At 38.9% G+C, this 144179-nt stretch overlaps 1 protein-coding gene across 1 annotated transcript; it reads right to left on the reverse strand.

Annotated features, from left to right (window-relative positions):
- Positions 1-55688: 55688 nt before the first annotated feature.
- Positions 55689-117598, reverse strand: TDRD3 (tudor domain containing 3). Its single transcript, XM_063304547.1, has 14 exons — positions 117389-117598; positions 104297-104381; positions 99550-99615; positions 97940-98100; positions 94028-94169; positions 91298-91369; positions 89955-90104; positions 88697-88834; positions 87722-87878; positions 86928-87053; positions 75649-76487; positions 74172-74297; positions 56291-56416; positions 55689-55859 (listed from the first exon to the last, which is right to left on the reverse strand). The coding sequence occupies exons 1-13, from the start codon at positions 117427-117429 to the stop codon at positions 56297-56299; spliced, it is 2223 nt and encodes a 740-aa protein (XP_063160617.1). The 5' UTR covers positions 117430-117598; the 3' UTR covers positions 55689-55859; positions 56291-56296.
- Positions 117599-144179: the final 26581 nt, after the last annotated feature.

Genomic DNA, 144179 nt, shown 5'->3' on the forward strand with positions numbered 1-144179 from the left:
CAGTATACTTGAGCAGGTTCAACTGATTCAGATCAGAAGGGATTTAATCTTCCTTTGATTGACTGTGATCTGGAAATCAGCATGACAAAATACTCACAGTTAATATTAAGCGAATTTTAGCCTTCACTATTCAAATTAGATTGTTGTATGTTTACAAGTTAGCAAATAAAATTACAAGTTTTAACAAGATGGCATGCTATTTACAAATTGTTCAGTTTATTTGCCTGAATTGAGCAGATTGCATTCCCCTATGACATTCTTGCAAGCATCTTTCACATCTACTGTGTGTTACTTTCTGCATCATAGTCAACATAGTGTTATATACAGTAAAATAGTTGCCAAAACTAATCTCTATTCAGACTCCAGTTATGATCCTAAATAAAACCTTGTTTGCAATTCTGAGCTGAAGCAAAAAGGTTCCTCTTGGAAGCTCTGAAAGGCATTTTGAAAGGAATATTTTTCCTATACCCCCTTTTTCATTATCTATATTGTCACATGAAAAAAAAAAATCACAGAATGGAAACAAAAGTTCATTTATTAGTTTGGGATAGTTTGAGAAAAGTTTGACCTCTGGATTCAATACATTCCATGCAGCCTACTCTGGAATTTCTCCTGATGTAAGCAGTAGGAAAATATGCTTTGATACAAAAATTATCAACTATGTCTGAGAGATTTCCTAATGCTTATATTCCAGCAAGCTTCCCTTGAACAAAATGTAATAATACGACTGTGTTTTATGATGTTATATAAACGGTGGTCCTTGACTGTCTCCCCCTCAAGGATGTTCATTTGACCTCTCAGTTTAGTGGTTCTTGTTCATCATCAATTTAAGGTCGCAAGCTAGGGTTACCAAATTCAGAAGCTGAGGTTGAACTGGTCACCCAGTACATTCTTTCTGCGCAACGGGGCTAAAGAATAGCAACCTTAGCTTAAATCAGCTCCTGCGGTAGAATACTGTGAACATGATTGTAAAAGATGAAAGAAATGATGCACTTATTGTATAATGCATCTAGGCCTTAGTAAGTGGCCCAAAATTCTCGGTTGTTTCTGTTGGAAAAGTTTAACTTTAGAATCTATAACGCTGCAATTTGTGAGAGTTCCAGAGTGCTTTTGTGCCCTGCATAACAAACTGTCCTGCCAACAACCACCACCCAGCAATTGATTTAACCCTTTCCTTCCACTGTTGCCCACAAAAACAGCAGTTGATGTGTATGCAAGCCATTCATCTATATGGAAAAACAGAAAGGAATGTAAGTGCTCAGAACCAAGATGAAAAGGAACTGCCTTGACATTGTTGGTCATCTCAGTATCTAGGAACTGGTACAGATTGGCCTTCCTAAAAACATGAAACAGGGGGAAAAAAATGTTCTATATGCAGAGAGCTGCCATCTCCAACTGAAACACTGCTACAAATCTCCCCTCCCACCAATGAATGAGTCAAATGAATGCTAGTATATGCATATGCAAATTGTAGGTGTGTGCATATATACCTGTTTAGAGCCACAAACACATACACCGAATAAAAAACAGGACCAGGAGACTGAGAGACATGCTCAGAGGGAGAAAGAGGACTGCTAACTACTGAGTAATATTAATTGCCTGTAAAATAAGATACTCCATTTACAAAGTCAATTTATCCCCATCTGTGTGCATAAGCCATACCACTCTCACATAGGAACGTCCAATCACAAGTATTCCTTCCCCCTTCCAGCAGAAACAGCTGGGGGGGAAAAAAGGAGAGAAAGGAAGGTAGAGATTGGAAAAGATGAAGGAGTACCTGTGCAGGAGGAGGAGGAAGAAGGGAGTAGAAGGGTATGGAGATGAGGCAGGAGAAGTACCAGGATAAGGAAGGAAGAAAAAGAGAATAACCCCCTTTTGCCATTACCAAAAGAATTAAATTGAAAGCAGGTAGCTTCTCCAAAACAGCAGCTAACCCTCAAAGATATCCAGGTGCATCTGTTATCACATCACCTCATGCAAATTCAACAGTTTCTTTCTGTTCTTTTTGCCCACAGTAATTTGCGAGTAATTGTTTGGGGAAAAAACCCATCTTCCTCTTTCATGCCTAGGGCATATGCTAAGCTCCTTAGAAAATGGTTCAGAAGCTTAAATTACAGTAAAGCCTTATGGGAGGGAAGATTAAAGCCAGACCCCGACTGAAACCAAACTGATGTAAGAGATGTAACTGACACCATTTGCATGATTACACAATCGATAGCATTTGCATCCATTTACAGAAAACTATGCAAATAGGGTTGATTATGCAAATTGTATCCATGACATCATTACCATTGTATTATTACACAAATCACAACTACATCATTCGATTGTTACATTTACATCAACTGTCCAGGCAGCCTCCGAAACAATGAATGTTGGAGAGAGAACTAAAATGCTCTCCACTTCATCTGAGGTCCACTGACTGGAGTCTGCAACATCAAGTTTCTGCATATCACACTCATAGTGAAATAACTTCATTAGCTACCTCTTCATTTCTAGGTCAGTACTTTTCTTTAAAATCCTAAAAGTCTGGAACCCAAACCATGAAAGAATGTTGCTCCTTATGCTTTAAGAAATACTGTTGGGGTCTTCACCAGCTGTGTCCTTTTGGTAGATTGGGGAACAAAACAGGAGATTAATCACTGTTTTCTTTATTTTTTCTTAGTTTTGTTTTATGTCATTGCTATATTGTGCATTAGTTTTGTGGCTTTATGATCTAGTTATTCAAATGCTATTTTAAATATACCATAGGTGTTTAAATAGTTTTTCTTGTATCACGTAGGTAGCTGAGAGCCATTAGAATGCAGCAGGATATTATTGAAATATATGAGTAAAATGGCTGTCATGCCTGGTTGTCTGAAAGGGAACAAAGGTAGAATCATCATATTGGTTCACAGGAATTGTGTGCTCGTTTTCCACTGAGGGAACTTACTCTATCAGTGAAACGGAAGAACAGGGATATTCCTTTCTCTCTTACAAATCCCTTGAGAGTCCTCAAAATCTACCTAGTTGGGTTGGAGAATATTCTGGGGCAAGTCCCTGAAGGCTGGAGCTACAGAGAGAAGAGAAATCCAAAGTTCAATTGTTAGGGGCAGACTTTGTATGCAGCCTTGGATCCCATCTATTAATTATGCATTCTGTTCTACCGCTCTTTGTAAGCTTCCCTCCATGGATTTTTCTCCACATAAAATCAGAGTGAGCAACTGACCTCAGAGATCTGTAATGATGGCAGAAAATTCCCTACTCGAATACCAATAATTAAGAATACATTTCTATCTTATACATAAATTATCATGTGGGTTATTTCGGACATTTATAAAATCATATTTGCCATGCATTTAGGAAATATTAATGCTCAACAGTATCTTTTTTTACTTTTTCATAATTGGAAGTTGTTTTATTTAACTATTGTTTTATTCAGCAGATTTATATGACACCTGATCTCCACGGGGACAGCTTATAAACATTATAGCAATGAACAATGATAAAATTCAAACTTCCAGTTAGAATCACAAAAACCCAGCAACCTAAGAACATAAAACTCTAAAACAGCATGGATATAAATATGTGTGGTAAGCCCCATCCAACATTGTACATAGAGGGGGCCAGCCTGTTCTCCAGTTTCAATTTTTTTCTATAACATTGGTCCTATCCATTTCAGGGGGAGTGGGGAGAGTTGCTAGTCAAGTCCTCTGTAAGATTTTTTTCTTTTTTCATTCAGTAGCTGTAAATTTCATCCATAAAATTGTTACTTGGAATTCCTTCCTTCCTTCCTTCCTTCCTTCCTTCCTTCCTTCCTTCCTTCCTTCCTTCCTTCCTTCCTTCCTTCCCAAAAAAGGTTTTATTTTTATTTATTTATTCTCCACTGGAATTCAGAGTCCAGATGCTCACTTTCTGATTATGCAGAAAACATAATGATGACCTGTTCAACACTCACAAATATTTCCAACTGAAATAAATCAAACAGAGCATTTTCTGTGGGAGGGTATGTGGGAGGTATGTGACAATGAGAGGTTCAATCTTTTAAAAATAGCTTTTTTTTAATACTCCCCTATTTAAATATAAATAGCGTTTTAATATTCCCTTTTTAAAATTAACAATATAATCCTGGTGGTAGATATTGACCTGATGTGATTTACTCCCATTAGTTGCAAAGACACAGCAAGGATGTGCAAAACTTCATATTTTCCCTAGAAAGTTCCATTTTTCTTCCACAACACACTGATCCAGCTATTCTGGATAGACTGTTAACTGTTAATAATTCTTCCTGAACAGGGCATCATTCACCATGTTCCAGATGTTGCTCACTGCATCTGTAAATGAACTTCCAACCTGGCTTCCAAGTATTGTCCAGGCTGAAGTTGATGGAATAGACACAAAGTCAGAACTGCATGGGGCATTGTTTGTTGTTTATTCGTTCAGTTGCCTCCGACTCTTCATGACTTCATGGACCAGCCCACGCCAGAGCTTCCTGTTGGCTGTCAACACCCCCAGCTCCACCAGGGACGAGTCCATCACCTCTAGAATATCATCCATCCACCTTGCCCTTGGTCGGCCCCTCTTTCTTTTGCCTTCCACTCTCCCCAGCATCAGCATCTTCTCCAGGGTGTCCTGTCTTCTCACTATGTGGCCAAAGTAACTAGTTATTGTAACTATTACTTGTAACTAGTTATATATTACTTGTAACTAGTTATATATTACTTGTAACTAGTTATTCCTCTAAAAAAAAGACATAACTGTGGCACTAGTTTGCGTTACATTAACTGAATTTTTACTGCTTCTCACGTTCAGCCTCATTCAAGAAAAGCTCAGTGCAAGCAAGCAGTATGTTTCTCATGGCTGTTTGTCTTCTAATGTTAATACAGTGTTCTGCCAAGTGTCCAAGCAGTGATCAGGTGCTCAGGCAATTGGTTCTTTTAGATCCAGAGACAATAAGCACGCCAGTGGATGAAGAAACTTTGAGCTTTATTATAAACTTGAGCAAACAGAGTTAAACAGAAACACAGTTTAAACCAGAAACACAGCTTAGGCAGATTAAACAAAAGCATAAAAAGCATAGCATAAAGAAAGAAATCATAACATGCCTGAGCAAAGTGATGCCTTTATTCCCTTTTATGTTGCCAGGAGCCTCCTGACCAAGGCAACAGGGATCCCCAAAAGGCTGGCTTTCTTTGGTCTGCAGCACCCCAGCGCTAAAGAGTCTGAACAGAAGCTCCCAAACCCCAAGAGCGAGCCCAGGAGTTTTTATCAAAGTCTGGCCCTCAAACCTCGTGACCATGTTTCCATGGTGGCAGACTACGAAACCTGACCTTGAACAGGTAGCTTCCCAAGACCCAAAAACACCTGTCTCTGATATCATCCAAGACCCTGGGAAGTCTTACAGATCTTAACAAAACAATCTGGGGGTTTTCTCTTATTTCTCTCCCCACTCCAAACAAAGGTATGTTCTGGAGGACTGTTGGAGGAGTGGACTTACAAACTTTCAATCCTGTGGTTTTATTTTATGTATTTACCACATTTTTATCACCGCCCATCTCCCCCTCAAGGAGGGACTCGTATCCCCCCCTCCATGCCAAACAGAAATAAAAAATAAGCCAATTAAACATTAGCATAACTCATAATAAACTCTAATCTTCTTTGTGTGAGGGAGAAAATCAACATATGTCACTTAACTCCTCGAAATAACAATGGTCTTCCACATTGCCACTACATACAGAAATACACAACTCCAAGAACATATGGGGAACCTTCAAGGATATGCCTTCCTTTCCTATGTAGCCATAGGGAGGTTCAGATAATTGAAATCAATCCATTCTGGAATTAGAGTCTGGGAAAATCTCCTGCAGAACTGCAATTTTCAGCAAGACCAGTCAGTGGAAGTAATGAGTGATTTGAGTCCAAAAACATTCCTTTATTCCCTGGCTGAAAAGTGGGGAAACATTGCTTTGGAAAGTTCCAAGGTTGTGGAAATGCAATCCTAGTGGAATATTGAGAGGACTGCCAAAACATCTACATCACACATACAAATGGACAGAATAATCCCACCACTCTCTGAAGCCAATAAAGGAAGTGATCTGTAATACCTGATATTGTTGATATTTTACTTTGAGGAGTGTATTATCAGTTACGGCCACAATTCATTCTTTTTAGCAGACTTTCTATGAACTGTTTGGCTGAAAAGTTGTATGCAAGTACTGCAAAATTCATAATTCATAACGTTTTAATGATTTCACTGTCAATATTTCAATACTAGTCCTTAGAATCTCATTCCATTCTTCTCTCATTTAGCATATACAACGTTGATTTTTTTTTAATTAATTTGACTAAGGGCCACAGTTGAGTATTATAACAGCATGCCAAAAGAGCAACAAAAATTTGATTTAATTTTATGTAAGACAAATTTAATTAAATTACATTAAAATTATATGAACTTCCCATAGTTAATGATTACTCCCCATGTCATGTTAAAAATTATTTGCTTATATGATTTACCTCCAGCCTCAGACTCTAAAATCTGGTGCCAACGTTTGAAGACATTGTGAGCCAAATCCAAGATTTTAGCGGGCTGCATGTACAGTAGGGCTGGGGCTAATTATATGTCACTGTATTTAAGGACAAAGATCTGTGTTGAAAAATATTATTTAAAGCATTCTGGGGCACCACTTTTAATCATTATTAGAATGGTACAGAATTAGGATTCTTTTCCTCCATCTATTCCTATATTGTATAGACAGAGTACCAAGGCTTTTAAAACTTACAGGAACAATACATTTTTTGTCCAGAATTTATAAAATAAAGTTTACAAACTAATATAAAGCTGTCCAGAGTCACCATGTGTGACTTGGGCAGCCATATATAAGTGTTAAATAAACAAACAAATAAACAAATAAGGATTGAATTTACCATGAAATGGAGATCCACAAACTGAAAAATCCTTCAAAGGCTAAAAGTGGCTCTTTCAACATAGCCACATTATTATCATTCTAACCAAATTAAAATGACTGTGTTTAAATTAAGAGGTGTGGCCAGATGATTGCACCTACATGTAAGAAAATCAGTGTGTGTGTGTGCATGTGTGTGTGTGTGTGTGTGTTCAATTAAGTGAACATGTTCTAGTACAATGCCTTCAATCCTCAGACAAATGAAGCTATTTAGGTGGAAATATACCACTAACACAGTCAGGGATGTAAAACAGCGAGGTGAGTGTACGTGGCAATTGCTTGTCATTTCTAATCTAAAAGAAGAGTAAGGAAAAAGCCTTTCATGGAAAGATAATGTTCTCATTACTTGCTCAGACATTGAAAAGTGGATGGGCTCAGTTCAAAACATCCTGCTTCCATCCTGCCACTGCAGACACGTAAAGTATGTTCATGCCCCGAAGGCAATGCAACAGATGCTGATAAGGATGTAAACGAAAGGCAGAAATAAACATTGCCGCAATCCTCCCAACTCCAACTTTCATGTTTATCAACTACAAAATTCTGATGCCATGAAATTTAAGAAGTATCTTTACTGTGACATTGGTGATTCCTCGCAAAGCTCTAAAAGAGAAATTCAAATGACTCCCTGAACACTGTGCTTCCTTTTCTCTATTGCTGGCAGATGGTTTTTAAGCTGTCTGTTTCTTCTTTTCATCTCCTTTTCCATTTTTAATATTTAGCACCCTATGCTGAATTTCATTATTCCATTAGTTTGTTATTGTTGTGATGAGCTACCTTGAATGCATGAATGGAATGGAATAATGACAGTTTTAAAAATAACAGATTAGAAAGTATTCAGGGCAGACAAGGGAGACAACGAGAGCGGTCCACAGAAAGTGACTGAGCAGCCTATTTCTATAAGCAGCCATACAGCTTACACTGCCTTAAGTCAAAGTCAAATCTAGTAATTAGTAACTATTCCTGACATTATTGTCATCAGAGGGGTCTACAAAACGACAGCCAAGGCTCTGTTGAGGAATACAAGAATGGAACGTGAAAATGATGACATCCTTCATACCTAGAGCAGATTGCAGAAGGTTTAATATCATAAATTCCCTGCATGATATAATTACCCTAATTGGTTTATCAGTCTGTTTCATTATTGCATAGATCTTCTGTGGTTGTTACTGTTAACGGCCCATGTGGCATGCAAGCATAAGCAGGTGGAAAGATCCATTCTTATGGTTAAATTAAAATACAGTAAGCTTATTTAAAACAACAACAGCAACAACAACAACACCTTTAAGAGCTTGCTTGCATCTGTAGCCTTGTAGGAATTTCTGTGTCTTGGATACATACCCCCTATTTTTACCCCCCATACCAGTGGCTTATAATGACAGTGGATAAAAGTGATTTTTTTATATGGGCATGAGCAAGAGATAAATTTGATACGTGCAAATTAGAGAAGCCAAGAAGATGTAAATTATTCTTTACACACATTGGATTGGATCCAAAAACTTATGTTAGATTGACCAAGGGACTACAGTGCATGCAGAGGAAATTTATATTTCCCTTTTCATTTAAGGGTGAAATGTTCCTTCGTTCTGTCCCTAACTCTTCCAGATGCATGTGCTGCTCAGGAGCCACTTTACCTGTATGAAGACAGTTTGCCTTGTAGTATGGAGGTGGGAGTCCGATTCAGGAAAAGCCAAGCTAAAATCTCAAATATAACAAGTTACTGAAGAAATCAGTTGACAGTTTCTCTTTATTAGAAATTGTTTCAGGCCTGGCTTACCATGTACTTTTAAGTTTTGTATTTGTGTTTTTATTGGTCTGGGAGTGTAAACAAGTAAATGAGCAAGTTGCATATTCTGTAAACGCTCTTTCTTAGAACTTAGAACTGTATGTAACAAAGCATCACCTCCCACTCAAATACCATTTACATGTAACTTTTATGTCCAGTAACCAGTAGCCATCCTCTCCAAGAAAAAATACCCTCTGATTTATATATTTTCCTCTTAGTAATTTATAACATTAACAAGATTAGAGGAGCAGCATTTAACTGTGCATTCCTTATTTTTGACAGCCCAAGGTAGGCAGAACGCTGGTCTGATTTGGAACAACTGTTTTCTTAACTTTGTTCTGTACTGACTACTATAATAAATGAACATTTCACCAAAGGCCAAAACTTTGTTGACTGGTCCAGCAATATTTTGCAACAGCTGAATCTTTGCCATTGTCATGCTAATGCCCAGTTTAAAATCATGCCTCTGAGCCTTCCACTGGGGTTGTGACATTCAATACTTCAGCTTCAGTGTAATTAATTTTCCATCCTGATACTGCACGATCAATATGAAGTTTGGTGATTAGACGTGTCAACAACCTTTGAGGATAGAAGAGATAGGAATTCATATAATCCGCATAAAAGCCCTATTTTTTTTTTTTTGATGTCTTATTTATATTTATAACCCTTCAATTCCATGAGACCCAACTGCTAGGGCAAAATCATCATCATCATCATCATCATCATCCATTGTCAAGACAACTTTAACTGCAAGCAGTGTTAACTAATGTTAGCAAAGAGTTATCTGGGGAGAACTAAACACCTTATGAAAGGAAACTGTATTTCAGGGAATAAGATTTTAGCAATGAGGAAAACAGACAACACAATGGCCATCTTTTAAGCATTGCTGATAAATTTAAAAGCTCTCCTGGAAGCCAACAAAACATATCACTGAAAGCATAATCCCACACCTCTGGTTCAGCCTTGTTTGTTGTGTTAGCAATTTACTACCAAGAGAGAGAAAAGACTGCCACCTGCTGTATCAAAGTGAAAACTGACAATCTGAACAACTTAAATCTTGCACACTCCTTTATAGAACATAATTGTTCCTAATAAAGATATTACTAAGCTGTGGATGTTGAGTTTTTTCCTCTCTCATGAACCAGGACAATGTGTGATACTTCATTCTTGCTGATTTAAACTCATGAATTAAAATAATAACCACAACCTAAAATTGTTCAACTCAATGGCATTCCTTGGAATAATAAATCCACCAGACTGCATTTTGTATTAATTATCCATAATTGCTTGGCAGATTGTTATTTAAATTATTTGCCAAATAAAGAATTCATCTTGCCTTTTTGCAATATCAGCTGACACTGAAAAGTGGCCCTTTTCTTGAAGTGTCAACATTCCACAAATACCAAAAGAAATAGGGCTTCATCTCCATGCAAGATATATTTTAATTGCACTTGGAGTTCATCAGTGTAACACATGGATCTGCTGTGCGTGGTCCTCTAAAGACAGGTTTTCAATTTCTTCTAGCTTTCAGTATGACTGTGTGGAGAGTATAAATGTTGGAGCTGTCTAAAGAAACACTCTTAGGCAGCTAAAGTTGCAGAGACTACTTATTTGTTTGCTTGTTTGCTTTTAAGTCTGGATCCTTGGGACTGCCTGGACCCTGAAGATTTCTTGGCAAGATTTTCAGAAGTGGTTTGTCCTAGACTTCTTCCCAGGGCAGAGAGAGAGAGACTGGCCCAAGGTCGCCCAATTTTAAGGAAAAAAAAAATGTCTCAAACCAGAGAAAATCCCATGTAATGGCAGTTTCCCGCCTTGTCAACCTAAGATTCCCACATCCAATTGAGACCAGTCCTGGAGATTCCCCTGAAATGAAAAAAAAAAAAAAAAAAACATTTAAAACAAGCTGTCTGTCCAAAAGTTTCCAGTGTCTTTGCCCTAAATGCACTTATTATGGGGAGCAAATAGGGAAAAAATAGAAATCTTAATGCAGGAAAATAAATACAAATCAGTTGGTACTACTGTAGTATCTTGGGATAAGTCACATTACTGGAATGCAAAGACTGGCCCAAGGTCACCCAGCTGGCTGCATGTCTACTAGGACTCAGAGCCTCTTGGTTATACCCTGGTGCCTTTAACCATCACCCCAACCTAGCTCTGTGAATCTACATTACACTTCTGGATGAAATACAAAGTACTGCTTATTATCTCTAAGGCCCTGTATGGCGTGGGGCCAGGCAAATTAAAAGAATGCCTCCTTCTGTATGATTTGAATTTCTCATTCCCATGTGCTCACTGAGATTATCTGAAAAGATTGGTCTGTACTGATAGGGGTTAATTTTGCAACAGTTCAAGTTCAGCCTTTCACTAGAGCAACCTCACTTAGCAAACTTAACTTTAACTTAACTTTCACTATAGCAAACTCACTTAGGCATGAAAGCCAGCTGGGTGACCTTGGGCCAGTCCCTCTCTCTCAGCCCAAGAGCCAATCAGGCGTGGTAGGAGAGTTCTAGCCCCGCCTTAGGCATGAAAACCGGCTGGGTGCCCTTGGGCCAGTCCCTCTTTCTCAGCCCAAGAGTCAATCAGGCGTGGTATGAGAGTTCTAGTCCCACCTTAGGTGTGAAAGCCAGCTGAGTGATCTTGGGCCAGCCATTCTCAACTTGGTGCCATGTATACCAGCCTCCTTGTGGTGCACCCTGGGCAACATGACTTGTTACAGCTAAATAGCCTACACATCTGGCTGCTGGACCTCACAAGGATTTCCCACAAGAAAAAGCAGCATGAACACTGAACTGCTATGCCATACGATTTAAAAAAAAACAAAAAACTCACTTCTCTGGAAGGCACTTCCTTGCTTGGAGAATATCTACCGTCTACAGAGTTTATTTAACTTAAGGTACCATGAACTTATTTCAGAAATCAGGTAATATGAGAAGCATAGGAATCTTCTTATTTAGGTAACTCCTTTTACTGGCTAATTTACTTAAAAGATATACTGTTTATTTTTAACAATGCCGTTATTATGCAGTGCTATGATGCCTTGATCTTGATCTCTTAAAATTATTTCCTCAAAAAAATCATTAAATTTCACACACAATGAACTCCCAAGGTTTAAGGAAAATCATCTCCTATCACAGTAGAAGCAGGGAAGGAAGCATTTATTTATTATAAAAGAGTTCACAACTGTTACTTGTTCCTACAGAACAAAACAACTTGTTGTTAAATTATATCTCTGGAGGCAAGTAGAGAAAAGGAAGCTAGAATTGTGCTCTTCAGCTGAAGTATTACTGTGCCAAACTCCATATAGGAAGGCAGGTGGTAGCTCCATTCCTCTTTTTTGCTTCTTCAATTACAAAACCTTATCAAGTTGCAGCTTTTTGAAATACTGCACTTGGGGAACCTTATTCAGCACAGAAGGAGCTTTAATCAATTTATTTCAGAAATCTATAAGGGAAGCATATCCAGCCAGACTACATCAAATACTACAGAGGAAATGGAAAGCTTATACTCAAATCTCATCTGATATTCAAATTTCCTTTGCTATTGTGCACAAGATGGAAAATGATATTACGGATCTTCACTGAGCTTGGAAGAAGAAAAATCAGATTGAGCAAACTGTGTCAGAACCTTTAAGTGAACTACAACTAAAAATCTGGGTTTAACAAAATGTTATGTCTGTTTGATCTTCACCTGGAAGGCTCTCCAACTGGTCTGAACTATTACAAAACACTATTGTTATTGTTATTATTGAATATCATGATTGTTTTGTTACTATCAGTTCCTGCATCATGAAACTAAAAGTATTTACAAGGAAGAAAAATGGCCCTGAATTTAAGACACAGGTCCCAAAAGGGTCTTTTTAAAATGTCTCAACCCAGAGAAAATCCCATGTAATGGCAGTTTCCCACCTTGTCAACCTAAGATTCCCACATCCACTTGAGACCAGTCCTGGAGATTCCCCTGAAATGAAGAAACAGAACAAACTTTCTGCCCAAAAGTTTCCAGTGTTTCTGCCCTAAATGCACTGATTATGTGGAGCAAATAGGAAAAAAAAAAACTAGAAATCTTAATGCAGGAAGATAAACACAAATCAGCTGGCACTACTGTAATGTGATGGGATAAGTCACATGAGTAGAATACAAAAAGACTGAAGGGTATAACTTATACAAAAGGAACAGACCAGACAAGAGGGGAGGAGGAAGAGTGGCCTAAAATATGAAGGAAGTGGATGTATATGTAGAGTTCCTGGAACTTGAACAGAAACATCCAGGTAGAGCATTTGATTAGAAAAGGGAGAAGACTCAACAATTATATTATTTGGATTGTGGTGTATGTTTGTGTGTGTGTGCTATAGACCACCAAGATAGAATGAAGATCTGGATAAAGCCCCCCTGGACCGCAGTTACAGGTCTTAATATGGAGGAGACACAGTTATAACAGGGACTTCAACTACCTGGACATCTGTTGGATAACCACTTCATCCAGGACTGCAAAATTCCTCAAGATTCTTACTGACTGCTTCATTTGCCAGAAGGTTGCAGTAGGGAAAATGGTACTATCCGGATTACTGCAAAGCACACTGAATTGGACTTTCCTTGAAGACCACTTGAAGTTTCAGCTGGTTCAGAATATAGTGGTGTGGTTAGTTACAGGCTCACTTCAATATTTCTATGGAATGCCACTACTTGGTGAGTTGCACTGGTTCCCGGTAGGCTAAATTATAAGACATAGGGATTTGTAATTGTGATTAATAGGCTTACTCAAGACATGTTTAGAACATGGAAGTCACATAAGAATTGTTTCATCCCAACTGTATGTCCTGTCACTCCTCTCTTTTTAAAGGAAACTGAAGGAAACCATGTGTTGGCTAGAAAAGGAAAGAAAGCCTATATTATATAAAATGTTTTACATATATATTTATTTATATTCTACTTTGCTTTCTAAAGTTGTATTTGAAGGGTAAATAGGGACCTAATTAAACTAGTAACAATGGATGCAGATTATGGCTTTTCTGAGAAAGCCAATGGCCCACTTACAGAATGTGAACAGAGGCTTATTAATATATACAATAATGGTACAAAATAATACTCCTCAAATTTTATAAATTATTCATACAATCAGAAACTTTGAAGGAGATATATGTAGTAGTTTTTTGAGAGAGAAATAACACAAAAATGAATGGAAATGAGAATGGGAGAAAAACTATTTCTAGGTTCTTCCTCAACGACTCCACAGGAAACACAAAGAGTTTACATTTTTGGCATATTAAGAGTTCATACATAATAAAAACAAGTACAAATAAATGTTGGAGGAAGTGCTAGAACAAAGGTTTTAAGTATACATATTACATATGTGGTGGTCATTTTATTATTTAATTATTTATTAAACAAATTTATGGTCATGTCCAAAATCAGTAAATTTTAGAATAAGGTACAGTATTTCAGGAAAGTGCATTAAGGGAAACATCATATCTAGTTTTTCTGTCATTGTTTTCTGGTAAGAATATAAATATGAAAAGGAAGACATTTAATGTTATTAGTAGCTGCTACATTCATAATAGCAAAATATTATAAACATCTAGAAGGGACATTTAAAAGAAATTGATATGGTAAGGTATAGTCTTAATGAAAAAAATTAACATATACATTGAAACCAGTTGAAAAAAACAAAAAAATATTTTTTCTGTATTGTATGATTTTTATGAAATAAAAATGAAAATAGTAATCAACCAGCCTCCACTCATTATGAGAGACTATAGAAGAGATAAATGTGAACTGAATTCATATGTGATATATTTGCATTAATTTGCTTTGTACATTTTTTTTTAATATTAATTCAAATGTTACTGTTCATTGTTAACATAAAATAAATTGAATTGTCATTGTCCCCAGAAGCAGACCAGTTTCATCCAAGCGTCCTGAAGTAGTTTGCAGAGATGATCTCGGTGTCAGAGGACTAGAGAAGGAAAAATACTGCTTTTATCTTTAAAAAGGAAAGAAAGGAGGATCAGGGTGTTTATAGACCAGTCATTTTAACACTGATAGTGGGCATAAATCTAGAACAGATTATTAAGTAGCTGATTTGTGAGCATTCAGAAAAAAAAAAAATCATTGCTTGGCAGAAGACAGCATAGGTTATCAAACACAAGTACTAACAAATTAACTAGATCTCCTTATCTGATACAGTGACCAATGTAGCTGGCTGGGGAATGTGGTAGGCTAGATTATTTAGCATTAAACATTTGGCAAAGTATCCCATAATATAGAAAACAGCAAAATGTGGGCTGGATTATGAAATGGCTTCAGATCTGGTTGAACAACTGTGCCCATCCAGTCTGCATCAAGGGCTCTTCGTTAAACTGGAGCGAGGTAAAGACTGGCTTCCCCAAGGTGTTGTCCTAGGCTTTGTATTGTTCAACTTATGTATAGATGACTATTATAAGGAGTTACAAGATATAATTATCTAATTTGTGGACAACAGAAGTGGGGGTGGGGGGGAGAGAATAGCAACCACCTTAGAGGGCACTATCAAGATTCAGGAATGAAGGAAAGAAACCAGAACAATAAATTTCAACAGAGACACGTGCAAAGTCCTACATTCGGGTACAAAACTCAAAGGCATCAGTGTAGGATTGGGGCGGAGGAGGACTGTTCTGGACTGCAATAAAGGTGAAATGGGTCTGGATGACAAAGTGAATGTGAGTCGGCTGTTGCAACCTGAAGCTACATCAACAAAAATAGAATGTCAGGATCAAGAGAAATAACTGTTTCTTTCTATCCGGTGTCCAGTTCTGCACACCACATTTTAGGAAAGACATTGACAAACTGGAGCACATCCAGAGGCCAAAGATTAGACAAAATACTAATTAAAATTAATTGCCTGTAAAACAAGACACTTGAAACTAATTGATCGGTATATGCATAGAGCAATCATTTTGATTCATACCCAGGCACAGAAACACATAGGCACAGAAATATCCACATTTATCTCCTTGCAGCATAAACAGGAAAAGAAAAAAGAAAACCAAGATGGAGATGGAGTGAGGAGAAAGAGGTGCTACACTGGGAAAGGAAGAGAAGAGGCAGAGGAACAAAAGTGGATGAAGATGAGGAAAAGGAAGGAGATATATAAAAAGGGAAGGAATGAAAAGAGAGAAGAGCTTTGGGTAGGTAGAACAAATGAGTTAGAGGTAATTATAGACATTCCCTCTGGGACTGACACTCTTATTCAGATCATTCTCCAAAGGCATCCAGGCTCTGCAGTAACTGGTCTGTAGCCATTGGTACCTCTTGCTCAGTGTAAAGCCTTTGCAAATAAGATGCATGAAATCAGCTAAATTAGCATGCATTGTTTTAACACAGTTCTGTTTTGCCTTTCCCCATGCTAAGGGCAGGTTATGGAACAACACTCAGAAGTTAACAATAAAAGGGTAATGCCAATGCAAAATACAAAGATACAACCACACTCAGTCAGTAAACATGGAGCAGAGCCTCAACATACCCAGAATGCTGTTGCCCAAAGCATTGCTAATCGGTGGACTGCATAGAAAACTTGAAAAGCCAAGTGTGTGTGTGTGTGTGTGTGTTTGTATGTAGTTACTTTGGAAAACAGAGCAATCAAACTATAATCAGAAATGGGTATGGGAGCATAACACCATTCCCAGCTAAATGTCAAAACAGATAAATAAGCATTTAATATTTAGGCTGAAGTCTGATTTTTGAAAAAGCATTTCAAATGGGGTAGGTCACCTTTTTTCATCTGCCCTCAAGAGAAATTAATGCGCAGATTCTACAGACCTACCTACTCTAGGAGATGAAATCTTGACCTTCTAATGGCGTCAACCAGAGAGCTAGAAGATATAGATGAAGGAGGCTTTGGAGCCATGTTACCGTAATCTCAAATTCCCCACCATACACCCAACAGGTATGCCGGCCTTGAAGACCAAGCAGAGGGCATTGGAAAGAAGGAGTTCCTACTCCCACAATACAAGCCCAAGAGAGTTTTAAATTTGGTGCTCCTCTCCCCGAATGTTTCGCTGGTGTTCTAATTTATTCTGAGATAATACATAAGTTGGGCTCATGAATAAACATTCAAAGAATTGCATTATGCAAATCTATTTATACACTCCCCTCCAGGTCCTGCTATGCTGTCTCATTCTGGACACATTAAGCAAAGACCCAGCTCCCTTGAAAAGTCCATAATGCTGAGAATCTGAAAGGAAAGAGAAGAGGAGAATACCTGGGAGTAAGGTGAATAGATTCAATTACAGCAATGATGAGTGCACTATTAGAAGACCTTAAGGGCCAGGTTAGAGACAAGTCCTAACTCTTGGCTGCTAAGAGTTGTCACCAACTTGATGGCACATCATAAATACCTTAGTAAGGCAGTTATTTTTCAGTCACAAATATTGTGTAGGTTAGTATTTTTGCCTCTTTCTTCATTTAACTTTTTTATATACAGTTTCTCAGACAACCCCTTCCATGAGGTGATGTTGACAATACAAGTAACAACAACCATTTACCAAAACTAAAAAACAGTAGCAGCTTAGAGCAGCTTTAATGTCTTTCAGTGAAAAATGACTAAAACCAAAGAATGGTTAAATTCTGGGCATAAAGTCATAGATCTTCTTGGAGAGAGTTCGAAAGACCTGAAGTTCTGTTTTAAGTGCCCAGAAATCTGAGAGATCTTAATAATAGAATTAGAAGTAGGGCTCAGAGGCAGCCAGTTCCAATGGGAGTTGGTGCATACAATCCTTTGGCTAAATTGAGCTTTTTAGAGCTTTAAGGTCAACACCACCATTGTAAAAACACTGAAAGAAAAAGGCATCTAATATAGCTGGTTTACAACTGATGCCATGTGCTCAGCTCAACATGCATCCCAGTATTGCCATTCCATAATGTTTCTGAAACATCTTTAAGGACAGTTCCTTTTAAGGCGTACAGTCTATCTGTAACTATGGCAGATGCAATAGCAGGAATAGCCACATATTCTTTTTCTTGCTAGGATCAGTTGCCAATTATATCCTCGAGATGGTTGGGGGATTTTCTGGCCTCCAATATCAATTCAACATCTCTTGACAAAGCTGAATCCAGAAGAACCCCATATAGTGAACTCAGCTAACTCTGATCAGTTGTGTTACCATGTTTTTTGAGTTTATTTGAGAGATCTGTATATGTACTTTGAAATCCCACTGCTACCATCCCAAAATGATAAAGACTTTGATTTTATCTCCTCTTTCAGGCATCTGTGATCCTGAAACCCTCATCCAGGACTGCAAGGGGGTGAACATTCTTCTAGAAATAGTTGTGAATGGACCCTGAACTGTTCCACTGTTAGAGGTGGAAATTCAACGGCCCTGGACCTCCTGACAACAAGGTATATGGGGTATAAATGGAGTTAAGGATTTGCACCCTCACTTTGTCCCTCTGCCTGCTTCGCCCAATGAGCTCAATAGACAAACCAGTAGAGACAGTGCAATTCCTAGGGAAAACCTATTGAAAGACAAACTACAGAAATAAAGAACAGAACATTACCAGTTGTCACCTACAGCTCACATCTCAAACCACTCAAAGACATTATGTTGGACAATGACCCTGCACTTTCTCAGGTACTAGATGGCAGGCCTGTGCTTGTATACAGACAACCACCCAACAGAAGCATATCTTCACGAGCAACAAAAAACAGCAGGACAATGATGCTAACATGGGAACCAGACCCACTGAAAAACCTAGATGTCTACTTTGCCCCCACATCTACACCAACAGCACGATCAAAGGCCACAACAAGTACACACAAGATTAGAAGTGCCTTCACATGCTCTTCCTCTAATCTGATATATGCCTTCATCTGCCAGCAATGCCCCTCTGGATTCTGCATAGGACAAATGGGACAAAGTTTGTGCAAAAGAATTAATGGACATAAATTTGACATTAGGACTCAAAACAGGGGCATATCAGAGCATTTCAGCTTCCCAGGGCACTATAGCAGATCTCAAAGTGACTGCTTTAGAAAAACAGAACTTTAACAGCACCACAGAGTGAGAAATTGCAGAACTCCCATACATCAGTATACTGAGATTGCCTGAAACCTGATTGGTTTCAGGCAATCTCAGAAGGTCTCAAGAAACACACTGGGTTTTTAATATTACAACTTAATGTCTAAAGCCAATTTAAACATTACACCAGTCTAGCCACTCTGTGCATCTAATGAAGTGAGCTGCAGCTCACAAAAGCTGATCCCTTTTAATAAAATGTGTTGTTTTATTAAAAGGTGCTACCACATTTCCTGATTCCAACATCGACAATAATATTTATTTTTTATTTATTTGATTTACATTACCACCCCTCTCCCCCAGTGGGGGACTCTGGGCAGTTTACAATAAAAAGGATAGTAAAAACATCTAAGCCTCAGTCACAGTTTAAAAACATAAGTAAGATAATAAATATAAAATCCAAGAGGAGATGGAATCCCAATCAATAGGGGGTGTTATGGCACCAACCACCCCCAGGTGGAGCTGTTACCCTCCTCATCCCAAGCAAGGCGGCAGAACCAGGTCAAGACTGGGAGCAAGGAAACCCATCTCAATTCCGGGGGCATGATATTCCAAAGGGCGGGCACCACTGCAGAGAAGGCTCGCCTCCTGGACCCTGCCATATGCAATTCCTTTGTTGATGGGGTCTGCAGCATGCTCTTTCTGCCTGACCGGGTGGGGCAGGTCAATGTTATGGGGATGAGATGGTCCCTCAGGTAGCCTGGCCCCATGCCATGCAAGGCTTTAAAGGTGATAACCTGTCCTAACAGTCAGGAACCACACTGAGACAAGGAATAAGTCTCTAGTGTTTTATTACTGCTACATTAGAAAGAAAATCCTAACAAACTGAAGAAGCGTGAGAAAACCCATACAGATAAACCCCAAAAGTCAAGGTGGGTCTGTTCTTTGTCTCTTTGAATGACAGCTCAAATTCTTGCTACTACACATGTGTTTTCCCCCCTGGATAGGGGCCCCCTCTCGCTCACCATCAGTGCTCATGACATAACCAACACATTGAATTTCACCCGGAAGCAAACTGGTACCCAATGCAGCTCGCGTAACAGTGATGTCACATGTGCTGATTTCATAGCACCAATAACTGTCCATGCCGCCACATTCTGGACCAGCTGAAGTTTCTGGATACTCTTCAAGTTGAGCCCCTTGTAGAGCGCATTGCAATAGTCCATATAGGAGATGACAAGGGCATGAGTGGCTTTTTGGAGGGCATCTCGATCCAGGAATGGGTGGAGCTGGCGCATCAGCCGAAGAGGTGCAAAGGCCCTCCTGGCCGTGACTTCCACCTGCTCTCTGAGTCCATGTTCTGCATATATCTTAGTCTGTGTATTATAAAGGCTAGGTGGGATGATGTAAATAATCTACTCTCCCAAGGGAGAATAAGGAGAATATTAAGGAGAAAAAGAATAAGATTCAGAATAAACAGAATCAAATAAGGCAGAGGCAAAGGATGGACAGATGGGCAAAGAGTCAAAGGATAAAGATAAGGCATACCTAGAATATCTAAATGATATAGCTCAGGATGAGAGACAGATACCAGTTTTGGACATACTGTATAGAGAAGGCAGTGGCATTGGATTGGCTGCCCTGAATCTTCCAATATTTGGAAACAAGAGGATTCAGCATCAGTTAGCCATGGAGGTATTCAGCTGACCTCTGAGGAAAGAAGAATCATTTCTTCTTGGTGACTCTACAGTTCCAGAATATGATTTTAATCTTGAAACAAGGCAGGAAGTGGCTTTCATCTGACCTCATTCCAAGCTCCATTCTAACTGAATGGAATAAGATTCCCTGCAACAGACAAGAGCATTACAGTGTTGTGTAGGTGGTTTTGTTTGGCTTGTTTGGCTCTTGGTTCTCCTTTCTTGTTCATGAAGCTCAAATTTTAAGCCAATATTTAAATAGAAAGAGCTGAATTACTTCTGTTTTGGTAATAGGTCTTTGCATGCTGTTGAGACATAAATGTCTAAAAACAACAATGCAGTACAGAATGCCCCTTAACCAAAATTTTCAGGGTATCAACTCGTAACTAAAACAATAAAATAATCTAATCTAGCTGTGCTTTCAGCTATTGCTTTGCTGGACAGCTCCCAACTCACTTGACCATTTATGCCTGGGATACAATAGAGAGAATGGCTTTGCAAAAGTGATTTGAAGGCCAAAAAAAAAAGCCTTATAGCATGAGTAGACATGCATATAGCGCCTATCTGCTTTTCCAGGTATCGTATGGCTGACCTCTGCAGCTGCAGAAAGCGTCCTTTCAAGGAGTTGTAGGGAGGTGCTATTTGCTTTGTGCTTCTAGATGTAAAGTGATGCACAGGTCAAATGAGTACTCCCTTGGAATCAGAGATTTGTCACTCCACTACTCACTGCAGCAGGGCTCATTCAGAGTTCATTGCATTATACATACATTATACTTACGAAACCTAAGAAAATCCATCAGAGATTTTCTGGTTCATTCAGTATTTCAGTCTTCACTATTATACCACATATAGCCTCCCTACAGATCGCTTCCTAATTTTCACATTTGGGTAAAATGGTTAGTGTTCATTCAAAATCCATAAATCATCATCACTATTGGCATTCCAATATACAGTAACACGTAAGACCACACCACATTTGAGCAACACCAAGCATCTAGTTTTCAAGCCACCTTCATTATCATATTCCTTCATTATATAAAAAGCTTCCTATGATGAAGTAGTTTTATTGAGTAAATTAAACCCATGTCTTTTAGTAGAAATAGCAGATCTTGGATTACAAGACTGAATCTAACAATCAAAAGTAGTTTCAAATGTCAGTCTGGAATGAGTTTTGAAGTCTTGCCACAGCCTTCCCCAAATCTGGTATTCTCCAAAGCACAGATTTCACCCCATGCAAGGCTAAATGTGGGTGTCAAGCTGAAGTTGGTTGACCTACTAGTTAGAATTTGTGTTGCCTTTAAGCTCTGTGCTGTCATTTTGCCTTGGTTATGAACCCAAACAAGCTTTGAATTAATTAAAAAAAAAAAAACCACAAATCAATAACATTGTATATTTGGGGGGAGGGGGGACTCTCAAGGTATTTTAGTTTCACATCACCCTACTTTTGGATTATACCTAAATGACTCACTTCACATCTGGAAATTGAATCACATCCTTCTGCCACAGGAAGTATTTCCATTGACTGTTATAAGCACCCATGCATTTTAGACATTCCAGAGAGATGGTCTTTGATCCTCAGGCTTAGGAGCCTGTCCTCCCTGCTGCTCCAGGATGGCTTCTTATCAATCTAAACAAAAGATATCTGATGAGAGGAGTAAATGTCATAAGATACAAATACTTGGTGTGTGTGTGTTTTTTTTTTCCATCTCCACAAAGAAATTGATGCAAAGTGTGTGTGACAGAGAGCAAGCAAGAATATGCAAAGATGTCTGTCCTGTTCAGACTACAAGATGGCCTGGCATGATTACTTAAAACTCTTTTATTTCTATCAACTATTTACAATAACAAAGTCCTCAATAAGTAGCGACACAATCAATCAGGTCCACCCAGGCAGAGGAGGAGAACTAGGCAAGACTGCAGGATCAGGATCCCATGAAGACTGAGGCAACACAGCTAGGCAGAACTCAGCTAGACCCCTCAATGAAGCAGCAAGACCCGGGGAGGCAAATGCACATGGCAAGAAGGAGACTGGAGATGCTGGGCTTGATCTTGGCACAGAGGCTGGGCAAGGCTTGACTGGATCGGCAAGGCAGGACTTGGTTCTGGAAGCGATACGGGACTCGACCGAAGCAGCAAGGCAAGGGGTGGAACTCAGACTGATATTAGGCTGGACTGGAGCAGCAAGGCAAGGCTTGACTTGAACAGAAGAATGGCGTGAGGAACTGGACTGGAACAGCAAGACTGGACTTGGGAGCAGAGGCAAGACTGGACATGACTGAGGCGGCAAGACTAGACTGGGAACTGGAAGCAAGGCTGGAGTGGCAAAACAAGACCTGGAGCTGGAACTCTGGCTGGACTTGACTGGATCTGCACAGCGAGGTTGGATGCTGAAGGCAGGATCATACTTGGCTGAAGCAACGAGACAAGGCTGGGAGCTGAAAGCTAGGCTGAGATCTGAGGGACCAGTGAGGCTGGACTCAATTGGAGTGACTTGTGAAGGAGGCAGTCCCACAATGTTAGAAGAAGCTAGCTCTGATTCCACAGTGGCTACAGACAAGGCTTCCAACTCTGGTAAGGACTCATCCGCTGAAACAAGCTCAAAGCATTGGTTGTCTCCGGCAGCTTGCTCAATGCACACTTGCATTTTAGTGCATTCCTTTCCATGTTTTTTCTCTTCTGCAGCCAATCAGGCTGCCTTCTGATTCACGTGCTTCTCAGCTCTACGGTCTTGTGCACTGATTGGAAGTTTCAAATCCTCCTCCAGATTTTGCCCAATCAGCACTTGCTCTTTCTCCTGCTCTGCTGAGTCGTTTTGGGTATCTGTTTCCCCAATTCCCACCGGATAAGTTTCATTTTCTTCAGACTGTTTAGGATAAGTTTCATTTTCAGAGTCTGACTCAGACTCAAACCTCACAATGTCTTGTGTAAAATTTTGGAACATAAATATTTTTTTAACCTAAGCATGATTTTATTTAGTTTTTTTTTTTTTTTTTAAATCAGTGTATGTATGAAAGCTCCAAATCTAGGTGTCATCAGTTATTTCACAAGCAGAGCAGATATTAGGTATCACTCTAATCAGCTGGAAGCTAGTAAGACAATGCTCAATAGAATAAATGTGCCTGCCACCAATGGATATTTGGAAGGAGGGATAATGTGGTAGCAGGGAACATCCCTATGAACAGAGCATTTGATAAGTCACTGACATAAGATCTAGCTGTTAACATGTCCTTCATCTACCCTACTAAGTTGCTATTTAGTTATCTTGGCCTGTATCTTTCCCACATCCAAGCCCTGAATGAATTACACATTTCCTTGCTATTAGAACTCCACAAGACAGCAATATGGCATATATGACAATATTTAGAGGTGGCACAAGGTTTATATAAACATATGAGGAATATTATCATTCCAAAACATTTATGGGATGAAAAATAAAGGAGACTTAGACAAAGCAAAGAATAACCAAGAACAAGCACAGAGAGCTTTCCTGGAGAGTTAAGGGAACTAGTGCCCAATCAAAGGTCATGATTAAGAATCAACAACTCTCATTTAAATAGGGTGGAATCTGTAATTTAGGGACAGAAAATAATCTAGGTAATAGAATCTCCTTTAAGTTAAGCTCAACCCCTAGTGATTTCATGTGATGCAGTTTTCTTGGCCTGGCAGTAATACAGAAGTCTAGTACAGTGGCTTTATCATCATCACTCCCATATACCATCACTGCTGAGATCTTGAGCTTCTTTCTGGCCATTTTGACATTTGTACAAGAGTGCAAGCTTGGACAGGACATGGATCAGAAGTTGGCCCATCTGCATTTGCACTTTTTTCTGCAACAACAGGTTCCTCTAGCTGTAAGTTGTTTCATGTTTTAGCCTCCTCTCCTACCTTGCTTCACATTATAGGAATAAGGCTGGCATGTGAACTGCCCTGATACAGCAAGGTTGGTAATAGTCAGCATTAATTCTGGTATCCAAAAGAGATTAGCCTTCTGGTGATGGGGAACACTTTCTTAATGTCTTAATTTAGTTGCATTAATATTGATCAGGTACTGAATACTTTTCATGAAATCAGGAAGTCAAACTACAATCTTCAATAGTTATTTAAAGTAAAGGGGCTGAGACCCATCTTTCACAGACACCGATTCCTCAGTTTTACTATATGTATATTATATGGATGTCTTACCAGGGGGCAAACTATTAGAGACAGCAGCCTTCTGCCACCTCCTCAAGTTAAGATATTTGTTCTACTGTTCATGTGACATAATGAGAATATCCCTCCCTCCCTCCCTCCCTCCCTATCTATTTATCTATCTATCACAGCTACAAGTTTACTTTACAGCAAAGGCAGAACTTCCTAAAAGTTGCTCCATGGATTGTAGGTCAGTACAATATCACGTTATGCATATTCACATCCCTTAGTTCAGCTGCACACATTTTACTATTATTTTAGAGCTTCACAGGTAATTAGAGAATGAGAATTATACAAACTAAAAGCACTGAAATGACTCCTATGAATGCTCTTGTAGCAGGAACTGTGCTCAATTAGTCTTCATGTTTAATTGATGTGACCTCCAGATTCTGAGGTCTTGATCCAGAACACTTTGACTCAAAGCATGTGATCTAAAAAAGAAGCTAAAAACTTCAAAATCACTTTTATGAAACTGTTAAAAATGAGGTGCTGAAATTTCCTGTGCTATCCTAGCTAAGAAGATTTCACAACTGCCCAGCCTCCCTTAGCCTTTTGCTTCAGCTCAAAATCCTATTTGCCCAGTATTCTGGTGGTTCAATTGCTTCAGTTCAATTGCAAATATCATCAGAACAATGAAGCCAACCGCTGATTTCCTATGAGAAGCAACAAAATAGTAAAAAGATCCAAATATCAGAAGAGGAACAATCCATTTGAGTATACATTAATCAGACTATCAAGATACTCTTGCCATGTTTCTTCTGAAACTATAAGTTAGGCAGTAACTTAATAAGTTAACCACCAGCATGCTGGACAGATAGGATTCTGAGCTGAAACAAAAGGCTAAGCGAGGCTGGGCACTTGTGAATATCAAACTTCTCATTTTGTTCCTAAAAGGCATTGTTAATTTTATTGGTTCCTTGACTGAGCAATGTCCATCTATTCAGGAATACACTGGCAGGATTACACTTCTCCAAGTAATCGAGATTTAAAATATAAGGGTTTTTTATTTATATTTTAAAAATGATGGTTTTATATTTTTAATGACTGTTTTTATAAATTTATTTACATAATTGTTGTACGCTGCCCAGAGTCACTTTTCTGTGAGATGGGTGGCCATAAACAATAAATAGGTAGGTAGGTAGATTCATTCCAGAAAAGGGCATCTTTTCACCCAGCCATTCCGCTCTCTAGTTCTGCAAATACAGGACTCCTAATGAGATTAGTTATTGAGGGAATGGCATATTCCATATGAAACTCTAGATAGTCTCTGAATATAAAAATCCCTGGTTCATATTGAAAATAAAGGAAAATTTATAGGTGTTCTAAGAGACCCCTCCAAGAAGCAGCAGCAGTCATTTTCACTCACCATATTGTAATTCAACAACTGGCAAGAGCACTATATGAACAATTGGGCTCTTCAGAGATTTCCTACCTCTGGAATACATGATGTGCATGTCATAAATTCATTGCTTGATCATTAAAATGTTTTTGATGCAAGACTGCTCCAAAGGTCAATACAGAAGCTTTAAGCACCACCAAGCCCCTGATAACACTGATTCATCAAGAGTGTCTTGCTGTATTCTGACACCCCTTCTAATTTCCTGTTGTGAACCAAGCTCTTCAGAACGTCATGACTGACAGCTGTCATCTGTGATCTTTGGTAGTTCTAAAGATCACATTTTATGTGCAGGTATCAAGTTCAAGACCTTTGTTGTCTAAATGCTAATCTACACCAATGTCCAAAGTCTGGAAACAAGTTGAGCTTGCTTTTGCAGTGAGGAAAACTGGACCGGCTCTTTGAAGGGAGAATGGCCCAGGTGGATCGAGAAGAGTGAGGAAAGATGGTACCGTACTTTGATGTCAGAAGAGAAAGGAAAAGGCAGATCTTTCCACCAATGGGAAGCTGCCTCCCTTACAGTTTCAGAAGAAACGTGGCAAAAGTATCTTTCTAACATTTATTCTGAAGCGGCAGCTATACTGGAAATGAATCCGTTCAGGTCGAAAGGCTTCTGCAAGTGCCGTAGTGCCATAGACACAAGATCGGCTCAGCATTGCAAGTATATATGCAGAAAGGGCTTAAGTAGGCAAAGGGCAGGTACTAAGCACTTTGGGGGAAATTGACCATGTAATGCTAGAGTTCTTGGAATTAAGGGATACTGAGTGTAGTCAAATGCATACCTTGGACTTTCAAAAAAGCCATTTTTAATCATCTTAGAGCAATGGCGAGGATTCCAAGGCAGGAGAAGCTAAAGGGAAAATGAGCTTAGGATCGGTGGAGGTTTCTAAAAAGGAGATGCTAAAAATACAACGGCAAACAATTCCAATGGGGGAAAGTTAGTCAGGAGTGAAAATCTCAAAATCGGAAACGGCACATAAAGCATGTGGAAAGAGTTCAAGGTCTCTAAGGAGGTGTAGACACAGGTAATGGAGATTTGTAGAGGTGGAGAAGGCAATTCAGACTGAACCTCAACTTCAGATTGAGATAAGGTTAGCAAAGGATGCTAAGAAGAACAAGAACAGCTTATCCAGGAAAGTTCAACATAAAAATAAGAGAAAGGAGAACCGTGTTCCTGCTGCTCAGTGAAGATGACTAAAAAGATACCAAAGAAACTGCAGAAGTATTCAAACACTATTTTGGAAAAGAATATACAGTACGCTCCATGCAATCTACCTGGTCCTAGAGATTTGAATTCAATTTCTATTAAGCGTGAACTAGAATCCTACTGCTGCTTTAACCTGTCTCCAGAGATAATTTGAAGAACTGGTTAAAGAAGCAGCAGAATTCTAGTTCAAGCTTGACAGAAATATAGCCAAGGCTCACCTGCTGACATTAAATGAATTCAGATCTCCAGGACCAGGTAGATTGCATGCAAGGGTCTGGAAGGAGTTTGTTGATGGTCTGGCCAAACCTCCATCTATTATCTTGGAGAAATACTGGAGAATTGGTGAGATATCAGATAAATGGAAGAGAGAAAATATTGTTTCTGCTTAACAAAAATAAATAGTGCATTCCTCACCTAGGAAAACTTCACCAAAGCCACAGGTACAGGAGGGGATAGACCAGGTGAAAGTGCTATCAGAAATAGAACTGATCATGACTTCCAGTGGGGACATGGTGGACTGAACAGCTGTGCCCCTGGGCTTAGCGGGCAGAACTGACAACGTGGCCCTTTTTTCAGGTTCAGGCAGGTCTTCCCTGAAGCCCAGGAGCATTTTTCCGGAGAAACACTCGGAATCACCCCATCTGTCCTCCAGATAGCAGCTTGCAGCCAGAAGATTGTAAACAAAGTTCACACTCAACTGGTAAGAGCTAGCCGGGAGGCTGGTACATCACCATTTTCCAAGCCACACTGTAGCCTTAAAGGGACATCAAGACCGGCCAACCCATTTCTAAATCACCCATTGTTTTTTTAAAAAAAATGTACCCTAAGAGAGGCTTTCTACAGCAAGAAGAAGCTGGTTCTCTTGGTGCTTATTTTTGGGATTAATGTTTTTTTTAAAAAAATCTTTTAAAGTTTTGGCTTCTTTTCCATCCAAATATTAAGAAAGATTCAGAGTAAATAATTGTCCCTTGTTATCTTTGTACTTAATTTGAAGATACTAGCATTTTCCTACATGTTGAATCTGCTGTTTTGAACTTCCAGTTTCCTGCTTCTACTTTCCCTGAGAAATTGTCTGCTTATCACCTTCACTTGTGTAAACATATTCTGTAACTCTTTCATATCCTTGACTTTTGCTGGTTAACCTCCTAGGGGGTGCCATAATCTACTGCTGGAGGCATGGAGGATCTTAAACTTTCTCTGACTTCCACTGATATTTCAAACAGATTCTTCCTGATTCTTACCAAGTTTTTATGCAAGGCATTCAGGACATTGTGGAAAATATGAGCTTTAAAATGTGTCATCTGGTTTGGGATGTCATGGATGAAATTGAAGAATTTAACAGCAACAGAAATGTCTCTTTGACTTCTGTTGAAATGTTGGATGAAGATTGGATAGTCAAGTTGGAGAAATATAAGGGAGAGATCAAGTTGCAAGCCACAAGTGAAATTGATCTTCTGATGGAATGCCATGGGGAAAAAAAGGGTTATTATGCGTGGGAGGTCTCCTGAAGAGAAGTTGGAGTTTTTGAGGGGGGCAGTTGGGCTGTTTGATTTCTGCAAGAAAACTGCTCTGTGCTCATTGTGGGGACATGTAAATGCTTTGGTCTATTTTGAAGTGGGATAAGGGTTTAAGATTATCTATCTGGATTGCTTTTAGGGTTTGGCTGATTTCATTTATCTTTAATGATTTGGATTAAGATATAAAAATATTATTTGGTTTTGGGTTTAACATGACTAAGTTTATTAAAATTGTTGTATTATCAAGTATAATGGTAGACAATGTATATGCTTTTTAGTTTGATCTTTATTATAGTAGACAGAAATGTATAGAAAAGTAGTAGGAAGGAAATAATTAAATAAATGTTATCTTTGAGGGAGTAGTTGATTAGGAGGTGTATGTGTATGCGTATACATGTGTATATATTCTCTTTCTTTTAATATAAAGGGATGGACATTGAGTGATTTTTATAATGTGTCAATGGAATGATTTATAGAAATAATGTGATTTTGGTTTAATATAGAGTATAGGATTGATTATGGAAAATTGTTGCATATCCTTGCTGTTAAAAGTCAGAAGTCACCTCTTTTTGTAACTTTTAAAAAATATATATCTTGTGTTCACACTTTTTAGTTATCTTTTTTTCTTTTTCTTTGTAGTTTTTTTTGTTTTTCTGTAGTTTTTATCTTTGTCTGAAACTTAATAAAATTCTTATTATAAAAAAAAAAGAAATAGAACTGATCACAAGATGAATTTGAGTCAGAAGTGTGACATGGATGTTAAACTTCTTAATTGTAGGCTCCACCAATTAAAAAAAAAAAGTATTTATTTCAAGAATTTATATAGCTACCCAGCTGGAGTGATCTTGACTCTGGATAGTGTATATTAATACACCAACAGAAAAATCCAAATTGCAATAAAAACCAACAGTATCAACATCAATGCATACTCCACTTGCCAAAGACAAGATCATCTATCATTCTAATCCAATAGCTGGGTGGGGTGGGTCCAAGTCTTTAAAGCCTTTCTAAAGGCTAACAAGGTTAGGGCCAACCCAATTCCGAGTGGAAGATCATTCCAGAGGACAGGATCTGGAGTCATCTCCAAATCAAAAACATCCCACTGTATCTGCATCAGTTAGATCTCATCTTAGGTACAGTTTCCAATTCCAGGTGTCCTGTTTTAAGAAATATTCATAGAAAGTAAAGTTATAGAGGTGGAGAACAGAGATGATCAGGGAAGTAGAAAATAAGTACTTTGAGAAGAGGGAAGGGGAATTGGGTTTGTTTAGCCTTGAGAAAAGACATTTGGGCAGCACTCGTCACTCAAAAGGTCAAGATCTGCTCTCAAGCAACCCAGAGTGGAAAAACAGAATAGCAGCCTTAAGTTAAAAGGAGGCAGTATGGAGAAAGAATTGTCTGTCCTTAGGGTTAGGGTTAGGATTAGGGTTATTGTTATTGTTATTAGGAAGGCTAAATGGCTTAGGCAGCTACAGTAAAAGGCCTTAAGAAAAAAGAGGGGGTAGGAGAAAAGGCTGCTTTGACAGCTGGGCAGTGTAATGGTTGCCTATTCTAAAACACCATCAGACTCATGAGCAGGAATTCAAAGATACCTGATTTATTAAAGAAGAGTATGCAGAATCACAGAGAAAGCTGAGAATGATGAAAGTGTGCCAAATGCAAACTAAAATCCCTCAGTGCAAATGAGATCCCTCCCCCCGTAGAATCTTCCCAGGCTCACAATCCCAGGTGCTCCTAATGGTTTCTGATGGTCTGCGGGAAAAGTCCTTGAGCAGAGCACATAACCCAAACACGTTCCATTGAAATGAACACAGATACAGAGCTTGGTACAAGGTTTCACAGCAGCTCCCTCCCAAACAGAAACGCGCGTCAGCGCCATGGCATGTGAAACGTTACGATGTATAAACTACATTGAATCAGTGAACATGACAGGCAGGGTGAAAAGCGGTAAGGGGAAAGGAAGAAGGGAAATGAAAATAAGAAATGATACCTCTTCCCTCCCTGCTGAAGATACTGTGCTGCCAAGAATCTATAAGAGGATGTAACAGCAATATAAAATCAAACTTCCATATAAGAACTATCAGTTTAGTTTACAAGAACTCTTTGTGGTGGCAACAAGACTTTAAAGGATATGCATTTATTCCCTAAGTAAATTTAGAAGAAATTATGTATGCTGCCTCTGATCAAATATACCCAAATTTGCCAAAGGCAGGTTCCTGTTGAGTGTTCAGAAAATCTTTCAAAGGCTAAACAGTTTTATAGTGGAATCAATTACTAAGGAAACCATGAGGATTTCATTTCATTTCTTTCTTCTTTCTTTCTTTTGGGGAGGGGATATGCTCAAGCAGAGGATAGACAAATTCCATCCTACACTGAACAGGGGATTGGACTAAACAGCCCTTTTGAACTGTGCTTCTGTGATCCAAATACAAAACAACAGACATGCAGCACTGTTAGCACGGCAAAGAAATATCTCTCTTAAGAAATTTTCTTTCAAAAAATCCACCGAAAAGGACAATGCAAGCTTTTTGTAAACAAAACATCAAAACTCTGAAGAGCAAATGCAAGTAAGACGTCCTCTTGGTGGCAGTGTCTTCTCTGTATAAACCACATCATCTGGTGCCTCTATAGACATTTAACCATCCAGACAAAGCCCTCTTCTATATCTAGGACACACATGAGTAGCATGTATGCCTAGAGAAGAAAACCAGGGAAATTTCAATATTTTCTGTCTTATACTAGTGGGCAGACAGTTTGAATCAATGGCATGACTTCCAGAATAACTGGATACTAGCTAGATTATGTATTCCAGACATGAGGGGCAGTATGCAGTTGTATGAAATCCCCAACTTCCCTAAGTTGGTTGTGAAGTCTCCCTCCTTAGCAACTTAGTTATAAAAGCAAAAACCTCATTCGAATCATCCTGCTTTTCTTTCGGGTCTTCACTTGTCATTTTCTCCTGTCTCAGAGGAGTATTTTTCCCAGTTCAGAGACAAACCTGGAACAGAATAAAGAGATGAAATTGCAGGGAAATTTGCTGAAAGCCTGGAAATGATCTCAATTTTTATGCAATAAAAGTACATCAGAAGCTTCTTCTAAATAAATCCTTAGGCGGCCACTCATAACAAATAATTGCTTCTTACATGAATACCCAATTCACTGCTATCAAGCAGATCCTCAGCCACCTTATTTTTCAGAGCCCCATGCATATACTTCCTGATACAAATGGTTGCAAGGTGGATATGGGGAAAACCTTGTTTTCTATGGCTTGGTGGCATCCAGAGAGATATTTGATTTGGCACTCGTAGGATCATGCTTTCTTAAAAACTTTGCCTATGTCTTCAGGAAAATTTAGTCTGTCGATTCCTCCTAAAATAAATATTTACCCCCCTATCTACAAAGCAGCAGTATTCAAAATTTGGTCTGACTATTAACTGCCCCTGAACTTTCCCTAAAATGGGAACTTATATTACCGTATTTAGGATCTCAGGCATGGAATCAGAATTCAGCCTAACAACTGTTTCCTCACCAAGCATAGAAACCAATAAATCTTTGCAAGCATGTTGCAATGCTTGGAAGGCCTGGAAGTTTTTGTGATTGAGAGACTATTAAATCCAGAGTTAAATTGAGTGCTGAAAGAATTATAGCCATCCCAGTATTTTTCATCATTAAAAGATTGAAAGCTAAAAACAATTACCTTGAACCGGTCCAAAGCCTTACATTGGGCGTATTTAACACTGAGTTCTCTTTTCCTTCCTGTTTAGAGCAAATCTCCACTGTAGTATGAGTGGAAATGTATGGGCTCTCCCTCTATAGGTAGTAAGGCTGATAACTTTTTGCCAAGGTTTCTCAGGCCAATATGAATTGTTATATGCATTTCTCTGAAAAATCTTTTTGTCTTAGGGCCCTTTCACAAGCAAAGATTGTGTGGTTTTGATAGCTGGTCTTCTTGTGTCTCCATTGTGCTGTGATACTTCCAGGAGCTTGGCTTGAGGCTTCATTATCTCAGTTGCTTCTCCGGAAGAAATGCAAACAGGATGGATTTGTTGTGTTTCCTTCATTCTGTAGGGTAGGTGGTCCCCCACTGGTGGGGGAGTCTCAAACTTCCTGCCTCCTAATTCCTGTGACTCTTTAGAGATGTTCTTTTGTTAGAAATCTAATCTATGTTTAACTTCTCTTCTATCAACCTATACTCATGCTATTCCATTTAAACTTTTGTTGTGCCATCATGGATAGTTTTCCCCTATAAAGTGATCAAGTACGGGATGTCAGTATCAGACAGTAATGGTAATTTGCAGTGTACAATATTCTTAAGATACAGAACAGATAGGAAGAAACAATTTGTCTGTTACTTCTTAGATGGGATGCAGCAAATGATGAACCAGTCCTATGAGGGGAGTCAGTGGAGGAAAATATAGGAGAATAATGAAATGAGCAGCCATGGAAATCGTTTATCAAGATTTGGATTAACTCAACAAAAGGCCTTGCAAATTTATGCACTTTCTCCTTGCCTGTTCCTCCCTACTATTCCTCCCTGCATCCTCAATAAAACTGTCCTAAAAATATATCATGGCTAATGTTTAAACTTCTTTTAAACATCCTAATACTCAAGACTTTGCAAAAAATGCTAGTGAATCCTTGTTCCTCTTTATCACAGACATTTAGAAAAGCTCTCCCTGTCCTCCCCCTTGACAAATTGCTTGCTATTTTCATGGGGTATTCAAGGATTTGATCAAATGATTTTCAGAGAGCAGGTGAGGGACAGGCATTCACAGAGGAGGATCCAGGCTTCTTAGTTAGGAGTTGATAAGCTGCAAGAGTCCACCTCATTATCAATAAACCTTCACATGAATTCCTAAAAACCTTGGGAAAGAAGAACTGTGTGACAAGCACTTGAAGAATGGCAACAGCTCAGTGCTTATTCTCTGAGAAAGTCTCAGCACATCAAACTGGAAAGCATCACCTTCTTCTAATATTTAAGAATTAGAACCTCTGTCAAACACTTTTTGCTCAGTAGAAACAGAATGATATATAGAGTTGCTTAAGCAAGCATTGGCTTCTGGAATTTTCTTCAGTACCAATTCTGATTTCACCTATGACTATTAGTCATCCTGACCAGAGGTGCCAGGCTATTGATTCCATACCTGTTGTGCAGAAAATAGTGTGCTGGACTAAAATCATGGAGAATTGTGTTCAGCTTCCCACTGTCAGCCCATTATTTGTCAACAGTATCTCTGCAATCCTCTATACCTACTTAGCAGTAACATTTACTGAGTGACTCAATTATTTATTAAGCTAAACTATTTTACAGAAACAACAAACAGAAGGTAGATTAGGAAAACTGTATTTTCTACAATTGTACAAATTGTACAATTTTGTACAATCTGATGAAGGAAACAAAAGTGGGAAGGATTCCAGATGAAAATAAAAATCAGAGCCATCAAATGAAGCTAAACAATGGGAAATTTGGATCAGGAAATGTTTCTCCAAAGAGTGCATAATTAACTCCACAATAGTGATTTATTACTTATAGCATCATCCAGCCATCACCATGACAATACCTCATAATGAAGACAGGCTTTGTATCTCCACTACAATTGCTGAGTGACAGTGTGAGATACTATAAATCACTGGCATGGAAATGGCCCAAGATTGCTGTAGGAAAAAAAAAAAAAGCACCCAGTGAACTTGACATCTAGGTCATCAGCTGAGAAAAAGAAAGCAGAGGAGTTGGCAGAAGACCCATTCTTTGCTAATTTGACCCAAATGGCCTTTTGGAGCCTACCAACCTTCTAAGCACCCAGACTTTTAGTGACAGGACATAAGACTCTGCTGAAGAATTACTAGAGGCTCTGGTTCAAGACATCCTTTGATATGACAAATGGTGCTGAGATAGAAGGAATATCTCTAGATACAATGAGTAAATGGCAGAGGTTGTTACTGGCTTATCACAGAAACAGTCCAGGAAAAAGTGGATCAAAAGCTTTAGAAAGACCCATTAAGAAAAAAGGGTTGGAGGGTTCCTATCTTAGTACTCAAGATTGGCATTAAAATATTAAAGAAGTCCATGTGAAATTTGTTTCCTGAATTGAACACTACAGTTAGGTAAAGGTAAAGGTTTCCCTTGACATTAAGTCCAGTCGTGTCCGACTCTAGGGGGCGGTGCTCATCTCCGTTTCAAAGCCGAAGAGCCGGCATTTGTCCGTAGACACTTCTGTGGTCATTGTGGCCGGCATGACTCAATGGAATGCCATTACCTGCCCACCAAAGCGGTGCCTATTAATCTACTCACATTTGCATGTTTTCGAACTGCTAGGTTGGCACTACAGTTAAGGGGCATGAAAAACAGGGAATCTCCAATGTCCCTTTGTAATGAACCAGTGACTCCCAGTTAGGGAATTTCCTCGGCTGTGGAAGCTTTCCTACCATTTGCAGTTTAGATTAATTTTACTGAAGTTGGTTAATTAACAAAACTTGGAAATTAAGCAAATTACTGTCAACATTCAGAATTTGGAATTCTACAATTGTGAATGCCTGCCAAAGGATTGGATATTCTAATTACTGCATAATATCTTCTCCCCAAAAGGACATTTAATGCAGCAAAGAAGCATTTATTTTTTTTTACAAACCAGGAGCTTTAAAACTCTATTAATAGCCTATATTCTCTAGCTCTCATGCCATTTTCATATTTTCTTTACATTGTGAATAAGATTTAGCTACCATATAAATCAGCAGAACCATAAAGTAAGTGATGTATTTTAGTATTAGCCCAGATAACAGTTCTGTACATAGTCAATTCTGTACAGGATCCAAAGTGGCTTTTATCTTGATAAACATATTATCTTAGAGTTAACTGAGTTAAAATGCACTCAGCAACAGATTTGACCTACGTATACTCCATGAGAACATATGAATTATTGATACTGTTTTTCAACCATTGAGGCAGATAACAAGTTGCTTGACTTATGCCTGAGAAGGTGTTTGGAAGAATTCTAGCTGAAAGGGTGCAAGAAATGACAATGAACACAAGTTGTGAAGAGCAGTGTAGATTTATGATAAGCAGGGAGTGTGCAAGCCAAATTTTTCCTATTCAGCCATTGAGAAGTATATCAGTGTGAGGAAGTTCCTTGCCCATTTGATTTAAAGGAAGTGCATGATGTAGTATGTAGGTTTGAATTATGGGATGTTTTGCATGAATATGGAGTTGAAGGTTGGTTGCTGAATATGATAAGGGTGATATATGAGGGAAGTAAAAAATCAGGAGGAATCTGGTGGCACCTTTTCAAATTAACTAATTTTATTAGAAGCTTTTATGAGCTGAAGTAAGCTACCATGTACATGGTAGAGGTAAGGCAAGTGTGAGAATAAAGGCTTAGTGAATAGGAAGTAAGACAAGGATGTATGATGTCTCTTTGGTGGTTTAATATATTTATAGATAAAAGTATAATGAATGATTTTGATGACATTAGAGGTATGCCGGCAAGGATAGAAAGGTATAGAGAGGAATAGTGAGGTGTTAGTATAAACTAGATTTAGATTTCATTTTTTTCTATTATTCTTTATTTCATTTCTTTTGCTTACTACATCTTACTTGTTTGTTTGCTTGCAAGGAAAAAGCATGATGGGTGTCTATGTATGTTGTTTGAACCTAGTCATTGTGGTTTGTAAACACACCGGCTGCATGCTGTGAAAGACTAGATTCACTTTCCCTGAATGAGGCTATACATTTGCTTATGGTATAATGTCCATTAACTTCAATTTATATGGCCCGCAGTCAGGGGAGATGGAAAATGTCTCAGAAAATTTTCCTAGCCCCCAGTTGGAAGAGGCCCTCATGGTCTTGCAGGTAAATATTCACTCCACAGTAAGCGAAACTGCCTTGAATGTTGCATGATCTAATGCTTGTTTGTCTGATGCATCACTAGCCATTACTTCTACCGCACTGAAGGATGTCAGCATCAAATGAAACCTACGGTGCCATTGCTACAGCAAATTTGTATTATTTAGTCTTGAAAGATATGTGGGGAAGAATATCAATGGGCTTGTTAAGATTTAGCTGAAGACCATGCATTGTTTTATTTAGGATTTCAGTTCAAAGCACAATCCACAGTGACAGGGAATGCTACGACTGCAGCAATACGAAATAGCTAATAATGCACAATAGATTCACAACACAAGATGCTGTTCAGTATTAATTGACATACACTGACAGATGACTCCTTTGAGCTAAGAAAGAGTCTTAATGCATATTCAGTGAATGTATATGCCTCTGTGTTGTGCAGAATAACAACAGAAAATAAAAGGTCATTAACAATATCTAGCCTGAAGAAATTTAATAACTAATCAAATAGCGATGACTGCATATTCTTCCACAATACCATGCAGTCTTTGGTGGGAAAATACTGGGGAGTCAGCATTTTATGGGAAAGAATAGGGGTACAGATCTGGGCTGCAAACATTTGGATGACCACTAGATGGCAGAAAAGGATGATAGCGTCTCTTTGCCACCATCTAGAGGGTATTTCACATTTTACAGTCTGGTTACTGTCTACCAAGGAAAAACCAGTATTGCCACCAAGACCTGTAGCCTGATGTTAACAACGATGGCAGCAGCAATAACGGTTTAGTTTGGCACCCATTGTACCTTTGCTCTGGAGTAAATCAAACAAGTACACCAGCTACGTAAAGTTATGTGATATAGAGTTTAACCAGAATGCCTGGGGATCCAAAATACAGAGGCATGAGAAATCAAATTTCACAGATTGAACTCCCCCACCTTTGCATGTTTGGCTTCCAGCTTTGACTGTCATGTCTTCACAATTCTGTGACTCGCTCTAACCATCATTTAATTCACTGCACTGCATTTATATTCCCACCTTCTTGGAACAGAAAGCAGCACAAATCTACCTTTGGCTGGCTTCATATTACTTAGGAGGGCATAAACCATGGCTGAGTTTGCATAATAGATTAAATCCATGAATGAGTCTATTCACTGAATGACTGGATTCACTCAGTGAGTGCTTTTTAACTTAGTCCAATGTTTGTCTGAATTAGTTTCCTTCTATGCCAAAGGAACAGCATAGAAACCTCTTTTAAAAACAGCAACACAACAGCAACAAACAACAACAACAACAATGGAAATCTTGAGGCTGTGTCTGGCCAAAGAGCAGAAAGGCCTCCATTTGCGGAGAGTTCTGAATCAGTTATAATGAGACATTTTTTTAAAAATGCTGCACAAAAAGGGGATCTTTCTTTGGGTTTATGCATGCACAAAATATAGAGAGGAATGCAGATTTTCTTGGCCTGGGTAGTATACTGTATGTATTCGTACATTTCAAATAGCAACAGTGAGGTGGAGGGTAGCCACAGGGTCCAAGAGGATGCCAATTCTCTTTTCCTAATCCAGCCCACGCACATTTTCTCAGCACACATTTAATGCTATCTATCTTCTGGAGAAAAAAAAAGAATAGCATGTATTCTGAAAAGGCAATTGGGGATAAAGGAAGGCTATGAATTCTGTAATTTATAGTTATTCGATTATGAAGCGTGGTCAAATAACTAAGATCAGATAAGAAAGTGGTTTGCTAATAAGGCCTCTGACTGTTATTGTAAATCACTCCACAGCAATTACGTTTCTTGTGAGGGACAAATATCTCATTCAATCAGGCTGGTGTTTGCTTGATATTGGTTTGATCTATACATAAACAACCTGTGTTTGTGGCATCAGATCAGTTCTACAGGATAAAAACAAAGTTGCAACTATTCTTATAAGCAAAAAAAGGACTTGTTTGGAGGGTTCTCCTTTAGCCTACATTAGTGATGGGTAAGTCCATATTTTTTTTAAAAAACGGTCATATCCATATAATAGATGTAAGATTCAGAGGCATTGCTGAGCTGAGTGAGGTCAGTCAGATTAGAAACTACAGAGGGAACTTAAGGGGAAATATTTTTCATTCAGAGTGAACCTTGCTGAAAATAAATAAAAGCAAGATTTGTGATGCTTGATTAATATTTAAAGCCATTAGATCTGAGCTGCAAAAAAATATAGATACAGATCTCAGCTGCTTCCCAGGGTCAGCCACTAGCCTTAATCTTGGTTAACTGGTAAAAGGATTTGCTTTAATTCTCAAGCTTTTCTATGAAGATTTGAACTGAAAGATCAAGTGGACATTCTAGTGACCTATGCAGGTCCTTTCATTTTCACAGCTTTAAGAAACATGGCAGGACGTTAATATTTGACTTGATGAATTAAATGTATTTCATATATAAATAAAACAAACTGGTACAAAGTAGACATTTCAACATTTCATTCAGAGAATATTAAACAGGGTCATCAGTGCTACAGCACCTCTTCCTATGGAGGCATTGTGAAAATTTATTTATTATTTATTTATGAAACAGATTTGTATAAGGCCACCCAACTCACACACGGTGACTCTGGGCGGCTTACAGAATTAAAAACCATAAAAACACGATACACACCCCATGGTTGCAGCAAGCACATCCATACCAGCCATTTGATTGGCTCCAAAGCAGCCTGGGCTCCCCAGGCCCGTTGACAGAACCACCTTCTGTAACAGGAGCAAGGAAGGGGCCAGTCTTATATCTGGGGGAATGACGTTCCAAAGGGAGGTAGCCACTATGGAGAAGGCCCTTTTCCTTGATCCCACTAGATGTACCTCCCTAACTGAAGGGACCCGCAACATGCCCTGCCTCCCCGCTCTGGTGGGCCAGGTGGATGTAACTGGGGAAAGGTGGTCCTGCAAATAACCTGGCCCCAACCTGGCCCCAAGAAATATAGCAGAGAACAGTCTTGATGGAACAGTTACCAACAGTTGAATAAATAAAATGGCTTTTGTTCTTAAGTGTCAATGGACAGCCCTCCTTTCTATTCAAGGTGGGAAAAATTTTGATGGCTGGGGGATACATTTAACATTTGGGAGAGGTCCAAGGGCCAGTAGACAAGCTTTTAATGTAAATGGGTGAGGCTGACGGTTGGTTCTGTTTTCTTGAACTTTTCTTTTCAAACAATCTATGTAAATCCTACTCTGGAGTTCAAATGTTTTACGGTGCTCCTTATTTGAAAAAGAAAATACACCACTTATTTTCAGCCATCATGGCCAGAAGACAGTCTAAGGAAAGCAAAACAAAAGGAAAAAAAAAATGGTTGAGACTGTGCCCACCCCTGCTTTATCTACCTAAACTATTAATGCCTCAACAAACACTACAGAGTAAAACCACAGGAGAAGTTAGGTGTTTTACAGTTCATAAATGAAAGTAAGTATGAAGTCCTTTCTTGATCAGCCAAGTACTTAGACAGGGCAAGAAGCGTGTTCAATCAGCGTACTTGATACTTTTTGCAAGTTTTCCACCTAAAGGCTGGAGATAGATGAGTTTCAAGCTAAACTAAATCAAAATAGTTGCATGGCGACATGAGACGTAGGTACATACCTGTTTTGGTTTTATTGATAACAGCAGTTAGATTACAAGAACTTGATTAACATGGGCTTAAATTATACAGAGGAGATTATGGAACTCGACAGGTTTAATTAATGGATTCATAATGAGCATAATCTACATGGGGTCCTGTGGTTATTGGTCCCGTTCTGCAGCTACACCTCTGACCACTACAGCAATGAATTCTAATGAAGCTGAGCAGTCCCATCAGGAGGAGAGAGGTAGAAAGGGGATTAGAAAGTAGGCAAGGATAAAGACACGGTTGGCAACCAAAACGCACGTCTTTTCCTCCTTGTGCAGATTACGTGTCAGTGGGTAGAATTGTTTTTCCTTGTTATTTATTAACTCTAAGAGGCAGAATCAGCAATATCAGGCCCAAGCTCTAAGCTGACTGAAATTTCATCAGCTTGCATTGACAAAAAACCAACCACTCCCCAGTTGTTAATCCTGCTCTTTGATTTATGTACTCTAGTCTCATTTTTCTTTTGCATTTCTTCTTTCCAAACATTGCTCAGTCTTTTCTGAGCTGTTATCACAGAGCGGAGCTGGGGAGAAAAATAATAAAAGGCGTCACTTTGGAGAACAAGATATTTCTTGGATCAGCAATACAAGGTAAGCTACCAAAACTCTCTCCTAGGATGTCCTTTAAAGCCATTGGATAGATATAGTAGCTGACAGAGGAATGATTCATTGACAATACCCTCTAACTATATTCTGTATGGAGCCTTGGGTAAATGTTCTGTGTTGACAGTCTGAACTAAGTGAAAAATGGCATTTTGTTCGTGATTCATAAAGTACCCCCAAGAAAAGGGCTGGGGGCAGGAGAGCTGGAAATCAGCAACCAAATGTTTCAGCCAAAATATGCATCTCCAGCTTTTAGCACAAACTAATTGGGGTAGAAAAGCTTGAAAAGGGGAGAGATTTATCATTGCCAATCATCTTTTCTGCAGGGAGAAAGAGTTGGTTAGAATGACAGTTTGCCTCCTCTTGTATCTTACTGTGTGTTTGTCTAAGTTTATTATATCAATGCAAGCTTGAGTGCCACCTGCATTGACCGTGTGAAGAACAGCTGGTAGCCTATGAGGTAATATTCCAGAAGAGGGAGGGAAAGGTGCCCAATTTTTCAGTGCTAGAAAATGTGTGGGATTCGCTATTGCAGCAGATTTAAATTCTTTGCAAATGCCCAAGGTTTGGGGGGCAAAGCAGAAGTGCACACAGGTGTCCTGCCCAATTTAGCTCTATTCAGGTGGAAATGAAACCCAATGAAAGGTTAAAGCCACAATCCCTGAATGATCAAGCTCATATCAAGCTGCCTCCATCTGTTGGAGAGGTCCTTTCTTTTAGCAGCGGCCCCAGATAATGGATGCCAAGATTCCTCCTCATTACCCAGCTATTCCTGTCATCCTGGCTGTCACCTCTCTCTTCTGGTAATCATCCCCCAGCATGTGACGCAGAGTATTGTCAGAAAGCACTCTGTTTACATGATATAGAGTAGGAAACTGTAGCCATCATCTGAGCAGCCCCCAAACCAAAGCTGGCCTACCTGGGGGTTGAGGGAAAGTCATCCTGTCCTTTACCTCAGATAGGAAACTGTTTTGTTCTCATTTGATCTACCAATATTTATCTTCCCTTGTGAATGAACACTTGGTTCAGGAAGCAGTTTGTTCTTATCTAAATCAATGGTTTAAAAAAAGTTACAATTCTGAGGTATATTATCTGCTTTGGGCAAAGATGGATGCAGCCATTATTTGTGAGTCCCCAAAACAAAGCTGATCTACCAGAGTTTGCTAAGAGGGCTATTCCTTTGACTCCGTCTCAGGGGGAAAAAAATTAAAAAATCAATAGATAATTCCTAGCGTACTGCAAGCATCAAGCACGTGATGTGTAAATATAAAGTAGACTATAATTAAAAGATTTTGACATCAGTGCTGAAGGGACAGGTATCTACCAAGATATCACCTTGATAGCAACAGAGCTGAAACATTTGAATTCTGACATTTGGCTTTCACATATGCAGTGTCTGGTAGGTACTGTATTTATCAAATCTGCTCACAAATAAATATCCATTACTGTTCCTTTCCCTGTTACATCGGGGAAAAAGGTATACCTATTTATTTATTTATTTCTCGTATTTCTGCACCGCCCATCTCACAAACGGATTTAACAAAGGATTTCCCACTGGAAAGGTTTATGTGGTGGTCTCCAAAGAGGTTTTCCCATAATTTTTTTGCCAAACACTCCCCACACCCAAAAAATTTGCCAGGTCATATATGAAAAGTAACCGTTTTTCTGTTATCTACACTTGTTGATGGGTTTTCAAAGATGTAAAGTAAGTCCAGGAAAACAGATCTGCAGTTTGTGCTTTCATTCTTTCATCCTCCAAATCCCATCCTGTTAGTTTTTTAGCAATTTAACTTCATCAGCAAACATGCTTTCTAGAAAAATCCATGGATTACTGTACTTGACCATATGTTCAAAGATGAATGTATGTGGAAACTAGCTATGGGGCTTGAGAGTTTAGACCAATAAACAAGAAGAGTTTTCTGTAACTGAGAACTTAGGGGAATCTTTCCACCATCTGTAGCATGAAGTACTGTCGACCATTATTCCTATATTAGTAAGTTAAAATATTTTTATACCCTTTTATCTTATTTAGAACTAGAGAGCAATAAAAGGCCAGCCTTTGCAGAGACATTTTTTAAAAAGACTTAAAAATGGTTCTGGTCTGATTTTAAAATGCTTCCATTTTCAAACTCCAAAATATTGGAATGATATTTTTGCGAAGTCTTGGGGAGGGAATAATTTTAACATCCATATCTGCAGGAGCCAAGTCTAATGACCTTGATTTTGTCATAATTCCCATGGAGACAAACTTTTTGGCACAGAGTTCTAAACTTTTTGCACACATACAACTTCTGCATATGTGCGAAAAGGTATGGTGGAAATATCTTACGGCAAGAAATGACAAAGGGGGAAAGAAAGATTCCTTAATTCTGGGGTCTCTAATATAGGAGCCTCAGTCGCTTTCTTGAAGTTCAACAGGTTCCCCTTTCATTTTGTTTTATGTTTTTAAGCCTGATATTAATTTTGAACCAAATTAAAGGAACAAAAATGCAGCCCAATGAAGCACCATCCTCAAACATGGTCTTTATTTCCCAGAATGCTCCTGGCCCCTGCATGGTTCCCAAAGACATGAGACCCATGGCTTCGTTTACAAATGTGAGCACCTGCCTAGAAGAGAATGAAATTGGGAGTTGATAAAAGTCTAGAGGTGCTACAGTTACAAACTAACTCCTCTAGCAACTATTGTTAAGTCTTGTAAATTGGTGTTTTATGATTCGCCACATCCACCACAGAAACCATTTTGTGAATGGATAAACCTATCATGGCAACCATTGTCTTTGATCGCCCACAAGATGCTCTCAAAATGTAAGGCCTGCCCCTGATTCTCAAAAATTATGACCCTCAGTTCAGCATTATTCTTGTTAACGAAATGGCTCTAAAACAGCATCCTTGCAAAAACCAGGTCCAGCCAAATTCCCAAATCCATTATGGAATGCAATCTTTAGTTAGAAACAGCAAGCATTTATCCATTTCAAATTCAACTGTCCAAAGAAGTCTACTATCCAGTAGATCCAAAGCCAAGGTCAAGCCAGTTCACATCCACAAAGGCTTTACAATGACACAGGCTGTCTGTATTTTGAAGTTAAAAGAGCATGGAATAGATTGCATTCTTGCATAACTGAAAACTCATGTCATGATCTGCAACAGGGTTTCTCTAGTTGTTACTTTCTTCTGTATTCAGCCTAAATACCAGGTGATAGTTCACAGCATGAACCCTCCTATTTTCCACTTGATTCCTTTCTCTCCTTGGATTCATACAGGATTGCCAAAGGTGTACCTACAGAGAACCTAGTTTACAACTCATGGACTGGCAAGTTGAAAGACTGAGCCACCATCACCTATCACAAGCTTTCTTGGCTATCACGGTCCAGACTGTCAGTGGAATCACCATATTCTTTTTGTAGACCTTCTAAAGCATGATTCAGCATGATAACCCTGCCTGTGGTTCAGTTTGCTTGGCTTAGGTGCAACCTCAGCCACTGTGGAAAACAAAGCACGGTTGACATCTTAGCATGATTTGTGAACCTAGATAACTGGGGGTTATTCAGTGCACACAATTAAAACCATGGCTTAGAAGAAAAGAGAAAATGAAAACAAGAAGCAGATCAGAAGAGACTTTCTAGAGTTCAGCCCAAAGTCATAATACTACAAGTCCCTCTAATGATGGCCAGGAAGATATCACCTGCAAGTAGCTATGAGGCCTGTATGGAGGCATTAATGATTTTATTAAGTGCCAGTGAAACAAAATGATGTTCCTCCAAGCTGATTCACACTGTTGCAAAGACCGCATGCATATCACATATCAAAAAAAAAAAGAAAAAAGAAAAGCAGTTCAAAGTCTTCAGTTTATTCTCCCCCATATGTAGGTTCTGTGCAATATGAAATAGGCAAAAATAAAATAAGTAAAATAAAATAAAGAATGGGGAAGTGGACACTGTTGTTATGATGCCCCATACGAATAGTGGCACATCCAAAATTGTATTGTGTTGGATAAAAGCGAGTCAGAAGTCTGTTGTTGCCAACAGAACATGCAAGTATTTCTATTATACTTGATTCAGAACTGGTAAGCAAAATTAACAGCTCTCCACACAAGCATCTCATTAGGGGATAACATTGCTCATGGTGCACTGCCAGTGAGGGGAACAAATGCCCCAGAAATTCATGCATTCGTATTCCATAGAGTGACATCCCTCCCTTCTATCAAGCACACACCCTTCCATCAACACTCTGTCTACCTTCTGTTGTCTTGTGCATGCCAGGGTCATCTTGCCCTTTCTTTGAGACATGTGATGGAAAAGGGACCACAAACATCCTTTCACTGCTGCACTGCAGCTGTTGTCAGTGGTGCAACAACGGTCTGCTTATCTTAATCCTGGGCCACAGAATAATGAAGGCAAGTTAAAACCAAAATGTTGACGTTTAAGAAAATATGAAATCTAGAACCCCAAGAATCCGCACATAAAACAGACATCATCAGCAGCAGCTTTCCTTGAGATGTGCTCAGCTCAATGGTTTTAGTGCCAAAAAGTTGGAGAAGGGAGCCCATGGACCCCGAGCCACTTCCTATTTGCTTTCTGCAATGACGCCTCTGCTGCTCTTGAGAGAAATGCTCTCTTCCTTGCACCACAATCAGTAAATACAACTTTCTTACCAAAAACAGAATACTTCAAAGTATTCAGTCCTTAATTACCAATTGGTTCTCATACCTCAAGCCTTTTGCAAAAAATCCAATTGATAGGAAATATCTGGATGTTCTCTGAAAGTTTCAGTAATATATTCCGGCATTATTCACAAGAACAAAATGCTTTGGGAGGTTAAGCTGTCCTTGGAAAGAATCTGGCATTTTCAATTTAATGTTAGAATTGAAACCAAAACGTTTAGGGCTGAGTGCGCTTGCTTTCCACAGTTAAACTCACCTTTCTCTGGCATGCTGTTGCTATCACTTTGCAACAGCTGAGTAGATTTTTGTGTCCGCTAAAAAATCAGCCCTGTTGACTTCAAGATTCACTCCTTTCAGCTCCCATTTGGGAAAGATGTATGATAGCATGCATTAAGCACATGTTGCAAGCATTTGCAAGAGAATATACAGTTTTTACTTTATATATATGTATGTAGGTGCATGTTTGTGTGTATGTATATGTATATGTATATATGCCTTCTGATTTTCAGGTAAAATGCCTCCAAATGAAGAGCAGTATTGCAGTGTATTATTAAAACTGACACATCACAAACACACACAATCTAAAACACAAGAAAAATAAGACACGAGGATACAGGTTTGGGAGAAAGGAAATTGAAAAGGCAGGCTGACAACCTGAGAGAACTAAATGAATATAGAGCCCTTTACATGGTGTTGGCAAGACAATTTAATACCAGTTAGCCCCCCCACCCCCAAGAAACACTTTCCAGGAAGAAGTGCCACAATGGAGAAGACCCTATTTAAACTCATTTTCATCCATCCTCTCCAGGTGGAGCTATTTGGAGAACAGCTTCTTAAAGTTCAAATGATTGTCCAATAGCCTTGACAACCCCACAACTGTGGCCAGAAACATAAATAAGGTGTGCAGTTTTTTTTCTTAATAACAAGATGAATCTGTATTAAGTTTCTAAATCAGGGGTACCCTAGAAGCCTTCTTCAAATTAACTTAATGGAGACTTCAGATAATTTCAAAAATTCTCTGATATAAATGTTTTTGACCTGCTACAAGAGTAAAACCTTGCAGCATGTTGTGTAGGGGAAAGACCCACTTTGCTTTTATTATTCACCCCACCCCACCCCAAGACTCAAATAGCAATGTGTGCAGAAATGAGAATGTGGGGAAAGATGAACAGGGCTGAGAGAAAGCAGAAAAGGGCTCTATTTCCTATTCTCTGATGCTGCACACCTCACTGGCAGAGCACAGTTGACCCACAGAAGGAGAAGTCTGCTGCTACACTAATTGGTTGGAGAGGGCACCACTAGCTGCATAGAATCAGATAGTGGATCTAAGTTAGCAATAGCAGTATACTGCACACTGCTAAATTAGAGATTATACAATGGCCCTGATTCCTGGACCATATTCATGCATACTGTTCTGGGATCCACAGACCCTCCTTCTTGGAGGATCTGTATGTTCACTCCATACACTTGTGGTGGTTGTTAGCTGCCATCGAGTTGTTTATGACTCATGGCGACCCTATGTATAACTGAACAAAATTATGTTCGGTCTTGCGCCATATGCCTGACCATACACTTGCAGAGCACAAAGTTTTCTTTTTGGGGCAGATAGTGTGCACATTCTTCAGGAGTCATAGGGCAGGTATTAGGGTTGTGCAAACGAGACAAACAGCTGCTGGTTCCCATCATGAGGGTTGAATGCTGCATCCTTCTAAAGGCTCAACTGGACTCTTTCAAAGACCTTTCCAGTTTCTCTGGGTAGGCAGAAGTATCTGTGAAGCACCCCTTCAAATGCTTTGCACAATCCTAAAATGTATACAGTATCCCGTTTTTATGAATATCAACAGTTCACTTCACATTACACTATAAACCTGTCCCAAATATGAGTATTTACCAATCATGGTTAACTGCTATTGAGAGTTTTATCCATGTCTAACATGAATGGGTCTAATCAGTTCTGAGACTAATATAGCTTAGTGTCCCATCACTATAAAGTAGATTAACTGCATCAATTATTTAATGTGCAGATGACATTTAGTTTATTATATATCAGATTATGTTTTCACTCTCTAAATATCACATTTAATTTTTCACCAAGTGGATGGTGATGAATATCCCATTGCTAACAATTCCCCTAAAAGGAGAGTACTGATGTATATTAACACCCTGCACCTTCTGTACAAGTAGTCCTCAACTTACGTTTCCAACAGAACCTGAAAGGTTTGGTTTCTAATATATTTCTAGAAACAACGTTGGTATATCCAACATGGTCATGCTATATTTAAATGACATTTTTTCACTTCATCTAAGCTACTCTGGAATGGAAGAAGTGATTAATATATTTTTGTGCCTTTGAGTCAATGTTGACTCCTGGAAGCTGCCTGGACAAGTCCCTGCAGTTTTCTTGGGAAGGTTTTTCAGAAGTGGTTTGCCATTGCTTCCTTCCTAGGGCTGAGAGTGAGTGACTGGCCCAAGGTCACCCAGCTGGCTTTCATGCCTAAGGTGGGACTAGAACTCCCAGTCTCCCGGTTTCTAGCTGATGCCTTAACCACTGCACCAGACTGGCTCTCTAATATTATTAGAAGCTGTTTCAACTCACCAAGTACTTGTCATTAAGATCCAGGACAGAATACACAGTTGTCTTTCTAGGCCACCACCTCACCAACCAAGTTATGCACATTCTCTTCCCAGAGTAGAATTTATTACTTTGACTGCTAAAAAACTGAACCAGAAGGACTTCCAGTTCCCAATTTTGTGGGTCACAGGAAAGATGGACTTGTAATCCTGTCCTGCTTTCCAAAAGCATGGCTAGTCTTCTGATTCTCATTTTTATGGACTTGGTGGTAATTACAAGATGTAACTTGCAAACATAATCAGCCACCTTTGCAGGACAATTACTGTACCAATGTTTCTGTGGGAAAGGAAATGCTGAATTTTGGACTTCTGAGGACATGCAAGTGCAGAATTGATACAGCTGATTAACCTGTTAAAACTGGCTCTCTAACTGGGATTCCTGCTGGGCAGTATATGAATGTCATAATTTTTTCTTCTTCTTCTATGCAAGACCTGCTTATGCTGATATTCTTTGTAAGGATGTGAATTATGACTGTGGGACTCCAACTTCACCCTTATTAGAAGTGAAACCTTTCACCTCCATGGTAGAATCACTGTTTGGAAAAGAATCACACGGGAAAGTTGTAATTCAGGGACAAGGGCATCACTGTTTTTCACTGCAAAGAATCAATGAAAGTCTACTGTCTGGAAAAAAGACAAGCTCAGGTTGAGACCATTTGCTGACAAACAAACTTTTCATTATCAGCCCTGACCCAAATCTTGCCCATGAGCCTATTTTTCTGAACACACTTCTTTTTGTGATGAAGCATAGTATTCTGTTACATAAACTCTATTCTAAAGACAAAGACCCAGGGAGTTTTTCAGCTACCACTATGTTTTGTTTTGTTTTTTCATTATGCAGCATAGGAACAGTATAACCTGGAAAAACATTGGTTCTTAAAATCAAACTCCCTTACTGGGGCATTTCTAAAGAAGCAGAAACACTGGCAGTTCCCAGAAATCAATGGCATAACATAAATATATATGTTATAAGATGCTTAGGAGCTGGTAGTTCCCAGTGACCATAATCAGATCTCCAAAGCTAAGGAGTGTCAGACATAGCCAGTTCTCAGATGGAGTGGGCGTTGCCTAAAAATTATAGGATGACTAGACTGGGAAATAAACAAAAAAGAAACTATGGAAGCAGGCATGATATGCAAAATTATTTCAGTAATTCCACCAGGCAAACTGCACGGTAAAGTCAAGAATCGAGCTTGATTCAACAGCATCTTTACTTTCCCTTAAGGTGATGTCTTTAAAACAAGAAGAAAGAGTTAGAGATGGGAAACATAAACCTCCAGATGTCACTCCCAGCATTCCTGCCTGTTAGCCATGATATAGATGCTGGAAGTGGTAACTCGACCATACAATAGGTCCCTTGCTCCCATTCTGAATAGATCCACTTGCCTAGAAAAATGCATAGAACAAGAATGGGACAAGAAAGGAAGCTCCAGAGAGGTGGGAAATAAAAGTACCACATCTGTTATACCACAAACTTGGGTAAGCAACCCACAGTCTCTGGTACAATTCCAAGGATTTCTTTGGAATGAGAAGTTGTTGGTTTTTTTCCCACATTTGGCTAGTTTGAGGGAAAGGGCTAGGGCAGAAAGAGGGGCCTCAAGTTTCTGAAAGATTTAAGGCAACTCTTTTGCCCCTTAAATCCTTCCATAGCCAAAGAAAACCTATGTGAAAACATCACTGTCCTTCACGCCAGTGCTCACCAGCCAAATTTCTAGACGTGGACCACAACATAAACGTAGAGTTCCTCAGCTGCCAAATGATAAAATAAAAATCTTGATTCATGCTTTGGATCAACTCCAGTTTATAAACAACAGTGGAAGCATGTTTTGGGATCACCCAAAAATTAATATATAGGAAATGTGATACAGTAATACAAGGAGATGTCTATCCATCATTGATGCTATGGGCGTCACCCATTCTCATGGGTAATGGGCATGATGTTAGCACTCCTTCCTTCCAGAATGTGTGATGCTGCCCCCTGTTGATGAGTAAATATTAAGGCTTTGGAAGCAAGCAATCCAACCCCCAAAGCATGTGAAGCCCACAGAAAGGCCTAACTCTGCACCTGTCCCTTTAAACTAGAAGAACAGGGCTTGGAAAGCTCAACAAGGCATGACAGATACAAGCCAACTGCCAGAGAAGGAATGCAAATGAAGGACAGGGGAATCAAACTGAGAAGAAGGGAGAGAAGAAATAAAAATACATGGAACATAAGGCAAAGACTTCCTATTGTAGATACCTTGTTGCCAAGATTTTGCACTGAAGATTCAAACAGTCCAGCAGTTTTGGCATAGCATGATCTGAAGCTGCAAGCAACATTAACGTATGCTCTGGCCTTGTCCTGATTACCAGGAAACACACTGAGACAATGACTTGGTCTCTAATATTTATTAGTAGTACTTAACAAGAATCCTAACAAACTGAGGAAGCGTGGGAAAAACCCAGACATATAACCCCCAAAGGTTAAGGCGGTCCCGATCTGTGTCTCTTTGAATGGCTGAACAGTTCCTCAGTGCTACGCATGCGCTTGCAAGTCTGGGTGGGAGCCCCCTGCTCGCCATCCTTACTCATGACAGGCCTCCTCTTGCCATTCCGTCAGCTTGAATCCTTTGAATAACTCACCTTTGCAGAACCGGGCCCCACCTTCCTGCCAGTCATGCGCTGGAGCGCCAGGGCTTCACTTAAGCCCTTCCTTCCCAGTCTGAGCCACCACCTGCCCACTGTTCCACAGTATGTTCTCTTTCTAAAGAGCAATCCACACCTTTCTTGCCATTGTAGGAGGAGAGCCCTGTTAGTCTGTGGCGGCAAAATGTCAAAAGGAGCCTGGGAGTGCCTTTTCTGACTCACAAATTAGCCATGGGCTTTTGTGAGTTGCAGCTCACTTCATCAGACGCATCGATGCATCACGCTCTGCATCCGATGAAGTGACCTGCAGCTCACAAAAGCTTGCTTATTTATTTAAGTTTCTTTTTAATCCCACCTTTATTATTTTTATAAATAACTCAAGGCAGGGAACATACTTAATACTCCTTCCTCCTCCTCTTTTCCCCACAACAGCAACCCTGTGAGGTGAGTTGGGCTGAGAGAGAGGGACTGGCCCAAGGTCTCCCAGCCGGCTTTCATGCCTAAGGCGGGACTAGAACTCTCATACCACGCCTGATTGGCTCTTGGGCTGAGAGAGAGGGACTGGCCCAAGGCCACCCAGCCAGCTTTCATGCCTGAGTCGGGACTAGAACTCTCAGTCTCCTGGTTTCTACCCCATTGCCTTAACCACTAGACCAAGCTGGCTCTCAAATAACTCAAGGCGGCAAACATACCTCATACTCCTTCCTCCTCCTACTTACCCCACAACAACCACCCTGTGAGGTGGGTTGGGCTGAGAGAGAGGGACTGGCCCAAGGCCACCCAGCCAGCTTTCATGCCTAAGGCGGGACTAGAACTCTCAGTCTCCTGGTTTCTACCCCATTGCCTTAACCACTAGACCAAGCTGGCTCTCAAATAACTCAAGGCGGCAAACATACCTCATACTCCTTCCTCCTCCTACTTACCCCACAACAACCACCCTGTGAGGTGGGTTGGGCTGAGAGAGAGGGACTGGCCCAAGGCCACCCAGCCAGCTTTCATGCCTAAGGCGGGACTAGAACTCTCAGTCTCCTGGTTTCTACCCCATTGCCTTAACCACTAGACCAAGCTGGCTCTCAAATAACTCAAGGCGGCAAACATACCTCATACTCCTTCCTCCTCCTACTTACCCCACAACAACCACCCTGTGAGGTGGGTTGGGCTGAGAGAGAGGGACTGGCCCAAGGTCACCCAGCTGGCTTTCATGCCCAAGGCGGGACTGGAACTCTCAGTCTCAGCAGCTTCACCGCTTTTTAATAAAATTTGTGAGTCAGAAAAAGTGCTACTAGACTTTCTCCCATTTTTTGCCACCGTTCCAGCCTAAATCTATTATCAATATCAATACTACCTGCTCAGCAAATTCTTCTCTGGCCCTGAATAATTCACTACAGTTACTTTCTCCTTAATGGATTCCTTCTGATAGTCCCATTTCTACAACATGTTTAATTGAGATAGTGCCAGGCTTTGCACCAAAGCTCAGCAGTAAATCTCAGTTCTCCAGGCACTGAATCCCCTATTTAAGGTTAGTCAGCAGAAGACTCTCAGACACAGCTCAACCATTTTAGAGTCATCACTGCAGACAATAAGAAGACCATATACAGTCAGATGATCTGCCCAGCAGGGCAAACAAATCAGATCTGTGATTTATGATTCAGGACATAACTATGCAATCATGGTATCTGCATGACAGCACTACATTTTGGCATCATTCTGTTTATCTATCATGCAGGATAACACATCTTTTATTCACACCTACCCTGAATATAGGTCAAGGAAAAGTTGTAAGAGACAGTTGAGCTCTCATAGAGATGGCTTAGGAGAATGTTGGAGACATGGTGGGTTTATCAGCAAAAACAGCAAAGTTTATCTCATAGGACTTTGCTGTCGCCCTTTTCTAGGTGCATCTCAGCCTTTCCTGAAAACTAAAAATGGTTTGGCAATATTTTCCTGTGGAAGTGATGTTCATATCTTATACATGTTTTTAACCCAATGAATGCTCACCTTTGCATAACAGGTACAACTTACATGTACTCAATAAAATTACTTTTTTATTTCATTCATCACCCAGACTGTCTTTTAGGTAAATAATGCTATATGAAAACAGACTTCTAATTCTTTTCACAGCATAACCCTCAAAAGCCAGTGGCATTCATCTTACTAATTGGGATGTCAAAGACCATTATTTTTCATTATGCCTCTGCCCTTCATATTATGTAAATATTCCAGTGCTGAGAAAGATCAATACACAGTTATAGCAGGTAAGGTGGGAGCAAAATTAGAAAATGCTTTAGTGATTCTCTAGTCTCTAAATCTTCTATTTACACACAAGCCTTTGTTGAACAGCATTTAGTTATTTTGTGGTGTATGCATACTTAGCCCAATCAATATTGAAAACTTCTGTGTTATTCAGAAGGCCATTCATTCATTCGTTTATTCATTCGTTTATTTATTTAATGCATCATATTTATATAGTTGCCCATATTACTAAATGTGACTCTGGGTGGCATATAATAAAAACAAACCATAAAATAAACAATATTGAAAAACATTATACAATTAAAAACATCCACCAGTATTTAATGAAACCTATGCTGTACTGAACCTCCCTCAACGTTACAGTTCTTGACATGGTCTGATGTAATAAGTGATCTGTAGCACCCAACCCTACCATCTGGGTCAAGCTAAGGAACCACTGTGACAGTGCCTTCTACTGCATAACATGCTGAACTTAATTTTCTTTTTAAAAAAAATGCCAGTTAGCAAGCACATGGATGCCTTCTCCCCTTTATGCACAGCTATATCAAAATCTTAGGTTTGCTGTATCTTTGTGACCAAGTTTTGTCTTAGTTTACACACTGAAGCTTCGACTCAGAAAATACAGCAAGCTTAAGACTTTGGGCAGTTTATAAATGCTGTCAAAAAAAGGAAGGGAGGGAGGGAGGGATAGTCCAATTAAGTTAACAGAGCAATGCAAGAATTGTAAACCAGTTATATATCAGTAACGCAGTATCTTCTTGGGCTCACAAATCTGTTATACTGAGCAAGTATTTTGGAATGTGGCAATATCCCAAGGAACAGGAAAAGTAGGCAGTGAGAAATTTTGCAGGAGAGGTAGTAAGGAAACTGTTTTTTAACTGGGTCTATCTCCATAGCAGCTGATTGGTGATGAGTCCAGCCAAAAAAAGCCTGGGGATCCCTATTTTAGACATATAACCCCTAACCATTGCCCTAGGAAAAAGGCACCATAATTTAAAAAAAAAAAAAGTTTTCAAAAAGTTATCTCTGGATAGCACCAGGTTACCTTCTTGGCATCATGTTACCTCCCCCTGACCTACCACTTCTCCATGTTTTTAAGCCAAGGGTTTCCTCAGTCCTGTCTGGAAATTCTAGGGACTGAATTTGGGATATTGTATGCTCAAAATGTGCTCTCCCATGAATACATAATGCTTCCAAGGACATATCAAGGCTTTGCACCAAGTATGATGATTAAACCCTCTTTTCACTCCATATTCCTATGCAAGCAGAAGAACATTAAGTAAGTTTATTGCAGAAAATTATGAGCCATCAGTACAAAGAAATCTTCTGCCTAGGAGCACTCTGGAACCTTGCCTTCTGTCTAAGCTAGCCCTCAGGTTTAAAATCTTGGGCCTCAAGTCAACAATGATGTAGCTGCTCCTTTCTCAGCCTTGAGAATCTCTCCCATTTGTCTCTTGCTTACAAAATGCCTTTCTCTGGTATGAGTCAGATTCCTGCCTCGCCACTTCCAAGTCTTGCAAGACACTTGAGTGGTGTTCAGATTTATTTTAGAAATGAAATCGTACGAGACATATCTTTTTCTACGCATTCCAAGTAGCTTTGAGCACTGAATTGAAGGAGTCCATAAATTACGAGAAAACCCTGGCTAATTTTTCTGTGCTGCGATGGGGGATACATAATGAATAATGTAAGAGAACTCACTGAGGGTGAGTGAGAAAGGGAAGATTTCAAAGCATTTCTAATGAAGAGCAGATGGATGTACAGAACCAGGATTATCTGGCAAAAGGGCTTTTAGCCTTCAGTTTTACAGCCTGGGGCCAAAAGGTTCGAAAACCTCACAAAGCCCTCCCTTAAGGAAACCATTCACAAATGAGGAGGGAAGTTTTGCCTATTCGGTTTCCAAGATTCAGCATCCTAACCCCTTATTTCTTGAAACCTGAGTACAGGTAGTCCTTGCTTACCGACTGCTTGTTTAGCAACCATTCAAAGTTACTATGATTGAAAAAAACAGCTTGGCAACCAATCCTCACATTTATAACTGTCAGAGTGTCCCGCAGTCACATGATCAACATTCACATGCTTCACAACCGGTTTCCAGTTAATGGAGTTCATGGAAGTAAAATCAGAAGTTGTGGTCACATGACGTTTCGCTTTGAGACTGTGGCACTTAGCGATGCTGTTGCTGGTCCCAGTTGTGGTCGCTAAGCCAGGACTACCTGTAATGGAGCTTCCCGGATTGTGCTCTGCTGTTAGGGACTTGAGAAGTAATAAAGTAGTGATAGGGGTCTAAAGAAAAGTCTCTTGAGTTCCTTGTCTTACCTAATTAGCCTTTGGCTGCCTTCTGTAGTTCTTCTGGACATAAGCACACTGTAACCTAGAAAATTGCATATTCCTTCCCTTCTTTTTCTCTGTTTCATTAGATTTTGCACTGTAAGATCTCTGGGGCAGGAATCTTGTACTCTAATAAATATAATGCAGGCTTATAAAGTCTTAAGTGAATTGGCAGTAACATTATTGGGGCAGCAGTAATAAATGTTTCAGCCTCTATATATCGATGCAAAAACACAGGTCCTCCTCAGTTCTCAACTTTTCAAGTTTGACATTCTAATAGAGTCCATCAATTCTTTGAAATGAGAGGGATTAGGGCTGTACTCAATAATAATTCATGCAATCAGGAAAACACAAAGCAAAGACAATATTGAGCATGGTGGCTTTTATTGATGTCAGTATTAACAATGGTTTTTTTCATATGTAAAAGGTTTAGCTTCACAGCATTAACTTTAAAAAAAAAAGTCTGTGGTGGGTAGATTTCTGTATTCCCTGTCTGCATCTGTCTGAAACCTTATCCTTTGGGCATGAAGAAATGCAGATCGCCTTTGCCACAATGAATATCTGAAGTGGGAAAAAGGACAACATGGGATCATTTCGCCATTTTCTCTCTCTCTGTTAATCAGGACAATTTGTATGGGTTATGATTATATAGAGACATTTGAGAAAAAGAGACAGAACAAGACATTTAATGCTTACATTCCCCCACCCCACCCCACCCCACCCCACTGTAATACATGACTTAAGAGTTTAAGACTTAAGAGTTTCCAGGTTGTATGCACTAAAATGACGTACATTACAGCTCTTCATTGATCATCACCTTTGTTTTTGCTGGCAGTTACAGTATAAGCCACCTTCCATTGCATCTCTCACCCAATCATGAAGCAGGCTGGACATATGTGTCATAGGTATTCCTTTTTCAGAGATACTCAGAATGTCAAGGGAATTCCGGAAGAATAGAGCTAGTTTCTTACTCGCAGGAAGTAATAATTTACCTTTGATCAGTTTCTAGCTCTTGGAGGTTGATAAAACTGCTGAGTGGGTCGTGTTGACCGCCTAGGTTGCCCGTCGCCACCTCTGCGAAATTCTAAAGTTTGCTCGTAAGTAATTTCTTCCTCCTCCTACAATTAAAGAACACAATTTAGAAATGCACATGACCCTAAGTGTATCCTAAGAAGCTGTCCTTCTATGTATACAGAATTATCTTTGTAAAGAGAGTAGAGGGAACACAAAGCCGAGTCACAGGTTAGGCTCTTCCCAAAACACGGATCAAATGTGGGTACATTGGAGATCAGGATAAATGCAGTTAGGTAAAACAAGTGTGGAAACTTTTTAAGATGAAAAAGGAGACATTCAGTGGACAATACTCAATGTACAATTCAGGGGAGTGAAGTTATATATAAATGGGACCTGAAAAGCAGAGAATGATAGGACCCAGTCCTGTACCATCCAAAGAATGACACAAATGATTTGCCAGTGGGATTCACTGCAAGCCTTGGGCTGCTCATATTTTCTAAATGTCACCAATCTCACAGTGCATGGTGAGAAAAAAACAAAAGGGAGGGAATTACCAAACCTTCTTCTGAGGAAAGGTAGAATACAAATATAATACATACAAAAAAAAGTGTATCACAACTGAATATTTTGATATTTTACAGTGACCATTGATCTGTGGTGCTGAAACCATTCAGAAACAATATCCTCTTCAAGAAATTCAAAAAGAGGAGGCATCATCCTTAAGACAGAGAGAGAGAGAGATCAAATATATTATTTTTGTATTTTACTTATATATGGTTGTAGAACCACTGGAAGACCTAAAAGACCAGGTTAGGGATAGATCGTCATGGAGAAAATTTGTGCAGTTGCTAATAGTCAACAACAACTTGAGGGCACAATTAATCAATCAATGGGTATATACCAAAAAACACAGCCAGAATACAAAACATCTAGCCTAAGAGCGCTGTTCATACCAGAAATTAAGCAAAGCTGAACAGCAGTTGCTGCAGAACTGCATTTAGCAACTTTTCTGGAAACTTTGGAATACTGACCATTGGGTATAAAATGCAGTGTTGCCTGTTGGAGCCAACCTGGGCCATTTATGATTAGAGGGGAGGTTAGCTCCAATCTCCAGGAATGGTGTATGAGATACTTCAAAGTGTACATCCAACTGATTCAATTTTAGTATCTGAGATCATACATAAATAGTATGGGAATAGTATCGAATCTCACCTTCAGCACTATGAAAAGTAAGGTATCCACATCCACTATTTGCAAAGGCACAAAATGTGATGAAAGTAGTTGAGACTGATAAGGCACAGATAAATAAGCTCATTGTAGTAGAGGCATGAAGTATCAGCTGTGTCTCTTGCATGCCAAGATCTGAAGTTGGGATGGAAGTGAGGGTGATGGGGGTGGGGGGATATCACGTAGGGAATGGTCAGATAAAAGAGAAATGAGCCCACAACAGAGTAATGGCCAGAAAAAGAAACTTAGGAAGGGCCCAGCCTAATTACTCAGGTGGTAAATGGGGGTGGGGGTGGGGGAGACATTTGTACTTTCAGACTTGCAAGATTCTGTTAATGTAGCCTTACAATAAAGTAGAATTAGTTCATCTGGGTGTGCTTCCTGTCTGGTTTACCGGGAGGGCTCAAAGAAGTTCTCTTTTTGACTTCTCTCCAGACTTTTACTGGACCCAGCACAGATATAGATTGGGGTGTTCTTGTGTGTGGTAAACCTGCAGTAATTGGATCAGACATAATTTTGTTCAGGTTGTTCCATGGGAAGGTGCATCTGTCTGTCAGTGCAAGTTGGCCAAGGTATCACCCCTGTGAATTTGTATTTGTCAATACTATAACCAGTAGAGCCTCATACGGTCCTCAGCAAAGATACAGTCAAGTTCTAACTAGAGGAGTGTATTTGTAACTGAGCAAACTATAAAGTCAGATCTCAGAAAGTTAGGATGAATTGCTTCTAGCCTTGAGAGATCTTGTACATACAACACTGTGCCATCACTCAACAGAAGGTTTAGTACTCTGGCTTTTAATAGCTTGATTGCTATGGACATGTAGTTAGGGCTTGAGTATCGGGCTACTGTACTAGAAGCTTTTTGCATTTGCAGCTTAAGAGTTGGAGATTGAATGTTGCAGAGGAAGGACTGAAAATAAATGCCTAGATACTTGAAGACCTTCACCTATTCAATTTGGGTGCTGTTAATGTTTCAATTAATCCAAGCAACTGCAGCCACCTTGGGTTTTGCCAAGTTATTTCCAGCATTCTGGCTTGACAAAATAGTGCTAGCACACAAAATATACATCAAAACTCCACTTAAGAGACAGAATAGCATCATCTTCAGCACAGAATAACATGGAGACTGAGACGGATGGTGGAATATGAATTTGGCAAGGGCCATGTAAAAATTAAATCCTAGAGGAGCTAGAATACTTCTCTGCTGGACTCCTTTGGAGGTTGGAATAGGCACAGTCAATTATCCACCATTTATACATCTAACCTGCCATCATGCAGCATCAACATGTAGCATCAACATTATTTGTAGAAGACGGGCTAATAGAAGAATTGCCAATTTCTTCCATAAATTCTCATGTGGAATTGAGTCAAATGCCCCCTTCAAATCTATGAAAGCAGTGTCATTGGTAAACTGGCATCCTTTGTGGGCAGGTGATGCAAAGTGGTCCACTTTTGAAAAGCCTGATCAAAGCCTGCTTGTTCTAGAGCTGACACATGTTTCTTGGCTCAGCCAGTCAGCATATAATTTGCTGATAATACACAGCAGGCTGACTGAAGGATAAGTTTGGTGTTATCATCTATGGATCCAAATCTCTAACTATTGTTTGAACTAAAGCATGGTCATATGTAGGGTTGATATTGTTATCACTTGATATTGAGTTATTCACTGCAGTCCTTGTTGCCACCAGGAAAATAAGATACTGGATATCAGTCTGTCCCATTCAATCAGTTTTCTTGCCAGTTTCTTCCCCCTCAGGAGAGCCTTCTCTTCTTTTTCAAGGAGTAAAATGCTTCCTGAGGGTTAGGAGATGATCAAGGAGTATAAGACTTCAATTAACCAGCTAAGCAGTGTCAAAGCACAGAAACACTAGGACTGTAAGTTGGACTGGGAAATCAGAAAAGATCCTTAAGTACTCTTGCCAAGAAAACTACATGTATCTGCGAAGTCTCTAAGACTACAACTTAACATAAAGGAGATTTTCTATGAGATGTGCTGATGAAACATAATCAGAACTGGCTGTTAAAAGGTTGTTCTGCTGGAACTGGCTTTATTTAACCAATGATAAGTAGAATCCTCTCCTACAACTTGGAAAATAACTGCAACAGCAAAACCCTGAATAAGCCAGTAATAGGGTTCCTAGATCTGGCATTGAACTTGGTTATTTACCCAGCTTTGCCTGGGATAGCAAACCAGCCATTCTCGATCACTGCAGATTTGTCAAAGGAGACCCTATTTTAGATTCATATCTAGATAGCTGCAACATGCTATCAATTCAGTTGTATTCAAAGCATATTCCAAGCTAATGGTAATGCAGCAGACCATTAAGCAGGACTACAGATAGGATCTATGCTAACTTTAAAATTGAAACAGCTACACACCTTCCTTCATAATTTCAAGCCAGGTGGCTTCCATAGTTTAACATGTGCCATGTGAGGGGGGTGGGGGAAATCTGTTGGTCCTGAATGTCTCTGCATTTAACTTCCATGGATAACTTTGAGTTCTAGTATTCTGAGAGTGGGAGAAAAAAATATGTCTATCTATATTCTCTGTACCATGTGCAGAAACAACTTAGCCTTTCAAGAAGTTGCACCAAGCCTTCTGGTGGACATGGCTTCCACAGCGCTTTGAGGAACAGCACTTTGGGCCAACATATATTGCATGGTTGCCCTTCAAATGCTTAGCAAGACCTGGTATGGAGTATGATAACTGTGCTGAAATTACACATGTGCATATTGTGACTCCTACACCTTCCTTAAACTTGAGAATTAACATATGCATAACGTTCAAATGATGCACTATATAAAATTCCCACTGTTACATTTTGGGTTTTGCCTCAATCATACAAAATCAGGAGCTCCTGTACTATATTAACTTATATTAGCATGGTGAATCTGACAGAATGAATCAACTGGCCAAGTGTGATAAATGAGTAGTCTTTTCACTATCACTACAGATCATATTGTATATGTAATGGGAATTTTACATGGATGCCTAGTTTACGCAATTCTTTCTATTTCCAGAAAGGCAGAAATGGTCAACAGTAAATTGAGTAAATTGTGCTTGGATTGTATGTGATGTGGTCCTATCTGATGCTATCTTAGAAACACTGCTACCACTCAGTTTAATTTCTGAATTGGTCTACGATTTTCTAAAGCACAGGATCCAGTGAAATGAAACAAACAGATCAATGCAGATCAAGTCATACTTCTCCCTCCAGGTGAATATCGTAACTCTCATCATCTTCAGCATCATGGCTACTGAAGATGATGCAGTAGTTGTCCCACAGAGGTAGAGAGAGAGACTGAGGATGGTGAGTACAAATTATAATTAATGGCAGTGTGTTTATAACACTAAACTAAGGTTATTTTAACCAGGGTTTGTTGAAGCAGCAGCCTTAAAAATAAGCAGTCATGGTATTTTTCCCTGATTCCTTCTCTCAATACCTAAATGTGAGAGGCAGAGCGCAAGAACAAGATTCTGGTTTCATTCATGATGACATATCACAGTGAAAGCAAACTATTAGCTTATACAGTTTTCTGCCAACTCCTTTCCCCATGGCTTGCTAAAAACAAGCCAGCCACCTAATAGCTTGATGTTATGCACAAAGAAGTGTGTTACATAGAGAGCAATGTTGAAGGATTGAAAACATTGCCTTGAAGGGCATCTGAGACAGCGTAAAATAAATTGAAGTTGAAATATAACTGTTCTTTAACTGCCCAATTATAATCCAACACAAATGTGTGGAATTTAAGGTATCACTTAGATGTATCTCTCTGGTATTTATACCGCCAGAAGTAAACATTTTCAAGAGCTGGAGATGTCTTATGTACAAATTCATTTCAACGAATGCATTCGTGTTAGCCAGACCTTTTGTTCATAACATTTGTGGGGAAAGCCAGCTGAGCTAAGTAAGAGTAAGGAATAATAAAAAAAAAAAAGGTATTTTCACACTCAACCCCATTTCTTATTTTTATCTCAAAGCTGACGCTCATCTGGTGTGCTAGAAAGCATAGCAGCTGAGATAAAGCTATCCTCCTTTACTTTTCCAATACCTTCTAAAAACAAATACACAAAAACCAATTCTGCCAGAACTTACATACACAATTTCAACAGCTGTTAGCTATGGACATTACATTTTAATATTTAGGTTATAATAATGATGTTTATTCGGTCAATGGCCAGCAACGTTCAGGTTGAATCTCAGACTTCCCATCTGTCTCCTCCACTTTTTTACAATTGTAATTCAATCCCCAGTCAGAAAGGCTAAAAATCAAGAAAACTGGAAAAGAATGGGAAGCTGGAAACATACAACACGGCACTAATCTTCAGGGACTGATTTCTGCAGATTAGTCCTCTTTGGGGTCTTAGTTTTAATAGGATAAACAAATAGTAAGCCGACACTTTTAATCTTACACTTTTTCTGATTGAGTGTGCAGCATAGGCACTGATCGTTTCTCAAATTGTCTACTGCACTACTATTATTTCATCTAAGTAAAGACACTAACTGTATTGGAAATAAAGTCTCCTTGAATTTAGCTTGACTCCTGGTGGGCACACGCATGTAGCTTTTTTGGCTATGGTATAAAAGAACCTGGGTTTTGTTTTTCACTTCTTCAACTTGCTACCATTTCTGGTATTCCCAGGCTTCTGCCATCCAAGTACTAACCAGGTTTGATCTTCCTAGCTTCTCAAGATCAGCCAGGGTCAACTAGATGCTGCCATAGAGCTCAGCCCTCAGTGGGGGAAAACTGGCATGGTTGTATCTTAAATACCAGACTCAGGTGAGGATGAAACTTTAGCATCTACTTAAAAGATGAAGGTGGACTGGGGATCTGCCATAAGGTCCAAAAATATTGTTGGAAAATAAATGATAGTCAATGCTTTGTAACTGTGTTCATTAGAAAGGAAGGAAGGGGTTCATGATGGGGAAGATCCTGTGGAGAACAAGGGGTATTTAATTTTTTAAAAGCATTAATGTAGATACGTTAGGTTTGTTGTGGAGTATGTTTTGCCTGAGAAATTGGGGTGGGGCTGCATTGTGCACCTTGCCTAGGTTTAGTGCATGTACGTGCATGTGTGGGTCTCCATGGGTTATACTTCCACCCCACCCACTGCCGCCACCACCACCACTGTAGGAGTATGAAATGAGCGTGTATCATTTATGGATGTTCACAGATACTCATTTTGTGAAACAGGCATTTTGCAATATGTTCTGAGGACAAATCTGTAACTTGACATTTAAGGGTCAGACTCTGTTTCTGCTTTGTAAATCTTGGACCAAGATATTTTTCCTTCAGACCTCATTAATTTCTCTTCTGTTAAGTGGATGTTGGAAGGGAAAGCTGAGTTCAAAACATGGAGCCATTTTTGTTCTGTCTTGTACATAGGTTCTTGAATTAAGTTGGTTTTTTAAGGTATTCCAGCTAGCTGACCATGAATGACCTCAAAAAGTTAAGCAGACTCCAAGCTGGTTAGTGGCTGGAGAAGTCCAGGAACTCCACAGCTCCTGATGGACTGGAGTGGAGAACAACCTAGAAGAAAGCAATGGCAAACCAGTTCCCTACTGCTACCAAGAAAACAACATGGGTATGTTCATAAGGCCTTTGAGAGTCAAGCTTCATTGAGGGACACTCTACTTTTTTACAGTTACAGCCATCATTTTTGGAATATGCAACCTCCTTCTGGCTGCAATTTTATGACTGTTTCAAGGAAATTGAAAAGTCAACCTGCCTCACAAGTTGCTGTTCAGGGGGTGCGGGGGAGGGAAGAGGGAGTGCTATATATAGTGCTTTCAGCTCCTGAAGGAAAAGGGAGATACAGCGCTAACGGACAAGTAAATCAATAAAACCAAAGGAAAGGGAATCATTTGATTATGTGTCTCATCTACAAGTCATTCCATTTTACTGTGAATAATTATGTCACACATGGGCATAAGGAGGATGAAGGCCCTGGGGTGGATAATCTGTCTTCACTCCTGAGAGATGAAGTCTGATGCCTCTAGGAGAAAAGACTAATCTCTGTAGGACTACAGAGGGTCCCCCAGCTGTCAAGAAGTGATGAGTATATGGCTCATCTTGTTTTATCTTTGTGATTCCTATTAACAGTTTGACAATAAATAAAAGGAGTTTATTAAAGAAAATAAACCCTAACCCTAACTCTTCTCCAAAGGCTGGCCATTTTAACTAATTTCTACTAAAAGGTAAACCAGTTTTTACCAGTTTTGTGCCATTTTGTTCCACAATGTGATTTTCGTATTCCATAGACTTCAGAGGAAACATCTAAAAAACAATGCTCTATTTCTACTCAAAATCTGCACCAAAGTATTATCTGGTTTTGAAACTTTTAGGTCCACCAAGTCTTATTTTTGTATTCCCCCCCCCCCACACACACACACCCCCTTTGCATCAGAAGTTAACTGCCTTGTCCACTGAAGGGAACTGGAGCACTTAAAACCATAACTGTATCCATCTCAAACCAATACAAAACTTTTACACTAGTTCTGAACTGTTTCATCCCACCAAGGTTGGTTCTTGTCTCATTATTAAGCAGATACAGACATTTCAAATCAAGTTTGAATGTCCTTCTGCAAAAGCAAGTAATGGGCATGCCTTCTTTTCACAGCGACTGCATCTGTATTTCTGGAGCACATCCAAATTTAGGTCAGCTTTGTGAATCTCACCTTCCTCCCAGTGGATAAACTGAAAGGTCAAGACTGTCCATTAGAAATAATGAGAACCCTTTGATAGTCCTTAGAAAATAACGGGGCCTGCCAACAGTAATTGTCCTCACCTTGCTCTTCCTTCCTGTTCTTCTTCTTCTTCTACTTGGAAATTTTTGATCATGGTGTCACATCTTTTTACTTTGCATAACAAAGTCATAATTCCAGATAATTACCATAACTAAAATGAATGCCTTTTTCCAGTACAGAAGTTTGTCTGTTGGTTGAATATGAAGGAGCCTAATTCTTTGAGTAAGAAGCATGAGATACCATTTTAATACATCATGCCATTTTCTCCATACTTCTGTAAATCGTTGGTTAGGTTGGTTTCAAATTATCATCATCACTGGGGGCATGGTATCTCAGGATTTTACATCTGATCTTCAAGCTTACGTGATTAAATAAGAATCTTATTTCCCAGCTATATTGTAATGCTTTTGTTGTTGTTAGTAGTAATAGTAGTAGAAACAATAATTTTTAAAATAACAATTACATAAAAGATCTCTTTTTATTCACATTCAAGATGAAGGTTTCCTTCATGAATGTAGATTTCAGTTCTCCTATCTTCTTAAAGTAGATTTGCCCCTTTATAAAGAAAATACTTGCATCTGTCAATGCTCTAAGGCCTAAAGTTAGGAAGGGGCACAGTTCAAAGAACTAGGGCTACCTAAGTAGTTTTGTTACACTTCTCCATAATGGTTTGAAAGGTAACATAAAGGCTTTTGTTTCAGCCACAAATATTATTAATCTGGTTAATAGTTGCACTACGCATTGAGATTTCATCCCCGTGAAGTCTGTGCTGAACTAATGACATTTAAGGTTTTTGATTTCAGCCTCACCAAATTTTATTTGTCCAAGCCCACTGTATGAATAATTATTGATATTGTTCATAGTAGACCCACACAAACAAAACAACTAATACAGTTTGAACACCTAAAACGTTTTATGTAGACTAAAAGTATTATGAGCTGAAATTAATTACCACTATACCCAAGTGTATTTCTCCATTGATGTCCCCTTAAGGGCACTATAAAAGCTGCTTAAGCACTTGTATCTTGTTCCTTTTCCTTTAAAATCACAACTAAAATAGATTTACACAGAACGTAAGGAACATTTGTTGTTCGTAGGGCATGAGTTGCCAAAAACTAAATGGCAAAAAATGATTTCCATTTACTTAGCATCGAAGTAATTTTAAGCTGGTTCAGTTTGTGTGACGCAAAACTTGGAACAAAATGCCCTAAAGTTGATAGAAAAGCTGAATGCAAGTCTGAAGTTAATAGGGCTATATTGATTTTGGGGTACTCCATAGCTCCTCAAAGAGACTATGTCAGTTACTTACTTGGTAAAACAATTAAAAAAAAATTGGCACAAAACTCTGGCATCAGTTTTGGGTAGAAACCAAATTTTGGAGTTTGTAGTTAACACAGCTCAATAAGTCCACATCCGACCCACTAGAAAACTACTAGAATTACTTGAGAAACAATTATTCACAAACAGTTCTAACTACAAAATAGGTTAATTATGGTTCACTGTTGGAGAATCCACAGTCAGAGGACCTTGTCAACAAGGTCATGTTTATCAAGACAGCATATCCCAATATTTTGAGGAGAAACTCTGAAGACCCAAGGAAAAGTTTTCATCATCTTTTCTTTTGGATAAGAGTCTTGAATCTCTAAATGAAGAGACCCAGTTGACTGGAAATTACCATTTAAAGGAAAATTTTTGAACCAATGACAAATGGTGCTGAATTTTTATTGGTCATTGACTGACATAAAGATTGACAGATGATGCTGAATTTCCAAACAACTGTTGCAATAGAACAAGAGTAACAATATCTGGCCCAAACAAAAGGGGAAGGTAAATGGTTCCTACAATGTATAGTAGGCCAATAGAGTGAAGAATTGCCTCATATTCCTATGAACACCAACCTGTTAGAAAAGACTTGGTGTCATACAAAGGAAGAACTCTTAGATTCTGACAGATAAAATGAGAGGATTAATCTTGAGTATCTAGTACAGATTAGACCAAAAAGGCTTCAAACGAAGGCTCCTAAGATGTAAGCAAAATTACAATCTTTTTCTCCCCTTTTCAGACACTAAAACAGCTAGTGACGAAGACTACTTAAGTCCTGGATATGCCCCTCACCAAAATAGTGGTAATAACCTCTGTGCTCCTACTCAATGTAGCTTATTATTTCAACTTGCAACACATCTAGAAAGATGACTACTAAGTCTACGAACTACGAAGCAAAGAAGGCACCACAGTTGTGCAGAACAGGTCCAAATGTAATACAAGGATGTAAAAAAGTGAAGAAAAATAAATCTTTCATCAGAGGAAAAATAACCCAAGCGTTGTGCCATGGAAGAAATCATCATCATCATCATCATCGGCAAGTTATATCCCAATGGACACACACAGGAAAGAGTGTCCCACTTGCCTAATTATAGAAAGTACTGAATGTTATTCTTTGAAAGATGCACAGACCGCCAAAGACCTCTGTATAATTTACTAAAAAAAAAAAGGAAGCTAAAATATATTAAAAGTACTTGACAGCATTACCAAGAAACCTGTTATAAAACCTTCAGTGTCCAGAAAAGTTACTTTAAAGACAGAATCACAATCTGTGGCCCTCAGAGTTGCATGTTTCTTCTGCATAATTGTTTTCAACATTCCAAGCTCCAGTATACTGAATCTTACACGGTATGTATTCACTAACTCATCCTGATCTGTTACTGTCCTTTTTTTTGGCTATTCCATATAGGTGCGTTGGACAGCCCCTGAAAAATCATTCTCCTGATTATTTTAAGTGACCTTTCACAAGTGAAGATCAAAAACATTATGCTTTTCATTCTGTGAGGTTAAAATTTTAAAGCAGAAACTTATAAAAAGTCAACTGGACATATCAAGAAGATATAACCCAAATGTTCCTTAGAGAACTGCTACAGGAAATATGAAAACTGGAAAAGAGAGAACATTAAAAAATGTGATAGAAGCCTGAAACAGGTTATTTAGAAGATTTAGTAGATTTTCCACTAGTGCAATTGTTAAACAATTTAACAGTTTAAGCCAGCATTTTCAGGTGGGCTGGTCTAAAAGGGAAAAAAAAAAGCGACTGGAAAACCTTGCAGTTCACCAGTATGAAGATAGTTTAGTTGCCTTGCTCTGGGATTTATGGCCATTCCCATTAGTATCAGTACCCTTCCAAGGGTGTAGCTTATCTAAACTTAAACTTTCACAATTAAATAATTTTTGGAGTCAGAATGACAGTGTAAAATGGCTACACTCTCATTTTCGAGGGAAGGTAGCATTGTTCAATTGCTTGAAAATGGCTAAAATGAATAAACTTTGGCAGAAGAAATGGATGTTGTCCAAACATTCATAAAACCAAAAACAAATTTTAGTTGTACACCTAAATGTGCGTGTATGGTGCTACTTTGGGGTGGATTTGATGCCATCTCGCACTAATTCCACATTGCTAAAACTGCAGGGATACCTAAAACAGCAGCATATTTTCAGAGGCCATTTATTTTTCAACATGATCGAATGTTAGAACCAAATAATGTCAAGTAAACAAGACTCCAAATATGCTATGATTAAATGAGTTAGGAAAAGCTAGATTTTAAGCACTTATAAACTTGCTCGCCACCTTTCAGAAACAAACCAAAAATGCTTTGACAATTGAAGTGTTACTGAATTTCTGTTGGGAAAACTTAAAAGTAATGCGTGAGAGATGTGAGGAAATATAATCAAATGAACCATCTCATATTGTTTAACAGACTAATTCTGGCTGCAGGTTGCTCACAGCAAATACTTCAATTATGAAAAAAAGTCAAGTATTATTTGACAAAATGGGGAACCTTTGCTCAGTACAGGCACCAAAATTAAATCATTTTTAAATTAGATTATCTTTCACTTGCCACACCAAATCCACTCTTGTCATTATTTTAAAAAACAAGTTACTGATAGGTTTCGTGCCAAAAAGAAAAGGTGGTATATTTCTATTTTGTTAAGCAAGGACTTGGCAATATAGGCTGTCAGGAAAAAATAATGAAAAATAATGAGGCATTCTCTTCATATTCTTTAATCTCTATATACTGGATCTATGTTTGTTTTTCAACAGATTCATAAAACTACATCATATTTGCCTTAGATACATTTAGTAGCACAGTTTTACATTTCTAATGGAAATACTTAGAAAACGAATAAGATTTGTGCAGTGTTTTGGAAATACTTCAAAAACAGTGATAGGCTTTTCTTGAATAGCATCATTTCACCTGCAAAGTTATATAAAACTGACACCCTTTTACTACTTTCAAATTCAGATGTGGCAGGAGAGGAAAAATGTTTTAGTGGATCATCATTCCTGAAAAGCCACATTCCCAGTCACACCTTCAGCGACTGGATCCTTGTAGATCTGCAAAAGTATATTCCCTCCTCCCCCCAGGCCCTTGACTTCTCCCCCTGATGTGTAAAGGGCTCGGGACCAGTGCTGGCTGTTAATCCTACGTACAAATGAGTATAAAATGAGTAGGAAAGGAAAACAGCACATTATTTTTTTAGCAGCACTCTTTCCTTCTCTACTGACTGGTATTTGAGGGGAAAAAAAAAAAAGGTTGTACTGTTAAAGGATAACAATTTAATAAATAATAAGCCCTGCAGATATTCTGCTTCTGCTCCTTTCCTTCTGTCTCAACCACTACTTGGAATAGAATCTGTGGTTTCTTCCCCTTCCCCCACTTCTTATAAAATTGCTAAAAAGTTCAGCGACAAAATACATAAAATAGTATAGGAAGCTATATTGCCAGTTGCTCTGTTTGTACTACTTCCTCATTAAGGTAATTTATTTGCAGATCTTCTTCATTTGCATTTAAAAACCATTCCAGAACATACAACGGGTAAGTCACAGCAGATCACATCTTCTCAGCAAGTGTATCTGTACATGTGAACTCAAACATATATTTAGATTGACTCAACCCTGTTAAGGATTCTGTCTCTATCCAAAAAAAAAAAAAAAGGCACCGATATACGAGTCCTTATTGTACTAAGAATTAATTAAAGAATCTTAGATGGAACAGATGCTTCCATCTGTTCACACTTTCGCACAATAAAATGCTTCAAGGATAAGTGGGATAATACACTGCATAATGCAAGCAGAGTGCAGAATCATCCAAAATATAGGTCATAGTGGTGCTAGATTAGAGTACATAGTGTAAATTGAATGGGCATGGTGATGTCCTAACAGTGAGAATCACAACGAGACAAGGAGTAGTTCTCTAGTGTTTATTACTGCTACATAACAGAATCCTAACAAACTGAAGAAGCGTGGGAAAAACCCAGACAGATAAACCCCAAAAGTCAAGGCGGGCCTGATCTGTGTCTCTTTGAATGGCTGCTTAATTCCTCAGTACTAGGCATGCGTTTTCCACCCTGGATGGGAGCCCCTTCCTGCTCGCCATCATTACTCATGACAGGTGATGTTGAGCTTATTACATGATCAAGTACGGTTTTCATGAAAAATCAATCAAAATGGACATCTGCCATCACCAGGATGAACTTCCCTGGACTATTGGCCTCTTATGGAAAGACAAAGCCTGCCAAATTTCAGACAAATCCGTGCATGCATTTTTGTGCTGGTTGACTCAAAAATGGAACTGATGATGCCTGACAGAAGTGGGAAAAATTGCATTATGGGCATTGTTAATCTCCTTTAAGAGTTAAGATTAAGTGCAAAAAGTTTTGATGAATAAATTCAGAATATTTTGTATACGAGTAGTCTTCCTGGTATGTCTGGAGTGCAGGGCTATTCCAGAAAGGACACACTCGCTTTCGGTACTTTTTGACAGGCAACTGGTATAAATGACATTCAGTCCAGGGATAATCATCAGTCGGAAGACACAGAGGGTGGGGGGTTTTTTGGGGGGGGGGAGGGAGAAATGGAGACTTATAATTTCAGGAGGAGAATAACATCCACCCTTTAAAAAAAATGTTTAGGCAATTTATATTAATATACTGTTCATTAGTGCAGTGTGAAACTTGCATACTTCCAGGCAAGGAAAAACAGAATTTTTTGTGCCATGTTGTGCCTTGCAGTCCCTCTAAATTTCCAAACTACTAATGAACTTTTGGAAGCATTCAGTTCTGCCTATTTTGGAGGAGCCATGCTTCCATTGGACAACCCCTAAATCTTTCTAAATTTGACCAACCCAGGAAGATCTCTGCCCTTCAACACATTTCTTTCACAAGAAACAAAATTATTTCAGGATAGCAATGCATTTTAGTATATATTTATGAGAAAAGGAACATATCAAGTCATGTGTATTAAGAGAAAGCAGAATTTTTGAAATCAGAAGATGGAATGTCTGCTCTGAAGCACAGTGAAAAATCTAAGTGAAATCCAGTTTTTGTAAGGGGTAACTATCAACAGGTGGCATCAAGTTGGAGTACAAGGACATGTGAAGCTCATGATTTTTATGCTTATGACTACAGTCAAATGTATGTGGCTGGCAGATCAGTTGATCAGCACCAAAGAGCCTTTAAGCACACATGTATTTCAAATTTAGTCTGTGAATACACCACATTTTTTTCTGAAATGATTCTATATATCCTTCTGTCATGTAGCAGTTTTCACCCAAGGTCTTTTTTCTTTAAAGCAATTTTAATTTTAGTTTTCACCCAAGGTCTAATCTTTCCTTGTAATGAAATCTGACAGCTGTCACAGCTAGTGGAAGTGAATCATAAATCACAAGGCAAGGTAGACAAGATTTACTTAAGTAAATTTAAATCAAATAAAATGTTCTGTTTATGAATTTTAAGCTACAAGCATTATCTTGATCCGTTGATCTTCAAAATGGTGGATTATGATTGCATAGAAACTTCAAGAAGTGTGCCTATGATCAGTTTGGGACGCTACAAATATTATTATTTATATGGACAGAAGGTTGTTAACCCGGTCAGAAATAAAGAATCCAGATAGATATTCCAGTGTAAAGGTCCGTAATCACCATACAGCAATTGCATATAAATTGTTTTCTGTTATTCTTTCTTCCACTGAAGATAGAATCTTATCAAACAACCTGCTGGGAAGCAAAATTCATCACATCACTGCAGTATCATACAGATGGTCTAGTTATTCTGGAATAATGTTGTACCTTCAGACAGAAGCACATCTGTGTAGGATCACAGTGTGTGACCTTCCTAAAGTGAATGAAACCAATTCACTCTCTTGTTCTACCAGAAATTTTACACTACTGTAAAGTTAGTGTCTTGGAAGTGGCACTGGAGGCCTACAGGAGAAACACTTGGCACTGAGTTTTCTGAAAGAACTAAAAAAGAACATGTAGATCAACCTGTAATCAACTTCAAGCATTAGACGTGTTTCTTCAAGGATATATTCAATGTATGGAAGGTAGTGATATGATGCCACAGGCCTGAAGTTAGAAAATGGCTCTAGAACACATTAACCAAATTTTCTATAAAACACAGGAGACCCTTACCAAGAATGTTAATTTGACAAGAGTTCAGTGAAAGGAAGCTAAAATCACTGGCCAATATACATTTGAAAATGGCTTCTGTTTCTAAAGCACCTTCTCTCAACATCCTCTCAGTATAATTCAGGAACAGGTGAAGCTACAATAATCTACTGTAACCAGATTCTACCTTTGTAAATAAAGACAAACTACTGCAATGCACAAAGGTATCTGAAAGTAGGAAGAAAAAACTTACACTGAGAATAAAATGAGATCCTGATAAATATGTACTCATTTGTAACATTTCTAAATCTGAGAAAATAACATATAACACTTAAGGTTTAAGTTATTTGTGTTTATTTTGTATTTCTACAGCACAGACTTAATTTTGTCTGAACAATGCATGCTTTTAATTTTTATTTTAAATGTTGCAAGAGAAAAAAAGTTTATTATGGTGATGACATTTAAGTCTGGGCTGATATGTTGCAAACACATACCTTTATTCTGTGATCACTGCCACATTAAGCACAACAGTGGATTACATATATATGGGTACATTCTCTAGTCAAGTGTAAAGGTTAAACAATCCTTCAACAAAGGGAAATGCAAGCTGCTTTAATGTCCACATTTTCTAATGAGAATTCCATATGTCTACATAGTAAAAACTAAATCAACACTCCATATTTATTGCTTTATGAAAAAATACAGAACTCATGTAGCCGTCCAGTTACGTTTAATAGAACTGAAGTGTACTTGCTTCCTAAATTCATTACTATCTTCTGTACCATGTGCTTCGCTATTATTAAATGAATGCTATTTATCCATCATGACACAAGCAGTAATGGAGAAGATGGTTAAGTTATTGTTCCAGAAACCGTACTTTTTTGTCAGTCTACTATCAAAATGAAAATCATTGAATTTGAGAGTAGCAAAGGAAACGAGAACAGTGCCCTTCCAAAATGAAGTACAACTGCAAGAAAAGAGAATATTTAATTGGGCAGCCTTACAGACCATAGTATGGGGAGTATTCTAGAGATGTACAGGAACTAAAACATCATTTCCACTCTTGCCACACCAAACGTCATGAAATCCAATGAGAACCTTCCACCTTAGTCCAGTGGACTCAGTCTGTTTATTTTAAGTCTGATTGCATGTATGTTGCCTACTTGTATTATATATAATTTGAGGCCATGATTAGTATTATTATAAAACATTCAACAGGTAACCCTAAAGTCACTGTAGATGAACTGATACCTTCAACTATCAACCAGATGGCTTCCTTCCTTTCTTCAAGGAACCTACTAGACATCTAGCACCTATCCCTGCCCTCCCTGTCTCAAATTGCAGTATTTCTCTCATCCTTAGAAGAACTTGCACTAAGAGATGCAGAATCTTGTATGAAAGAGTAAATACCAAAGTATGTTACCACTATATAAGAATAAAACTTGGATCTCTGAAGTCGTAACATTTCTGAACACATTAGTGAGCATTTTAAAACAGTCAAAAATGCAGGATACACAGCAGCAGTTCCAAACTTAAAAAATGTAGAAGCTGGTTTGAATGTTCCATCTTCTATCTACCGTTAATATGATCATGAATAATGAGGGTAGCTAATTAGGTAGGCAGAAGCTCAGGAAGTGAGCTAAACAAAAATTGTTGCACTCAAGCAAATACATTTGGAGAAGACTGATTTCTTGTTCTTGCCATACAATAACCCCACCAGAGCCAAGTGGGAGGAAAAAAAATCTGGGTGAGTGAAAATGTGTTTCAGTAGTGAAAACACCCACCCACCTTTTTTGGGGGGGAGGAGCCTCTTTTTTCTTTTTAAGCACACTACAGAAAAACAACCCGTTTCTAATTATATCATTTGGCACCCTTCCATAAAATCAGTGTGTAAGATGTCTGATGTTTTACAAAGCCTTTTAAATCCTTATGGCTAGCCTGTCCCTCAAATTTACTTAATATGTCTGTCAAAAGAACACAATTAATACAATTATAGAAACAATGGTACGTTTATGTATCCATCCAGGGAACGGGATTATTTAAGGGGAGGGGAAAAAAGCCCTTTGGAGTTTAAATTTTGTGAATCCGTCTGATTTCGAAACTAGCACAAACCACAAGGAAACTATCAGTTAGAATTCATAGCCTGCCAGAATGCATTTAAAAACTGTATTATTCTCCATGTAAATAATTATTTGCTTGAAAAGCAAAGAGTATATTGCTGAATTTGCAAATGTTATTATGTGAAGTTAAGGCTACATGCTTCTTAAGGCATAGTTATAGATGGAGATGCAATAAAAAAAAGAACACCTTAACCAGTTCTAGAATTCTTTTTTTCAGGTTTTTATTTGAAAACCCTCTGTACGATACCAGTCATCTGTTTATGGCTTCCACGTTCATAAGAAATATGTACTTTATCTCTTTGTATACAATTTATTGTCACGTACCCAGGTGTCAGCTTGAACAGGCCTGATGTTGCATAATAACACCTCTTCATAGTTTCCATAATCACAAAACTTAACAACAGCAGTTGTCCCAGAAGAATGAAGAGCTTCAATTTCTGCTCGATAAAACTGGAAAAAAGAAAGAAAGGGGGAAAAAAAAGACATTTTACAATGTAAGTCTGCATATTTCAACTGCAAAATAACAATCTATGCACAACCTGTCATTTTTTTTAAAAAAAAATCTGTAATGATATTGGGAAGAGGTAAAAGCCCTGAGGTGTCCGATGTCCTGAGAAGAACAATATGCATTTCTAGATATGCAGAAAACTGAGCAGAGAAATTGTGAGACCCTCTCTCTGCAATATCCTACTGAAATGACCTCTTTGAAGAGTGCAAGGTAGTTCCAGGAATGGCATGGGTGCCAGGTGCAAATAAAATGTATCTACAGTAGTCCATATGGCAATAAAATTATTTGGCTTAATGACGGGTTCTAGCCAATTTCAATAGTGAAGATAAGGTGCTGGGCTAGAAACCAGGAATATGTGAGTTCTAGTCCCGCCTTAGGCACGAAAGCTGGCTAGGTGACCTTGGTCCAGTCACTCCCTCTCAGCCCAACTCTGTGCAATGTAGACTAGCCTCCTCGTGGTGCACCTTGGGCAAGGTGACTTGTCACGGCTAAATAGCCTACACATTTGGCTGCTGGACCTCGCAAGGATTTCCCAGCAAGAAAAGCAGCACAAACACCAAACTGCTACGCCATACAATTGGAAAAAAAAGGGTGTGTGTGTGACAATTTTCTTTCTGGAAACAATACAAAACTCATTAGAACGATGTATTGGCTTTGTTCATTAAACTGCATGCTGAAAATGGAAATAATTTCTAATGTGTCTGAGTACAATCATTCTCTGCCTTGTTCTTTAAGCCCTAGCTATCCTCTGTCAAAATACTTGGGTCCAGCATGACAGGACCAAAAGAAAGATATCAACAAGCGTAGAGGCCTTTTATTATTACAGTTGTCATTTATGGTAAGTGTTGAAGTTTCTCAGAAGAATCCTAACTTCTAATCTGTTTTAGTACTGAATCACTTCCTTAATAAGAACTGTAATCAGTTAGATTAATCACTGAATTGTTTAAAAGAAAGATTGGCTAAAACATCTATCTTGCTGAAGACTTTATATCAATCTCTTAAGATCACTTGGGACTATAAAGCCTTGAGAAGTGGATCACTTTTCAGAGGCTCACCAGCTTTTAAGAGTCGATCACTAATCATTTTATCATCCCCAGAACTTAATAGCTTTTAAGAAAGAGAGTCTGCAGCTACAAATATGAAACATGCGGTTCAGAAGAAAACTTCTACAGATCAGAGAACTGATATGACAAGTTTCACCAACCCCAACTCAACAATCACACTTTATAACCTTACAAAAAATGACAGCCACTTCAAACAAGCATGCTATTTTTGGCTTGGAACAAAGCATACCTTGTTGTCTTCCCAATAAAGAGCAAAACATTCGTCTCCAGGTTGCCAGCTCTTCCCATACTCTCCTGAAACAGGTGGCTCCAACATTTTTTCTGGCTTGATGGGCCCAGATCGCTTTTTGTGACCAGGATCATAGTACATTTTGACATCAAAGGGCATGGTCATATTGGGGGGAGGCATTTTAATAGGTCCAACTCTCCTTCCTTTGGGGAAATGTTCCAAATCACCATTTGGTACGGAACAAAAGTGATCAGTTCTAACCGGATTTGGATAATCTACAGTCATACCAAATTGCTGCTCGTTTTTTAAGCCAGTAAAAGATTCGTTTGCTAGGATTAATGTTTTCCTATCACAGAAATTGTTGGGGTGATGATGTATCTGACTTTCCCTAGTTCCTTGTTTCTGATTATTGTTATCAGCTGGATCTGGGCCAGCAGAGTTCTCTTTCATTTCAATTAGTGACCCAATTTTTCCTGGTCTGTTTTGCACAGGGGTCTCCCTCCTCTTGAAATGAACGTCCCCAGAATGACTAGCTGTAGGGTATGCAAAATCTTTCCGAGGATAAAGTCTATCACACTTATTTTTCTCTTCAGTCCACTGATCAGGGCCCAGGGAATTCTGCCTTTCAGAAGGCCTTGCTCTCAATAATCCACTTCCATCCATGATGTGCCTCGAATTTTGACTATCTCTTTGAAAGCGAGGTGGCTTCTCGTTCCTCGGCTGCCTAGGTTCATTTCGAGAAATGTGTCTTTGATGGTTATACACTTTTACGCCATTCTGCTCAGTGTTTGGTACTCTCTGTGGCCCATGATGCTGCAGTGCCATCGGTACCTTTGGTTCTACAAAAGAAGAAGTCCTCAATTAGTGACACAATGAGTTTTTGAAATTTATTTCATAAACATGGTATAAGCTTTCAAAGTACTGTAATTATCAAATAGGAAGAGAAGGAAGACAAATAGTAACTCTGAACTGTGGTACTCCACTGACTAGAATAAAAGATACTGTTGAAAACAAACCAATGGTCAGGAATATAAATATTCACTGAGAAGCACAGATCAGCTGTAGCTTGGGAGGCGTGCTTGCCTGCTGTTGTGTAACAGCTACTCTTTCATATTTCCTTTCTGCCTTTTTTTTTCTTTGTTCAGATACTTTTCCTTTTACCTATCATCTTTCTCCTTGCCCCATCTCCTTCCTATTTTTCCTTTTTTTTCTTGCTGCTTCTCCTAAAAAGAGGGAGGGGAACATGTGTATAACCATGTGTTTCTGTGTGTGAGAAGGGTTGGACTGGGGATCCATTAATTTTACAAATGGGTTCCTTTATTTTATATGCAATTCATTTTAAATTTATGATTTATAATTAGGATTAAATTTACTTTTTTTTCACCAGACCCTATTCTTTTGTGGACTGGCTTCTGGTAGGTAAATACACACATATGCATATGTGCATAAATACATACAGTAGACCTCTGTCACAATTATGTGATGGGGATGGAAGGAATCGCCAGGGTTGGCTTCAGCAAGCCTAAGTTGGCAAGGATAAAGGAATTTGATCTCGGGAGGTATGAAATAGCTATTAAGGAAGGAAGGAAGAAATCAGCTGTTAAGGAAGAATTTGGAGAAGTGATTACAAAGCCCTGAGATAAAAGAAGCATGAGAAGAAAACTCAAAATAACCCCACTTTGGTTTTGTTCAGTATAAGCGGATACAGAAAAAGTTGGACGGGCTTTCAACATTCTGTTACCATACCCTACAACAATAAAGTAGCATTCCTGGAATCTGTGGCGTCTGTTTCTTGACCTGGCCTACCTCAAAGGGCTGACATCAACTAGCAGAAGCAGAGCATTGCAGAGGATTTTTATCTTTTTGTGCTTATCTATCTATCTATGCATGCATGAACATGGGCACACAAGTGTTTCTTCCTACACTTCCTTTGGGAAGGTAACCATCCTTTTTGGAGTTTAGGATTCACCTGGAGGGCCTTGCTGCTCCAATTAATGGCAGAAACATTGATTTTATTTATATTTATATTTATATAATTTTATATATATAAGCCTCTTAGATTTTATATTTATTTATATAGTATTTTATATCTGTAAATTGCTTTATTTTTATAAGATTTTAATCATTTATTATTATAGTATTAATTTTATTGTAAACTGCCCGGAGTCTCTCTTTTGGGGGAGATGGGTGGTAGCAAAATTTGAATAATAAATAAATAAATGTATATATGTATGTATTTCAAATTTCATCACCACCCATCTCAGATGCTAACTCTGTTTCTTTTTCTTGACATACCATGGCCCACCGTCTACACCGTAACAGTTGTTTTTAAAGGTATTTCTTTCAACCCTTCTTCTTCATTCTGTGGGAGACTTTCTCCTACTCCACCACAGGTCTGTTTTAACACTTTCTTCCTTTCCTCATCTATGGACCTCTTTGTATCCAAGTGTATTCTCCCTTTATTTTATAATTCTGCCCTCTGAAGCTGTCCAAATCTCTCACCTCCCCGGTTCTCTCTCTACCCATGACCCTATACAGTAACTCCATTGCAGTTTCCTCTTTCTTTCTTTTCTTCTATCTTTTGTAGCAATTTTCAGGTTTTCTGCCAATTTTTTCCTACTCATCTTAGCCAGGTTGAAGAACAACAGCAGACATGTCGTGCTTTCAGTGCTTCCCACAGTGAAGGAGTTTATCATGCAGGCAAACCATGCGAGAAGCTGGAAAAATTGGCTCTAACTATCAAGTGCCTTCCAGGAAATTAAGAGTAAGCAAAACAGGTGCAGTGAAACGGTTCTTATTATGTCTGTCCAATCTGTCCAGATTTCTTTCCAAGTGAAATCCACCAGATTAGAATCTGCCAAGATCACAATAGGGATAAATATATAAACAAAAGTAAAACTAATGGCAGAATAAAACAGAGCACAATAAAGTAGCTCTGAACACAATTCCTGAAGTGGTTGGAGAATAAAAAGGTGTCCAAAGGTCTATAGCATAGCCAGACAAACTTCGCTTGGATGAGTATTTAATATATGAAAAATATTCTCATAACTAGTTATCATCAATATCTCTAATTCTTTCCTGTAGACTAGGGGTTGAACAATCACCACAGCCTCCAGGCTAGATTTGGGATAGTAAGTCAAGATACAATGCAGATAGATAGAGCTGTTGCTGATTCCTGGGGCTAAACTTCAGGATTTAGGAGATCAATCTGTTCTGGACTAGACTACTGTATTATTCATGGGGAGGTCCTTAAAGGTGGTCTGGATATTACAATAATCCAGAAAGTGACAGCATTAGGTGCTGAATGGAGCCTCCTTGAATCCTCCTTTATCTCATACTGAAAGAGTTTTACTGAGTTGAAGGTGCTCACAAGGGTTATAAAGCTTTATACAACTGAGACCAAAGTTACTTCAGGACCACTTAGTCCTACACCATTAGGTCACCAATGAGTCACCTTTTGCAGGTCCTACCAAACAACCTTACTACCATGTTTGATTTCAATTTTCAAGTTGATTTTCTTCATGGAAGGACCACATTGTGGAACAGACAGCACAGTAACTCCCCACCTCATTAGAGTTTAATAGGGGTCTCAAAACATACATACAGTATTTATTCCAACTTCATAAAACCACTATTTAGTTTCATGTTTTTTTTCTGCCATGCTTGAACTGATATTTTATTGTACTTTTCTAATTTGTCCAGAGCCATTAAAAGCAGCATGTACATTTTCTAAATTAATAAATAAAAGGCAAAAGAGCAGCTCTCTTCAGGTATCTCCTCTTAATGCAGGAAGGTCAAAGACTAAGAGGGGGTTGTATGCACCCATGTCCCATCCAGAACAGAACAGGAGTAAACTACTAGGCAACCGGGGTCAAACCACATTCTCCACCTAACCCCATTGTATTAATCTCTACCCTGGTTTGCTTAAATCATAATCTGCTCTGATGCTGAAAATGAGAAATCTATGGTTATAGGTCAGCAGCAATTGCTACTTTCCATTATTTAGAGCAAATTTAAAAATTTGAAGGCTTTCTGCTTTATGATAAAAATGGTCTGCTCAACTCAGCTAGCAGACAAATAGCCAGAAGGAAAACAAGAAAAGGGATAATAGCAGTCAATGAGTATCCACTAACATGTCCCCAGACATCTTCCTTTGATATAGCTATGCCGTAGTTAAAAAGCAGCTAGCCAAGCAAGCTAAAATCCAGGTAGAAATTAGATATGGGTACACAATAATTATGGTGGCGCTACATTATCAATTATTCTGGACCAAATTCCAACCAGCTATTGTCTTATCACTTTTATCCCAACACTTAAGCGTGGAAGGAGCCAAACATGTCTTCTCCTTCAGACATTTGGAAAAACAAAAGGATTACTTTCCCCTTTGGAGAAAAAGAGCTTTTACTGTATAAAAAAGAAGTGGAATAAAGAGGATTTTACCTTTGCCAACTGGGCACCTCAGATATTCCCATCATACCATTTTTTGCCAGGCCAGCTTAATCGTAAGGTTTTGCAAGTGTCTCTACGTGTGCCCTTGTGTGTAATAAACTCAAGAGACTGCATTTTAATAAAGAAAAAGGTTGATTTGACTTAAATTCCTGCCTGAAGTTTCTGATTCTGCAAGTGTGCAATTTCAGCTTAGATGGCTCCATAAGGCCCATGTGATACCTTGATCGCCACCAGACTTTTAAAGCATACTTTTAAATAAAAAAATAAATAAATAGGAAGTGGCTAGGTTGCAAAGCAAATCTTTATCTATAGAATAAATACTGTCAGGATGGTCATGGACATCCTGCCATCGTAAGGGTTAGATGTGTAGAAATGGGATTTGTAGTTATATAGGGTTCTATGGGAATGGGCTTTGCATTTATAGTAGCAGTTTGCAATAGGGCTCGAGGAAGAAAGGAAGGGGGGAGAGCTGAGCTGCACATCTGCAAGGTCAATGTATGAGGCAAAGGGAAAAAGATACCAGAAGGTGGGAATGGAATGCAACCATTACTCAAGAAAGGGAGGATGTGGTGTTTGATGTGTGGGAATGGCTGTGTGTTTGGGTCGGGGGTAGTTTTTAGTTTAGTGAGAGTGCACACTTTTTTCAGACTGAGCTTTGCATTGGCTTGGTTACTTGTACTAATAAAGACTTCTTTTATATCCTGCAATGGCTTGTATGAAGAATTTCTGAGTTAGCAACTAAGAATCAGATTCATCACAAATACCCACCAGAAGTTCCTACTGAAATAAACGAGAATATTGCAGTATTAGAGTGGTAGAGTGGGGAAGGTGAACACTCTTACGCATGAGTTTTTTCTGACAAACCATTTTGTGAATAGGAACGTTATGGCACACATCCACGTATTTTTAAAATTCTAAAAGCGTCTCTAGACAAAAAAAAAGTAATTATCCCCAGTTTATAACTTAGCAACTCTCAAATCAGCCCATGACAGCCACACCAGAACCAATTCAATGGGAAAGGCCCACCAAATGGCATTTTTTGGTGGGTAATGAACACCCAGAAAGAGGCAATGATTTATGCCATATCACTCTCAACTATGGAACAGTTCTGTTTTGGGACAACAGTATTTTTCTTTCTAAAGGGGAGGGGGGGCCCCAAAGATTATAGGAGACGTGGCCAATGACACGGCTAGAGTAGCTGAGATTGAAATGTTTAATTTTTTAAATTATTTATTTTCAGGAGGGATGGTTATAGAAATCATTTTAATTATCAAGATAATAATTATCTTAATTGTTATCCAAACAATAGAATAGCAGAAGTTAACAGAAGGCATTAACAGTGGAACAAAATGAGTAGAAAAAGAAGCATTTGCTGTAATTATGTTGGTGCAATTCTGATACTTTAGCACATTAGATAATTTTACTGACAATAATTTTTGATTTTGAAAGCCACCATCCATTAAATAAATTTGTACTGATGTGATGATGTTAGTCACAGGCGAATGTACCCCTCCCACAGAATTTCTGTGGCTTCCTTTAAAAGTAGATAGATTTGGCATAATTATTTCAAGGTCATAAATTCATAGGAGACAAAATGAATGATTGAATGACAGCTTAAAAGGAAAAGGCTTGTCAACTTAAAACTACCTAGTTGAAGACAAAAGCTTTCCTGTCTTGCAATTAAGGCAACTGCTAAAGCATTTTCCAAGCCATTTTCTTTAACATTTTAGCGCAATGGCTGAGGGGCTCTCTGGCTGTCTGGAAAAACATGTCTTGCTCTAAAATGTCAAATTTAGGTTTGTTACAACTGTCCAGCAACAGTACCTGTTCGCCTTCTGAGAATTTTCAGTTAATGGATCATTGGGCAAGGAATAATATAAAGAAACATAATCTTGTGCTTAGTTTTCTAAAAATAAACTGTTTATCACCTTCTAGAAGTATTAACCCATAATGCAATTGTCCATTAATGTGCCATTCTGTGGCAACCTCCTAGGGGCTACATAAGTTTTCCAGTGCTTTAAAAAATTCTGGGACCACCTTTTAATACGGTATGTTTAAAGAGAAAGACCCAAATTAATACTTTTGCACTACTGCTTTAAGAAGTCAGGGCTGCAACTTTCAGATGTTGACTCACCTTGAACCCTAGAACATTCCACAATATTTTGAAATAATTTGTAGATGTAGCCCAATTACCCAGATCTAACTAGGCAGGAATTTGCTAAAAAGGTTATTCAACAATGTTTTTACTCTCTTGAATAATTTATTTACAAGTAATTATATCAGGATTTTTTTTTAAACACAAGAAGTCTGCACAGATATAATCATTTGCTTATCTTCTGACCTACCCCAAATTAAAAATAGTATTTTCTAAAAGTCCAGGAGGAGCAGCAGTTGGTTCTAAGAACTGACCAATTTTCCTAGCGGCCAGTGACTCTCCAGGGTAAATTAGCAAAAAGAGAGAAAGTTTCTCATGCTATATTATTATTCTGACAGCCACTACACATCTGGACAGAAAAATATATTGTACGTCTTAAAATATTACTGTACAGGAACAAGGAAAGAATGCATATACAGTTCTGCGTCTTTCTCAAGTATCAGCAAGAATATTATCCTACAGTTATGAAGACTAGGGACGCGGTGGCGCTGTGGGTTAAACCACTGAGCTGCTGAGCTTGCCGATCGGAAGGTCGGTGGTTCGAATCCGCGTAATGGGGTGAGCTCCTGTTGCTAGTCCCAGCTCCTGCCAACCTAGCAGTTTGAAAACATGCCAATGTGAGTAGATTAATAGGTACCACTTTGGCAGGCAGGTAACGGCGTTCCGTTTAGTCATGCTGGCCACATGACCACGGAGGAAGTGTCTTCGGACAAACGCCGGCTCTTCGGCTTTGAAACAGAGATGAGCACCGCCCCCTAAAGTCGGACACGACTGGACTTAATGTCAAGGGAAACCTTTACCTTTACTATGAAGACTAGATCTTAATTAGTTCAGGTGGTTATTTCCAATTCTGCAAACCTGGGACTGACTTTTTGTTTACTGTCTAAGTATATCTTGCCTTTCGTTTAAAATGACTCAATGCACTTTAGCACTAAACTTTTAAAAACAAATGGCAATCTTAAAAAAAAAAACTAACTAAAACAATAAAGTTATATTGCAGCTATTAAAATTAATTTGCAATTATTTTATAAATAACATTGAGATAAAGAATAAAGAAGCCTAAAAATGTTATAAAATTAATACTGAAAACAGAAAAGGCAAAAATCTTCAGAGAAAGAACGCTCTCCATGAGATGACTGCAGAAAAAGCAGAGAAAAGCTGCAAGTGGAGAGTCTGGTGGGTCACATTATGCAGAGTTCAAACTGATCCACCACACCTGAAATAGAAGGAATCTGGGCTATAAGAGTGATACTGGATTTTTTCTAAAGGGATGTTTCTATAGCTGAGATTAGTTCTATTTAAGGTGTGGTGGATTGGTTTGAACTATACTGAAGGAAATAGTAATTCCATTCAAATCCTGCTGGACTTTTATTCCCTTACTAACCAGATCTTCTACTCATTGTTTAAATCTTTATCTATATCCATTTTTCGACCTATATAATACCATAGACGTTTTGAATACTCAACTGGGAATGTCTCTTCAGAGCATAACATGCCTTCCAGAACAGAAAGCCCTATAGAAACAAAGACTAAAGGAAACTTAGCCATGTTGCTCAACACAGTACAAAAACAGGTAGGAAACGTATTGCTTTACATTTTGTTTACACCTTACAAAACTAAAAAAAGAATAGATATTGGCTCCATTAATTAATTCCCTCAGCCCAATCTGTAGTTGCAGAAAAACAGTAATGGGTAGAATGCAATTCACAACCTACGAACTTTGACCACAGCATTGGTTTCACCAGCTTCTAATCTGTTACTTCTTCTTCTGTAACACTCTTGAATGCTGTTTAGCACTGTTTCTCTTTAACACTCCTTTGTGCAGAAAACATACAACAGAAAAAAGTCATTTTGCCCTTCTAGTTAAAAATGACCTTTGGTTCCCCTTTCCTGATGCTTATTAGATACCATCTTCCTTACATATCAATCAATTTTTAAACATGTTCTTTTGAGCATTCTCTCCAACTGGTTTATGTGGAACTCTCCAACAGTCAACAAGTCACATTCTTGGAAGGATAAGCAATCTCTTTTCCAAGCAACAAATGAGGCGAACTAAAATTCCTGCATCCTCTTGTTCCTTCCCTTTTTCTCCTTCCCATGAACTGGAAATCTATCAATACTATTGATTTTGTTTTTGTTGTGTGATTAAACATTTGTCCTAAATACAAAGCCAGGTTATTTAATAACCGTTAATTTTTCTCAAAAGTGCAAAAGCTGGCTTGCAGCTAAACCTCAAAAAAACCAAGATTATGGCAACCAGCTTGATTGATAACTGGCAAATAGAGGGAGAAAATGTAGAAGCAGTGAAAGACTTTGTATTTCTAGGTGCGAAGATTACTGCAGAGGCTGACTGCAGTCAGGAAATCAGAAGACGCTTAATCCTTGGAAGAAGAGCAATGACAAATCTCGATAAAATAGTTAAGAGCAGAGACATCACACTGACAACAAAGGCCCGCATAGTTAAAGCAATGGTGTTCCCTGTAGTAACATATGGCTGCGAGAGCTGGACCATAAGGAAGGCTGAGCGAAGGAAGATCGATGCTTTTGAACTGTGGTGTTGGAGGAAAATTCTGAGAGTGCCTTGGACTGCAAGAAGATCCAACCAGTCCATCCTCCAGGAAATAAAGCCAGACTGCTCACTTGAGGGAATGATATTAAAGGCAAAACTGAAATACTTTGGCCACATCATGAGAAGACAGGACACCCTGGAGAAGATGCTGATGCTAGGGAGAGTGGAGGGCAAAAGGAAGAGGGGCCGACCAAGGGCAAGGTGGATGGATGATAATCTAGAGGTGACGGATTCGTCCCTGGGGGAGCTGGGGGTGTTGACGACCGACAGGAAGCTCTGGCGTGGGCTGGTCCATGAAGTCACGAAGAGTCGGAAGCGACTAAACGAATAAACAACAATTTTTTTCTCAAACACTTAACTGATTAAACTGCAATTAAACTGGAATGCTGCTTTTGAAAAGCAAGGATCTCATGTAGCAATAAACCAGAAGCTTCCTCTTGAACAAAAAACAATGATTTACCATGCTTACAGTATCCTGCACCATATATCCTGAAGTAGCAACTCAATAGAATGCTATTGTTTGTTATCCAAAATGGCTAGGGGAAGCCAAATTAATTAGTCTCAGAAGCATCATATTTATTTTGTGCTTTCAAGCAATAGGTACTTTTCAGAAAGCTGAATTTATTGCATGCATACCAACAAACTACCAGCTATTAACTTATATTAGAACAGTCATCCCAAAACACTATTATTTTTAGGACTGCCTAGAACTTCAGATTCAAAGGGGAAAAGGCATTTCAGGGCAATAATGTATCAGCCTGGAAACTCCTTAAAGCAGTTGTGTTTTTTCCTCGGATTCGACGAACACCTCAATAGATCCCTACAACCAAGTAATAGCTAATGATCCACCAAAACAAAACAAAACAGCAAAGAAATTCCATTTCAAGAAGACTCTTAAGAAGTATCCCAAAGAGCAAATCAAATGCTTACTACTTGAGATATAGTTACCTTTCTCAACTATTCTTTCTTGTAAGGTAAAGGTAAAGGTTTCCCTTGACATGAAGTCCAGTCGTGTCCGACTCTAGGGGGCGGTGCTCATCTCCGTTTCAAAGCCGAAGAGCCGGCGTTTGTCCGTAGACACTTCCGTGGTCATGACTAAACGGAATGCAGTTACCTGCCCGCCGAAGCAGTACCTATTAATCTACTCACATTAGCATGTTTTCAAACTGCTAGGTTGGCAGGAGCTGGGACTAGCAATGGGAGCTCACCCTGTCACGCGGATTCGAACCGCCAACCTTCCAATCGGCAAGCTCAGCAGCTCAGCGGTTTAACCTGCAGTGCCACCGCATCCCATATTCTTTCTTGTACTATTCTGCAATCTAACAGAAACTTCAAGCAAAATATGAGATACTGTAGTAAGCATTTGCAGAAGAGTGAATTTAGATGCAACTCCTGAATGTTCTTTATGGGCAGTCCTGTGTAGAATGCATTGCAATGGTCCAACTAAGAGAACTGAAGTCCTTTAACTATTCTTTCTGCAGGGTGGCCTCTGAGCAGGTCCGGTTGAAGCCACCACTCCAAGGGCCACCTACATGGCAATGGAAGTTGCAAGAACTGTGGAACTGGCTCACATTTGTCTCACAGTCATTGAACACAATCTGGAAAGAAGAGTGGGGCTTCAGGAGGGGAAGTGGAGATGGCTATTGACTTCAAATGTCTGAAGGCACCTTTTCCCCCATATCTCATCATATACAGAGGTAGTGGTTTAAGGCTATCTTTCTCCCATCACAAAACCTTTTCCTAGAGTTCCAGAAAATCAGGATTCATATACATGATGGAACATAAGTTATGCAATCAGAAAACTAACAAGCAAAATGAAACAAAACAAATTCAGTCCAAATTAGGTTGACCAACTGGTGACATTGCACAGGAAAATACCTTCAGTGACATCTCCCCTAACCCAAACAGTAACCCAAAAATAGCCAACTAAGATTTGCCTGAGAAAAATGTGTTTCTATAGTCCACATATACCATGATGGTAACGACACCGATGATGGTGCTGATGGCAGAACGTTAGTCTAGTTCTGACTGAATTTTGTACAAGCAGATTTGTCAGTTCTTTTTCATGAAAGACAAAGCCAGACAGCTTTTGACCTTTCCACATACCTTCTACTGTAAGAGTACCCATTTTAGACTCTAGGAAGTCAAACAACGTGCTTGGAGCAGATGGCCTAGCATTTCCAAGTTCTTCCTCATCTTCAGGTCGTATTCGGCCTCTCCCTTTTCCTTTTCCTAAAGATAAACCATACAGCCTAGTCAGACATGGGAAAGAAACTAAGTCTATGTTGTAAAGCATTTCAAAATCATTATTTTACATTTTCTTAAGAAGTACAATTAAGACCTATGTTATAAAAGTACACCTCAAAATACAGTATAGAGCCCATTTAATCTGAAATGCCATCTCAGCTAAATGGAAAATAGTACTTTATTAGAACAGCAGCTACACTTATACCTCACTAAATCTGTAACTTCTCATACAAACTCGTTAGTGATAATATTTTATGCAAAACAAATATTTAAAATGGCAAAAGTTCTGGAGCCAAACATTTGGCACATTTCAAACATTTAAATTTCAATTTAGGCTTGAATTTAAGCTCTTAATTATGTGTACCTCTGCTCCCTGCAGTCTCTTCCAATCTCTTTTTTCTTACTCCTTTCATATTTCCTATTTTCCCCCATGTCCACCGAAATTCCTCCTTTTAATTCTCTTACTTCCTTATTTTAAGTATTTCCTTCACCTATATGAAATTTAGCAAGGACATGCACCCTACCACCAATGCTAATTTGGGAGACAGTTGTGAAAATTTTGCCTAGAAGACCTTCAACAGTATAATCTGTAGTCCAAAAAATTTGATCCTATGAAAAATCCTTTTCTGTATGATAGACGGATGAAGTTGTACCTCTAATGGCTGGCCCTTGAACAGTCATTTGTTTATTGCTGTTGAGGAGGAAATTTAATGAAGCTTCAAGGTTGTTGCTATTATCCATAAGTGCCTGCCGTGCTGCTTCCTTGCTGAAGCCCATTTCTGTTATGTGTTTAAGAGCCTTTTCATCAACCTGCAGGAGAAATGAGCAAAAAGTCAATCATAAGATTCAACAGACACAAACAAAACTCTTACTTTTGAAGTACAAATAAAGATTTTTTTCAGTGAATTGTTGTTCAGTGTGATTGACTTTTTCTGAGCATTGCCCATTTGCTTTCTGTGAAAAGTCTCTCTTGTTGTGATTGTTTTGGCAGAAATTTATGACCGGGGTTTAAACCCAAACCCTGTTTTTGTTTTCTTCTGTAGTCAGTTTTAGGTCAAGGTACTAGTTTCCTTCTCTGGAATGGATGTTGAAGCAAAAGAAAAAAAAAGTTCTAAATAAGAGCATAGTGCTTTAGAACTCAGCTCTCACCTCTGCCTTAGATCCATTGCACAAGAAAACAAGGCAATATCACCATTCATCTTCTAGCAAATGAACATTTTTAGCCATATCCCCCAAATTCTCAAAATGTCATAGGTGTCCACTAGCCACAAGATGTTAGGACCTTGTTTTGTTTTAAAATGTTCATTTGAAGACACATTAAGAAATAATGTGTACTTATTTGGTGCATTTTATCAATAAAACTGAAGCACACACGTTATCTGAATCAGTGAACATAGATTGGTAGGTGAGATAGTTAGTGACTTCTTGAAAGTAAGTCAACTTATCACCTTCATGGCTCACTTGTTCGCTTGTACAGTATTTCTGGTAGGTGCAGGAAACATCAGAAGCTGAATTAATTAATTAAGTTGTGATTTATATGCAAGCCGAATAACTGATTGAACACCATGAAATTTTCATACAAAATACTGTATGAAGATGATTTTCTTTTCTGGGGATCCGTATCTTACCAGTTCACGATAGACACCTTCATTCTTTCCTTCAGGCTTCATCTTCTCTTTCTGGAATACTTCCCTGCTTCGATTCCCTCCTGCGTTCAAACTGAGGTTGCTTCTAGTATTACTACCACCTCCTCCAAAAGTCTTGGTCTTTAGAGTAGAGAACAATACTTCAGTAATGCCACTGCCATTTATTTATAAAGTGGCTGAGAGGCACAACCTGATTATATCTATGTTTAACCTTTGGGGTAGGGTGGGGTGGCTGGGGAAGAAGGCAGACCACCTGATTTGCAATAGTTAAATATACAGCTGGTAAGCCTCATGTGGCGCAGTGGTAGGCGGCAGTATTGCAACCGAAACTCTCCCCACAACCCGAGTTTGATCCCAGCGGAAGCTGAATTCTCTCTCGGGTAGTGGCTCAGGACAACTCAGCCTTCCGTCCTTCCGAGGTCGGTAAAATGAGCACCCGACTTGCTGGGGAAGGTGACGACTGGGGAAGGCAATGGCCAACCACCCCGCTCTAGTCTGCCAAGAAAGCGTCGTGAAAGCAGCATCTCCCCAAAGGGTCAGGCATGACTCAGTGTTTGCACAGGGGACCTTTCACCTTAGAATTAGCATACAGTATGTATTATTTAATAAACCACTTCTACTCAAACAAATCAAGAAGCTTCAGTTCAGATATTACAGTCTATTGTGCACAAGTCATCCTAGCCAAATAAGATACTCTAGAGTGACAAATGTATTAATGCTATTCAGGTATAAGGGAATCCATCTATCTATCTACAGTATCTATCTATCTATTGGGGTATCAAGGAGAGTTAGAAATATGCATGGAAATGCCATATAATTCTCAAGCAATTTACGTATGATCCAGAATGCACCAGGCTGTGTCAGTTATCACCCCCAAAATGCTTAACTAATGGTGGTGTTATTAGCTTTAAGCACAGTTTATCTGAACATGCCAGTACCTTCTTTTAAGGTTCTCCCCCCGAAAGACAAAAAGGATATTTTTAAGAAAATATGTATCCATTTAACCCCAATAATGCTTATTAGAGTATATGCACAATACAGCTCTATATTCCAAGATTATTTTCTTCCAAGATTTTCTTCAGTAATTCTTCATACATAATACCTTAACTACTTCAGAAACTGTCTATTCTTGCTGGATCACAGCAAATCACTTTCCATGTGTTTCCCCCTAAGGTGCTGTATATCCAGAGATAATTCACGTATTGTTTCAAAAGAAAAATACAGAGGCATTAATTCTAACCTCCTTGCTTTTTGCGACTTCTGCAATAGCAGCTGTTCGCTGTTTTTCAAATTCATCATTGTCACCCATCGGTTTAGCCACATTAGTCACTTGTAGAGTTTTTCGGCGATCCAATTCCTTGCTGTCCACTTGAAGCTGAGATAGGCATCTCTGGTGACGCAAAAGCATATTTAAGCAATAGACAAACCTACAACACATCCCATTGTTCGTATAGAAGAAATCAAACAATAATTTTCTTGGGAGTTTAATCTAAGCCATGACCTGTCCTTGGCATCTGCTAAAACAGATTTCAGCCATCAAAGGAGAAGGAACTGAGGTCAAGGTCCTATCCCTGATGAGAAACTAGTACTGGTCATAAGAAAGTATCATGTGACATAACAAAAGGCTTAGTGTTAGGGTCATATGATCCCTGTAGGAAAGGCAGAACATCAGTTTTATCACGAGAGGTCAGCTAAGAAACTGTGTGCCGAGAAGAAAAGAAACCTGGAAGGAGTTACAAGTTTTCAGCACTTGGAAGAATTCACCTAGCCATTCAAACAGGCAAAAAGAAAGGTCTGTTCTAAGTACTTCCATGCACTGGCCCTGATGCTGTGATGCCACCCAGCATTCAGAAGCTTAACAGTTGCATCCCAAGCAGAAAATCCACACTCCTTTACCTCAGATGGCATGCTTCCTGGGTGGCATGTAGCACAAAGAGGTTCCCTTAGATCCCTCCCCGTTCAAAGGACACAGGTTTTGATCTTTTGGGGAAAACACAGTTTATTGCAGATGGAGAGAAACAAGGAGTAACAAACCAGGTGGACCGATTTTAATTATCCTTTGTGAAATTGATCTCACTCAATTGTTGGGGGGGGTGTCTGTTTTCTCTAGACACATGCCTCACCACTTCAGAGTGGGGAGGTGTGCAACAGAATTTAGTTCATCTGATCATTTCTTTTTTTGTTTTACTTCCCAGCAAGGCACACAGACTGCAGGATCTCTATCTTGTTCATGTGGTGAGGTTGAGGGGAAAGATGCCACGTGAGAAGACAAGGCAGGGGGCAGAGCTTGGGTGTATAAACCTTCCCAACCTTCTGTCCTCTGACTTCAGCCCTGCTGCTACAAATGCTTAAATGCATTTATTCAGCAAGGCATTTCATTAAATATTATATACTTTTAAAATGTCAACTCAAAAAAAAAATATTCAATTTATGTAATATTTAGGGAGAAAAAAAGCTGTTGTAATACAGAGAGAATGTTATTTTTCATGAAATATTGCATCATTTCACAAGACATTTCAGACATGAGACAACATAGTTTCCAGCTGGTGATAAAGACATCCAAGTCCAAAAAGCGTATCATACCTGCCCAAAAGGGAGAAAGGGAGGAGGTCCACCTTCTGTTCCTATGTTACTTCTGTTGTGTTTTGATAGACTCTGTAAAATTAAGCAGTTTTCATTAACTGGTAAGGAGGAAAAGTGGTATGAAGTACAGATAGTAGCATGTAAATTATTGACAATATACCATCAATGCTATTGCCCGAAAGCTTATCACTGCTTGAATGCTACAGATGTTCAAAGATTCTACACAGAATGTTCTCTCTTCCTCACTTTTATTAAAGACAGAGGAAGGCTTGAAATAACTGAAAACATACACACACACGGACAAACATACAGAGATTCCTAAGAAAGCAAAATTACTGTTTAATTCATAATGGAGATTAATGGCATTGCTGCCTGCCCTTATCTCTAGGGAAATATGTAGGGTTCAGAGAGATATATTAATATAATATAATATAATATAATATAATATAATATAATATAATATAATATAATATAATATAATATAATATAATATAATATATAATATATAGTTTTACTGTAAAAGCAAAGGTGTAATTAAGATTTGGGATGGAAAGGCTTCAAAAAGCTGAGTAACTGTTTCATACTTTGCACAATACAGATAGTCCTTGCTTAACGACCATTTGTTTAGCGATGGCTCAGACTTATGATTGTACTGGGAAAACCAACTTGCAACTGGTCCTTGCACTTACAGCCGTTGCTGTGCCCCCCCCGCAGTCACATGACCATGATTTGGGTGCCTGGCAACCAGTTCACATTTACGACCATCACAGCATCCTGCAGTCATGTGATCCCCATTTTCAACCTTCCCAGCCAGCTTCTGGTAAGCCAAATCAATGGGGAACTGTGTGGTTCGCTTAATGACCATGGTGATTCGCTTAACAACCACCATAAAAGGTTGTAAAATTGGGTTGGATTGCATTGTTCTAATGATCAGGGTTGACTCGAGTTTACAAACCAACAGTTCAGAGATCCACGTGCATATATTAAACTTGCTTCCCCTGTGTTTTTTCATTTTTGTTTTGTTTGTTTACAAGCAGGATGTTTCTGCACATGGCATTATCACCTGGTTTCTCCTGCAAGCAGGAACAAACCAAACGAAGTTCAACCCCAAAGATGCAGGAAAAGATGCATTTTGGGGGTTGAACTTTGTTACTTCCTTAGCAAGCTAGGGTCAGGTTCACATGCAGTGCTGAACTTTTGCTGCTGATTAGCTCAACTGCTTCTGCTGCTGATGAGAATAATAAGGTAGGCTGCCTGATAAAGGAGAATTCAACATAATCTGCCTTATTCTGACACAGATTCTTATATAAAGGTGCTCAGTTCAGGGAGAAAAGTAACAGTGCAAGACTAATGCACAAATGTTATTTAATACATTTCCAAGATAAATAGCATTTCTGCATTTTTCATTCATTGATTCAACACCACATGTATTCATTCAAGTCTTCTAGAGCATTTGAAGCATTTAATATATTCTGTATAGTATTATTATACTGTTATATGTTTGACAGAGGTAGGCTGAGGTTGAGGGACAATAACTAGCCCAAGGCCATCCAATAAGTAACTAAAACTTGTTGTTACTTAAAATTTTAGTCTGCGATTATCTAATTTACAGGTTAGGGTCAGCCATTATGTTCCATTTGATTTCACAATACAAATATAGGGCATGCTGTACTTAGCCACAACAGTCAATCTTCTTGTTTGCTTATTAACTATGCTGGGCCAAAGCATATTCTATATCAAGTTCTGTGCAGTTTCCCCTACTTAAATCTTTCAGTTACAATAAACAGCTCATAAGTGTATTCACAAAGGCAACACTTCACACTCCGTAACTGTCAGCCCTATAAGGTGGAACAGACTAAGAAACAGACCCTGTGCAGCAGACACCAAAGCTAATTCTTTTAGAACAACTACAGTAACAAAATCTTGCAACTCTGAATGCGCTTCCCCTCCTACTCCTTTTATCTTCATGTGAATTAAGGGGGCGGGAGATCAATGAGGTGTTTTCATAAATCGCTTGCTTGGTATGGGCTCAACCACTTTGATCTGACTGTTGCCTTGGTAATGGATCTTCCCTTTGTTCATCAAGGCTATCCTCTGCACCAGCGGTTCTCAAACTTAGCAACTTCAAGTCGTGTGGACTTCAACTCAGAATTCCTCAGCCATTCTGGAAGTTGAAGTCCACACGTCTTAAAGTTGCCAAGTCTGAGAAACACTGCTCTACACTCTCTATAGTAACAGGAAAAGAACAAAGTTCAATAAAGAATTTAGTTAACCAAATTCATTATTTCTCCTCTAATTATTCATAACCAAAAATATGCTGGCATCCATCTGATAATTTATGTGCATATTGTTTCCTATTTGAAAATCCTTAGGAGGTGTGATTTAAGTAAAATTAAGAATCTAGCTGCAAAGCCTCCATGACACCACCAAGGAATCATTCAGAGGAGACAAACAACTGCTGTTTATAGTGAGAAGAATGAAACAAAAAACTGCCCCATTTGCTCAGGCATTTTTATCTGACGCCTTGGAATGCTAACAAAATTGACCTGACCCTAAATTATCTGGATTTAAATATTGCCCATTCCATGGAAACATTTTCATGGCAAGATAAAATATGACAAGCCGCTACAATAAAACAAAGCAAAATGCCCTCATCCTTAAATATGTCAAACAAGCCAGCTGCAGTTTAACACTTGACTCAAGGTAGGAAAATGCATCATGTTACCTCACCCTTTGCAACTCCCACTTTTCTATAAGATGTTCCACTTCACCTCCAAGGACCACTGTGTTGCTATCATCCAGAAGGAGAAAGCCATTTTTCACTTCCACGATTCCCAACAGTTTAATTTTTGTTCCAGGAGGTGTGTTCAGACTACATGCAAAAAGAAAGTAAATCTACAAGTGTTGGCAAATTAATAGGACTATATGGCATTATTCAAGTTATGTTGCCCTAATTCAACTCAAGTGTAACATTTCAAATTATTTTATACAAATTCTGTGTTAGTTCAAACACTGGCTATTTATAGCACTGTAAAACCATATTGCATTGTCTTAATGTTAATGTGACTTGATAAAATAATGTTTTAAAGCTCTCTCTGAAAGTAAATAACTTGTCTATATTTTACAATACAGCTAAAAGTCATGGAAAAATGTGTTGTCCACCACTACCACTTTATCCAGGAAGTGTCAGAAGCCATCTCTGTACTGCTTCAGACAGCAGTCTTTGAAAGCATGGCTTACTTACAATTTCCATCAAGCATATCCATTGTTCCCTGCAAAGCAGGGGAACTTAACAAACAATTTCAAGCCACAGCATCTAAAAAACATCTTTCATTTTCAGCTGTCAAGTGCATCCATCAAATGGATAGAAAATTAAGGAAATCAGCTCTCAATAACTTCAAAGATCAAGTTGAGATGAGGGTAACTTGGGCAAGAATGAACCCTATTTATGAAATCAGAGGAATAGCATTTGTAGACACAATCCAGAGGACGTAGGATTGTGGCAAAATTCTTTATAAAAGTAAAATTGCCTTCTGTTCAAGCTCAAATCCAAAAGAATTTTCTTGGCAATGATAAGGAATGGATTTGCCACTGCCTTCTTCCAGGATGTCTTCCCAGCCTAGCACCTAATCCTAGTATTCCTTGGGGCCTCCCATCCAACAGTTTTAACCTTGCTGAACCCTGCTTGCTTCTCAACCCAGACAAGGGAAGTCAGCCAGACAAGCTTTTCTGAGACTTAAAGCATAATACTGAAGCTCATAAAATGAGGTAAGTGTCTTTGTAGAGCTGCAATAAGATATTAGATACCATGACCTTGGTATGACCCTGAGAATTACAGTGTAGGCCTTCCTTCCATAAAGCCAGGACTTCAGAAAATAAGGTTGTTGTTGTTGTTTTTTAACTGAAAGGAAGTAGAGTTCATCAAATACCCAAACCCAAAGAATTGTATCAAGCCTCTCTTAACATGAAGAACTGTTGAGTACTATAGATACTAATTAATAAACTTAGCTTTTTTTTTTTCACTTGACCTTCATACCTGCAGGATTTTTGTTTTTAAAAATGAGGAAATAAGAATCAGGTTTCCTTAAAAGGATTTGAGAAAATATGAAAATACCTGTATTTCATATATTTTTTTGAAAATTAAAATGCATTTTAGCTAAGGCACTTTCACATTATGGAGGAGAATTATGCTTATGCAGCATAATTATGCAGCAAAACACTAGAGACTTGTAGTATGTTAAAAGACTAATTAGATAGACAGACAGTCAGTCAGTCTTAACTTCTGGCAACTATGCAAAAATGTCCTTGCGGTTTTCTTGAAAACATATTCAGAAGCGGTTTGCCCTTGCCTCCTTCCTAGGGCTGAGAGAAAGTGATGGATCCAAAGTCACCCAGCTGGCTTTTGTGCCTAAGAGAAGACTAGAATTTATAGGCTCCTGGCTTCTAGTCAAGTGCCTTTAACCACTGCACCAAACTAGCTCTGCTTTTCCAGAAAAATGGAAAATAATCCCAAACTGAATGTTGGGGATGAGTGAAACAGAAACGAAAAATGGATGCAGAAAGCACAATGAATGAAAATTACATTATTATAAGAATTCATTTGTAAATAAAAGAACAAAAAATAACACATGAGCTGTAAGAAAAGAGGAGCAGATAAAGAACTACTCTGGTTTTTCTGTACTGCCATGTTTTGAATACTTTATTTTGAAGATATTTGCAGCTTCATAATAACATTGCCAGCTCTAGACTCCACCCATTCCTTGTCCACCTCATTAAAAAAGAAAAAAAAAAGAAAAACAGAGAGAAATGTATTCCAGGATTGTAGGCTGTGACCCAGGAGATCCTAGCATTAGCAAGAAATGCAGCATCTACTTTTCCTGAGAATTCTATGACTGTAAACCTTATCTATTCTTACCAATCAAAGAGAATATTTGTAGCTCAGGGTTGAACTGTGGAGTCCTTGGTGCTCTCTGAGCCTTGTTATTTTCTTGCAGACCTTTCATTGCCAGACTAGGCAACATCTTCAGTGCGAAGAGGGAGTGGGCCTTGCTCTCAGTTTATATACAGTGGCTTGCCCTGCTTGTGTTGGTAGGGGTGTTGTTCTCTCCTTGGGAGTTCTTTGACTGGGCTGTTGTGTGCTGCTTATCTATTCTTCTCCAAGGATATGATGGCAATGTATGTATTCTATGGTAATACAATGGTGTTCTTCCAGAAAACATGAGAGAAATATCGCAGTGTTGTTTACTTGCTTTAAAGGAAGATATTAATCTTTATTCAGTCACCAAATGGGCCTCAGTCACTCACATGGGATAAGAAAAGTGGCAAATTTCCCATTTGCTAGTTGCTCCCTTCCTCTGGATTTGACTTCCCAATCTAGTCTTCAGCCTGGAACTCTCTGACAATCTGCCCAGCTAAGTACTAGACAGGCTTGATTCTGCTTAGTATCCAGGTGAGGCCAGGCAGAACATATTTCATAACATGCAACAATATGCAGAAGCATCTTCTTACTGCAAAATGTGGTTGTAGATGGGTAAATGGTAAGTGTGTTGTAGGGTAAGGAACAAAAGACTCAGTAGTGTGGTGGGAAGGAAGTCAGAAATTGGTGCTGTCCAGGCAAAAATGCAGCAGTTCTAGAAAAGGTTATATTTCTACAAGGTTAAGACTCCACTTACCTCAAAACTGGAGTCTGGACATGGTTTGCCCCTTGCCCAAACCTAATTTAATCCACTCAGACCTTTATAGACACAATTTTATCGTGGCAATTTCTGCAGGCAAGGTTAATTTTTCTGCTACCATTAGTGATGCTGAGACAATTCAGGTCCTTCAAACTATTCTGCAATCACTGATGTAGCCCACCATGGCAAAAAAAAAAAAAAAGTCACCATGTTCTTGAGTAAAGTGAGTAGGAATATTTTAGTTTTTCTTTAAAGCCCAGTGGAGTTGAAGCTTGCAAGCCATTTTTAAACAACTATTTCATCTACGTGCGTAATACATTTATAGCATTTTCATTATCATTCAGCTGGAGCAGCAGCAGTGAAATTAAACTGGACACTGTGGATATTCATCATTTGAGAACATGAACTGTAATTTTATCAGTAAAGGAACTATAGAACTACCAGCTCGCCTCTATCGGCAATTCTCACTAATTTCACCTTTTTCTCCTAAAAAGCGTTTATGAATGAAAGTAGTGAAAATCCTTTCACTTGATTCAAGAGTAGAGGATTAAATATTATTAATACCACTTCCCCTGTGGTAGACTTCAGTGAAAATGGATAGCACACCAGTAATGAACTTCAGCTCATTCAGACAGACCGCTGAATTAATCTGGTCTATGAATGTTCAGGTCCTTTCCCTCTGTGGCCAAACTCTAGCCTATTACTCTGATGGGCACCATAAACACTCACTGACCTACCCAAGAAATCTGAAGGAGAAAAAATGTTATAATGTTACACCTAATTCAATTTTCATAAGATGTTAGGCTTGGCAGTGTACTCCATAAAAAACATTTCATCTTAGCTTGGGAGCTAACTCTGCCTGTTAAAAGACAGAGTTGCTTGGTAAAGACAACTCTTCAGCGTTGGAAAGATCTGATGTGTTAGAAGTTGTAAGAGTCGTCATAAAGTACAAATAAGCTTTGTTTACCTTATTTTTGACATGCAAGTATATTCTATTGCAGTGCAGCTTGTGTGTCCATCAGTCATCTGCAAACGCAGCATTCTGGGAGCTACATGAGATTCTTCATTGTCCTTTGGTGCAGCTATATTACGAATTTTTTGAATCTGCAGAACACAGGGACCTTCTAGCTGTGAAGACAAAGGAAAAAAGTGACTTTCTATAACTTACTCAAGTATTTTTTGTTGCTGAAATAGCACCACCACAGCTAATAACCATACAATATTCCTTCTACTGTAATTATGAAGTTCAGATTCTCATACTACATCAAGTAATGCTGTTTTATGAGCAAGATCTCCCACCGAACCTTAAAACTCCAGTGTAATGATTTTAGAGATAAAAAGCAACCCATCATTTCTAATTCAGCATTGTGAGATTTTATCCACCTGTTCTCTGCCTACCAACTGGAATCTTTAACACTTTTGCAAAGGTGCATCATTTTAGCCAGAAGTGATCTGGCTTCTGCTACATGCCTTTATATTCACCAAAATCTAGGACAGAGTTATAATCCAAGATTATACACCTGGTTGACATTAAAAAAAAAAAAAAAACAGTGGAAGGGGGGAGCTAAAATAGCCCTGTGAAACAACTGCGAAAATGCATTATTATTATTTTCAGAAAAGTTTTCTATGCTGAATTTAGTCACTTTTAAGCACTAATGAAGATATGAGTGTGACTGAATTTCTCTCTTGAATCTTAGGTGAGAGATGAAGAACTGCCCAATTATTTGTGAATGCATGGAGATTCTGGTTTTTGTTCTTGCTTTCAAATGGCAGTGCCCCCCTTCATGGTATAAGCAAACGGACTTTGAAACTGAAGGGACTATCAAAAGCAGTCTGAAGAACGTGTTCTAAAGGAGAAACAGTCAGTATACCCATACAAACACCGATATTTTAAGACACATTTAAAGAAGCTTTCTCATTTTAGGTGGGCTTGACTCTAAGTTGTTTCTACGATGACTTTACCCTTCGGGAGTGGGGAGTCATCTTAATACTTATAGCTAAAAGAGAGATAAGAATTAGATCTTACCTTCCGCGTAATGCAAAAAACAGATCCTTACATTTCAAGCATAACTATAACCAAGATTTTTAAAAGGTATTTGCAGAAAAGATCCAAGTTCCTAGCCTAAAATGTTCAAAGTAACCCAACAATGCCTGTCAGGAAAAAAATAACCGTTTTCCTTGTTTTAGCTTTAAATTGGTACAATCCACTCAAGGACAGTGTTGAAAAATCAAGCTTCTTTTTATATGATCATGACTGACAAATCTGAACTATTTTAACTCTATAATGAAAAAAACTGTCACTAAGCTCATCTACACTATTTTCTTCAAGTTTAATCAAATACAGCCATCTTGTGGCTGAAACTTGTAAGTCATGTTTTTACAGTCCACAGAAAACTTCTGGACCTAGTCTTTTACCACCTTTATTCTATGGAGAAAAAGAGTAATACTTTATAAGAAATAACACACACACACACACACACACACAAATGAACAGAACAAAAACTCCATACAGGCAATACCTCTATTAGGGCAACTGAAGTCATAAGCTTAATAAAGATAGCACAAAGAACTTTTTACCTTTTCCACCTTTCCACCATTGATGTCACTTGGGAGAAATTTCTTGCCAATGGCTCTTAAGTCTGTCTGAAGTTGAAGTAGAAATTAAATGTTAACCTTGTTTTCAAAGGCAGATACTAGGAGGGAAAATGGGTTAACATATGTAATAAGAATGATTTGATAATAAGTTGCAGTGATCAATGTAGCTTTATGGTTTTCAGATGCACCATCTATAAAAAGCCTATTTTTGCAACTTAAGGCACTCTTCAAAAATTAAAATTCAACTGTTGGCACCTGAGGCTCAAAGACAAGCAGATGAGCTGCCAAAGTAAATAGGTTTTGCTTCGATTTTTACTTTTGATAATAGCTTGAATAGTGTTACCATTAATATCAAACAGATCATCAGATTCCAGAGAGTTGCCTCAATTTTATAACAAGCCCTTGTAGCACCACAGTTTAAATGCTGGCTCTCACTTACCCACATACCTCATTGTTCCCATCAAGATTCATTATTGGCTATTAAAAAAACAGTGAATATTCTACCCCTCACTGTCTGGTTCAGCATCTCAGAAAATATATATGGAGTGGTTAAGGTTTGGAACTCAGAGACCCTATAGCATAGAACCAGCTGGGTGACCTTGGGCCAATCACATTTTCTCTCAGCCCAAATCAGCATCAAACTCTGCAATAAGCTGGCTGATAAACAAAACCCTTTGTCGCCTCGTGCATCAATACCTTCACTATCAGAAGTAGGCAAACACACTGCAAAGAAAGCAGATCCTGCAACTAACTGGGACAATTTACTTGGAAGAAAAAGGGGAGATGCTTCAGCAAGGCATGAGGAGAAAACTTCTTGGACAGAGTATCTCAGATAATTCTGAATTGTGGAGTAATAACAACAAAGAACTTGCAAGGGCCTTAGGATACTGCCTCCCTCCCCTTTTAATTTTCCACGTAGTGACTGTAGGTTAATAAATATATCCCTCTTATTTCACCTTGTCTTCTGCCAAAACAAGACAGTAAACAATTTTGATGGGTTTTAAGGATCTGTGGCTAAAAATAGACTTTTAATAATGGAGAGCAAATTCCATCCCCACCCTTCAAAAACAGCAAAAGAAGTGTTGAAGGAACTTGTATTATAATAATAAAAAAACGTGAGAATAAATCTTCAGCTAAACTTACAGATCAAATCTGAACAACAAACCAACGGTTTATTGCCTTATTTCCAAAGACATATAAATCAATGCAGCCTCAGAAATAGATTCAGTTTGTACTGTTAGCTGCAAATTTGTTATTGCAAAACACTGACCAATTAAAAACACATCTTTCATAAGATGCCTGGTTTTTAAGAGTATGGGATATTCCTCTGCTGTAGATGAAAAATTGACGACGAAGGGCTTTGAACAATCCTACAGTGAAGGACAAATTGATTCACACCTGGTCAATATTTAATGTATTAATACTTTTTCCCTAATAGATCACTTCCAACTGTGTAAGCATCATCCACAGAAGAGCTGAATAAAGTAATTGTAAATGTTTGGATTAAAGTCACCCATGTACTCATACAGATTTTTTTAGTTTCTTTTTAGTTACTTTGATTCTGTAGGTTTTAGTGCTTGCCATTCTTTTTTTGCAAACAAACAAACATTGTTTCTTTTTTAAAGAAAAAAAAGTTCAGAAAGCACCAGGTAACACAATACTCAGGATGTGCAACAGCAAGTAACATTAAAGAAAAAATATACAAATTCAGTTTTTTTGACCAAGAAAACTTCAGTCTTTATACATACACATGTATGTGTATACACATGTATACCTATCACATAATGTCATGCAGAGCACAGGAAATAAACATAAATAATAAGGAATGAGATAAGAAAAAGAAAAGGTAATATAGCTGAACCTAGTTTACACCAATAACATTTTTCCTTCTTTTGACAAACATTTGTTACTCGCATCAGGCTACCCTTTCTTACCCACTTTTCTACATGAGCATTTGCACATCTTAACGTTTCTCCACATAAATACAACTACTTCCATTAATTTCTTTACTATTTGTGTACAACTTCAAATCATTCATTCCATTGATTCATTTTTTTTAAATCCTGTCTCTATTATAGGCAGAGAAAATACCTAATACTCCTTCCTCCTCTTTTCCCCCAACAGCAACCCTGTGAGTTGGGCTGAGAGAGAGGGACTGGCCCAAGGTCACCCAGCTGGCTTTCGTGCCTCAGGCGGGACTAGAACTCACCGTCTCCTGGTTTCTAGCCTGGTGCCTTAACCACTAGATAATACAATCTATCTAATATTCACTGCAAAATCAGTTTGGCTGCTTTCGCTTTCCAAATTTGGCTCTTTTTCACCTCTCGTACCCTCTCAATCAGATTTTGTCAAACATCTTCCTGAGCGCACTCAACGAACAAACCCCTTTGTAGATTTGGCATTCACTTTTCCTATCGTTCTCTTGGTATAGGGGAACAATAACGACAATTATTCTCTCATACTCATTTTTTAGACAATCGTTTCACTATATGCCATCCCCACCCCACGCATCTACAGCTTCTTTTATTACATCATTTCAACAAGCATCCTTTTCATTATTTCTCATAACTTTAACTCTGCACGCTTTTGTGGCACTCTGTAACATAATTATTTTTTACTGTGTTCCAACAGCTTCCACATCACCTTTCTTTATGTCCACTTTCCATTCATTATTTGGAAATAAATCTATCTTCTAATTTTTTTTTCCCCATATAAGAACTTGTACTTTCTCTTCCTGCAATAATTCTACTTCAGGTTAGGGGGTTTTTTTGTACTTTTTTTCCCTTCATGGTCTATTTTTTTCCCCATTTCTGACACTACCACATAATGGTCTGTCTCACATTCAGAACTTCTCATCACCCTCGTATTCTTGTATTCTTCAAAAGCAATCAAATCAATCATGCTTTTAAAGGTATATTCATCTTCTGCCACTTGTATATATGAAGGGATTTATGCTTAGACTTTGAAACAAATAAGACCTTTTTCAAGGAGATGCTCACCGGTTACCATTCTATCCATTCTTGGGTTTTTGAATGGACCAAACTTTTTTTTTTTTTTGGTACTCTGTCATTGTTTACGCCCATTCGTTTGTAGCATCAAACAGAATAGCTTTTCCCCTGGATTGCATTCATTCAGAATTTTGAAGTTATCCCTGTTTCCTGCATTATCCCCATTCAGTGGAGGCAAACTTGCAACAATCTATGAATTCCTACTTTTATACGCATCCACAACAACAACCAAGAGGACACAAATTCACATTTTTCCTCATATACTTTCACCCTTTCATAATTATGTAACTATAATTAAACCACCACTTTCACTTCCATGCATGTGCCAATAAAATCCACTCCAGAAGATCAGACTATCTTTATCCCGCTCTATTACATACTTTCCCTTTCTCTTAAATTCACAGTTACACAATATATCTACTTTACTCCTCTTACAGTCCAAGTTCAAATCTTCCATGTATCAGGTATGTCACCAGATGGCCCCACAGATATTGTCTTCTGCTGTCCATTATGGTTTTGGTCAATCAAGGCTTCACACAAAACATTTTATTAAGACAGATAAGGTATGGACTGGGTTTACTCTTAGCTGCACTCATTCCACACAGACATTCCCTACTAATAAAGGCAACAGCAGTTTGTCTTGGACATTTTGGCCAAAATGAAACAAGTATAACCAAAGTGTAACCAGCTTTATCCTAAAGTTTATGATATTCTAGGCAAACTATGATCTCTAACCTAGAAACCACCTTCCAATCTAACAGACTGTTATTCACATCCTAATAACTACAGGGGGAGGTGTATGCAGTATGCTGACATACGGTATTTTCACAACTTTGCTGTTTACCAAGACCAAGCAAAATTTCAGTATTATCCTTCTAAAGCAATTCTGAACAGAAATCAGATTTGGGCGCCTTCCTTCCTTCCTTCCTTCCTTCCTTCCTTCCTTCCTTCCTTCCTTCCTTCCTTCCTTCCTCCTTCCTCCTTCCTCCTTCCTCCTTCCTCCTTCCTTCCTCCTTCCTTTCCCTTTAAGAAATATCTCTTCCCTTCATATAGCTTTATATTTAATTATAGACAATACATGACTGACCATAATAGTTGGGAATTCTGGGATTTGTAGCTCAGCACAAAACAGAAGGCTAATGAATAATATTTGTCAAGGAAAAATAAAATACATGGAAGCATTATAATAAAAGCATTAGTAAAGGTAAAGGTTTCCCTTGACATTAAGTCCAGTCATGTCTGACTCTAGGGGGCGGTGCTCATCTCTATTTCAAAGCCGAAGAGCCGGCGTTTGTCCGTAGACAGTTCCATGGTCATGTGGCCGGCATGACTCAATGGAATGCCATTACCTGCCCACCGAAGCGGTGCCTATTAATCTACTCACATTTGCATGTTTTCGAACTGCTAGGTTGGCAGGAGCTGGGACTAGCAACGGGAGCTCACCCTGTCACGCGGATTCGAACCGCCAACCTTCCGCTCGGCAAGCTCAGTGGTTTAACCCGCAGTGCCACCGTGTCCCTTGCAATAAAAGCATTAGCCTTAATGATATTTATCCAGATCACCTTAAGAAAACAACAAAAAACTATGGGCTCTTAAAAAAAAGTGTGGTCTCATATAACTCCATGTCTCATCTGAATAGTAGTAGCCTAGAACACTTTCATTTTTAGAGATAGCTAATATATTTAAAAAAATAACTAACAAAGTTTACAAACTGTACCTACATTAAGTGCAATCAGGATAATATCATTGATGTTGACTTTTTCAGGTGAATTTGTGCAAGCCTCAATTCCTTCATCTGACAGGTACCTATTCAAAGAACAAAAAACAGAACTTCAGTTAAATATATTAGAAATTCAGACTAATAACAATCAAGTAATTGGAAAATATTGTTTTGATCAAAGAGATGTATATCAGATTATAATGATTCAGTGGACAATGGAGAGTGGGGATTATCTAATACAACACAATTTCTGTTCTTAACGTTCTTGGCACTTCCCAAGAAGATAGTTCTTCAACAGTTCTGAGTCCCAGAAGAGATTAGCATTCAGTAGGACAATAGGACAAGAGATTCAATAGGACAGTAGGACAAGAGATTGACGCTCCCAACTTTTTTTTAAAGAACTATGTTGTTCTGTATATAGAGTTTTTATAGCTTTAGTAATCATTGTTAATCAAATTAATCATAAATTAATTTTTGAAATTACGGCTTTTTATGTTTTTAATTTTTTTAATATAATGCTATAGTTAAAGAAAAGCAAAAAACATGGCAGAAAATGTGCACATACAACCTTATCCAATAAGAATATTTTAGGTGGACTGTTATTTAAATAGTGAGGTCTGGATCCAAAACTATCATGGACTATTGTTGTAAACATTTTAAAATAAAGCACCACTTTTATGCAGACCTAGGGGTAAAAACATCCTTCAATTCCTGAAACAGGATGAACTATGCAGTTTCCCTTGTTCAGTTTCAGAAGCGGCTTGTCATTGGCTTCCAATTCCTGGTGGTCTCCCAACCAAGCATTACGTTCTGAGTCAAGGATAATGTTGGATGCTGAAATCCAATGCTTGAAACTGGATCAACTGGTCTTTGTTCCATCCCCCTCAAATTATGCTTTAAAACTAGTCATTGGCAGTTAGCCACAGAAATGTAATCTGAAGAAAACTGTGCTAAGTTGAGAAAGGAGAAAGGACGTGAATGAATTATAGATTTAGACTGAAGTAACACTACACTTCTCTTCTCCTGTTAGCCATTGAATATGTCAGTCATTAACAGGGAGGCAGAAAATTAATTTACCTCAAAGCCTGGAGGAGAAAATTTTTCTGATCTAAATATTATTCAATTTATTGATGCAGAACATAAGAACCTTGTTGAAATTACAACATTGTTTAAGTGAAATACTTCAGTAAATAACAATCAAAAATGATTATACCAAAGCCTTAAAGGGATATGCCAACTTAGCCTTCTAGCATAAATCTTCAAAGTTTTAATGACAGATTCCTAACTTGCTCTTTGTGCCCAAGGAGCAAAATAACAACAACAAAACTATGTGACACATAAATACACCATCAAATAATGTCACTTCATACTAATAATTTTCAGCAGAAGGAATGTCACTTTTACAACATCAATGTCACTGAAGGACTAAACCAATTTTCAAAACTATGTCTCTGTCAGTGAAGACAGGACACAGAAGAGCCTTAGTCATCAGCAGACGTTCTTCAATTTCCATCTGTAGAATTTTATGTATAAAATGAACACTATGATAAAGGCAGGATAGAAAATGATATAATATAATATAATATAATATAATATAATATAATATAATATAATATATAATATATAATATATAATATATAATATATAATATATAATATATAATATATAATATATAATATATAATATATACTGGCCTGTAGGGATGTGGTAAAATACACCAATTAGTAATTCTGTCACCAGATTTCCAAGACATTGTGGGGAGGGAGGGAAAAGGGGTCAATGTAGTCCCTCAAACAGACATACAACTCCATTGTCTAAGTGAAAAATAAAGGATTGTGAATTATGTAAAGGCTTCTCCAGGAGAAGGAAAAATATTTGAACTTCCTTCATGGATTTTCTGCATCTACCCTTTCTCTGCAATATCATAAGCCCCACTGGGATCTTGGACATTTGCAGGCAACTTAAAACACACTAAATGAGAGTATATCTGCCAATCCTTCATTGTCTCTCCAAAAATATAATGCAATTCTTAAAAAATATGTGAACTTTTCTACTTTGTATATCTTTTCTGTCCTACTCCCACAAGCAATTTCAGAGATTTTATTTTCCTGGAGCGCAGGAAGTCAGGGATTCGGCCCCATCACCATGCTTTCTTTTATTACATTTAGATACTATTTTTGTACAGGATTCAGACTTGAAGACAAATAATTTTGGGACAGAATTTTATCAACTTTTGAGAAGATCTGCTAGATAGTATATTAAATACATTTATTCCATCCTATTCCAATACAAAATGCTTTTTCCTTCAAAAGATTTGACACAATAATTGTTACATTTACCTCCTCTCATTTCCTCATAGCAATCTTGTGAGCAGACTGGACTAAAAGATTACGACTGGCCCAAACTCCATGGCCAGATGGAGGGATAAACCCCACATCCGAATTCCAATTCACTGTCATAACAAATGCTGGGCATCAGGTCAGCCAAGTAGGTACTGTATATACTCGTAAATAAGCTGAGAATTTTAAGTGCCAAATACACCAAAAAAAATGGGTTCAGCTTATCTCTGAATGAGCTTATGCACAAGAAAATGTGGTAATAGTTGTTAAAAGTACCTGTATATACTTGTGTATAAGCCCATTCGTGGATAAGATGACCCTCGAATTTTTAACCAAAATAACATGAAAAATGTATAATCTCTGGATTACCCACAGATAAGCCAATCGTGAAAATTAAAACATACAAAAATTTTGAGGGTCAGTTTATCTGCAGATGGTGCATTTTTTATGATATTTTGGTCAAAAATTCAAGGGTCAGCTTATCCATGGATGGGCTTATACATGATTATATCCAGTAAGCAAATTCACACAAACACACACACACGTACAGACATGCACACAAACACACACACACACACACACACCAATGTATTTGGAATCCTTTAGAGACTTTTCATGAGAACTCATTTGAATAAAACTAGTTGAAAATATTCAAATTAATTCACTGAAGAGGCAGCAATCATACAGATTTCAGGCAATTTCAATCTTGGCTGGGATGTGTATGTGTGTGTGCGTGTTTTAAGTAGCTATATATTGCCTCAGAACATTTGGTTTTTCTTACATGAAGTAGGTACTATAGCTTTTGAGAAAGACAGTTACAGACATTCACTATTTATGTTATCATTCAAAGTACATAAATATAATTTCACTACCTTTAAATTATTAGAAGGGAATAAGGCATCTGGTAGATACTGAAGAATTTACAGCTTAATTTTGGAAAGAGAAAATAATGAAAAGTGGAGTGATGGATGTTTAATCAATTGAATGAGGTCATACTTTGCATCCTATATTTGCAACCAATTTATTCATAGGAATGCTTTTGGTTCAAAGTACTATTTTATTTCCTAACACAAAGCAGCCTTGTTTCACACTATGGAGAACTGTAATAAAGTACAAGGATGTGAAATGCAAATTCAAAAAGTGGCTGGCAACTCTCTTATTAATCACAAAACAGATCAGAGAGCTTACTAGTTCCCCAACAAAGCTTGATATATAGTCAGAACATATATAGTTACAAACAGTATTTGTAAGCTACATGTGGGAATCCACCAACACTGTTGTTATTACTCAGGATACACAAACAGAACTTTGTAATTGAGAGATACTACAAAGGATTAAAGTAGGAGACAGCCAGCGAACGGGAAGTATTTTATTACATTTTAATTCTATTTTTCCTCCAAAGAGCCCAAGATAGCAAAGATGGTTCACACATTTTTATCTTGCTATGATATGGAGATGGCCCCAAGTGCCTCCTCCCCTCACCTGACATTTTATCACTACCCACCACAGGATCTGGGAGAATCGGTATCCACCCTTAGTTTAGCGAAGTGCAATTCTATCACATGCACTTTCTGCCACACTTATTGTTTCATAATTCTTGTTGTTTTTCAAGCAACATCCCCTGAAAAAGGGAAGGCAAATAATGCCTGATAAAAAGAACACGCTCCAAATTAACTGTGCTTCTTTGGACACTAATCATGGCAGATTTTTAAGTTTTGTTCTGCTTATGAAAACAAGCTAGGCGGCTGCTCATTCATAGAAGGGTTTTGAAAGGAAATGAAAGGGTTTTAAAAGGAAAAGGAAAGGAGATCCAAATATAAATGCTTAGTTTTTAACCACTGGCTACATTCTCACATAATTCCCTGCTCCCCAACACACACTTATAGTGAGAGATGAGGTACGGCTTTAAATCAGAAATGACTCCTGATTCTTCAATTACAAGTACCCACAGTGTTAACGGTAAAGCCAGTACAGTTAGATTTACCCAACTCTTAAGGGTCAACAAGCTGAGCTATTGGTAACAGGGCATTTCAAAGATATTTTTTTGTACAGCTATGTCAGTAAAAACTGAAAAGCAGCAACAGCTCAAACAGGAATTATGACATTTGCCAATTTGTCCAACCCCATTGATTCAAGATGAGGACAAGCAGTACTGGGAAACCATAAGAAGCCTCAAATTAAGTTTCCAGACATACGAATGACATATTGTATGACCTATAATTTAAGTTGTACCAGTTTGACAGCTAAGAGAATGGTCAGTTGTGTGCTATCATAAAAACAAAAAACAAAACAGCAACACCCAGAGATAATCTCAGAAAACTGATTCTAAACAGGGGAATGTATTCTCCCTGAATTCTCATTAACTGGAAACTAGAAATGATTAGCCATTATTGCAAAGAGAAGATAATGCAGGGAAAGGGTTCTATAAGTTATCAAAACAATTGGAGTTAAGGCTGAGCAGGTTTTGGTTACACTTCTACAGAAAATAGGCATGGCGTGCTCTCAAGAGTGGGGAGAAAAAGTTCCTGGTGACTCAGTTAAGTGTCAACTCAGCCCTTCTTTATTCAGAATAAGGTAAAAAGGTTGAAAGAGGGAGACAGCCATAAAATTAAAAAGGACAAAGGAAAGAAACAAAGGTCAAAATTACAAAGTATCAGAATTCTTAGCAAACAAGTAAAAGTAGTAAACAAATTATGTTTGCTTTGGATAAATTGCATCTTATATAGAGTAAGATACTTTCAAGAAAAACAAACAAAACCCAAAACAATGTATTGGCAGACTACGAACATAGTAACCCTCAAAGCTAACACTTTCACCACTTCAGGGAGGGAGACAGAGAAATTTAATTACATTAGTTTACTGTTTTTATCTGGCATTCACTGTAATGATAAGGGTACCTGTGAAGGACATTTAAAAGGAGGACAAAAAAATCTACACGAAGGCAATGCCTTTAATGAGCCCATTAATGAGCAGTGTGCAAAGGTTTCAATATCTTAATGATTCTTCCATCAAGCTAAATTATAAATGCAAAGAAAAAATGGCATATTACCTCATTTATTATATTTATTTAATTTTCATCCCTTTATTATTTTTATAAATAACTCAAGGCAGAAAACATACCTCATACTCCTTCCTCCTCCTATTTTCCCCACAGCAACAACCCTGTGAGGTGAGTTGGGCTGAGAGAGAGGGACTGGCCCAAGGTCACCCAGCCCGCTTTCATGCCTAAGGTGGGACTAGAACTCAGACTCCTGGTTTCTAGCCCAGCATGTTAACCACTAGACCAAACTACACTTAACCTTAAAAAAAAAAAAAAAAACACTTTCCTACAAAAGGCTACAGTATGTGAGCTGCAAAACACTAGGATACCAATAGATGGCAGCAAAGAATTTGAATTTTTGATATCATTTTGCTGCCATCTCATGGTCATCCAAGGGTTTGCAATCCAGATCTGGCAATCCTATACTATACTGCCTAACTCCAGTTTTGTTACCATAGAAACCACCTGATTTCTACCTCTAACCTCCATTTATCAAGTAACTGGATACCATATTAAAAATCCAAAAGTTAACAAATGTTAAAATTGTGTCATTTGGAACTTTAAAGAATAAATTAGTTACAACAGAGTTTAAGACAATTTACTTTATTGCATAGCCAATCACAATACACATTTATACATCTATATCTACTGTATATCTTTAAGAGAAATGAAGTTATCCCTAAGAGACTTTACTGAAAATGAGTATAATTTTAGTGTGGTTAAGAAGAATCAGGCTAGTAAATAAAAGAAGCACAGTGTGGTAAGTTTTGCACTTATTTTGCAAAACTATAACAATAATAGTCCCTGTAATAGTATGGACTATTATTACATGCAAAACAAGAATGTGTGTTTTAAAAGATTGAGTTTTTATACCATTAATCGAGTAAGAAAGATTAATTATAAGTTTAGCACCATTTCAGGCAGGCCAAAGCCAGAAGAAGTCAACCAGTCAAATTCAAACAAACCAACTGAACTAAGATTAAAATCTACTCCATAGTGCTTCATTCTATACTATTAAGGCATTTGAATATTGTTTGCCAATAATTTAACATATAGCATGCACAATTTGCTTCATTGGAATAAACACAATATAAAACATAGTAGTACACAATACCCTACTGTATTAAGTTTTGTTTTCCAGCCATGTTATGTTTTCTAACATGTTTAGAATTCAAACCGTAATACATTCTCTAATTTTGCTAGAAAATGTGACTGCATAAAGCTTAAAAGTTATTAAAATACAGTAAGATTGCACAATAGCTATAGGCAATATCAAATGTACCTCACCACTGATTTCCATTAATGTTGTAAGTGAAGATTGCTAGACAAAATATTACAGATTCATAAATGTGCCCATTTTTTTTTTTCTATTCCTGAAACTTTCACTGATTGGCTGTTTGTGAGACAGGTTTGTATAATGTGCAAGTCTAGGTTTGTGATTGGTGTTGTAGGATCCCAGTCATTGTCTAGGCATGTTGTGTGAATCAAGCTGAACATAAAAAACATCTTATTTGTCTAGACAGAGCATGTTATGAGAACCCAGCAATTGTGTTTTGCTAACTTGGTTTTAGAGTTTGAACATGTAGTATGAACCCAGTCAAAAAGTAAAGAAAGATTTCTTTTCTGGACCCTCAAGTCTTCTTTCTTAAATATAGTCTCCCCATTCTTTTCTCTTCTCAGTTTTTAATGCTTCTTTCTTCTTTTTAACCCCTAGCCTTCCTCTGATCCCCAAGGCTTCTTCTGCAGCTTAATCTTGCTCTACTTTCTTCCCAGCTTTTACTCTTTCCTGTTTTCCATCTCTACCCGTTAACCTCACTTTTTCTCCTACCTCCAGCCTTTTCAGCCTTAAGAGTTTTTCCAATCTTTTTTTTTCCTTTTCCACCCCACTTTGGGAGAGTGGGATAGAACTTCAATCTTATGTAGGTCTAGTCAAATATAGTAAGTCACACTGATCAGTTCATGCTTAGAGTCAATTACGCTAAAGCAGCCTATAAGGCTGATAATAAATAGATACCATTATTGGGTTTTCATGTTCTCTGAGCTTTACTGAGAAAATCAAGAACCCTACAGTTGAACTGTGAATTACATATATTCTCTAATATTGAAATAAAATTATCACTAAAGAAGAACGTCATCACAGTGTTTCCAATATTCCCAACTCTATTCTTGGTCCATTCAGGGGTAAAAAGGAAACAATTCTGTTTCTTCAACCCATCCACAGAGGCATTCATTCATATCAATTAGCCAGACACTCTCTATTATAGTTATTTTAAACGGGCTCCCCAAAAATACAGAGCCTGGATCTAATTCTTGCCAGCATAGTACTCTGCTTTCTCAGCCTTACACTTCTGTTTGTCCTCTCACTGAGCAAATAACCTGGCTAACCAGTCTTGGGTCTTTCCACTGGATAAGTTCATAAAGTAAAGGTAAAGGTTTCCCTTGACGTAAAGTCCAGTCGAATCCGACTCTAGGGGGCGGTGCTCATCTCCGTTTCTAAGCCTTGGAGCCGGCGTTGTCATGGACACTTCCGGGTCATGTGGCCAGCATGACGACTCGGAACGCCGTTACCTTCCCGCTGAAGCGGTACCTATTGATCTACTCACATTTGCATGTTTTCAAACTGCTAGGTGAGCAGGAGCTGGGATTAACAACAGGAGCTCACCCCGCCGCGCGGTTTCGAACCGCCAACCTTCCGATCGACAGCTCAGCAGTTTAACCCGCAGTGCCACCGCATCCCTGGATAAGTTCATAGACATGCCTATATAGCTGTCCATGTGTGTGCATCACTGTAGCACTGCTATTGTTCCATCTATTGTACAGAGATCCCCTTGATTTTCCAATGTTTCCTGAAGCCCAGTTATTTCCACTTGTCCTATAAAACCTCTAACCAGAACATTGATCTAACCTTTAGAGTTTATAGCTGCCTTGAAACTCAGAGGGATGGGAAAATTACAACTTAACATACTTGAACCAGATGTCAGGGTGCAAGTGTGTAATGATGGCGTATGTGTGATGAGGTCTTAACGCATATGTTGTCATTCTGGCAGCATCACTATGTGCTGCTTACGATAAATTCCAGTTGAGGTTTCCAGACCCTCTTCCAAAGAAAACTGCCTGCAAACAACACGGCAAGAAATTTAAGATGGGTCATTGTTTTTCTTTTGAGTTCTGCATGGTAAGTGCAGTTTGAGCAAATAGGCCTTTTCTTTCTATGATATTTTATATCTAACATTCCCGTTTGAATTTCTTTCACTTTTAACACACTCTTTTTTTCTCCGAAGTGGCAGGATGCAGAAACCCAAAAGATATCCTTTCCAATAGCTTAGACTGGTCTCTTCCAGAGAATTATTGAAATTAGGCTGAAGTACACTTGAAAATAAATGCAACCGTAGGAACAGAGGTTCTGTAGGCTAACAATAAAATTAATACAGTGGCCAGATTCACTCTGTCTAGAAACTGGTGTAGCTGGCATACATATTTCAGCTGTGGATATGCACTCTTGGACATACCGCATGCACTGTCTGTCATATTTTTGGTCTGGAGGCTTAGTACCACCTTATGGAGTCTAGCATGTCACCCTTCAGGAAGAGCCCTCAACCCCACTTCTATGTTTCCCAATTGTCCCTCAAGAAGAGGGTCTAAGATCAACTTCCAAATAGTTCCTCCTGCTCTTCATTCAAGCAGGGGCATGACACTATAAACAGAGGCATTGTTAAAAGGTTGGAGCCCCTGGAAAAATCATCTATGCCAGTCTTATTAAAGCCTCAGGTATAACTGTGCTCCAGGAAGAAATATGTCTTCTAGTGTCTCCTGCTGGATGCTGTCCAAGGTTCTGAGTGATCCTTGAATGGCTTCTGCTTTATCGTATGGAACCCAGATCAATTAATGAAAATTTATTACAGTCTGAACTTCTGGCCAAGCCAGAACACACTTCTAAATTTTATAGATAACATACCCCAAGTCAAATGACGCACAACCCTTAAACCTCACTCAACTTTCCTTCTCGCCAATTACTATAAACTCTTTTTCAAGTGGATTAAATTTTATTCTATTGCTATGAAAAGGGTTGTGCATGATTCTAATAGGACCACAAGCCCTGGTTTATCACTTTGTATTGCCCAGCTTTCTTACCCATTTACCCCTTACATGTTTGTTAAAACATTAAAGGATACAAAGCTAAAGAGCATGCATTTTTCTTCAATTTCTCCCAGTTAGTTGATGTAGATGTTGAAGAGCATAGAGAAAAATGGAGCCTTGTCAGGCATCACAGATTGAGTTAAATTATCAAGCAGGACTCTTCCAATATCACTTCTAGATCTTTCTACAAGGCAGGATTGGAACCACTACAAAATGGGATTTCCAAGATGTTCCAGCAAGTTAAGAAGAGTGAAATTATGACTGATCACACAGAAAGTTATTGAAAGGTATTTCAAACAGTATTTTCCCAATCAAAATAATCTACAATCAAGGCTACCTCAATAACAACGCTAATTAAAATGCATCTAGCTAATCATAATTATTAAGACGTGGCAATGGAGCATTGTCTCCAGCAATTTATTTATTTATTGTACCTGTTCAGCTCTATAATAAAAGATAACTCAAATAAAACTACGAAACAAAAATGTTACAGCATTATTATTTAGCAATAATAAATTCAACAAATAAAATAAACATAGATAATGCAGGATTACTGGATAATGACTCTAATAATAATTGGATAATCCAATGAATTATTGAATACTAGTTGGCAATGTTGATGGGGCCAAAACCAAGTAAAGGTTTTATACCATAAGTTGCCTAAAGGACATATTATTGGAGCATTGATGCAGATGCCATTTAAATCTATGTTCATTTACAGTTCTTTCATGCTTCACGGAATATGAATTGCAAGGATATGGAAACCACAAGAACTGTACAATTAAAAGAGTAAAAGGTGATGGAGCCAGCGGAATAATTAACATTTTTTAAAGCCAAAGAATCATCTCTTCTTAATACAGGGAGATAGTAAAAAAATGGCTTATGTTTCAGTATCAGAGCTGTAGATATTTTAACAAAATATGATTTGTTCTACTATTCTTCAGTCATTTACTGATAACATTTATATATTTAATTTGCCAGATGTTTGGTTGTAACATATAATGTCATATTTAAATGGAGTTACATCACTTGATTTAAAATATTATGCAGAAACTATCAGCAATAATAGAGCCAGTTTAGTGTAGTGCTTAAGGCACTGGGCTAGCAACCAGGAGACCATGAGTTCTAGTCCCACCTTAGGCACAAAGCCAGCTGGGTGACCTTGAGCCAGTCCCTTTATCTCAGCCCCAGGAAGGAGGCAATGGCAAACCACTTCCGAAAAACCTTGCCAAGAAAACTGCAGGGACTTGTCCAGTCAGTGTCCAAGAATCAGACACAACTGAACAGATTAAAAAAAAAAGCAATAATAAATGGAAGATACTTACAAATATCTCTCACACCTAATATAAATAATATAATGCTTTCTTTCTGGGTAGGATGTTTAAACCAAAAGGGCCGAACTGTTTTTTTTTTTTTTTTTTTTTTGACATATTACCCATTCTATGTACAGGGCTAGCTACTAAGCAAAACTGAGCAGGTTCAATGTGTGAAAGAAGACAACAGTGTACAAAGAGGGGTTTAGCCAAGTCTGCCCAAAAAGGAGAAAACTGGGATGAAACCAATCTGCACAATTTAATACTTAATACCTAAAGCCAATAAAAGCTGTAGAGCATCCCATTTTGGTAGCACTAATGATAATAAAAATGATTTTGATGGTTTAAGTTCAGAGGAGAAAACTTAGAAAGAACCATATGTCTAATACTTTTTTAAAAAACGTACGCCAGGCTTCAAACTAAAGTTTCTCAGGGTGATGCACAGTAGAATAAAATTTTGAGATAAATTTTGATTTACAATAATTTCTGAGATTTTCTTTAAAAGTTTATGAAATAGTTACAGTGTGAGCATTACTTCTCGCGCTTACAAAAAAAGGGTGTTATCAAAAAAGTGAAGAGATGCCAAACTGCCCCCCTTCATAAAAGAGGGAGGTGTCTAGCCTTCTACACAGAAAAAGCAGGAGAAAGAGGACAAAAGTTTTCCCCTTTTAAAATTACAGTACTTATTGGAAGTCTTGTCCTGTACTTCCCCCCTCTTCCTGATGCTTTTAACCAGAGTGCTTGGATTCTCATTCCTGGAACTGCCAGAAGGAAATTCTGGCACAGAGGGTAGGCAATAGAGAACTAATGAAGAAGGCCACAGGGATATACGGGTAAAAGTGCACACCAGAAATAATTAGAGGGGATCGTTGAATATAATGTGCAAATGCAGTGGTCTCCAAATCGAAGTATAGAATCAATGATAAAAAGCAGGAGCAGAGCAGAGCCCTGATTGAACAGAGAGCGACAACTGGGTTTACAGTAAAGCCTTGATTTAAGAGATCTCAATTTAGCAGACTTCAGATTTAAAAGACAAAATCTGCTAGCTCTAGAAGGTCATTTTGGATTGTGATATGCTTTCTTTCGGGTGTCTGAAAGCAATTTAAGCTCCCAGATCAGCCCAATCATTCCAACTGAATCAGCCAAACAATCCTTCTGACTCTGAGTTTCAGTGTCAAGGGACTCCTTGGATGAAGGTATTCAGGGCCCCAATCCACCACCTTTGCCTTAGGTCATCTTGCAAATTGCTAGCTCACTCCTGTTCCTCAGCTGAGCCTTGAATCACTCTTCGTCAGATTAATCTAAGTGACTCTATGGGATCAAATTTTGGCTCCCAAACATACAACCTCTCAATCCATTAATTAGCCCAAGTGGTTATCTTTAAGCAACTGATAGATTGATTGTATATTTGGATTTTCAGAGGGCCCAAGCAAACAATTCTCTGTCGCTGAAAGAAATGTACCTTCTCCCAGGATCTCAACCGCCCTGCCATCCCAGGAGAAGATGCATTTGGTTGAAGTATTTAGTTTAAATACCAGTTTTACTGTATTCCTGAAAGCTTTGGGCATTTGGTGAGTCCCAGGGGTTGGACACTGGCCTGGTCCATCAGGGCTCTGGTTGGCGTCCGTTATCACAAAGCATCACCCGTAAATCAAAAGCCATTTGGAAAGGACACTCATGTCAACACCACTGCTAAAGTGCACAGCGCTGGGCTCTGGGATTTGTAACACCACATGACTGGAAGGGCTGCAACGCACAATATCCTTCACTCGGGGGGCATATTATCCCGTCCTGCCTTCTTCTGAGAATCCCTTTTCTTTTTAAATTTGCCTGGCATCTCTGCATGGTCTCCCAGCCCAGCCCAGCCCGCTCGGCTTTCGTTTACCAACTTATGGCATTTTTACCCGTGTCTTTAGGGGAAACAACTACGGGAGGAACTAGAGTAAATGTCACAGCGCCCTACGGTACAAAACCACAATACTGGGCAAGGTCAGAAGCATCGTGGGTTTGTTTTAAATAAGGCAAAATCCAATCCTGAGCAAGGAGGGCCTCCTTTCATTGTGGTCTCCCATCCAAGGGCGGACCGGGGCCGACCCTGCTTAGCTTCGCAGGCGTCCCTCTCGCGGAGGGGAGGGGCCGCCCGCTCCTCCAGTCGGCAGCGGGCCCCCGTGGGCACGGAGAAAGGGCACCGGCCGCGGGGAGAGCAAGGCGGCCGGCAGGCAGCCCCCAGCCCGGCCCGGAGACCTTCCGCCCCTCGAACTCACCAGCCCGACTCGGAGAGTGTCGCGGCCGTCCTGTCAGCCATGGCTCCTCCTCCTCCGCCTCCTGCTCCCCCCGCGCAGGGAAACCGAGGCACGGCGGCCGGGGAGAGTCAGTTCCAAAAGCGTTTCTCTCCCCGCAAGTTATTAAAAAAAAAAAAAAAAAAAGAGGGGGGCGCCACTGCCCCTTCGGCCTCGCTCACGCTACCGGAAGTCCGGGAGTCCCGACGCCAGAACGTGCGCGCGGCCTCCCTTTTCCGCTTCCGCCCGGCGGCCACAGAGTCCCGGGAGGGCGGTCCTCCGGCGGGCGGGAGCGCGGGTGCCCCTGGCGGATCCTGGAAGAACGGCGCCCACCTGGGCGCCCGGGCGCAGGGAAAGGCAGACTAGTCGCACGGTGGGATCCGCTGTAAAAACCTGAAATGAGTCTTTTTTGCGGTTCTGGTTGCTCTTCCGCAGTTTGGTGCTTGCAGAATCCCCCCCCCCTCTTATCTCTTTGTCCTGTTTCCATCCTGCTTTTTCTCCCCGAGCTCAATACATCAAGCAGCACTGTGAAGTGGGTTGCATGGATGGAGGGTGCCTGGTCCAAAATCACCCCGCGAGTCTTTGCCGCTCAGGGTGGACTCGCACCGGGTGTCTTTGGCCCAAATGCAAGACCGGTTCTCTCCTTTGGCCTCCCCCGATTGCTCTGCCTGGTGGTATTGCAGAGAAGCCCACAGTGGATTTACCTGGATTTCTGCAGGACCTTTCTCGTCAGCCTCTCTTCTCCGTTTCCTTCCCTCCCAATCGCACTTAATGGTTTTGTGCCCCTCCACGTGCATGCTTTAAAAACGCAATAATTTGACTCATCTGTTAATTACTTCACAGCCTCTTTCGCATGTTCAAACCTTTAATTTTTCTTTCTTTTTTTAAACAGATGATTCAAAGAAACAGTTTTCAACAAACAGTACTACCCAAATAAACATTCCTAACTCTTGTTCTTAAAATGATGTATAGTAACCATTTCCTCTACCACATCCAAGAAGCATTTTTCTGCATGTGTACTAATGACAGTAGAGAGTTACAGCTTCTTAAACGATTGCTGGCATGATGCCCTCAGATCAATTCAGTGGCAAGCAGCAACTACATTAAACTGCATTAAAATGGAAAAGGTTCACAAAAGGCAGTGGGTTATAACAATCAAGGTGCTGAGTGAGGACCAGGCAGGATTGAATCCAGTTTCGTCCAGCAGATTGAATAATACAGTGCATTCCCTTTTCATCTTAAAGAAAATTGGAGAAGGAGGTGTTAAGCTGCTGCCTGGCGCTCCTGAAGGAAGATGAGATACAAATCAAATAAATAAATGAAGTCGTTGAATACTTTTATTCCATTACAAAGAAAGAGGGCACTTTCATGGCCAGTGTTGAATGACCAGCTCTGCAAAATTTTGGAATGTGGTTCTCTGTAAAATGCATGAGCAGCAGCTAAGCATTACTCCTTCCAATGCATAAGCAGCTACTTTGCTCTGCTCCGCTCCGATCTGCTGAGGCTCACATCCCTCGGTGGGCGTGCTCCTTAACACTGGGACCGCCAAGAATCCCTTTTGAAGCCACAGGTGGCCTTCAGAAAGACAGCTTGCTTCACTCCCACTGTGCTTTGCAAATCACAACAGTTTGAAAAGCTCCTTGCACAGCCCTATCAGAAGCAGGCTTCAGATTATTATTTAAGTCTGTATTCCACCGTTTTCATATGAGACATTGAAGGTAATTATTCTTTCTAGTATTGCCATGATCAGAGTTTCCTTGACTGTTGCAGTAGCTGAACAGATGAATATCCATGTATGAAGAACTTTAATTTGACATTTATTCCTAACTGAGCCAAGTTTCTCTGACCAGAGGAGACACATTAAACCCATCTCGAAATATCTGCAATATACTGATCAGTCATTTGCTTCTGTATTCACAAATGTGTGCAATGTCCAATAATTTATTACATCCTTCAAAACCCATTCTAACATAATCTAATATTCCATGTGGAATATTTCATCCATGGTTCAGATGAAATATCTTCCTCCTTGAGTTGAAAATCTCTGGATCTCATTCACAGATTTTTTTAAATTGTGCTTTTTAAATTGTTCCTTTAGTTTTTTAATTAATATGCAGAATTAGTGAGCTTATGTTATTTGTGCCTCTACAATATTTTTACTTGGATTGCAAAGATCTTTCACCTGATTCTTTTTTTTCCCCTTGATCTTTTTTTACCGGAAATGAGGGAGGCTAAACTGGGAGGATATCAGGTCAATATCAGGGATGTACAGTCACTGATCTATTTGTTTAGGTCTTATTTTTAATTAAATATGTCAAATGCATATTAATAAAAATGTATGCCTCATTGAGTTGGAGCAGGGAGCAGAGAGAATTAGCTCATGATAGGTCATTAATGTTAATAATTTTGATATTAACTAGGATGAGTGATTGCGCCTATTATAATAACAGTGTGTAGAATTTTTAAAAACCTCTGAAAATATTAGTTGAAGCAAAAAGAATATGCCCAAATATTACAAGAACTAGGGTTCTCTATAGTGCTCTTCCCTACTTCAACTTTCTGATTAAATTTGATATCTACACATCATGGACTTCTCCACATTTAATTTCTATCTTTCTTTCATTCCAAATAACCTTTGTCATTATAGTGTTGTTAAAAAGTCTGTTTGGCTCAAAGAGAAGTCACTGAATGACATTTCCTAAAATTCTGAGTATCAAGCTATGACAGAAGCAAGTAGGGGTATATTTCTTTCTTTAAAATACATTTCTGTTTACCCTTTCTCACTTCCAGATCTACACCGGGAATTATTTTACATTACTTCCCTTTCGGATAAGCAGAGCTTACCAATAAACAGCAAACTCTTCTGCTTTAATAATAAATTTCTTCTATTTTTTTTGTATTTTTATAATGGTTTTTATAACTTCTATTTGTAAACCGCCCAGAGACACTTTTACAGTGAGATGGGTGGTGTATAAATTCAATTAATCAATCAATCAATTGTTCAGCATGAGTAACAGGTAGAACTGCATTATGGAGCACAGGAAGATGGAGGAAGAAATAGGGAAAGGTCACTATAAAGGTCCTAATTGTAATTCAGAATGCAATTTCTGTTTAAATTTCACAATTTGGTTGTATTAAAGCAGATAAGAAGCATCATGACTGCATCACAGATTTGTGCAATCTTCCTAGCAAAATTATGCAAATGTTTTGCCTTTGCCTTTTTCTCCGTATTTTTCAGCTTCCCATTCTAGTTTTTAGCCCTGGGATTTTCTAGTGGTCTCTCCCATCCAAGTACTAACAAGATCCCACCATTCAAAACTTGATGAATATTTAGCATAGGCTTGACTGTCAGGTGGCAAAGGTGCCATCTGTTTGTTTAAAACTTTAGAACAGTAGACACGACTTAATTCTGGTGAGCAGCCAATTGCTAGGCAGGTTCACTGTAAGATAAATGATGAAGAATTTAACACACATTCCTGTCTCTATATCCATAGTGATCCCCATCTCTCTCTCTTAAGACTGAATTCTGTGCGTGCTCCGTTAAATGGAAAATACATTCCTAATAAATATGCATAGATCAATATTGCTTATACTGTCTGTATGCCACATTGATCTCCTGAAGATGGTGTGGGATCCATGAAACAAGATTTGGTTCACAGGGCCTTCTGTATCACTCCTTCATTCCATTGCTTTTCTGCCAATTATCAGCATAAACCAATTATTATTATAGATCATAACATTTAAATAAAATTAATATTAAAGTCGGAATATATTAAATTTAGAGACCACTCTTGACCCTACGGAGTACAATTCCAAGCCTTAAAAAAAGTTCCGTTGTGCCGATGTCCCTTCTCTGCCCTGTTCTCCAATCCTTCCCTTAGTGATAGTCATAGTGGCAGGTGAAAGAGGACTTGCTGGAGTAGGATTTGGATGGGAACTGGGAAATCAATTACTCCTTGGTTTCCTTTTGTGACTTTGGAAGTTCCACTTCAATAGCAACATTGCCGGTTTCAGGCATGCCTGAAAGAATGAATACTTTCACTATCCAAGTGCGCAAATGTCAAATCACTTTCTCATTTTCACACATTGTGTAAAAGAATGAGAGAAGCCACCTTCTGCCAGTTAAGAGACAGAGAAACATTTCTTTTTTCCAATCCAATAAGCCACTATATGAAATGTATCCTCCTAGAAGGATGGATACAAAAGGAGGGAGGGAGGGAGAATTAAGAGGGAGGGAGGGAGGGAGGAAGGAGATATAGATAGATGCACAATAGAGGGAGGGAAGGAAGGAAGGAGATGAGAGGCAGAGACAGAGAAAGACTCAGAGACAGAAAGATTCTGGGTCTGAGGTGGCAAGCAAAAAGTGAATTGTGACACGTTATTGTAACACTGAGCGGTCCAAAAAAATCATTCAGTAAACAGACTTTCTCTGGACAGCAGTCTTGGCGAATTAATGGTAATTGAAAAGGACTGATTTATTTGTGGTGGCCTCTGGTGAGATACAGATTCATTTGGGGATTTAGTTGATTTAGGCTGGTTTGGATGAGGAATGGCTGTCTTTCTGTCAAATCTAAAATCATAATCATTATTTCCAAATTTGCATATTTTGGGCAGCTCTGTATTTTGTGGCCTTTTGCCCCAATATCTTTAAATAACTCACAGTTTTCCTGCTGAATTAATTAATGTATCCAGATAACTAATTTATTGGCTTATATGACAATAATACTTTGAAAAGTTACCCTGTGGAATGTAGGTTGGGTAGAAACCAAGTTGCAACTTCTATTAATCCTGCTCTGGGTGACATGTTGATAGACTTTTGACAGTATTCCTGAAGTTTAATGGTCTTTCCTTAGAAATTAATGAAATTAATTTGTAACAGATTCTTCCAAAAAGCAACATAGCAAACATAGGAAGAAAAAAATCCTGGTTGAATTACAGTATATGCACACCGAGCTTGCACGAAGGAGAACAATATTTATCATCTTGTTGCCTGGCAGTGTCTGTGTGTCACAGAAACGTTTCAGATCTCTTATACGGTTACCACATGCAGTTTTTAAAGTGTAATTGCTGAATATTTGTCAACTCACTAAGACAAGTTTTGACAGGTTAAGCTGGGAAAAGCAATAAAATTAATTTAGGAAGTGAAAATAAGATTTGCCTCTGATTTTATTTGTTGCTATAGGCATTACAGCTTTTGTCAAGTATGGTCATGTTAGAAATGCAGGAGTCAGGCATATCTGCTGATAAGTGAGTTAGGCAAATGCACCAAGGCTTGAATGCCAATTCCAGACAGTCTGCTAGGCAAGGAAAGCTTGATTCTGGGTAATGGTGCCTAAGACTGAAGTCTTGAATAAACTGAAGAATAAATGGACCCCTGGTTCCCTCTTTTCATATCAGATGTGAACATTTCCATTCAAGTAATGATCTGGTTCATACTACATGCTAAGCCATGTGACCTTTCGTTTGGTTTCAGCTTTGAGTCTTAGATGAATTGTGGTTGATGAAGTGTAGTTAACGATTGACTGGGATATGGGATTCAGCTAGTTGTGATGTATCTGGTTGGTGAAAACACATCATAATTCAGTATAATATGTGCACTCATTCTTCTGTGGTATCACCATCATGATATTTAGCATTTAATTTAATGCTCAGAACCTTTAGCATTTAAATGAGCCACCTTTGAGACAGACAGACAGAAATTTTATTTTGGTCATTGGTCAATAAAAACACATTCTATAAAACAACAAAGCAAAATTATCCCCTAATATTAATAACAGTTGGTGTCCTAACAAGGAGGAACCACGCCGAGATGAGGAATAAGTCTCTAGTGTTTTATTACTGCTACAGTAGACAGAAAATCCTACCAAACTGAAGAAGCGTGGGAAAACCCAGACAGATAAACCCCCAAAAGTCAAGGCTGGTCTGTTCTGTGTCTCTTTGAATGACAGCTCATATTCTCTCTACTACGCATGCGTTTTCCCCCCTGGATAGGGGCCCCCTCCTGCTCACCATCAGTGCTCATGACAGTTGGCAACCATTTGTGGACGAAGCTTACACATAATGTAGCAGAATGTTGCTGCTTTTAGAGAAACAAATTTATCTTGGTTGTTTAACAGATAAGGCGAATAAAATTTAATCAGACCTTCAAGACATGCCCACAAACCTAGTACCCACTTTTTCTCCTCTGCTGCTTGAATGGGATGGGATTGAGAATTATTGCTCAATTGGAAGTAGTCCAAAAGAACTCCATAAGGAAGATCTTTGGCCTCTCCCAGGGTACCCCTGCTGCTTATTTAAGGATGAAGGTAGGGCTACCTTCCATCACCACAAGAATACAATCTTATTTGTTGGAGAATTATAAGAAACTGTAATGAATCAGTGGACCAGACTTTTGTCGCCCATCCTACAAATGTATTCCCTACCGCCTTTGAAAGAACATATCTCTTGGAACAGACAAAATTTCAGAGATAGGCTTTTTGAAAGGGATGCCAATAAAGATGCCACTGCAGTACAACCATCCAAATTTTCATCTTGGTACCATCCCTATAATAAACACAGAAGCGTTTCCCAGTACCTGGTTAATATTATCAGTGCTTCACTGAGAAGGGCTTTAACATCCCTTTGCCTGCAGACCATGCCCTTTGCATATCTCAAAGGGAGATTTTGCAGGGACCCTGTCGATCAACATCTCTGTCCTCCATTATTCATTATGTCCTCCACTGCCCCGTTTACAATGAGATCAGGTCCAAATTGTTGATGGTAGGTGAACTCAGAGGCTCAGACCTCAAAGAGTTGAACTATCTTCTTGCTGATGTGTTCCCAACTGTCAGCAACCAAGTTCCTACTTTTGCTCTGCTGTCATTTAAACTTAGAAATAAACACTGAAGTTCTTAGTTGTAGCTCTGGCTTTATCTTGTTTTAACCTTCTTACATCTAATACTCTTTTTATTACTTAGTTTTACAGTCTTACTATTCTACTGTTATTTCATTGCATTTTATGGTACATTATATGCTATGACCCATGGTTAGAACAATAAATTTACTTTCTGTTACACAGCAGGACCTTCTCCTAATTTTGCTACTTGATGGGTTCTTTTTGTGCAATAAAGTTGAAGCTGTTCAACATTGGTTTAGGGCATTTCTGACATTTTCTCTGAATAGAGCACTATTTTCTGTTTCCATTTCCCAACTCCCAATCTTCAATATTTTGTCACTGGGAAATTTAGGATGTTTACAGTGAAATATTCTTTGAACCAATCAAAAAGCATTATACAACTGTGTGTGTGGGTACACACACACACACACATATATATAGAGAGAGAGAGAGTAGTAACCTACATGGCTTGGATTAATTGGCAAAAAATCTTGGTTATACAGAGTTTTCAAAGGTTGAAAGGTTGTATAGTTCAGAGAAAGAGAAGCATGGTGAACTATGGGGAACATTTTTTTTTAAAACAGGGTTACAAGTAAAGAGTTGAACGCCTCAGCTCCTGGTGACTTCATTGACACATCTATGTAGTTTTCTTGCAAGTAGCTTTCCATTGCCTTTATTCTGAATGTGCTTTGACTTCCCAGTCTAGCTTGCAGCCCTGGGATTCTCTGGTTCTCCATGCAAGAACTGACCAGGTTTGACTGAACCCAAATTCAGCCAGAGTAAAGGAATTTAGGGCTGACCATGGGGAAGGTATGGAAGAGATGTTAAGGGGGAAAAGAAGGAAGGAACCATTAAGGAGAGATTTGGGGAAGCTATTCCTCAATCCTGAGACGGAAGGAAGCGTGCAAAAGAATCTCAAAATAAGCCCGCCTTGATTTTGTTCCGTATAAGAGGATACAGAAACTTAGAGAGACTTTTAAGATTTTCAAGTCCTGGGAAAGTAGAGAACATGAGGCAGAGGCTCAGGACAGTCTCCAACTAGTGGGATAGTATTGTTTGTTTGTTTGTCCAATTTATCATCGCCCAACTCCCCCTCAAGGGGGGGAGGACTCTGGGCGGTTTACAGTAAAAAACAATTAACCACAATGTGATATATACTATACAGTAATATAACATAATATTAATAGACAATAAAATATAAAATACAAATATACTAAAATGTAATAGAATACAGATGGCAAGGTTCTCTCTCAAGCCATAAGCAAAACTGAGCAATTCTAGGGAGCTAGCCATCCCCAGGAGGAGCTGTTCTCCTTCCCGCCCCAGGCATGATGACAAAACCAGGTTTTTAAATTTTTGCGGAAGTCCAGGAGCGAGGGGGCCTGTCTCAACTCCGGGGGGAGAATGTTCCAAAGGGCAGGCGCTGCTGCAGAGAAGGCCCGCTTCCGTGACCCCACCAGATGGAACTTCCTAACAGATGGGATCCGTAGCAGGCCCTCTCTGCATGCCCGGGTGGGACGGGTCTGTAGGACTAGTAGCCGTGGGTCCTTTGTCTAATCTTCCAATATGAATAAACCATTCAGGGTTTTTCCTCTATGAATTTGTTAGAACATGTCCTGCTATACTGTATTCTCTATAAGGATTCACACACCCATTTAATAACCCTTCATTTGATAAAATATCCAGGAAATTCTGATCTCTTTTATGTTCAGTTGTTGCTATCTGATCAGAATGACTTAGTTTCCCTGAATGTAGCTAAATTTTGCTATACTGTCTGCAAAGTAGGCAGGCCTCGACTGCCCATTGACGACTCTATTAATCTGTAAATATATTATCATGCTTTGTTCATTTCATTTAATGTATTTTTAATGTATTTTAACGTATTTCAATGTATTTCTTCTTTTTTAAAAATTTGTAATTCTGGTCTGTGACCGTATTAAAGATTGATTGATTTGTTAGAGCTACTTTTTATTGCTATCAAACTGAGTGGCCAGCACTTCCTTTTGTGTCATAGCGTAGCAATATATTGTGTGAAAGATTTCCAAAGAAAAACACTAATGTGTGGGAAAAGTTGTAGAGAAGCAGTCATCTGAATAAGTTTTATCACCTATCTGTATATAAACAGGAAGGAGTCTGGTAGCACCTTTTCAGATTAACAAATTTTATTTAAAGGCATAAGCTTTTGTGAGGTACAGCTCACTTCAGTCAGATTCCTTCTGGTTTTTGGCTCCTACAGACTAACACAACTCTCCTCCTACAGTGTCTGTCAATACAGAGATATCTTCATCTCAGGTGTCCATCGGTCATGGATTGCCAACAAACCAGCGACCTTGTTGAGTGGGGAGGGGTATATAAAAGCCGAAAATAAAGTTGAAAAAAGGAAAAATAGGCAGAAACAATTTATTGGGGGCAGGGTATGAACTGTATAAAGAAATGGGAGTGGGGAAGAAGGTGCTATAATGGTTGCTATCCAAACCAGAGACCATTTAAAAATATAAATATAACCCTTTGATGAGATTGAAAGAACCACTCAGCTGTTCATCTTGTTTTCCATAAAATCAATCATGTTGTCTCATTGCTGTTTCTTAGCAACAGGTATCAGGCATTTCAAAACAGCCGTCTCTGTGTATGTGTGTGTGTTGGACTAAAAGTGAAACACTCAACTTTCAATACAGAGAGCATTTTAATGTATAGATGTCCCTTGTTGCCTATGGTCCTATGGTTGCACATACCTGCTGGTGTTAAAAAGAATTCAGATCTTGTTATATATGGGAAAGGTTTTCACATATCTGTGGTTTTGGGGCTTGTTTTTTGTCACTTTACTCATGTGCCAAATGGTAGGTGGGCTTTTGCGCATATATAAAGCATCTTTTTACCAAGGTTATTACATGAGCTTTCATTATCTGCTTTTATTAGGCTGGAACAGACAAGGCTACTTCTGGGGGGAGAAACAGATGCAGTCATGAACTGCTTATTCCACAAACTGGCTTAGCACAGGGATGAATGTGGTCCTCTGGCATTGCTGGACAAACACTGTCAGTGACCGACAGGAGTTCTGGAGTGCTGTTCCTGAAGTGCTGAGTCCCTGAATGAGCAGCCTGTCTGCTTGTACCACCAGGAACCTGGGAAGAGAGGAGAAGGGGAAACACTTACAGCTAAGACATTGAGACATCGCAGGTCTTATTTCTTCCAGCCTTGAGCATGAGTTGGTACTAGAAAGCCCAACTAGGACCATCACCTGATATGCAACTCACAGATAAGCTTCTAATTTCATAGCCATTCCCCACTGTTGAGTTAAAGTGGATTCTACCTGTCTTGAATTTGAATTTGCCTGCGTGAAAGCTACTGTCCCCACTGCCAATCCCTATCCCGCTTCTCTTCCAAATCACCGTTGTTCACTGGACGTCCTTCCAATGCAATGGATAGCAAAGCTAACAGAGTTTTGACCTGCTGAAGATGCCTTTTAATGCTGACTTAAGGTTGACACATTCATGGGATGGGAAAGAGATGAAGGCAAAAAGAAGAGGTTGACCGGATGTGTTGTACCCTGTAAGAGGCCAGATTTGTTTTGCTGTAAATCTTATTTATTTGTTTGTTTGTTTGTTTATTTTCTATCCCACCTTTATTTTTATAAATAATTCAAGGTGGGAAACATACCAAATACTCCTTCCTTCTCCTCTTTTCCCCACAACAACCACCCTGTGATGTGAGTTGGGCTGAGAGAGAGGGACTGGCCCAAGGTCACCCAGCCGGCTTTCATGCCTAAGGCGGGACTAGAACTCTCCTACCATGCCTGATTGGCTCTTGGGCTGAGAGAGAGGGACTGGCCCAAGGTCACCCAGCCGGCTTTCATGCCTAAGGTGGGACTAGAACTCTCCTACCACGCCTGATTGGCTCTTGGGCTGAGAGAGAGGGACTGGCCCAAGGTCACCCAGCCGGCTTTCATGCCTAAGGTGGGACTAGAACTCTCCTACCACGCCTGATTGGCTCTTGGGCTGAGAGAGAGGGACTGGCCCAAGGTCACCCAGCCGGCTTTCATGCCTAAGGTGGGACTAGAACTCTCCTACCACACCTGATTGGCTCTTGGGCTGAGAGAGAGGGACTGGCCCAAGGTCACCCAGCCGGCTTTCATGCCTCGGGCAGGACTAGAACTCACCGTCTCCTGGTTTCTAGCCTGGAGTCTTCACTACTAGACCAAACTGACTCTATCCCTACACAGTTGGTGTGTACTTGTCATATTTGTGCCCAATGCCAAAGCATGCCCCGGCAATGCATTAGCCACCAAGTCGGCAGCATGCAGCAGTGCTTCACAGCTCTAGCATTGTTTTATTTCTTGTATTGTTTGTGTGCACATATGTATATTTCACTCCTATAAGGCAGTAATTTGAATGAAAAAAAATGTTTTATTTATGTATTCATTCAAAAGTGTGGTTCAATTAAAGTTTAAAAAAGAGACAGGAAAGTTGTAAATCTTGCTTTACGTTAGAGTTGTATTAAATTTAATTTTCCAGAAAGCTACATCCCATGTTTATAAAGTGTTCTTTACATTTGTTAACAGATGGAACACAAGCATTTTCAATGTTTCTAGTAAACAGCAAGTGGTACCGTAACATAAACACAATATTGCTGGAGGTTGTTAACATTTTTTCAATCTGGCAGTTTGCACATTTAAAGTTGTTTTATTTTGAGAACTAGCACCAACTGTCATTGCATTTCTACCTACCAATGCAGGGCCTTATGGTCATTTTTATACCTAGATTCATTTTGCAAATGTGGCATTTAATCCTGCTTGAAGGATGGGAACCTTTAAAATAATAATAATAATAATTTGTTGTTGTTTATTCATTCAGTCGCTTCCGACTCTTCGTGACTTCATGGACCAGCCCACGCCAGAGCTTCCTGTCGGTCGTCAACACCCCTAGCTCCCCCAGGGACGAGTCCGTCACCTCTAGAATATCATCCATCCACCTTGCCCTTGGTCGGCCCCCCTTCCTTTTGCCCTCCACTCTCCCTAGCATCAGCATCTTCTCCAGGGTGTCCTGTCTTCTCATTATATGGCCAAAGTACTTCAGCTTTGCCTTTAATATCATTCCCTCAAGTGAGCAGTCTGGCTTTATTTCCTGGAGGATGGACTGGTTTGATCTTCTTGCAGTCCAAGGCACTCTCAGAATTTTCCTCCAACACTACAGTTCTAAAGCATCGATCTTCCTTCTCTCAGCCTTCCTTATGGTCCAGCTCTTGCAGCCATATGTTACTACGGGGAATACCATTGCTTTAACTGTGCGGACCTTTGTTGTTAGTGTGATGTCTCTGCTCTTAACTATTTTATCGAGACTTGTCATTGCTCTTCTCCCAAGGATTAAACGTCTTCTGATTTCCTGACTGCAGTCAGCATCTGCAGTAATCTTCGCACCTAGAAATACAAAGTCTCTCACTGCCTCTACATTTTCTCCCTCTATTTGCCAGTTATCAATCAAACTGGTTGCCCTAATCTTGGTTTTTTTTGAGGTTTAACTGCAAGCCAGCTTTTGCACTTTCTTCTTTCACCTTCGTCATGAGGCTCCTCAGTTCCTCCTCGCTTTCAGCCATCAAAGTGATGTCATCTGCATATCTAAGATTGTTAATGTTTCTTCCAGCAATCTATAATAACAACAACAACAACAACAATAACAATAACAATAATTTATGATTGGATTCCACACATTGCAAGAAATCATAAAGCTTGCTTGTTTACAGCTTAGTATGTTCTGTGAAGCCTAATGGATATTAACATTTGTTTGGCTGTTTATAAGGGCCTAGAAGCTAAGCAGAGTCGGGCTGGTTAGTACTTGGATGGGAGACCAACAGGACATCCCAGGAATGGAGGTACTCTAGGAAACCAAAAATCATCTTGGACAAAGGGATTTATTTTTATTGTTATTGACTGGTCTCTTTTTATTATCTGGCATGCTGGTACTATATGGTATATAAATAAATATATTTATCAAAAGTAAATATGCACATAAATATGCACATCCTACCTTAGGTTCTAAGAACATGAGAATAAGTTACTATTGTTGCAACAAAATGTGTATTCTTTCATTGTTTTTCTTACCCAACTTCATTCAGTTTAATGGAGAGGGAAAAAGATGTTTTATTTTTCTTTTCTCTGAGGAAGGGAAGTTTGATAAAAGTCTTGCAGACAAATACAGGATTGTTTGTAGGTACTTGTGGCTATGTAATTGTTTACCTTAACTGCCCCAAGGCTTCCAATCCTTCTTGGCTTCGTTAAAATGGGAAGGAAAGAGGTCTTGAGAAAACTCCTCCCCAATGGCTTTCTGCAAATGAACAGGTTGAATTCAGAAGCTGCAAGATTGGGAAAAACAAAAGTATCTTTTGAAGGGAAAGGAAACTTGTGGGAAATTGGGAGATCAGTTTCAGCATCATATATTTGTTTACACACACTTTTATGTTGCTTGTTATCTCTCAGTTGGTGCCAATCAAGGATGTCAAAAGGTAAATACGGATGTACTCCACACCAGATTTACTACCGGATGCACACATTTCTGATTTCCAGTTGTTTATCCTAGAACTAAAAAAAAAAAACTCTTTGCCACTTCCACTCTAAATAATGTTGCTAAAATGTTTAATATAATTTTTTGTAAGTTTGGGATAACCAAGAATGTATGTCCCATGCTCCAGTACTATCTGACAGATATAGGGTGCTATTAAAAACTTAAAGTGGATCCCAAAAAAATAAAAACTGTCCACGCTTGATGTATTACTATTGTTACTTTTATTAAATGTGAACAGGCCAGCTATTGTCTTTGGTGTAAATAACTAATGATGCTATCTGATTGCAGGATGCAAACCATATTACATTAAACCCATGCTGTAATGCATCTCTATTTCCATACACAACATCTTTACTCAAAGATGCATAAAATCAATTTTCTTTCCATCTTGTACTTTAGTGGGAAGTGGGAGAGGGAAAAGCTTATCCTATTTGTCAAATTCAGTTTGTACCTGGGTTGATACTAAAGTGCACGGAATTATTCATGCATTAGTCATTTAAAGCACATCTTGAATTCCAAATATGAAGAGGATTTATATCTAAATGCTCTACTTTCTCTTTATATTTATGCAGCAATTTTCTTGGCAGAATGGCAATATCCATCTGTCATAAGCTAAGCCATTACATGAGTTGTGTACTGTAGATGCTTAGATTTATTTCTATTCTGCATATTCTGCATATTGAGGTATTTGTTAGCATAGTCCATATTCCAGCCATTAGAAATACTTGTCAGAAATGCCAGTGCACAGAGAGAGCTAGTTCACTTGGTAGACGTTATTTAATTCTCAAATTTATGTTCCCTTCCAGCCAACATTTCCAAAGGTCCAGCTCCCCCAGCATTCTCTGCCTCCAGCCAAATCATTCTTGGAAGCTTAAGGGAAACTGAATTCATTCCAATACTGACTCCACTTGGGGTCATAACATGGTTTGCTTGGTCACAACCAAAACATGACTTGGGTTTGATCAGCTTTGTTGGGATTCTTTAACCAGGAGGGAAAGTTACTATCTCCTCTAAGACCAGAGTGGCCACCACTTTCCATTTCTGATAACCAAGAAACAGTTGTGGTTGGTTTCAGTTTCCATTATTCTGCAAAGCAAAAGTGGTGACCACTCAGGACTTGGGTGTCCGTGGTTAGTCAACAGTATGCAGTGGGCCTGGTCAGCATTCCTTTGGTTAAGCCAGCACGTTGTGTGAACATAACTGTTTCCTGACTCAGTTCCAAAGCCTGCCCCAAGAGAAAACGGAAGAGTCTGCTACACCTTAAATGAGGAAAAGGAAACCAAAATTTGCAGGTTGTCTTGCATGCATGCATGCATGCATGCATGCATGCATATATATATATATATATATATATATATATATATATATATATATCACTGATTCTAGATATTCTATCCTATCCTATCCTATTCATAGGAAGGTAGACAGGCAGGCTCATAACACACAGGAGTGTTACATATATACTGCCTTGAGATCCTGAAGGAAAGGCAGAAATAAATCTAACAAGCAAATATGTATCCATTGGAAGTTGTGTGGCGGCGTCTTCATCATCTTTTGCAATGGTGCATCCCCATACTGTGTTAGTTGCTTCAAGACCTGAGCAAAACAGCTGTCAAAGCAGCAACTGGCTGAGGAATAACTGAGGTTATCCATGACTAATGGATGTGTAATTGTCAGAACTTTGAGGTAAGTCAGGTCAAGAAACAGACACCAGAGAGATTCCAGGAATGGTACTTTATTGTTCTAAGGTATAATAACAGAATGTTGAAAGCCTGTCAGAGTTTCTGTCTGCCCCATCAAATACCAGACAAATTCAAGGCAGGTTTATTGTGATTTTTTTCTCTCCTCACATTTTCTACTTTCTCAGGATTGAGTTGCTGTTTCTCCTTCTTAATGGTTCGTTCCTTTGCTCCCCAAGATCATCTCTACATCACTTTATGACAACCACCTTCACCCAGACATGCTGTCATGAAGTAATGGACCTATATTCTTTACTGCAAGTTGTAAGCCCACCCACTCACTAGCCAGGAAGTGAAGTGCCACCTCCAGACCAAAAAATGTTGCTTACCCCTACCCAAATCTCTTTTCCAAATGGGTGCTGGCCAGACCCTGAAATGCATCATCATTTCTCCATGCGGACTAGTACCTTTGTAAATAAGAACTCCAAATGAAGTTCCTTCATCAAGTTCAGGAAGAATTTTCTGTCCAGTGACTTCAGTTTGAGTTAAGATATGTTTCTAAAACTAGCTATTATTAAACAGCAGCAATTTATCTTTTTTGTTCCATTATGCAAATGTATTTTCAAAAGTGAGCTTAATGCCTAGTTTATACTAAGGAATATTTCTGTGCGAAGTTCTTCAAGAAAGATTTGAATCTTTTTAATTAGGAAGGGCAAATATATTAATAAGGATAAAGGGATAATTTTCTAATCTCCTGTGATGCAAATTAGTTTATAATTTTTATCATTTACTTCAGAACTGGCAGAACAATAAAACCTTTGTTCATAGGCAAAGGAGCCTTGCTTGTCAGCTTGACACCATGCAACTGCATATTATCTTAAAGCAAGCATTAATAGCAGCAGAAGACTATAAATACATATGAATTAGTTAACTACATGGACATACTACAAAACCAGTCAATATAAAAAGTTTTACTTGTCAGACTCGGTTCCAATCTGTTAATTCTTTTGGTTTTTGAGTTGATTTAACTTACTGTTTTTTCTAGTGTACCCCAATCTACATACAACAGAGTATGGCAAGAGTGTGCATAGACAGAGGGGAAAAAAGAATAACCTTGAGGGACAGGAGCAAGAGCTGCTGCCAAGGAAATGGTCAGATAAAAGAAACCTGAGTCTGGTGCAGGAAGGAAATGTATATAAACATCTCAGAAAAACTCCTCCATAGTTTACACAAAGATAAAGGGAAAGGGAGGTGCATTCAGATTTGCAAGATTCTGTTATTATAACTATACAATAGAAGTAGTATTGGCCTACATGACTTTAGTTTCTTAGTCTGGTTTTCCTTGGACGGTTGACAGCATGGAGGGCCAAATGCTAGCATTTTATTTATTTATTTGTTTGTTTGTTTCGATTTCTATAGCCGCCCATCTCAGCAAGTGACTCTGGGCCCTGAGCATGTCTGAAGCCCTGCACGTTTTCACAAGGGTAGCACATGGACTTTGGCTAAGGTACCCAGCTAGAAACCAGGAGGCCATGTGTTCTAGTCCTGCCTTACACAAAAATCCAGCTGGGTAACCTTGGGCCGATCACTCTTGCTCAGCCCCAGGAACAAGGTAAAGGCACACCACTTCTAAAAATCTTGCTAATAAGACTGCAGGGGCATGTCCAGGCAGTTGCCAGGAGTCCACACTCACTCAAAGGCACACACTTCCTTCCCCCCGCCCAAGATGGCTGCCATTAAATAATCAACTCTAATTAAAATCAGGTTGACATAGGTTTGTGTTAATGGCTTTATGAAATGCCTGGAGGGAGAAGTGTGGGGCCACAAGAGAAAAGGCCATCCTCATGCTCTGTGCCCCTCAACCTTATGCAGCTTGAGGATCCTCAACAGTCCTTCTCCCAAAGTTCTTGCAGATGGACAACCTCTATTTCGTTTTTGTTTGTTTTTTTGTTTATTTTTAGGAATACAATTGCCCTTTTTCCAAGTCTAACCCCTGCAGAAAAATCCTCACAGCGTATCTATAATTACTTTATTTGAGGTATATTTCATCAGAGACTTGCCTGGAAAGATTAAGGATCCTGAGAAGGAAAGAGATCTCAGGATACAGCTACTTGATACATTTCTGCAATTCCAAAAATGAAGGAATTGATTTCCTCCAAGCACATGTTTTTCTAGTCACACACTGCTGGCGACTTCCTTGGATAATGATTTCCTCTAAATTTCTGATCCTGAACTTTCACCACCTTGCTTGAGAGCTATAGCAGGCAATTAGCATCATTCAAAAGCATGGCTCAGAAGCAGACTGTTTCCACCTTAAGGATGTCAAGCTTTCATATAGTTAACATTTCAGAGGCAGTATGAATGGTAGCGCAGAATGTTCTAGTTCTCAAGCCTCAGAAAGAGAGACTTGCATTTCTTCTTAACGTGTTTGGTGATGAGGAATGCATGCTCACATTCTACGTTCCTGTTCAGATAGGTCCACCAATGTTCCAGCTATTAACTGAGCTTTGACAAATTGGGAGGTGATCTTCTCTATGAGATAGGCTAAGTATGCTGAGTTCATACTGAATCTAATTATTGAATAAACCCATTTTCCTGGTTTAGTACATTGATCCTTAACCCCTAATACCCCCAAAATCACAGGAGGAGGAGGGGGAGGGGGAGGAACTGTAAAATGAATTAAGCTTAGAAGGCAAATGCAGCTATTCAGTCTTTGATCTTTTAAAATGTTTTCTGTGGATACAGCCAACAGGTCTTGCAGCAAGTTTAGATTACTGACTTTCTTCTTGCCACCCTATCTCTGACTAGACAGTATCTTTTCTGTGAGGCAGAACTTACTTATATTGATGTCAATGACTTCAACATAAAGCTCCACGATGTTCAAGTAGGTATTTCATGAACACTTATTTGTAGTGAGTTCGTCAAAACATGGAAGTAGTATCAAGCTATTTCCTTCTCTCTCTGTCTCCGTCTGACACATACACAATGTTTGATTTTTCTTGGAAATAACTTCAGTATTAAAATCCTGTCAGCCTAATGCACCGCCTCATCCCCATAACATCGACCCGTCCCACCCGATCATGCAGAGAGGGCATGTTATGGACCCTGTCTGCAAGAGAGTTCCATCTGGCGGGGTCCAGGAAGCCCGCCTTCTCTGAAGTGGCACCCGCCCTTTGGAACTTTCTTCCCCCAGAGATAAGGCAGATTTCATCTCTTGTGGCTTTTTGTAAACAACTAAAAACCTGGCTTTGCCACCTCGCTTGGGGCGGGAGGGGGAGTAATCACTCCTGGAGATGGTTAGCGCCCCAAATGGCCTCCTAGACATATGTGAGCAATTTTCCAACTAGCCTCGTCATCTGGATTTCATACTGTATTTATTTTAATATTATATTTGTATTTATATTTTTATGGTATTTTAATGTTTTATCCTGGTTGTAAAACACCCAGAGTCCCCCCTTTGGGGGGGATGGGCAGTGGCAAAATTTGATAAATAAATAAATAAATATACTATTTCTGTTCTGGCACTAGCATTTACAATGAACAGTTTCCATGTATTAGCCCAAAAAGTCTTCCAAACAAGAGTAATGCATAGGCATATCATCATTTTATCATTTATTCTCTCTTCTTTTACTGAAGGAAATTAAACCCCCTTCTTAGAGGACTGAGTGGTTCTCATCAAATAAATACCCTAAAGCATGATAAACGAATACAGGAATACAAATACATATTCTGAGTTGTTAATAATAAGTGGTGAGACATTTGTGATATTAACACAATAAATTCTTGAACTCATGAAGTTGTGCAATATATGGACAACTGGAAATTTGCTTTTTCGTTTGAACTTATCAGGGATTTTGAAACTTGTATTTCAATAGAACAGTTTTGATATAAGCTTAAGATCAGAGGAATAAGGCACATTCTTGGAAATAAAATGGCACGGGATGGCTGACTCTGAGAGAACTAGAGATGAATCACTGTGTATGTATCATGATTCCCCTATGTTAGGTATATCCAGACAACATTGTAACTAAACAATATTGGTTGATTTGGGAAAATAATTATAGCCAACAGATTAATTATACAATTTTATAATTATAATTATATAATTGTAAGAATTTATGAAAAGTGACATTCTTGCAAAGCTGACAAAAAAGACAGGGAGCAGCTTTGTCTTCTGTGATGTCTTCTTCAAGCTGAGTTGAACTTTTTTCATAAATATGTTCATGTTGTTCTTTTGGACAACTGTACAGAATTGATTTGCCACTGACTTCTTTCCAGCTTCCCAACTGTAAGTGTTCACTGGTTCCTTTCCACTACTGAAGTCTAAAACAGACAAGCCTTGGATACTTTTATCTTGAATCTCATTCATAAAGCTAACCGCAACTGGTCCTTCTCTTTTATCCTTCTTTGCCTGTGTCTGTGATATGACATCCACTTCTGGCTTTCTGAAGAAAAATAGATGAACAGATTAAAGGATACAACATGTGAGAGTCAGCTCATTAAGGTAGTAAATACTGTGTATGCAGAATATTTCAATTAAATAACTGTGGCTCAATTTACAGGGCAAATGTGATTCTTTGTAAGGTAAGCATATAGTTTAAAAATATAAGGACATGATCTTGTCATGACATGCAGGTATAAATTAAGGCTGCATCTCTTGTGGCCGTGTGGTTAGACTTTTACTGGTACATATCAACATCACCATCCCTGTGGCTCCCTCCCTTACCTTCACAGCCCAGATTCTTCTCTCTCAGAGCACCTTGTCTGAAAAAGATAAAACATTTTCATCTTTACTTTGCATTCTGAAGTTCACCTTGTTTCAGTGTTCGAAGATATCCACTAAGTAAGGTAATTAGACCAAATGTCACTTACCATTGCAATAACTCACAAAATTCTTTTTTCCTCAAGAGAAAAGAAAGTAAACATATCGTTCTTCAGTTCATACACTCATATTGATACTTCTCTTCTTAATAAACATCTGACCTCTTTATGGAGGAGATTCACAATTGCTTCCAATTTCTTCAAGTATGATTTAAGCATCCTACTTTTAAAGCAGTCCACCATTTTCATGACTTTGTATTGCATAGTTCTTATCACAGAGCCAACTGTATTTGCAACCAGTGCTTCACTACTGTGTGTAGAAAATAATGCTTATTGCTGTTTACTTTTTCACTAACAGCACAAATACTCAACCGTTAAAGGAAGATTATAGATTCCATATAGTTAGTCAAAATAGTGTAAGTATCTTGGCCTATTGTTATTCCCTCAGGTTCTTTACAGCATGAGATCTGTTCTACCACTTAATAGCCCTAAATGTAATTGAGCTTTTCCTTCAATATCTGTTAACTCATTTACTTGGAATATAATGTATACATTTGGCTTTTTCTTTTAAAAAAAAAAACCCCTCACAAATATTGTATTTACTCTAGCACTGCCTTATGATCTTGTTGGAATCCTCTGAGCCAGAGGGTGAAGAGGCAGACCAAACAGACTTTCAGCCTGAAGAATTTCAGGCAATCCAGCACCTGCAGCATCTTGAGGAGACAAGGAGTTAGCAGGCAGTTAGGCACCTATGTGTAAGAACTGACACTTTATCAATCATTTGATCGTGGAGTCTGACACTATGACACCTTCGAGAGATAATGAACTTGAACAAGTGAGGATTTAGATAATAAGGGGCCAGATTCCATAAGACAACTAGTGCAAGAACAAGGTGGCAGCCAAGGAGGACCTAACAAAGTCAATGTCTCCATGAGAGGGAAGCAATTCTTTAATCCAGCCACATCAGCTCCTGGGGTTATGTAAGTCTCCAAGATCATCCCTCTCTGTCGGAAACAAGTTTCTACTTCCAGATTTCTGTTCCTGGTCCTCTTGCTCCTTGGCCTGTGACTGGACCAGGTTGTGGGATTGTCTGGTGGTAGAACCCTGGACAATTATCAAAAACGTTTATGGCTCTGTCTCTGCCTTTCTTCTGCTAGCAGATCGAAAGAGCACAAGCTTCAGACTCTGAACTTTTTAAGTCTTAGATGTTCTCTTTCTAGATACTCACCCAACTGCTGGCTACTATCAGAAAGCTTACAACAATAAAGCCCTTCAAACTTGTTTTTGCATTGGCTGGCACAGGATATACTGTGAGCAGGAAGAATGATTAAGGTGCAGGGTTTTTGTTTTTGTTTGATCATTTTACTGTTTTATTGTTTGATGATTGTTTTTTACTTACTGGTTTTACTGTTGTTGTGAGCTACTTAAGATGGGCGGCCATATAAATCTTTTAAATAAATAATTACATAAATCAGCGTCTTTGCAGTTGTATTTAGTTTCATAGTTTTCACTATCAATTCTGGTACTAAACAGCTTTTTTTTCTTGAGCTTGTTCTGACACATTTCAGCAAATTTCAAGATCTGTTTTTTTTAATGTATTTTAAAGTAGGATCAAAGTTTGTTTGGAAGATGTGTTTTATCAAGGAACATTTCTTCTGCTTGTTGGTACCATTACTTCATAAGGCCATGAAACAATGTCCATTCTGGAGTAGGGTTAACTGTATTGCATCAAATTCTTGCTTTGTCCTCACTGCTGCCTTTTTCATATTTTCTGTTCTTTATCTGACAAACTTATTTGAGTTTTTAGGGCAGATCATGCTGTGTGCTTCTGAATGTTTTCTCTGGTGTCCAGTAGAATTACTATTACTCCTCACTGACCAGCCAAATGACATATTTTCATTTGTTGCTCACAGGCTAATTACCCGTGCTCTAAATTACTTGGCAGAGCATTTTCTTTCATACAAATGTCAACTTTCAAATATAACATTTTTAGTTGAAGCTTAGCTTGTCAGCTAACGTATTTCACGATGCTTTAAGACATATTATCCTTTGAAATCCAGTTCTCAACAATAGCTGTCATGATCGCCGTTGCGATGTTTGCGACATTGTAACGGCTCGCATGACAAAGCACGGAGGCGTGTCAATGACTGGAGAGGTGCGGGCGATAAACCGGACAAAGAAGGTAATGGGTTTGGGAGATCTACAAGGTCTCATCGCCCGGTAATCGACCATTGACACCATTGTCAAAGAAATGATCAGGGCGAGGTTCGGAAGGGTGCGTCTGGGCTTTCAAGGAATCTCGAAGTCTAATCGCCTGGTAATGGACCATTACTTTGCAGGAAGATAAATGGGGCGATGCCCGGGGCGAATGGGGCTGGACGACCTCTCACCTATCAAGTCTTGATGGCCTGTCACTCCGTGGAACTCGTGGGGCACACCCGGGGAGTGTGGGGGTGGAGCGCTGTTTGGCGCAAGACTATTTAATTCAACTTTTGGCGCGCTTCCCTCACTCTCAGCTTTTTACTGGTGTGCATTCTATTCTAAATAAAAGCCAGAGCTTAAACTTGATTTAGAGTCTGAGTCTTTTATTTAGTCTTAGGCATTCCTTACAATAGCTAACTTCAAATCATTTATAGAAGAATTGTTATACTCAAAATCACATTTCTATTTTAGTTTGGTTTGTGTATAACATATGATCTAAGAATCATAAATAAAAGTTTAGTTTACCCTGTTTGAGAATCACTGGCTTATAAACAGATGGGTGAACCCAGCCATCACATGCAGGTAATGGTGTTGTGAAACAGAAGTATGCAAATCTTCATAATAATCATGTTAGTGCTATGTATCTCATCACAAATAATTAAGAACATGGGGCTATGTGGATTTTGGTTATACAAACAGGGCACATATGACTGATTACACAGTATTATCCTTATTCTCCCTAGCAACAGATTAAAACTTTGCATTTTGAAGGCCATCTGCTTTGTATGTATGAGACACCTGTTCTGAAATCTATTGAGGACCAAGCGTAAAATCTGAGATGTGTTCTCCCCAAAATGTGATCAGACGTTTAAATTATATTATTCATTAGGAAAAGGGGTATCTCAGTAAAGAAATATGCAAGTGGGGATTTCCCTACAAAGTTGATGTTTGGTAGGTGGCAGGTTTGTGCCACTCATGGAACAAAACAATTTTTGTATAAGCCTGAGTAGTCAAGTAATGATCAGGGATAGCAGATGCTCCTTTTTCCACACAGCATCTGTGAGATTGTTTAACTTGTTCTGCTCATTAAAACTGGGCTCCTCTGAATGGCAGTAGTGATAAGAATACTGTTTGGTAGAAGTCCAGTCTTCTAGTATTTAGCACTGAACTATTATCAGAATGTGGTATTGCAAAAAACAAAACAGATATTCTTTCCAAGTCTACTTCCTGAGTAATTTTATACAAGTAACTTCACATACACATTATTTTTGCCAAAGATAACTGGTAAATGATCCTTATGCCAGTAAATTCTATCCCAGTCTTAGCGCTTGCCACTTCGCATAACCCAGAATGCCTTTCTCTCAAAGATTACATAGGAAATGTCTATGATGAAAAGCTGTGGGGCTTGAGGTTTCTTTAAGAGATGAATAACTAGGAGGACATGATAACAGTACCTTTTACACAACACATAGTTCAGGTATGTAATTTACTACCACAAATTGAGAGGGGGATTAGTTTACGATTTTAAATGTACAATTAGACATATTCATGGAAGATTAACCTTTGGTGATTATAGCCAAGGTGGAAATGAAGAAAAATACAACACTGCTGATACCAGTTGCTATATGACAGTTGAAGAATACTGTTGTTCATATCTTGTTTGTCGATTTCTCCAGACCATTTAAGGAATAGATGGATGTTTGTATTAATTGCTGGACCTTTTTAGCACTAGTGCCTCAAAGTCTGCAGAAGTGATCACTGCCACTTTCTTGGTGACCTGGCAATAACATTCAGAATGTTCCCCAGATAAAAAGATAGCATTATCAAATGTCTCTCAGTGGTTGGCTTTAACAATGTTTAATTAAAGGCTGCATGTAAGGTGGAGAACGTGCATTACATTATTATATTTCTTTGTACACAGCTACTTGACCAGCCTTAAACGTAAGAGTGGCATTGGAACCTGGAGCCCAAGTTCATATAATCTGCTTAGCCCTAACATTATCTGTTTGGGTCTGGTGGATCTCGGCGCTGTCGCTCTCAGGAAGGAGGGAGCACATTCCAGGTAAGAAAACTCTCAGTAGTCCGAGGGCTGTTGGTGGGAAAGCAAAGGGACTCAAGGTGGCCCCAACCTAGAGTCCTCAGGGTATTTGTGCTGGGGTTAGGTAGAGTAGCTTTAGTGTGGCAAGATTCTGTCTTATATGGTGAGAACAATAAACAACTAGAGTTGGAAGACACTGACTCAGCATGGTTCTTGGCCTGGTTCTGACATTGGGTTTGATTTAATGAATTCCAGGTACCATGATTTGTTAATCACAGGTTATGGCTCAGTATAACCACCCAAAGGCGTGGTTCTGTCAACAGGCCTGAGGACCCCAGACTGAGACGGAGCTGATCAGGTGGTTGATTTGATTGTGGTATAGCTGCCGTGAGGGATGATTGATGGGCTTTTGTATTGTGGATTTCAATTTTGTAAGCCACCCAGAGTCACTGTGAGTTGGGTGGCCATATAAATTTCTTAAATAAATACTATGCTGTGTAAATTTATCTGCACTTGCCATTCATGATGTGGTGTTTCAAATATGGCAACAATATTGTAAATATATTTTACTGGAGGAAGCCCTTCCAACTAATAGCCCCAACATTATGGAACAGCTTACTCTCAGGAGTCCATTTGATTCCTAGCCTGCTGACTTTCTGTAAACCATTAAACCAGTTCTGGTAACCTTTATAGTTTTGCCTTTTTTGCATTGGTTGGTGGAAAATTGTCTTACATTAACAGGATAGTATAGATTTTAATCTTCAGCAAAGGATCGTTACCTTGTCGTGGTGCTGGAGCTTGAGCACCTCAATGAAGCCATGAGCTAAACCGTGAAGGGACACCCAAGACGGGAAGGTCATGACAGAGAGGTCAGACTAAACGCGATCCCTGGGGAAGGTAATGGCAACCCACCCCAGTATTCTTGCCGTGAAAACTACATGGATCAGTACAACCAGAGATATGTTGGTATACCATCGGAAGATGAGACCCCCAGGTCGGAAGATGGTCAAAATACTACTGGGGAGGAACAGAGGATGAGTTCAACTAGCCCCAGACGTGATGACGCAGCTAGCTCAAAGCCGAAAGGACGGCTAGCGGCCGACGGTGCTGGTGGTGAACGGCGAATCCGATGTTCTAAGGATCAACACACCATTGGAACCTGGAATGTAAGATCTATCAGCCAGGGCAAATTGGATGTGGTTATTGGTGAGATGTCAAGATTAAAGATAGACTGTCATGTTCCCCCTTTAAATGTTCTATAAACATTGTAACGTTTCACATGTCAAGCCGTTTTCCATGTAAACTCGCCTGGCTCATTTCAGGGTTTTTCCATTCCTGCGCTCTGCTTTGTTTTGGAACTTTGGAATGTATGTTTGGGTTTGCAATCCTGTTCAAGGTTACTTTCCCAGGCACGTGTAACGGTTCCTAGCACCTGGGAGGGGGTGCGTGCTGACGGGTGCTTGGGGCAGGACTGGATTGAAGGCAAGGCTTTTAAGTTTGTATTTGGTGCGCTTTTGCTCATTCTCAGCTTTCTCTGTATTTGCATACTATTCCTTTAATAAATCAGTTATCTTTAAGCCCGAGCTTGTGAGACTGAGTATTTGGGATTAGGCAACCATTACATAGACATTTTTGGCGTCAGTGAACTGAAATGGACTGGAATGGGCCACTTCACATCAAATGACCACCAGATCTACTACTGTGGACAAGAAGACCACAGAAGAAATGGAGTAGCCTTCATAATTAATAGTAAAGTGGCTAAAGCAGTGCTTGGATACAATCCAAAAAAACGATAGAATGATCTCAATTCGAATTCAGGGCAAGCCATCTAACATCACAGTGATCCAAATATACATCCCAACCACAGATGCTGAAGAAGCTGAAGTAGAGCAGTTCTATGAGGATCTGCAGCACCTACTGGACAACACACCTAAAAGAGATGTTATTTTCATCACGGGAGAATGGAATGCTAAGGTGGGCAGTCAAATGACACCTGGAATTACAGGTCAGCATGGCCTGGGAGAACAAAACGAAGCAGGACATAGGCTGATAGAATTTTGCCAAGACAACTCAATGTGCATAACAAACACCCTCTTCCAGCAACCTAAGAGACGGCTTTATACATGGACTTCACCAGATCGACAACACCGGAATCAGATTGACTACATCCTTTACAGCCAAAGGTGGCGGACATCTATACAGTCAGTAAAAACAAGACCAGGAGCTGACTGTAGTTCCGATCACAAACTTATTGCACAATTTAGGATCAGACTAAAGAGATTAGGGAAGACCCACAGATCAGCTAGATATGAGCTCACTAATATTCCTAAGGAATATGCAGAGGAGGTGAAGAATAGATTTAAGGGACCGGACTTAGTAGATAGGGTCCCAGAAGAACTATGGACAGAAGTCCGCAACATTGTTCAGGAGGCGGCAACAAAATACATCCCAAAGAAAGAGAAAACCAAGAAGGCAAAATGGCTGTCTGCTGAGACACTAGAAGTAGCCCAAGAAAGAAGGAAAGCAAAAAGCAACAGGGATAGGGGGAGATATGCCCAATTAAATGCAAAATTCCAGAGGTTAGCCAGAAGAGATAAGGAATTATTTT

The sequence above is a fragment of the Candoia aspera genome, chromosome 5 (assembly GCF_035149785.1).
Source record: "Candoia aspera isolate rCanAsp1 chromosome 5, rCanAsp1.hap2, whole genome shotgun sequence".
NCBI classification, from domain to species: Eukaryota; Metazoa; Chordata; class Lepidosauria; order Squamata; family Boidae; genus Candoia; species Candoia aspera.

Bases quoted from the DNA above. Each gene is read 5' to 3' on its own strand.
- TDRD3 (XM_063304547.1), bottom strand. From the start codon at position 117,429: ATGGCTGACAGGACGGCCGCGACACTCTCCGAGTCGGGCTG. The intron at 90,105-91,297 runs GTATGATACGCT...TTGCGTCACCAG, and splicing joins CCTTTCTCCCTTTTGGGCAG to AGATGCCTATCTCAGCTTCA. The intron at 88,835-89,954 runs GTTAGAATTAAT...TCTACTCTAAAG, and splicing joins AAGTCGCAAAAAGCAAGGAG to ACCAAGACTTTTGGAGGAGG.